The 140,759-nt window shown below is 39.2% G+C and overlaps 3 protein-coding genes across 15 annotated transcripts; 2 read left to right on the top strand and 1 right to left on the bottom strand.

Moving 5' to 3' along the window:
* Positions 1 to 22,136: 22,136 nt before the first annotated feature.
* Positions 22,137 to 107,687, top strand: CNTRL (centriolin). Of its 9 annotated transcripts, none has more exons than XM_027105012.1 (44): positions 22,137 to 22,244; positions 28,941 to 29,188; positions 32,430 to 32,560; positions 35,993 to 36,123; positions 37,499 to 37,640; positions 39,870 to 40,002; positions 44,571 to 44,764; positions 50,814 to 50,933; positions 51,894 to 52,122; positions 53,467 to 53,576; positions 55,555 to 55,749; positions 60,577 to 60,730; positions 61,936 to 62,156; positions 65,205 to 65,381; positions 68,897 to 69,031; positions 72,376 to 72,521; positions 73,129 to 73,336; positions 74,071 to 74,250; positions 75,822 to 76,001; positions 76,771 to 76,887; positions 77,181 to 77,325; positions 77,791 to 77,939; positions 79,584 to 79,764; positions 81,182 to 81,495; positions 82,968 to 83,173; positions 85,086 to 85,299; positions 87,909 to 88,039; positions 88,176 to 88,316; positions 88,420 to 88,546; positions 89,307 to 89,471; positions 90,242 to 90,401; positions 91,800 to 91,915; positions 91,994 to 92,211; positions 94,834 to 94,991; positions 96,139 to 96,212; positions 98,293 to 98,481; positions 98,945 to 99,170; positions 100,492 to 100,697; positions 101,666 to 101,806; positions 103,424 to 103,696; positions 103,873 to 103,935; positions 105,078 to 105,284; positions 106,926 to 107,009; positions 107,273 to 107,687. In XM_027105012.1, the coding sequence occupies exons 2-43, from the start codon at positions 28,972 to 28,974 to the stop codon at positions 106,980 to 106,982; spliced, it is 6,981 nt and encodes a 2,326-aa protein (XP_026960813.1). In that variant the 5' UTR covers positions 22,137 to 22,244; positions 28,941 to 28,971; the 3' UTR covers positions 106,983 to 107,009; positions 107,273 to 107,687. The 9 variants fall into 9 exon arrangements, with proteins under 9 accessions (XP_026960813.1, XP_026960812.1, XP_026960814.1 ...); XM_027105011.1 differs by having other exon boundaries at positions 39,870 to 40,056; positions 85,086 to 85,278; XM_027105013.1 differs by having other exon boundaries at positions 39,870 to 40,056; positions 98,293 to 98,427.
* A 1,600-nt stretch (positions 107,688 to 109,287) lies between these two features.
* Positions 109,288 to 134,270, bottom strand: RAB14 (RAB14, member RAS oncogene family). 5 transcript variants are annotated; one of them, XM_027105006.1, is made up of 10 exons: positions 133,464 to 133,672; positions 133,194 to 133,309; positions 131,481 to 131,575; positions 124,843 to 124,901; positions 123,678 to 123,731; positions 122,000 to 122,177; positions 116,782 to 116,848; positions 113,285 to 113,372; positions 112,905 to 112,935; positions 109,288 to 111,906 (listed from the first exon to the last, which is right to left on the bottom strand). In XM_027105006.1, exons 4-10 carry the CDS (start codon positions 124,892 to 124,894, stop codon positions 111,729 to 111,731), a joined length of 648 nt encoding a protein of 215 aa, XP_026960807.1. In that variant the 5' UTR covers positions 124,895 to 124,901; positions 131,481 to 131,575; positions 133,194 to 133,309; positions 133,464 to 133,672; the 3' UTR covers positions 109,288 to 111,728. The 5 variants fall into 5 exon arrangements, with proteins under 5 accessions (XP_026960807.1, XP_026960809.1, XP_026960806.1 ...); XM_027105008.1 differs by lacking the exon at positions 133,194 to 133,309; XM_027105007.1 differs by lacking the exons at positions 133,194 to 133,309; positions 133,464 to 133,672 and adding an exon at positions 133,998 to 134,112 and having other exon boundaries at positions 109,590 to 111,906.
* LOC113619404 (uncharacterized) lies at positions 132,630 to 136,540 on the top strand. Its single transcript, XM_027104110.1, has 4 exons — positions 132,630 to 132,680; positions 133,348 to 133,624; positions 133,710 to 134,515; positions 135,203 to 136,540. The coding sequence occupies exons 1-4, from the start codon at positions 132,630 to 132,632 to the stop codon at positions 135,248 to 135,250; spliced, it is 1,182 nt and encodes a 393-aa protein (XP_026959911.1). The 3' UTR covers positions 135,251 to 136,540.
* Positions 136,541 to 140,759: the final 4,219 nt, after the last annotated feature.

Genomic DNA, 140,759 nt, shown 5'->3' with positions numbered 1-140,759 from the left:
TTCATCTCTTAACCAGGCAATTGCTCTGATGTTTTATCATCTGTGAGCATGCCTTTGGAGGCCCTCTGATACAGATGGAGACCCACCTGGATTCAGTTTCACACTGAGGTGATTTTAGAATGGGCCTGGTTTAGAGAGGGCTTATGAGGTGTCTTTCTAGAGAAGACCTGAACAGTAGTGTCATTGGCACTGGAAATGGTGAAAGGAGAAGACAGATCTGCAAAGGAAGTCTATGGAATAATTCCTTGGTCTGTCCCAGTCTAGAGAAGAAGCTGAATGTTAGGTAGAGAAAAGATTGTGACTGGCAATGAAAACATCATGTTGAGGATGCTGCATCATTCTCTAGGGAATAAATGACCAATCAAATTCTTTAGTTTTTAGTGGGGAATGGATATCCTACAATATCTATTAATTCATAAAGCATAAATTCAAAATTTGCATTCATTCAGGCACAGAATATCTTTATTTTCTAAAAAATAAACTTACTTTTCAGTGAGGTTTTAAATTATTTTAATATAAGAGCGCAAGAAAAACAAAGCTTCCTATGACAAATGAGTCTAGTAATTAATTTAGAATGAAATAAAAATTTTATCTTTAAGATTTTTATGATACTTTATGCTTACTAGAAAGTTTTTATTTACTACCTTCCTTTTACTAGCACTCATTTCTAGCCTAGTATATAATAAGTACTCTATTTTAAAATAGTAAAACAGATTTCTCTAAACATTTTACTATAATTCAGATGTTTTACGGTCACATTGGCAATCCTTCTGAATTAATAAGGTTCTATTTTACCAACACTTTCGTACTGAGTTTATTGGGAAAAAAGGCACACAAAGGAAAATTTGATATACAAATTTCACTAACAGTGTCTCTACATATGTTATTGAAATGGCAAAAATCTGCCACTGTTGTCTGACCTAGGTGTTTCAGAAGGAAATTTGTAAAATAATTAAACTGGCTTACGAAAGATGGGTCAAGTTAAAACAAACAAAGTACTTTTGCCGTCATTTTCGGGAAAAGATACTTAGGAGAAAGCGAGAACACTCAAATGATCATAGATGATATCTGAAGTGAAGGACACTTATTTGCTTGTATTATGGAGTCAATACTGATAAGTGATATCAATCACTAACCATCGGCATGTTTCTCTGATAGAAAACATTTAAAAAATGATGGATCTCAAAGGTTCTCAATAGAACTGAAGTTCAACAACTTACAGATTCTCAATTGTCTTTAACTAAACTTTTTTAATCTGCCTTCTAAACATGGCTCAAAGATGGATTCTTCTTTACATTTTAAAATGTTGACCTTTGGAGGCATCTGGTTTTTATACAGATACTCCATCTCTAAAAGAGGAGAATCCAGGTCTGGCAGCAACTTTGGTGGTCATCCGACTTGCCTGCTAATGCTACCTCAATTCAACCCTCAGGATCAAGCCTACATGACTTCACTTAGTTCACAAGGCCCCTCCTGATCTGAGTCCTGCTTGATTCTCCAGCCTCAAATGCTTCTCTTCTTCACTGCAGCCAATTAGCTGAATTACTTATTCTCTGAAGTCACCATGACATGAAAGTGCTCCTAGCAGGGTAACAGTCAGCCCAATACTATTACTATTATTCTTAACCTATTTATACCTTCAATTCTGTGTGTCTTTGGAAACGTGGGTTATATATGGGTTACTGCTACTAGCACTGCAGAATGCAACTCACTCAGAATTTACTTAAGTGCTCACCCATAACACCAGTGAGAAAGGGAATCTTGGGATATAAACTACATCCAGCTATGGAACCTTATAAGTAAATGCCTCTCATTAGTTACTTCTCTTCCTAAATATTTAAATGAATTTAAAAAGACATTTAGCTACAAAAACTTTACTGAAACAAAGTCTTACAGGGAAGTCCAATGTGTAAACTAGTTAGAATAGAGATGCTCCAGGTGAACAGAGTGGGTGGTCCCGCTCTCTGCCAGCATGCACCCCCAGGTGGCCTTGAGGAGGCTCCATAGGGACCCTGGAGTCCCTGGACACATGGTTTAAAAACCATTAACTGAAAGCACCAAACAACCTCTTCCACGTGTCCCTGTTTCACTTGGTCCATTCCTTATTTCCCTCTTCCAACATCCCCAAGTCCAGCTCGAAATTAGTTTTCTGTTGATTAGGCCAAAGGAGAAACCAGCCTCTTTTCTCCTTGGGTCTAAGATCCACTGCTTTAGCTGTGTGTTAAAATTCCTCTCTCAAGTGACTTGGGCTATCAACATCACGCCCTCTAAATGACCCATTTTTCTTACAATCTTATACCTGTATCCCACATCCAGTACCCTGTTATCCCAACATCAAATCAGGAATTCACCACAGACTGCAGGAAACCTGGTTAGAGGGTAATGGGAAAATAGACACTCTAGGTATATACCCCAGAAAACTTTCACACAACTCCCTAAGACACTAGTATAGGAATGCTCTTTGTAGTGTTATCTGTAATAGCAAAAATTTGGCAGCAACCTAAAACAACAGAAAAATGATAAATACATTACTGTATATTCATACCATGGAATGCAATGTTGGCTGGCAAAACCAACTTGCAGTATTGGTTGGTAAAACCAACAAAAAAAATAATAACATTTGTATTTACACAAGTTTAAAAGCATACACAGCAGGACTTCCCTGGTGGAGCAGTGGTTAAGAATCTGCTTGCCAATGCAGGGAACATGGGTTCGATCCCTGGTCAGGGAAGATCCCACATGCCACGGAGCAACTAAGCCTGCGTGCTGCAACTACTGAAGCCCTCGCACCTAGAGCCCGCAACAAGAGAAGCCACCGCAATGAGAAGCCTGTGCACCGCAACAAAGAGTAGCCCCAGCTCGCCACAACTAGAGAAAGCTCGCATGCAGCAACAAAGACCCAACGCAGCCAAAAAAAAAAACCAAAAACATACACAGCAATGTCATTTTCTATAGACACTTATACCAGTAATAATGACATAAACATATGATTGTGAAAGGTAAATACTAAATCAGAATAGTAGTTATGTCTGCAAAGGGAAGGAGAAATTTGGGATAGGAAAGAGGTATATGCTTCCACTGTATCTATTACCTTTTGTTTTAAAGGAACATCTGAAGCCAGTGTAGCAATATCTTACAAATAATTCAGTAAAGTTTAGTGGTAGTTATATCGGTGTTTGAGAGGTTAGTCCTGTAGCTTCCTAAAAGTTTGAAATATTTCATTGAAAAGAAAGTATGGTCTGCGGCGAGGCAGGCTTGAATTCAAATCTTGTGTCTGTATAAAAAACTATGTGATTTGGGGCAACTTAAAACTCAAAACTTGAGCATCAGTTTTGTCATCTATAAAATCAAAACAATAATACCTCATGGCGCTGATGGGCGGATGAAATGACATATGTATAAAGCTCTTGGCACGTAGCATGAACCTGAAAATTGTCGCTATTATTTACGACTGGTTTAAGACATAGTCATGATCTTCTACTTTAAAAATACATGTATATGGGGCTTCCCTGGTGGTGCAGTGGCTGAGAGTCCACCTGCCGATGCAGGGGACATGGGTTCGTGCCCTGGGCCGGGAAGATCCCACATGCCACGGAGTGGCTGGGCCCGTGAGCCATGGCCACTGAGCCTGCGTGTCCGGAGCCTGTGCTCCGCAACGGGAGAGGCCACAACAGTGAGAGGCCCGCGTACCGCAAAAAAAATATATATATACATGTATATGTGCATAGGATCATACCAATCTATATTTAATGTAGCTCTACCCTCCTGGCAGCGGCCAGGCGGAACACAACACTAACAGTCTCATGACTCTCAGGATGAAAGAATCTCTTTATCATTGAGCCCAGCGAATTTTGCCCCTATTTCCTTTCTGGTTTGTTTGTTTGCTGTCAATTAAGGGTCAGAGATTAGATGACTGACCTGTTAAGAGGCTAATTGCTACCTCCTGAGAGTCTAACATTCTAACTTAGTGAGCGAAAGAGCACAAAAAGGCTCCCATGGACCGGAATCCTTTTTAGAAGGCACTCAATTATTTTTCCTCTTGTTTATGGCATTGATTGCCATTAGCAGGTTATGTGTACCCTCCTACTTTTATCTCATAAGCTATAAAAGGTCTACACACAAAAAGATCCTCCTCTCTCTGTAACAAAGATATTGCTTGAAGCATTTTTCTTACTTCCAGGAATAAGTATAGTGATTAAGAAGAAAGGCCATAAATGTTAATTCACCATCTCAACAAGACCTACAAACTCCATGGCATTTTGCCAGGTGCTATATGTGATTCAGACATGAAGAACATGTTCTGAACCTTTAAAGAGCTCATCCAAATAATAACACAATAGGGCTTCCCTGGTGGCGCAGTGGTTGAGAGTCCGCCTGCTGATGCAGGGGACATGGGTTCGTGCCCCGGTCCGGGAAGATCCCACGTGCCGTGGAGCGGCTTGGCCCGCGAGCCATGACCGCTGAGCCTGCGTGTCCGGAGCCTGTGCTCCGCAACGGGAGAGGCCACAACAGTGAGAGGCCCGCGTACCGCAAAAAAATAAAAATAAAAATAATAACACAATAGCTACCAATTATTAGCTCCATGTCATAGGTATTGCAATGATTAACTTATATAAACTGTCCCTAATCTTCACAACCACTCTGAAAGTTGTTATGACCTCAGGTGACCAATGAGTAAACTGGGGTTCAGAGAAATATAGTGATTTGCCTCAGGAAACACATCTAGTAACTTGCAGAGATGGGGATTTGATTGTGTTGGGATCAGTAGGAAAAAGAAGGGAGAGATACCAAGCCCTGCTGAAGTCTTCCTTTCTCTTTGACAGTCTCCAGTTCTTTCGTCTGTGATTGATTCTCTGTTTTGTAAACTCTTTAAGAATTTATAGCCTAGTCCACACATTTTGATTCTTATTTAGATACCACTGTACATTCTAGGTGAAGGTTCAAAGGTACAAGTTGGGAATAGGTGTGACATAAATGAAGCACTACTCTGACTTATATCTGGGTCTCCCTACCTCAAAGGGTGTAGGGTTGAGACTGACTGGAGAGGCAACCAGGCAGATGGCAGATTGAGGAGATTACCTGAAAAGGGCTAGAGGAGGGAAGAGCCAAGAAAAACTGGATAAGTCATGTCATAGGGAGCACAGTAGTTCAGATCCAAGGGTGGATGATTTTATGTTTAAGTTCCAAATGATAACTGAAGAAAGATAAAGAAGAAAGTTGTTGCTCAAACTATTCTTGGAAGTCACCAGAGTAGTGGGTTGGAATAGCACATCCTAAAAGGCCACTGCAGGTTCCTAACTCAGTAATGGAATAGGGGAGGATTTCTGAGGAGAGAATATGGAGGAAGTGGAAAATAATAAGGCCCAAAGAGAAAATCAAGTGTTTGTGATGGAATGCAGTTAGGCACGTTTCTTCAGAGGAAACAAAAAGAGACAAAATACAAGAAGGTGCCCACTCTCCCATTAATCCCCTCTTTGGCTTCACTGTCCCACACTTTTTCAGACAATCTTACTTGTTGTTCAGCATAAGCTCTCTTATTTAATTCTAATACCTGTAACGCATCCATACTCAGCCACTCATCCAATGGCTGGATGTGGTAGCCAGCCTCCAAAATGGCCCCCAATGTCCTGATATTCATGGCCTTGTATGGTTCCCTCCCACGCTGTATCAGTGTTGGCCCATTTGACCAATAGAATACAACAAATGCAGAGGTGTGTGACCTTAGAGGGTAGGTCATACAAGGCATTGCCCTTCCTACCTTGCTCTCTCTTGGATTTCCTGCTCTGGGGGAGGCCAGCCACCATGGTGTAAGGACACACAAGTAGCCTATGGAGAGGCCCATGTGGAAAGGAACCGAGGCCTCCTTCTCAGAGCCATGTGAGTGGGCCACTGTAGAGGTAAATCTCCTAGCCCCAGTCACACCTTTTGGTGACTAACCACTTGATTGCAAACTCTTGAGAGAACCCAAACCCAAGCCAAAATTACCCAGCTAAGCCATTCCTAATGGGCAATTGCCCATTAGTGGTGGCAGTGAATGCAGGAGATTTCATGAGAGCTGCATTTTTAGAAAAACATAGAAAAACAGCTATTCTACTGTACAAGTTAACGATTGCTATGTAATCAATTACCCCAAAACCTAAGGGCTTAAAATAAACAATTATCTTCACAGTTTTATTGAAATGGCAAGAATTCAGGAATGGCTTAGCTGGGTAATTTTCACTTAGTTTATCTCATGAGGTTGCAATCAAGTTGTTAGCTGAGGCTGCAGTCACCTAAAGGCTTGACTGGGGCTGGAGGATTTACTTCTATGGTGGCTTGCTCACATGGCTCTGAGCAGTAAGCCTCAGTTCCTTTCCATATGGGGCCTAAGCTACTACATATAAAATAAATAAGCAGCAAGGATATACTGTATAACACAAGGAATTATATCCTTTATCTTGTAATAACCTATAATGGAGTATAATCTGCAAAAATACTGAATCACTATGCTGTATACCTGAAAGTAACACAATATTGTAAATCAACTGTACTTCAATAAAAACAAACTTTAATTTGCAAGTGCACTTTAAGTTCTTAAACAACAGCGGGCTCAGAGGCCTGCTTGAAGCGCCACCTGCTGGTAGTAACTTAATAGCATCCCAAGAAGGCTGGAATAATTGGTGCTGATGGCCAGTGCTAACCCGTAACACCTTTCCAAGGTAAACCCGTGCTTCCCATCTTATGTCTCTTCTGAGAACTAGGCTTCTTCAATTCCTGGAGATAGCAACACCTGCCTTGGATTCTTCATGGGAATGCTTAAATGTGATATACTCTGAGCTCTGAAAATCATATAAACATATAAGGAGTTCATATGATCATTCTTTCTAGCATCTTATCTCTCCTGCTTTACCAACTCCTTTCTTTTTACCTGCAAACATGCAAAAGTCTCCATTAACAGAAAAAAAGGCAAACACCAAAAAACTGTTCAATGGGGCTTCCCTGGTGGCACAGTGGTTGAGAGTCCGCCTGCCGATGCAGGGGACGCGGGTTCGTGCCCCGGTCCGGGAAGATCCCACATGCCGCGGAGCGGCTGGGCACGTGAGCCATGGCCGCTGAGCCTGTGCGTCCGGAGCCTGTGCTCCGCGACGGGAGAGGCCACAACAGTGAGAGGCCCGCGTACCGCAAAAAACAAACAAACAAACAAAAAACTGTTCAATGGATTTCCCCCCCAAATAACTGCCAAAGGCTTAGTCTGCCCCCCAACTTTATATGATTTTCTTTTCCCCCATTTATCCACAGACCCCTCCAGAATGCTTTGTGGATCTCTCCATGGAAGTTAGATACGAAATGAATAAAATGATTGCCCATCAGCAGAGGCCACTTGATAATGGTTGGCATGATTTGGCATTATCTCCATTTTACAGAAAAACTGATGATCAGAAAGCGTTAAAAGGATGGAAGGAAGGAAGGAAATAAGGAAGGGAGGGAGGGAGGGAGGAAGGAAGGAAGGAAGCACTGCTCAGAATCACACAGAAAGAAGTAGCCAGGGCCGTCTATAAAATTTGAGGGTCCCAGTGCAAGATGAAAATGTAGAACTACTTATTCATAAAGCAAGAAAAAAGTGCTATTACAGGTATTAAAATATAAAGCTTTTTCCTTTTTTCTGGGTCTCTCACTCAACTTGCCATGGTGTTTTTTAATTTGCTATTTAATATCATTCTAAGCAAAGAAAAATTAAACTTTTAAATAATGGCATGAATTTTGCCACTCATCTTTGTATTGTGCAATGCGAGTTTTAAATGCAAATATAAGAGCATTTAATTCATATGTACAATCACCAAAATTACATAATTCGTATTTCATAGCTCATGCATACATCTAATATTTCGTTCTTACCAGAATGGTGGAAATGCTGCACAAAGATAACTCAACTGTCTTTATTTTACTTCTTGATATGTGTGTATTCTAATAACACTCTCTACCTTTGCTTACTGATAAATAGGAAAAGCCCGAAAGGAAAAAGAACTATGGGTTACCCTATCTTTCCCTTTCCTTCTATATCATCATATTTAGTGTAAGTGGTTGGCTAGTACAGGGTAGCAACAGGAGCAAGAAACAATATGATGAGGTTCCTCAGTCATTTGTGTTTCTTTGAATGCCATTGTCATCTTTGGCATTCAAAACGAGTTCTGGTTCCAGTGGAAAATATGGCCTCTAGGGGCTGTCAGGACCCGTGCTTGCTCAGTCATAGACATGACACACTCACTTTGTACTTACTTTGAGTCTCATTAAACTTCTGCGCATTGTGGATCCACTGGAATCCTGTGTTCATGGAGTGTTGTGAATGCTCTATGGGAAGGGGGCGGCAAGGGATGGTGGGCACATGAATCACACACATCTCCTCTAATTCACATGCGTGCTCCATTGTCCAGTCAGACTTTGCTTACAAAATACACGTTCAAATATAAAATTATTAATAATTTTAAGACAGCAACAACAGAGCACTGAACTAAGTAGGGGGCCCTTCAGAGTGCCAGGCACTGTGCCACTGCATAGGCTGCATGCCCACAAAGCTGGTTAGAGAAGTTCCTGATGGTACTGAAGGACTGAGGACTAGGATAATGGGAAGGGGTAAAGGGATTAAAATCTGGAGAAGGATGAGGAGTTAGAAGTGTTTGGAAGGAGATGGTTATCAGAAGGATAGAACAGCCTAGTTACTTTCAGCGGACGTACAGACTGTCAGGGGTTAGCACCTAAACGTAGGTCAGTTCCCAAGGGTGGGACAGACAATGTCCCAATCTCTAGATGCTTAGGAAGCATTCACTTTGGCAGCCGGTATCTATAGGGTACTTTCAAAAAGGGACAAGACCAGAGAGGCAGCCAGTATCAGGAGTCCAACAAAACAATGTTACAAGAGTTAGGGCAATCCTGGGATGGATTCCTCAGAACGTCAGGCAGGAGGTCAAATCAAGGAGGCCTATTTGCAAACAGGTAGGATCTAGCTACAAGGCTGAGGCCAGGGGACAGCCAAGTGGAGACAGGATCCCTGATCAAGAAACAGACCAGGAGTGAGAGACATTGCCTATGGGTACAGGGTTTTTGTTGTGGATGATGAGCAAGTTTTGGGTGTAAATGGTGGTGATGGTTACACAACACAGTGAATATATTGTGAATGTGAATGCCACTGAGTTGTACACTTGTGAATAATTAAAATCATAAATATTATGTTATGTGTATTATCTAAATTGAATAAACAGACTAGCATGGTGCTCACAGCTGGCAGAATTATATCAGTTCCCCCATCTCAATGCAGAAGAGCCCTAGCAGGTGCCACCTTCCTTTAGGCAGGAAGGACACTCACTGGGCATAAGAAGATTAGCCAGAACCAAACTTTCTTTACATCAGCACCTTTCAGTCAGATGTTGATGACTCCATCAGACTGTTCAATAATCCCAGTTACCTCCACTGCTTTTAAGATAAACAACTGTACCAACAAATCATTTAAAATACTTAGGATTAGATGGAATCCTAAGTCAGGAAAACTGATAATTCTGAGAAAAATTTTTTTCCTATCACAGCAACTTCTGACCCTTCTGGATCCTTTGAGTGAAAAGAAAAGCAAGTTTCATTTTTTAAAATAATCTATAAGTACAGAAGTCACACCTAAGCATAATATGTAATTGATAGTTCTTACAGAAATATTCACTAAGCCCTAAGAAACTTTGTTGAAACTAAGCATATATGATGTTGATGTAGATTTGAGGCAATGACTGTCAACTGGTCAGGCTTGTTAACAAAGACTAATTTCTAAGGCACAAAGGCACATTTTCAACAGACATAAATAGTATGGTAAATATTTAGAATATGTTAAATAAACTCCCAACAGGCTCTTCTCCTCCTGGCTTCTTCCTGAACAGGACCTCCAGGATAATCTTCTTCAAACACTGTTTACATGACGTCATGCCATGCCCGAAAGACGTCCTTGGCTCTCTATATCTTCAAGATCAAACCTGAACACCTTGGGACATGCTACAGCAATGGCCTCTGATATGTTCAATGTTTACTGTCCATGGGGAACTCTAACAAGGGAACAATGGGGTCCGTGGAGCCATTCACCGCTATGACAGGTTCACCTGAACATGCCGTCCCCCCAAGAACTCTCCCAATGTAAAATAATCCACCAAAGCTGGTACTTATTCTCCCAGAAGTGTTTCCAGGCCAGCTGCTGCAGCCAAGTCACTGTCATGGTCATCTCCACACCTTGCTTCTTCCTGGCTCCAGACCTCTGCTCCTTCTGCATGTCACCCAAGACATGATCCCCCTTCTCTCTATCAAACCATGTCCATGGTTTCCTTTAAGACCAAGTTCAAGGGACTTCCCTGGTGGCGCAGTGGTTAAGAATCTGCCTGCCAATGTAGGGGACACAGGTTCGAGCTCTAGTCTGGGAAGATCCCACATGCTGCAGAGCAACTAAGCCCATGCGCCACAACTACTGAGGCTGCACTCTAGAGCCCACAAACCACAACTACTGAGCCCGCATGCCACAGCTACTGAAGCCCATGCACCTAGAGCCCATGCTCCGCAGCAAGAGAAGCCACCGAAATGTGAAGCCCGCACACCGCATGTAGCCCCCACTCGCCACAACTAGAGAAAGTCTGTGAGCAGCAACAAAGACCCAACACAGTCAAAAATAAATAAATAAATAACGAAATAAATAAACAGATAGATAGATAAATAAAGACCAAGTTCAGGACCTGCCCTCATCCTTTCATGATTTCCTCCAGAGTAACTTAATAATCATCTCCAGTGCTGCCTTCCCTTCAAGCTGGTCTGCTATGGGTCCTACATCATCCCGTACTTGGCTTACTGTATTAGGTGTGCTTGTTTGCCTTTCTGAACTCAAATGCTTATGAAGGACACACACCATAATCCCTTGAACAAATCAAGAGTTGCTAAGTGAGGAAGCTCTGGAGAAAGACACACCTGGGTTTGAATCCTGATGCAGCTAATAATTATCAGTATGATCTCAGTGGTTACTTAGTTTCTCTAACCCTCTGTATTTTCATCTATAAAAAGGAGATAATAATTATATTGACCCTATAAGGTTGTCATGATGATATAATGCATGCTATGCACTTCTAACTGGTACCACAATTATACTTCTACAACCCTCATCACATCTGTCCACGCTTCACAAAGAGCAAGAGGACATGAACCAATATGACCCACTTTAGAGATGGACCCACCAAAAGATGTTCTTTAATGAGGCCATTGAAATGTATTTCAACTAACATTAAATTTACACACAAAAAATGTCAGTCAGAATAACAGAAGTATAAAATTACCAGTTTGTACCCACAATAGATGCTAAGTAAATACTTGCGGCTATTTAGTAATGAATAATTTAATGCCACATTTGACTAGTGTTATAATAATGAAAACTCTTTATTCATATAATGAAAATGCCATGGTTAAATTTTGATTTAAATTAGTTGCATACTCACTATAAAAGTTAAGGCAACTTCTCTTTGCAATGGCTTTAGGTTTTCATCCAATGAATAAACTCTAACTTTTACTGTAAGGAAAAAATTGTCATTATTAGAAACTCTGTTGAACTCTAAATGATCTGACAATATTATTAATAACCCTATAACATGAGGGCCGTGAAATTAAACGTAAAGTTAAGAAAGCCCAAAACATTAAATCCAAGTTTAAAGGGAAAGATGAGCTAGGATGTTGGAACGTGAACTTGATGTTAAAGTAGAAAAAAATATTCTTTTCACAAAATATTTCCTGAATGGGATTCTTTTAAATGTTTCTCTTTATGCATTTAAAATATAATTCAACTTATTAAGAAGTATTTTTACACAGCCTTTTGTATTTTTAAACCACTGATAGATAAAAAAGACTGGTATCTGAATTTATTATGGAGTTGAGGAGGAAGAACATAAGCAGTAAGTTATGTCAACAGAACCCAGTGAAGCATTCTCTAATAGAAGGAAGATGCAGGCAAAAATCTGCATGTCTCAGGGTATAATTAAGTACTGGAGTGCATAGAAGGGTGGAAGCCTCACAGGCACCACAGCTCTCCTTCGACACACAGTCATCTTCTGATCAGGTGCCCAAGAAACAGTTCTGTCTAAGGCCAGGTTAATGTGTACTGGTGGGGACCTTGACCTGTTGCTAAAATTATGGCGGTGATTCCATCTTATCTTATTAGATGATGCTTACCTAATTAGCATCACCACCATCACCATCATCTTCAGTGATGATTCGCAAAGTGCAGCTGCATTCAGTACACCCCCGTTAGCTCAACCTTCCTTCCCACTCTTGAGATAACTTGTAAGATGGAATTTCCTGAAAGAAGACTGAAACCATTTCCAACTGGAAACATAAGGAGGCAGATGTAGGTAGGTGAACTTTGCAATTTAGTTCACAATTTTCAATGTTAATATGAAATTGAAATATTTTTTATAAAAGGAGATGATATTGAGAATTAAAAGTTAGACTTTTTAAAGTTAAAATTCAGCCTCTTTGTTAAGTTCGATAATACATCACTTCAAGGGTTTTTTTAAAAACTATTTTGAAAGGAGCCTTGGCATCATTCTATGAAAGGTCTTTCTATCTCCAAATTATACTTGTATTTTTCTGATTCTTTGTGTTTATAATTTACAATTTAACCTTTAGTTTGTCAGCTCTTTTGTGTATGGTGTAAAGTTAGGAATTAAGTTCATTTTCCTCCCAAAATAAACCACTTGTCCCAATACCATTAATCAGGCCATCCCACGTTTCCCCCATAAATGACAATTCCCTCTGTATTATACCTGACTGAATTGTAAATAGATTTGTCTGTCTGAATGAAGAGAAATCCACTGTCATAGTGTAGTGGAATTTTTGTTGCTTTTGAAAAATGAGCAGATACCACTTCTAAATATACATGTGAAACTGCATTTGGTCCTCCAGATAAATCTTTTGGTTGTATCTGTTTCAAAAAATTAATGGATGAATATTGTATAATTAAGATATTCAAATAATATAATTTTATTATATTAATTATGATATATGATTATATATTATTAACTAATTATATCTTAATATAAATACATTAATATAATGAAAGCACTTGTCTTTTAGGTATCTATGAAAACGATTTGAATAATTGTTTACATGCAACAAATATAAAAATTTTGGGGCTTCCCTGGTGGCGCAGTGGTTAGGAATCCGCCTGCCAATGCTGGGGACACGGGTTTGAGGCCTGGTCCGGGAAGATCCCACATGCCATGGAGCAACTGAGCCTGTGCACCACAACTACTGAACCTGTGCTCTAGAGCCCACGAGCCACAACTACTGAGCCCATGCTCTGCAAAAGAGAAGCCACCGCAATGAGAAGCCCACGCACCACAATGAAGAGTAGCCCCTGCTCGCCGCAGCTAGAGAAAGCCCGTGCGCAGCAACAAAGACCCAACACAGCCAAAAAGAAAAAAAAAAAGAAAAAATAAATTTTGTAAAATAAAATAGTAAATATGTTTTTTCCAGGAACACCTCTGTATTTTAGTTTCTTATCAAATTTAGGTTGAAACAATTACTTTTAAAAAGTTGATCTAGAGTATATGTCTATTAAAAATGACAATCATTGAAAAATTCAAGTTTTAGTAAACAAAATAACCAAAAGTCATTAAGAAAGATAAAAAGCTCAAAAGCTTATCAGCAATAGAGGGGTGGGAGAATGGGGGTGATTCAGATGTCAGGTGGAGAATGGACTAAATGACTTATCACATGGTAGTATAAAATATCTCTTATATTTATTTATATTTGGACTTACACTAAAAGTTAAAACGTTTCTTCTGCTAATGTTTTTCATGTCTATTGGTCATTATATAATTAGTGTGTAGCCCTCTTCAAATTTATTGCATATGGTCAGTATATTTTATAGTAATAGAGTTTGTGGACACATCTCTAATTTTCCTTGACATTTTTCACAGATTTGTTTGAAAGAAAATTTGTTTGATTCAAGTCCAAACAGAAAGTATCAAAAGCCTATGATAGATACACACTTTAGGGAAAAAATTAATTTTTCTAGAAAACCATGGGATTAGAACGTTGAATATAGTCTAGGAAAACAAATGTTCAAAATGTTCTCCATTCACTTCTCTGAATTTTTTAAATCAACAGAGTCTGTCTCTATATATTAATATTTCTGTTCCTCCTAATAAATAAAATTTAAGTATCTAAATTGTCTCTTTCTAGTATTCATCATGTTAATTCTGAAACAGGTGCATGTGTTGGTTAATGTAGTTTTCAACTCATGTCACCAAGTCTTTTCACCTTAAAAACCTTTATCTGCTTCATTCAAAAATTTACATTTCCTGACATTGTCCCCAAATCAGAAACAGATTCTCTACTAAACATTTCCCACTTACTTACATGTATAAACATGCCACTTATCTCTCACCAACTAGTGAACTCACTTAATAGTGTGATGTATCACATTTTATCCATGTATGTAAAAAGGATCAATGTATCATCTACAGATATGTTTTACAAAGACACATTGGCATACAAAAGAAACTGTAAGATGAATACGTACAGTTAAGTTTGAAAAGCTTTGGAATTTGTTTTCTGGAGATAAATTAATCTGATCAGAAGAATATGTAAAACTTTTGGCAGGATAACTTTTAATAGCAATGGTCACTGGAAGTGATTCTGTGTATCCATGAACTTGGATTACTACATTTTCAGAGGCTCCAACATAGAATACTTCAGGTGCTGAGACAACATATCTGTTGAAACAGTGAAATTATAGAATGATTCTCTAATACAACATAATTTTTAATGTTTTTCACTTAGTCCAAATTAGCAATTTTTCTTACATTTAGCAATACATGTCTTATTTCTCAAAAATTTATTATCTATGATAAAGCCAGGATAGTGTCCTGAAAAGCATTCTAAGATGAAATTTCAAAGAGACAGCTCGAAATGATTTTGATCAGTTGCAGCCAGGGCAATGTTTAAGAGTCCTCTATAAGAAGTGCAAATAGGGATCATGCTGCAGTCTTTTGAATTTTGCTTTTTGAATTCTTTTTTTTTTTTTTTTTGCCGTACGTGGGCCTCTCACTGTTGTGGCCTCTCCCGTTGCGGAGCACAGGCTCCAGACGCGCAGGCTCAGCGGCCATGGCTCACGGGCCCAGCCACCCCGCGGCATGTGGGATCTTCCCAGACCGGGGCACGAACCCGTGTTCCCTGCATTGGCAGGCGGACTCTCAACCACTGCGCCACCAGGGAAGCCCTGTTTTTTGAATTCTTAATCAAAATTCCAGTCAGTAAATTACTCTTCCCCATGGCAGGGATAACAGCCTGGGAAAATACAGAGTATTTGAATATAAGTCATGATAGATCACAAAGTACTCGTATTAAAAAACGGAAATGGCATTAGACAAGAGAGAAAAGAGGAAATTCACTTGGAATTTTCAGAACTAGAAAGTTAATTTCATGTGGCATTGATTGAATTCTGCTTTCTATAAAACTACAACCAAAATACATTGCAAATGAAAACGGGATCCTTCACTTACATTTGCTCCTGTCCCCAACTTCTTCCCAAGTAGAAAAAAATACACATTATGCTTAAAATGTCCATGGCTGGGTTAGGATTAAACTATTGATACAACATTTCTTGAAACTGCCCTACTTTTTTTGTGAACTCAGCTTGAATAATTTGGTTAAATAAGTCTTCAGGTTAATTATTAATGTCAGATAGTGGGATCACTGAGAAGGAAACCTAAAAATTTAAATGATAACCTTTTAACATCCAAAGATAATTTTGGGATTCAAAGCAGAGAAACTTGATTTTGATGACTAAAGCAGAAAAGACACCCAAATGGGAGTCTCCAGGAAAATGGTTCAAAGCTGGACACAGACACAAAATATTTGGAGGCTGCTCTGGTCTTGAACATTTTCCGGGTGTAGTAGATGCGGCTGATGCCCAGACCAGATCCTCTTTTCTGGGCCCGCTATGCCCATCCTACAGATGCTGTGAGTGTTGGCTGCTAAAGTTTCCTAATTGCTCCCTTCTCCAGGTAACTCACCTCAGCCCCAGGAGACAGCTTGCCCAGAAATGCCTGGGAAGTTATATCCTCTCCTTGGGATTGGTCCACAGTCAATAACTGACTGATTCTGGGGGTACAACAGACTAGCTCCCTTGCCTCAAGGTGGGACAACCTTGTGGTACCATTCATGCTACAGAGCCCCTCATGGGATCAGGTTGAGGCTAGACCTTGGTTGAAACCACATCTTTGCTTATCTTCTCTCCTGCCCTGTCCTGCTTCCCTCACTGCTTATAAAATTCTCTTAAGAAAAATCTTACAATAAACCACTTGCATGAGAGAGTCTCCCAGTCTCAGGCTCTGCTTCTAGGAAGCCATTCTAAATTTAAGGAGCATGAGAGGGGACTATCATCCTGGACTCTCTGTAGAACGTCTCAGATATGGAAATGGTTCTGAGGTTTCCCTGGAATGAGTCTGGTTTGAATTGTGCCCATGAGGCCTATACTGATCCACTTTGGAGCAGATCTGAAATCCCAAGGCATACTCCCAAATGCTAAAGTATTCCCAGGAACTCTGGGATTAAAAATGACCCATCAGGGCTTCCCTGGTGGCGCAGTGGTTGAGAGTCCGCCTGCCAATGCAGGGGACACGGGTTCGTGCCCCGGTCTGGGAGGATCCCACATGCCGCGGAGCAGCTGGGCCCGTGAGCCATGGCTGCTGAGCCTGCGCATCCGGAGCCTGTGCTCCGCAACGGAAGAGGCCACAGCAGTGAGAGGCCTGCGTACGGCCAAAAAAAAAAAAAAAAAACTATAAAACTATTGTTGTCATAGTTTCCTCAAGTCTGCATTCAATTGTATGCACAAACCCATCCTGAGCTACAAGTCTCTAGGCATAGTCAGGATTGCTGGTGGTTGGGATGATGGGTTGTTTAATTGCCTCTTCACTTGTCTGTTTTCCCCTCTTGACTACAGTTCCATGAGGATGGGTACTGGGTCTAACATATACAATGGGGATACACACAGAACTTATCACCTAAAAGGCACTTAGACAGTTAACAAATTTTTGCTAAATGAATGAATAAATGAATGCATCATCAGGTGGACCAAGGAAGATGCTGTTGAAAGGGAGGTTGAGGGCCAGATTATATATGGCCTTGAATGCCATGCTAAGGAGTCTAGAAGGGAAATCAAGGACATTTTGACCTTGTTTCTCTGACCCTGAGGATGTTACCATCTATTTATGACATACTAGTATTCTTCATTCTGTGAAAAGAATAGACAGGTAGTACATGCTATGCAAAGAATTAAGAAAATTGTTCTCTAAGGCAAAATGCAAGCAGAAATTGTTGAAAGTCTGAGATGTCAAACATTCATTCACAACAGCAACTGTAAAAAATGATCTACCATAAAAGCACTAGATTTTGATAGTGTTTGTTAAGCAGGAGTCTCATAACTGCAAAGCTAGATTTCATCATTTTGTTGGGACTAATGGAATTGTCCCACATGCTACCTACAGGATATACAGTTTTGGTTCAAAGATAAAAACAGGTTGAAAGTAAAAGGATGGGAAAAGATGTATCATGCAAACAGCAACTACAAGAAAACTGGAGTGGCTATACTATGTTTGACAAAACAGACTTTGAAATTAAAAATGTTACTAGAGATAAAGAGGGATTTTTACAATAATAGACGGGTCAACCCATCAGGAAGATATAACAATTATAAACATACGTATACCTACCACCAGAGCCCCAAAATATGTGAAGCAAAAACAGACAGTTGAAGGGAGAAACAGAAAATTCAACAATAATAGTTTCAATTATGGATAGAACAACTATGTGGAAGATCAACAAGGAAATAGAAGACTAGAACAACACCATAAATCAACTAGACCTAGTACACATCTGTAGAACATTCTACCCAACAAGAGCAGAATACACATTTTTCTCAAGTGCACATGAAACATTCTCTAGGATAGATCATATGCTAGGCTATAAAACAAGCCTCAGTTAGTTTAAAAGGATTGAAATCACATATTTCTCTGATCACAATGGAGCAAAATTAAACATTAATGACAAAAAGAAATTTGGGGAATTTCCAGATCTGTGGAAATTAAACCACACATTCCTAAATATCCAATGCGTCAAAGAAGAAATCACAGGGAAATCAGAAAATACTTTTAGATGAATGACAATGAAAACACAACATACCAAAACATATGGGATACAGCAAGAGCACCACTTAACAGAAAATCTTTTGCTATAAATGCCTGTATTAAAAAAGAAGAAAGCTCTCAAATCAATAACCTAATCTCCACTTTAAGACAGTGAGAACAAAGTACAAAGCAAGTCGAAGGAAATAAATAATAAGGATTAGAATGGAAATTAATGCAATAAAGAGTAGAAAAACAACAGAGAAAATCAACCTAACCAAAAGTTGGTTCTTTGAAAAGATCAACAAAATTAACAAAGCTTTAGTTAAGCTCTTTATGAAAAGAGAGAAGACTCAAATTGCTAAAATCACAAATGAAAGAAGAGGCATTATTTCCAATATTCTACAAGTGGAAAGGATTATAGAGGAATACTAAGGGATCATCTCCTAAGATTCAGTCTGGTCTCTCTGTTTACCCTTTCAAGGTACCAGATGGAACATAAGTGTCACCCTAAGTGAAAGCCACCAAAGGCCTAATTACTAGGGAGGTCTTCAGAAATCATTATAAGAGAGAGTTAAGAGGAATTCAGGCTCCTGAATTGAGCTACATGGAGCTGGGAAGATGATTCCAATAATAGTTCATTGTCTGCCATTCTGACTTTCCTTGGACTCAGCTTCAATAGACTCATGCTTGAGTCCCAGGAAACCCTAACAACAGCCTGGCTTAAAAATGCTCAAATCTCCATGAGGTATTGAGAGACAAGACTTCAGTAGCATGGTATTGATTGGTTACAGTGGTGATTAGCATTGACAATGACAAGAGTCAATTATATCTCATAAAACTGGAAAAGGAAAAAAAAAACAATGACAAGGGCCAGGACTTCCTGGTTTAGGAGACTCCTCCCTCAGTACAACAAAATTGCCCTGGCCATCAGGCACTTACACCCTCGGCACATACCTCCGTGCACTTCAGCAACAGTATGGTGTCTTTGGTGGTCAAAGCAGTGTGACAACCATGGAGATGGGCTGCTCCAATTTCCCTTGATTAAAGAACTTGCCATCAGTTGCAAGGGGGATATTAGCTGACAGCCTCCAGCTGTTAATGCCTTCAAGCCCTACCTTAGCTTTCAAGCTGAGGCCACGCTCTTTCCAAGAAGCCCTCAACCAATGACTAAACACTAGAGCCTGGCCATTTCTATGGAAGAAAATAACTTTATCTTTTAGGACTGAAAAATAATGCAAACTGTAAATTGAAGGAGTTTAGCTAGGTGATATAACAGAACCAGAGATTCTCTCTAGTTCTTACAGTCCATAAATCTGTTGAAAAGAATCTGGGAAAGTTTTATATGGATTATCAGTCCTTTGGTTTGTGACACTGGCTATTATTCCTGGGGATTCACGTGATCTTAGCTTTTTAGTTCATGAATTACTCAAGGTCTTACTGGCCCTGTCTCTGATTGCTAAATTCTAGCTTTGTACAATCTTGTTATTTTCCAAGTTATTCTGGTAAATTAAATAAGAGGAAATTCCATTAATATTAAACGATATGATTATGAAACTGCAGGTTGAAGGATTTCTACTGGGTGCTATATGAAATATAAGACATATCTCCTGTCAGGAAGCTGCCTGACAACCTTAGTCTGATTCTCCTCTGAAGCAAATCTGCAAAATTATTAAACTGGATTGTGAAACATGAGGCAAGTGACAACAAACAGAATAGTTTTCTATCATTTGGAGAAAAGAACTGAGGGATAGCTGAGTCACTCTGCTATGGTTAGTATTTGTATTGTAAATGCAACTCAGAAGAGTAACAACTTCATATTATCAGATAAATACAAATTAGTGTGGAATCAAAGAGTTGCCCTCACTCATTTCCTATTCTCACTCCTGCTTTGGGGAGAGAGGTTCTTTTAGCATGCTAAGAGAGGCAGTTAATATACAAATTAGCTAGAGAAAGGTTTCACCTCTGACTGCTCTAAGGCCTGAGGTCTATCCAAGGCCTTCATCATGCTAGACACCAGCAGAGGGTCTGGTTGAAGGAGGAGAACTGGCCAATAACGAACTGGCAAGTACCCACCCAAGGTTAACTGGATAGGGAGTGAGAGACTACCCAAGGGATAAATAAGTGTTTTGCACCATCCTCTGGATTTTGTGTATATTTTTACCAGCTACTTATCAGATTGATAATGAACTACACCAGCATACCATGATTCGATAATGGATTCCACCTAAATATCATTACAGACTTTGAGGGACATAGCAGTGAGGTGACACCATAAGTCCAATTCTCTGTTGGAAAAGAGAAAAAGAAACGAGTGTCAAAACAAAAAGACAAAAAATAATAGAACTGAAATTCAGCAATGTACACATTCCAAACTAATAAATATCATCAGAACTTAGATTTTTTTAAAAAAGGATACATCTTCCTTTCAATTTAAAACGTGGCGCTTTTAATGAATTTTGACTTTTCTACAACTCCAAGGGCCTCCTTCCGTGTTGCATAAATAGTCGGGGAGAGGAGAGCATCATTCACATAAATGTGAGTGTGAATGGCGCCCCCTGTTGGTAGCCACCTGAACTTCCTATTCCTGAATCCATCTCTGCCTTCAGGAAAAATTACAAGTGCCTAATATGGTTCATAAGGTCCCTCTTCCTGCTTTAGCTTCTACACTCCAGATTTTTGGCTGTATCCTGATCTGCTTAACCTCCAGCTCACTGCCAAGCTCTTTTTTCCCCCTCCTCCTGGGGTTTGCAGAAGTTGTTCCCTTTGCCAAGCAAATTCTTCCCCACTCCCATACTCCTTGAACTAAGTTATTTGCTTCTTCCAGGACTTAGGATGAGGCGTCACTTCTTCTGGGAAACCTTTGCCTAATGCTAAAATAACTAAAACATATTGAGAACATATTATAGGGCATGTGAGAGAACTTAGGACTGTTCTAAGTTCTTTCACATACATTAACATTTATAACTACCAGGATAACTGTGGGAAGTAGGTAGGATTATCCCATTTCACAGATGAGGAAACTGAGGCACAGACAAAGGAAATTCCTAAAATAGTGTTACACAGATGGGCCATGAACTGTGAGAAAACGGTAAGAACAAGGGATTGGAAGTCACAATGAAGTGAATTGTGCTAGGACGGGGGTCTTCCGAGCAAGCACGCTGTTAAGATTGGAGAACTACGGTAAGGGAGAGGTGGTGCCTGCATTGGCGATTTCTGGAGATGGTGCAGCCTCTGATGGTGACACTGTCCAGGGTACCAACTTGGAAATGGGAGGCTGGAGTGGAGGAATGGTGTCCTCGGCGACAACGTTTTCTAAAAGAATTCACTGTATTTCCCTGGCATCCAGCACAGTATGTTCTAAATTCTCTTAAACTATCTGTTGAATATACGTGGTGAAATGCAGCCCTTCCAGGCAAGCGCCAACCGAAGTTTCTTCAACCGCTTCTGGCTTTGGCTTCCCTCTCACAACCAGAGCACTAGTCTCCGCCAGGACTCCCAGGCTGCTCTCACTCCCTTAACCTCGGGTGCAGCTGCAGCCCAAGCTGCGTTCCCTGAGCGGTTTATCCACGTCTGGCCCCTGAAGCAGAGAACTCGCCTCAGAAATGGGCCTTGAGAAGGAGCGTGGGGCAAGGCACACTAGTTCAAGCCCAGACGGCCGGCATTGGAAGTTCAGGAGCTTGGCGACAGCGCCACATCGGTCCCTTAGGTCGTCCTCAGGCCCAGCCCCCACGGAGCGAGTCGAAGCCTGGTCGTGAGTCGGCCGCTCCGCTTCAGAGAAAAGCGCTAGGCCTCTAGCCAGCTGCTACAGGGAACCTCCCCTCCCGCCGACTCCCGCGCGCCTTTGCGCGCCCGCGGCCCTGGCGTCCTAGGCGGCGGGAAGCCCGGCCCCGCCCCCATGCTCCGGGGAGGGGCTCGACCGCAGCAGGCCCCGCCCACGCCGCACGCACTGCCCCTCGGCAACCGGCACAACACAACAAAATGGCCGCCGCACCGCTGAGCGCCTGAAGGGAGCGACCAGCGCCTCTCCGCCCGGCGTCGGCCCGCGAGCTCGCTCGGCCCGGCTCCTCCGTGGTGAGTGGCCCTGGTGGAGGCCGTTCTCCGGCATCCAGACGGAGCGGTGGGGTGAGGGGCGAAAGCGGGAAGGCCTGAACCGAGCGTGGGATGGATTCGGGGCGGGGGCGTGTGCCGGGGAATTGGGATTGGATGGGAAGGAGGGGAGGGCCCGGAACGGGCGTGGGGAGGAGGAGGATGGAGGGAGGTTTGGATGGGAAATGAGGAGGTCAGGGGTGGGGTGCGGCGCGGAGGAAGATGGGGTCCCGCCACCGAGCGGAGGAGGGAGGAGGTGTGCCAGGTGTATGCGGGGAATGACGGGTACAGGATGGTTTGGGTATCCTGACGGGCGTCCTGGGATCGGGCGGAATACAGTACATGGAGAATAATGAGAGTTAGGATATTGGGAAGAAATATTTGAAGGAGGGGAAGAGCAAATACTTTGTTGTATAACCGTTAAGGGACAGGTGCATTTTGAAGTCAAAACTTGGCTTCACCTCTTGATTCGGCCACCTGTGTTACCGGCTCTGCGATTTGGGCGTGGTCCTTAACCTTCCCGAGCAAATGTTTTCTTGTTTGTAAAAAATAATCGCTAATTACTTTCGAGTGTACGCTGTGTGCCAGATTCAGTTCTGAGTCCTTTAGTCCTTTACGTTAACTGATTTAGAATTTAAAATAACTTGTGTGAGGTTTTCATCCCCATTTCAAAAGTGATGAAACTGTGGATCAGAGAGGTTAAATAATTTGCCTTATGTCACACAGAAAGTGGAAAATTAACATTTGAACTCAGGTTGCTTAGTTCCAGAATCCAAGCTCTTAATTCTTAATGATACCCTGTCGCTTATCAATGAGGTTAATAATTTTGACCTTACACACCATCTGCGAGAACTTAAATTTGGTAATGTCTTTAGAGTGCTTAGCACAGTCCTTTCTTCACTCATTCAACAAATATTTATTGTGCACCAAACAATAAACAAATAGAGTCCCTACTGTCTTGTAGCATAAACTCTAGAAGGAGAAACAAGTCGTTTCACAAATAATCATTTAATTCTAATTGTAAGGTGTTGTAAAGGATGCTATTTGGTGCAGAGACCTAATCCTGTTGTGCGTTTTGAGTGTAGAAACCCTGCCTTCTCAGCCCTGTATTCTTAGAGCCTAACACAGTTCTTGGTGCATAAAAGTTGCCAAATAAAATTGGATGGCTGAATAAATAAAATACTGGAAAGGGATGGGGAGCTTGGTTTTTTGGGTACCTGAGTAGAATGGAGAGAGATGTGAGAGGAGAGTTCAGGATGTTAATAGGATGCAGAAGGACACAGATGTCAGGGTGTTGGAAGGGAAAGGCAAGTAGATAGGCAGTTGGGTTGAGATGAAGAGGAATGGGTGGAAGTTTGATTATTTTGTTTGAAGAGGGGTTAATTAGAAGTCAGAGTATTGGAATGGATTAGGATGTTAGAATATTTGCTGTGATGAGCAGTTTGGGAAATCAAGATGGATATAGAAGTGTTGAGTCAGGGTACTGGAAACAACTATAGAGAAATGGAGGAAACTAATACAGTGTTAGGGAATTGGAACAGAATTTGTGGGAGAACTTGGCAATCAGGATAGGATGAAGGACGGGAGGCAGAGGTTGACGAGCACAGGATGGAGAATTGCCATTGGAGAGGAATAGGAGTCAGGATATTTGAAAGGACTAGTTAGAGAGTAATAGTGTTTAAATGGGTGAGGGTATGGGATGAAGTCGAATTGTAGGGAAAGTACTGAGATGTGATTAAAGGGCTAAGGGATGCAGTGGAGAAGATACGGAGGTCAAGAAATGGGGATGGATATTTGCATATTGGAGTGGCTGGAAAGAGAGAAGGAAGGTTTGAGGATTATTGAGGTCTGCCTCATTGGAAAAGATCAGAGAAGAAGGTGGAAAGTTAGGAATGTTAGGAAAGGCTGGATTGAGGTGGAGGTGTGGTCTCTACTAAGCTGTGACGGAGGGGATTGTTAGATCAAGGCAAGTATCTGAGTCTGAGAATGACTGGATGCCCGGTCATATGATTCTGATGATAACATCATCCAACAGCTTTCCTTACTCAGCAGACTACCTTCTGGGCCTTCAAAGTGTGTCTCCAGCTCTGGACTTGTTTTGCTTGTTTTGTTTTCTCTTTATCCTGCCCTTCACACACTCTAGCCCTATGTCTCAGCTCTATCTTCTCTTTTCTATTGCTTAGTCTTTGTTTATATTATTGCAAACTACAGCCTAGGTCAAACAACAGCCATATCTGTCTCTTTAAATTGTGGTTCAAGGTGTTACTACCCCCAGGTGATAGTCTCTGAAATAATGCCAGCCTTTCTCAAGCACAGTAAATCCCTAACCTCATTTCACTGAGTTAGCTGTTCTATGAGATCCTACGTCCAGGCTTTACAGGAGCTATGGCAACCAAGGGAGGGGGGTCTGGCAATGCACTGTGACTTTGGAACCATCATTTAATCTTTCAGGTTACAATTCATTAAAGGAAAGAGTTGATTTCAATTTCTGGAATCCATTCTAATATATTTCTTTAACTCTATAAATGAGTAAGGCAGAGTTTTTCTAATCAGGTGAGGTAACAAAGGACTGCATGATATTCTAGTGAGGCCCAAAGAGTCTTGGTTATTAGGATGTTCTGAGAGGCATTCAGCATGGTTCAATATTTTAAGAATTTAGAGATAAGACTAAGGTGCAGGATACAAAATAATTGCATTGCATAAAAATATAGGATGTGCATTTTTTAAACCAAGAAACTAAAAAAATATATAAGCCATATCTCTGTAACATGTAGCATACTATCATTCTAATTTTATAATTTTCTATCATGCTATGGGATAGAGAAAGACATATACAAGTGGGAACTGGGCCCTGTGCCTCTCCTCTTTTATCTTTTAAATCTCTTGCCTTTATGAAAACTATATTTAATTTAGCAATGAATAAAATTATACTATTAAAGCACATGCCTCTTAGCTCTTCTCAAGCTTGAGTATATTATTATTTAGAAAGAGAGCACCAGTGCAACTTAACACAGAATGAGGAGTATTACTAAGAGACTTTTTGCCTTGGCAGAATGGTGAGACAAAAATTGTTTACCACGCTTCTGAAATTAAGACCCAAAACCATGTGGCTATGGCATAAATAGCAGTTATGTGAATTGAGGGAAAGATTTTCTGACCCATGTGGATGATATGACATGAAAAAATGAAAGAGAAAGTAAAGACATAGATCTGCAGTTTAAAGTGACCTAGACTGTTGGAACAAGGTAGTTGGCTATGTTGTACTGTATACCTGTGAAATAATAGCCACTTTTTTAAAATTTCGCAGGTTTTTGTTACCTTCAAACTAGTCACCTTAAGAAGCTAGATCATGAGTTCCGTGATGCTATTACTATATTAAATTTTCTGTTTTTCCTTCAGGAATAGTTTTTATAGTGTATGTCGTCCATTAATCAAGGTTGTTTAGTGGCACTTGTTTATGATCTGTTTTGTCTAAGGCACTATCCTAGGCCCTACAAAATGAATCAAACATGATCTGGCCTCCAGAAAACTCAGTCAGCAGTATGACATGGTAATGAAGTCAGGGGCTTTGGAATCAGATCAGGATTCAAGTCTTGGCTTAACCAATTAGTTATGGGACTTTGAACAAATTATTTAACCTCTTAATCTTTAAAATGGGAGATAATAACACCTATTTCATAGAGTTGTGTTTAATCCTTCTAATGTGATGATACATACAAGAGCTTATCACAATATTTGGCACATGATAAAGTTAATAATCAAACTGGGAAAATAAAAACAAAATGTAGTTGAAGTGATAGATCTAGTTTTCTTGTGAGACTTATAAATTAATTCTGAAAGCAGGACCCAAAGAGGAATTCCAGAAATGTTTTGGGCAAGATCAGCATTCCTAGAATGACTAGTCATTGAAAGGTATTAACATCTGTTAAATGTTGGTTAATTGATTCGATATATTAATGGCAGCTCTCCTTTACATATATTGTATGTGTTCTAAGCATTTAAAAAATAAGTTTCTTTAAAATCCCTGCCTGTATAATAATACCCATGTACATACCTGTGAAGGTGTATTTATTATACATGAAGATGTTCACACATCAAATCACTATAATATCTCTTTCTAATACCAACTTATATGGCATTAAGGTTTTTTTTTAGACTTCCGTGGTGGTCCAGTGGTTAAGACTCCATGCTTCCAATGCAGCGGGCGCGGGTTCGATCCCTGGTTGGGGAACTAAGATCCACACGCTGCCACGCTGTGCGGCACAGCCACAAAAAAAAAATAAAATAAGTTTTTTTTTAAAGCTACGATTTATTATTATTATTTCTTTTTTTTTGGCCATGCTGTACACAACATGTGAGATCTTAGTTTCCCAATCAGAGATCAAACCTGCGGCCCCTGCAGTGGAAGCACGGAGTCTTAACCACTGGACCACCAGGGGAGTCCCTGGCATTAAGATTGGAGCTATCCAAAAACTTTGGATTGCAAACTACTTTTCTAAAAAAGAATTTGTGTTTTATCTTCACATTTTAAGTAGTGAGAGTAGGGGAGATTGTGGATATTGAGCAAAAGTAGAATCATTGTTAATGCAGCCTTGTTCAAGACCTATGCTTCTTATAAGATTTTTTGGTCTAAAAGTTTGTCAAATTTATAGTTTATGCAATGTACTTATAAGAGCAATTGTATAACATGAAAATCTTTTTTTCATAAACATAACTTGTAAGTTAGGGCTCTTGGTATTGAGAACTAATACTACTCATGAAGATATCCTATGGCTGAAGTACTAAATAGCATTTTATTGGTTCCAGGTTCTTTATGAATAATTCATTCCATAAGTAGTAATTATCTACTATCTTTTCGGCTCTGTCCTAGGCCTGGAATACATCAGTGAACAATATCCCTACTTTCATGGAACTTATATTCTACTGGATTAATTATGTGATTTGACTTACAAATTAATTTGAGAGGAGAACTAATGCCAGCTAGCATTGTGTCTGACCAAGTCATTTACCATTCTGGGCCTTAATTTTCTTACATAAAAAGTAAAGGAATTTGGTCAAATGATTTTTGACAAGGGTACCAAGATCATTCAATGGGGAAAGGGAAGTCTTCAAAAATCATGCTGGGAAAACTGGATATCCACATGCAAAAGAATGAATTTGGACCTTTACCTAACACCATATACAAAAATTAACTCAAAATGGATCAAAGACCTAAATGTAAGAGCTACAATTATAAATCTCTTAGAAGAAAGCATAGGGCAACAGCTTCATGGCATTGGATTTGGCAGTGATTTCCTGGATATGACACCAAAGGCACAGGCAACAAAAGAAAACATAGACAAATAGGACTTCTTAAAAAGTTTTAAATGAGCATCAAAAGACAATATCACAGAGTAAAAAGGAAACCACAGAATGGGAGAAAATTTTTGTAAATCATATATCTGATTAGGGTTAATATCCAGATTATATGGAGAGAATTTCTGAAGAGTTTTAAAAAACGAAAAGACAAGACTGAGGGCAAGCATTTATAGCACAAGAAATTAGATGTAGAGGTCCGTGTGGCTGGAGCCACAGAGTTGAGGGAACCAGTGACAGATGTGAGGCTAGAGACAAGGCTGTATTATGGGGGACCTCATAGGTCATGGTAAATATTTCATTTATTACAGACAGATTAACTTTTAAAATAGATCAGTCTGGCTGCAATGTAGTGATGGAGGAGGAAGGCAAGAGAGCTTGTAGACAGATCAGTTAGAAGCTATTATTAGTAGTTTGATGAGGGCATGGATTAGAGTAGATGACAGTGGAGATGGAAAGAATGGACTATTTTGAGAGATATTTAGGAGGTAGAATTGACAAAACTTGGTGATTGTTTGGTTATGGGAAAAAGGGAAAGGGAAGCATCAAGAATGACTCCCAGGTTTCTGTCTTATTCCCAAGAGCATTGTTCATAGTTAGGGAACACTGGAGGAGGAACAGGGTGGGAGGAAAATGAGGGAGGAATGAGAGAAATGATAAATTCAATTTGGACATGTTGATTCAGGATGCCAATGAGATGTCAGGTAGCAGTTGGGAATAGGGGTCTGGAACTCGGAGAAAGGTTGGATTGAAAATATAAATATTAGTATACAGGTGGCATTGGGAACCATGGGTGTTCATTAGATTGTCTAAATTAAGATTAGGAAGACCAGAAGAGACTTGAGGAGCTCTGACATTTAAAGATTGAATAGGAGAGCCTTGGCCAGCAAAGGAGGCCAAGGAGTGGCCAGGGAGACGGAAGGATAGGAGAGGATGACGTCCCAGAAGCCGAAGGAAGAAACTGTTTCAGGAAGGAGAGACTGCTCATCAGTATGAAATACTGCTGGTTGCCAAGTATTTCCACCTTCCTTCCATCTAGGACCCCTTATGGGTAGAAGAGACATTGTGACAAGTTTGGTCCAATAAATTGAGAACTGTCATGACAGGTAAGCCTTCTGGCTGGAGTATGTGTCAGTACAGACCCTCTAGAGGTCTCTTCCCTCTGGTAAAGTAATCAGCAATGTCTGAAATAGTGTCTGCTCCCATCAGCTTGGAGTAGTTTGGGTTCTAGCATCTATAACTTCTGTAGTCTTGAAAATTCTAGAAATAAATAGTTTTGATAGCTCTAAAAATTAACCTTGTTAAATATACTGGAAACTCTTACAGGTTTTGATGGATACCTGGCTTTATTCTTGCAATGAAGAAAGGTCCTCAGCAAAAAATTTCCAAAGCAAAGACGCCACCATCATCTCACTCTCCTAGTCCATCATCTGTTACATCCAATATGAGATCTAGGTCACTTTCACCTTTAAGTGGATCCGAGACTCTACCTTTTCATTCTGGAAGACAGTGGTATGAGCAAGTTGAGATTATAGGTGAAAACCCTATGCTTTTGGACTACCAAGACCATCAAGGTATTGCTTTTAATCTAAGAATTTCACCAAATACTCTTAAGTACAGATGGAAAATATTCAACTTACATTTTTGGTCCAAATGTAACATATATCCAACTACTAACTTGAACCATTGTTTTTTATTGACAGAAATTGTGTAGGGACAGTGGGGGGATGGAGGCTTCTGGGTGAGGGTGAAGATGTCTAAAAGCGGTAGGAGAAGGGAGTTTCCTGAAAGAGGAAGCTTTATTTCCTGTGTTGGGAGAGTGCCTTAAAGCTCATATGCCAAATTTACCATAATCCTTGGCTGGGGGGAGGGCATATCTGTTCACTTCAGAATGGAGTGCCTTAATTCAGTATAAAAATGCTATCCACCCCTGGGCTATTCCAGTCTGCTTATTAGCATCTTGCTTATTAGCAATCTGTGAATGGACTAATTTCCACATAAGGGACATATAAATGTTCCACCAAGGTTTTTTTTTTTTTAATTAGTATATAGCAGAGTTTTTATTTTTCTTTTTGTAATTGAAGTATAGTACAGTATTGGTTTCAGGTGTACAACATAGTGGTTTGACATTTATATACATTATGTTAGTTTCTGCTTTATAAAAAAGTGAATCAGTTATACATATACATATGTTCCCATATCTCTTCCCTCTTCCACCAAGGTTTTTATTTTTTCTTAAAAGCATTCTGTTAGTCTGGGAATCTATAATGTGATTAAGTGTGAAAGAAAACTATGTGATTTCTTTGCTAAGTCATGAAATCACAGTCATCAAACTCTGTTGACATGAATATTGACCAGTGTTTATTAATAAACATTATCAGCCTTGAGTTGACTGTACCCTTGCTGCCCGTTGGTACATTGTTATTTCTAATTTTTTTTTTTTTTTTTTTTTTTTTGTGGTACGCGGGCCTCTCACTGCTGTGGCCTCTCCCGTTGCGGAGCACAGGCTCCGGACGCGCAGGCTCAGCAGCCATGACTCACGGGCCCAGTCGCTCCACGGCATGTGGGATCCTCCTGGACCGGGGCACGAACCCGTGTCCCCTGCATTGGCAGGCGGACTCACAACCAATGCGCCACCAGGGAAGCCCTGTTATTTCTAATTTGATTAATATTTTAGAATATGTTCTTTCCTAGAATGGCCCAAATTTTAAAAATTATTTTATTTTGAACCAAAATAAATGTAATATTAACTTATTATGAGTAATCATCGGGAAACTTTGGCCCACAGCCTGGATCTGAACCCAGGATTAATTATCTTTGATTCATAAAGAAAGAACCAAGAGGCAATTTTCTCTTTTTTTTGGATGGTTTTGCAGAATTTAACATAGCTTTTTTAAAAATATTTTTTTAAATTGGAGTATAGTTGATTTACAATGTTGTGTTAGTTTCATGTGTACAGCAAAATGAATCAGTTATTCATATACATATATCCACTCTTTTTTAGATTCTTTTCCCATATAGGCCATTACAGAGTACTGAGTAGAGTTCCCTGTGCTATACTAACATGGCTTTAACAAGCTGTGACTGCAATATCCAGGAAGGTCTTAAGATAGGGTGTGCTATCCATTAAGTTAGTACTTTATCTCTATAAACTGTGTTATGATCCTCTGTATTTAAAAGAGCAACAAATTTGAGTTTCCTACCATAAAAAAGAAATAGGAAAAGAGGTTTCATCTGAACGTGGGTTGGAAAAGAATTTCCAGACTCAAGGCAGAATGTAAAGAAGATAGAATTTATTAGAGGGAAGGGTTGCTGCCAGAACAGCGGGCCGACTTCCTAGTAGTCTGGGAGAGTCGGGCCCAAACATGTGCTATTGATTAGCTTTTATAGCCAGAAAACAAAGGAATGGTCCGAGGTGAAAATTTCATTTACTGATTGGTCGAGGCACATATACCTTCCTTCTATAGGGTGGGAGTGGGAAAGGGCAGATGCCTTTCCTTATTCGGGACAGGCCCGGTAGCCCAGGCGGGCGTTGCCCAGGTGGGCTCAGGAATTTCGTAACCATGGCAACATGGTAGGGAAGGCGATTAAGAGTCGGTAGCGGGGGCTTCCCTGGTGGCGCAGTGGTGGAGAGTCCCCCTGCTGATGCAGGGGACATGGGTTCGTGCCCCGGTCCGGGAGGGTCCCACATGCCGCGGAGCAGCTGGGCCCATGAGCCGTGGCCGCTGAGTCTGCGCGTCCTGTGCTCCGCGAGTCCTGTGCTCCGCGACGGGGGAGGCCACGGCAGTGAGAGGCCCGCGTACCGCAAAAAGAGTCGGTAGTGGGTATAACGCTGAAACTTTTTGAAGGAGGGTCATTCTTTGTCCTTGAAGCACCATTGTCCTTGGAGCACCACAAGAGGATTTTTAAGAATTCCAGTGTTTTTGAACTTCAGATTAGAATTTTAAAAAACAAACAACTAAATAATGCCAATATATATATTTTTAAAAATAGCTAACATTAAAATACTGCTAAAAACCTCAGTGCTGCATATAATTAAAAATATAAATTTTAGATTCATCTGCCTAGGTTCAAGTCCTAGATTTGCACATTTCTAGCTGCAAGATCTTGAATAAATTATTATAATTTCTTTTATAAAGGGGAACAGTAATTTCTATCCCAAAAGTTTGTTGTACAAATTAAAATTTTTAAATTAATTAATTTTATTTTTGGCTGCGTTGGGTCTTCATTGCTGCGCGCAGGCTTTCTCTAGTTGCGGGGAGCGGGGGCTACTCTTCGTTGCGGTGCGCGGGCTTCTCATTGCGGTGGCTTCTCTTGTTGCAGAGCATGGGCTCTAGGCGCGCGGGCTTCAGTAGTTGCAGCGCGCGGGCTTCAGTAGTTGCAGCACGCGGGCTCAGTAGCTGTGGAGCGCGGGCTCTAGAGCACAGGCTCAGTAGTGGCGCACGGGCTTAGTTGCTCTGCAGCATGTGGGATCTTCCCAGACCAGGGCTCAAACCTGTGTTCCCTACATTGGCAGGCAGATTCTTAACCACTGCGCCAGCAGGGAAGTCCCCAGATTATATTTTTAAATGTAAAGTATTCAGCACAAAGCTTGCACACAATTAATATTTATAGAGTATAACTGTTATTGTCATTATTATGAAATGCTACATAAAGTAAAATATTATTATTAAAACATTGCAAATAGAACTAGCCAGCTGTTTTTACATTTGCATTGCTTTAAAAAATTTTTTTGTTATATAACATCAAGACGATTTGTTTTTCAAAGTATTCATGTCTTCCTCTACTGATAATGATCTGTTTGTGTAATTTCAGAAGCTGATTCACATGAAGGAGTTCGATATATTACCGAGGCCCTGGTTAAAAAACTTACTAAACAGGACAATTTGGCCTTGGTAAAATCTCTGAACCTTTCACTTTCTAAAGATGGTGGCAAGAAATTTAGGGTAGGTTACCAACATTTCTGAATACACACATTGTTTTTAATTTTTATGTGCTTTAAAATTTTTTTTAAAAGAGTATATTAGATTTACAGCACCCTAATGTCACCGAATTTGTTGCAGATCTTTTATCGTTTCTAGTGAAAGTTCTCCATCAGAAGTGTGACATCTTCAAATTCATAAGCTCCTATTATTCTACACATTATTGATTCTCTCTAGAATGAGTCCGCAAACTACAGCCTGTAGGCCACATTGGGCCTACTGCCTATTTTTGTTAATAAAGTTTTATTGGAGCAGAGCTACACTCCTTTGTTTACATATTGTCTGTGGCTGTTTTTGCACTACAATGGCAGAGGTAAGCGGCTGTCAAAGAGACTGTCTCACAAAGCCAAAAATATTTACTATTTGGCCTTTTACAGAAGTTTGCGGATCCCTGCTCTAGACTGTTCACTACTTTATTCATAAACTATACAACATGAGCACATTGTAATAGACAACTTAATTTTTTAATTGGAAATAATATAAACGTAGATGCCTACTACATTAGTCACAAAAATTAATTCCAGAAGATTGAAAATCTTAATGAAAATGAAACAAAAATCAACCAACAAAAGTGCTATAAAATTATTAGGAAAGAATATAGGAGAATATATTTTTAAATCTTAGAGTTGGGAAGGCCTTTCTAAGCAAACACCAACCCTGATACCACAAAGAAAAATATTGACAGATTTAGCTTACTTAAAAAACTTAAAAAGTTGTGTTTAATCAACGATATCTTTTAAAAAGTTAAAGCAAAACAACAAGCTGGCAGATAGTGTTTCCAGCATATGTAACAATATCCACATAATATATAGAGCACCTACAGTTCAGTAGAAAGAGACAGCTAAATGGAAAATGTGCAAAGGATATGAACAGTTTGTTCACAAAAATATTATAAATGGCTAATGTTAACATGAAAATATGTTCAATTTCATTCGTGTCAAAGAGATGTGAAATAGAACAATAGTTTGATGCCATTTTCCATCTTGTATGTCTGATGGACAATAATTAAAAAGATTATTTCAGTGTTCAGAAAGGTGTGAGAAATGGGTATTCTCATATGGTCTTAGTGGATGTATAGATTAGTACAGCATTTTAGGAAAACAGTTTGATAGTATTTATCAAAATTTCAAATGTATTTGTTTGATCCAGCAATCGAGTTTATACTTACTGAGTTTATACTCACCAACACAGCAGTTCTACTCCTTGATATCTATTAATATTTGCGCACGTATCCAAAATTGTCTGAATAGTCATGTTTATTAAGCATTATTTAAGATGGAAAAATTGGAAATAACCAAATGTCTGTCAATAGGGGATTGCTTAAAAAAATTATGGTGCAATATACCATGAAATACTATCAAGCTTCTTAAAAGACAAGAACAAAACCCCAAAACCCCAGAACTCTATGTATTAATGTGGGGAAATGTTCCAGTACATTTAAATGCAACAAACAAATTCTAAAATATTTTGTATAGCAAGGTCTCAAAATATATTTTTTAAAATTGTTTTTCTATCTATGTATATATAGATGTAAATGAATAGAAAGGCCTATATGTATACATATGTATATGTATATGTATATACACCAGCCTCTTAACAATGGTTACTTTTGAGCAGTGAGATTTTTTATGGGGGCCTGCAGACCTGATGAAGAGAGCTTTTTATGTTTTGTTTGAAATTTTTATTAGAATATATTTATGTCTTGTGTAATTAAAAAGGAAAAAAGGAGACATCCTGGAGTTTAAAGGGTGTGAAAATGAAATATCAAGTTAGTAAATCTTTACTGTGTGGTTATTATATGCCAGGCATTATGTTAGGCTGTGGGAATAGATACAGAAGTCAATAAGCTTAGTTTCTGATCTCTGGGAATTTAGAGCTTAGTGTGAAGAATGCCTAGGATTAAGAGGAGAAATAGTGAGAGGGAATCAGAGAAAGAGAGTGAGCACGTGGGAGAGACAGATCCAGTGAAAAAGTCCGAAGGGGCTGTTGGAATAGAAGATCCAAGAGTATGATGAACGGGGGCCAAAGTTGAGAGAACGTCAGGCAGAAAGGATATGCTATAAAATGTCACCGAATCAGCAAATAGGATGAAAACTTGGAAGAAGTTATTTGATCTGGCAGTTTAAAAAGCCCTTCCTTCTATTTCTCAAACCAACCAGGTTCATTCTTTTAGGGTCTTTGCATTTTTTTCTCTGCCTGGTATTCTCTGTCCCCAGATGTTCACACAACTGGCTTATTATTAGGGTCTCAACTCCATGCACTTCCTCTCTCTGTGAAGCCTTCTCTTACCAACCCAATTGCAGTTAGCCACCTTCTCCTCAGTCACTCCCTCTCATTCTTTCACTCAATAGATATTTATTTAGCACCTACCATGTGCCAGGCACTAGTACTGTAGTAGTGAACATAGCAGACAAAATCTGCCCTCTTGGTGCCTTGCACTCTGTCACATCACGTTACCTTTATTTTCTTGTTAGTATGCTTCAGTGCCTAAAAATTTTGTTTCTTTATTTGTTTATTGGCTTTCCCTGTGAATGAAATCAAGAACCTTGTTTTCCTTATTCACCACTGTTTTTCCATATTTCCAGTACCTAGAACAGCTCCTGACACATAATCAATCCATGTTTGATAAATATTTGTTGCAATGGATGAATGAATGGTGATCTTGGAGAGAACTTTTCGAATACATAGTAAGGGTGGAAGATATATTGCCTTGCCAATAGAATAATAGTGAATGGAAGGCCTCAGAGTGAGCAAATATTCACAACTTTTATGAGAACATGGTGGCAAATAAGAGTGATAAAATGAAAGCTTGGTAGGAAGCAAGTTGGGAGTGAGGTGATTTGTATTATATAGAGGAGACTGAGCATGTTGAACATAGGCTTCTGCAGCAGGGAAATTGTCTGGTTCACCAGTATACCGCCATTGCCCGGTGCCACATCTGACATGTAGTGAGTGGGAAATGAATATCTGTTGAAAAGTGACTGTTTTTAAACTTGAGGGGAAGATCCAGGAGAGAGAAAGAGATTGGAGATACAGGAACACAAGGAGAAGAGATGGGTAAGGTTATGCAAGAGCATAAGTACCTAGTTGAACTTTGAAGAGGGGAGAAAGGGAGAGGCATAGAAAAGACGACGTGGAGAAAAGGATTGATGGGGAAATTCTCATTGGATAGTCTTCAGTTTCTTAGTGCGTAGGAAGTGTTGTCCGCTGAGGGGCAAGGAGAGTTTGGCGACCTGGAGAGAGTGGCCACTCCTGGCCAAGGAGAGCCACACCGGAGGATTTTCCGGGGAAGCAGTAAAGGCTTAGTCTCCGGTGACTGATCAGCACATGCTTATATGTCGTGCTTATGTCGAGGCATCTGTTATATAAAGTATTTATTCATTTGTTTCCAATTAGTATATCGAAAATTTGGAAAAATGTGTTAAACTTGAAATACTGAATCTCAGCCATAATCTAATAGGGAAGATTGAGAAGGTAGACAAGCTGTTGAAATTACGTGAGCTCAACTTATCATATAACAAAATCTGGTAAGTAAATACTTCTTTGGGTGGCACTGCAGGGTCGTCATCTTTGTTAAAGAGGTAGATTAATGCTGCTGTGTTACTGAAAGAATCCTTTGAAAGATCAGGCACTTTGATTCTTATTCATTTGTAGTCTAGCCCTTCACATATGATAGCTGCCATATTTTGGCATTACTAAAGTACAGAATAATGTGTCATTAACAAAGAAGGAGATACATTTTTTGAGTACCAAATTTTATCTTAATTCCATTTTTGACAGGAAGTTTTCCTAGATGTAGTCTGATTAACTGCCTTATTTCATTAAAAAAGGTGGCATGAAGCAGAATGTTTTAACCCTGTCATTTTGATCCTAAAGATATTTCAACCTGTTTTGAGCCTATGTATTTATCCTAATGTTCTTTGCTCATTGCTGTAATAAATACACACTATCTTGTTTCCACTTCATAATATATATTACTCTGAGAAATAAACATAATAAAACTGGCAGTTGCTAAAAATGCACATAGGAAACTTGTTATAGGCAAAATGATACAATTATCAAATGTTGAATATCTTTATATCTATGTATTTTCCCTCCACATAAGACTTGGTATATATAATGGCCAGAGAACAAAACAACTAACAGTAGCAGAACCTCTAATATGGCAAAAATGAAATGGGAAAAAAAGTGATTAATGAATCAAATCCTTAATGTAAAGTGTGTTTAAAAAAATTGATCCTGATGAAAATAATTTCAGCAAAATAAAACTGAAAATAAAGAAGCTTGGAAATATTTGCCCACTATAGAGAATTGACCAAGGAATTAAATTGGAATCAACTTGGGAAAGTATTTCATCAATGAAAATTCATCAATATGGGTGATAATGTTTTATTAATTTAAATATTCTGATTAAAATATTTTTGTTCATAAATACAGTATCATTCTGGGGGTCCACCAGCTCAAAGTGGCAGCCATATCCTGCTGGCATAGCTAATCTTTTGGTGATGATTTAAGGTAATAGTTAAGGACATCTTGTTCTTATGCAGGGCTGTAGCACATAGCACAGTGTGTGCTGTTGAACTTTCTAGCTCTCCCCTTGCTGTCCACTAGTAGTCTTCACAGTGGTTAGTGAGAATGCTACAGACAGACTCTTCTGTGTTGTGGGATCTTAAAGTCTGATAGTAAGATAGGTAGGATTCCTGGGCACAGAGAGTAATGAAGAGTTTACCAGAGCTGTTCTGGTAAATTTGTTTTTAGCCACTCTTTTTAAATTCTCATTTATAAATTATAATTATGGAAAGTAACTCCACATAAAACCAAGCCTGTTTATTCTTAAAATACAATGGAGGGGCACTATCATTGTACTTATTACTAAGTTTGATTTTACCCTTTGGTTTCCAGCAAAATTGAAGGTATAGAAAATATGCATAATCTGCAAAAGCTAAACCTTGCGGGAAATGAAATTGAACATATTCCAGTATGGTTAGGGAAGAAGTTAAAATGTTTGCGAGTCCTCAATCTGAAAGGCAACAAGATATCATCGGTAAGTTATTCAAAGTAGCAAGAATATTTAAAAATTTTTTGGATTTGTTGAAGCAAAAAATTAAAATCTAAGTTTTTTTTAAAATGGGACTTCTTCTAATGTCTTTGGTTCTTTGACAAAACATCAAATTCAGACATAAGCTAGTATTCTCTATGGTAATTAAATATAGGCAGTCCTGGTTTTGCATGGTTCCATGGTAGCTAAAAGTTGACCTCTTAGCATTTTCCCATCTTTCATTTCATTTGAGCCTCAAAATACTCTTGTTGGGCTTCCCTGGTGGCGCAGTGGTTGAGAGTCCGCCTGCCGATGCAGTGGACACGGGTTCGTGCCCCGGTCCGGGAGGATCCCACATGCCCACATGGGATCCCACATGCCCACATGGGATCCCTCATCCCACATGAGCGGCTGGGCCCGTGGGCCATGGCCGCTGAGCCTGCGCGTCCGGAGCCTGTGCTCCGCAACGGGAGAGGCCACGACAGTGAGAGGCCCGCGTACCGCAAAAAAAAAAAAAAAAAAAAAAAAAAAATACTCTTGTTAAGGAGACAGTGCAGGGATTATTTTTATAATTCTGTGAGTTAGGTACCATTGTCTTATCCCATTTTCAAGTAAAGTCTCAGAGAGGGTAACTCTCTTACCCAAAGTCATTCAACTTGTGCCCGAATCCATGTCACTGAATGGCTAGAGCAGAGTTCTTTTTTTTCAAACTTGTGAATTAATCTGAATTAATCTTGATTATAGTGTTAGGTGTTACAAGAAGTGTTAATCACTAGCTTTATATAGTAGGGCAACTTTGTTTTCGTGGTTCACATAAGCTAATAATGATGTGTATTTTTCTCTGGAGTATATTTTATGATTTCCTTGTGATATTTATACAGTTAGATATTCAATAAGCATTGAAAAGTAAAAACATTAATTTACTTAAATCTGTATTAAAATTGGTACAATCCTGCTATAATTTAAAGAATTTAAGTCTTAGAATAGAAAATAAAAGATGTGACTTCCAATATGGGTCTAGACTTTGCTTCTGTGACCTTTGGAGAATCTTTCATCTCTCTAAAACTCACTATTTAAATTAGAGAAAACAGTCCCTGCCCTGCCTTCTTTCAGAAGTGGTATGGGGCTCAGATGAAATGATAGATGTGAAAATACTTTAAAAACTATAAGGAATACAGCATTAGAGTAATTTAGTATTTTAAACTTTCACCAGTAGAAGCCAATAATAATAAATAACATTTGTTTAATGCTGTGCAATGTTTATGCTTTCTCATTTCATCTTTATAAAGATCTGGTAAGGTGACTCTACCATTTCACTGTGACAGCCCAAGAGCCTCACAGCCCAAGCCCCACGCCATGTTACACAGCATCACCTTGGAGCTCTTGGAGCTTATGGGGTGATGGGAGGAGGTAGCCATGAATCTATTTAAAATTTGCCACACATGTTCCAAAAGTAGTTGATCCCTAGATAGGACTGTTAACAGGAAAATCATTTAATAAATATTTATTATTATTTCTAATTTTGTAAGACCTTCTCATCCCAGTTCATATTTGACATTGGCTTCAGTAAGAGTGCACATCCACTTGGGAGAGATTTATTTATACTAGCTATTGGTAGTAGTGTTTCTCAACCTTTTAAAATCCCTCTTTGGGTAAATGTAAAAATCTTATTCAGAACCGTGAGTGTCTCTACATATCCTTATTTCTTTTAACTATCAAGTATAACTGTTACCTGAAGATTTACCAAACTCCTTTTTTATAGCCATTTATATTTTTGATTTGTTCAATCAGCATACTGAAAAGATAATAGGATTAGAGTTTCACAGTCTTGAATTCAAATCCTATTTCATTAACATATAACCTCTGAGCTTTGAGCAAGTCACCTAAATTCTTTGAACCTCAGTTTCATCATCTAGAAAATTAAGATGGTTCTTATATCATAGGTTTTTGTGAGGAGTCGATAAAATGGTATATGGAAAATGCCTAATACTGCCCTTAATACATTTTAGATTCTCAAATACTCCTTTCTCTTCCGCCCTTCAAATCACTACTTTTGGATAATAGGTTTCATGAATAGGTTCCTTGCCATGTTAATAGCAATTTCCTTGATTTATTACTTCTCTTAGGTATGTTTATGATTTTTATTTTATTTATTTATTTTTATTTTTTTAACATCTTGATGTTTATGATTTTTAAATTCAATTATACTAATTATAATGTTACCTATCATTTCAGCTCCAAGATGTAAGCAAATTGAAACCCCTTCAAGATTTGACTTCTGTGATCCTAGCTGAAAATCCAGTTGTGACCCTTCCTCATTACCTCCAGTTCACCATTTTTCACCTCCGTTCACTGGAAAGTTTGGAAGGTCAGCCAGTAACCACTCAGGACAGACAGGAAGCTTTTGAGAGATTCAGTTTAGGTGAGGTGACATATTTTTAAAAAACTAAATTTGGGTGGGAGAGGAATTTATTTCAGAAATTATCCAGAAAAAAAATATTTATTATGAACTTTATAATGCTATTAAAATTTGCATATGGGCTTCCCTGGTGGCACAGTGGTTGAGAGTCCACCTGCTGATGCAGGGGACGCGGGTTCGTGCCCCAGTCTGGGAGGATCCCACATGCCGTGGAGCGGCTGGACCCGTGAGCCATGGCTGCTGAGCCTGAGCGTCTGGAGCCTGTGCTCCGCAACGGGAGAGGCCACAACAGTGAGAGGCCCGCGTACCGGGAAAAAAAAAAAAAAAAAAATTTGCATAGACAATGGCATCATAAATCAATGAACTCAGCAAATATTCATTAGGCATGTACTGTGAGCCAGGCACTGTATCTGGCACTAAAGATATAATGGTGATCAAGACATAAGGTACTGGCCTTCGTGCAGCTTGTGTTTTAGTGGAGAAGATAGACAAAAAAACAAGTAAACCCAGATAAAGTAACAGAGGAGAACCCCCTTTTTGGAAAGTGGTATAAAGGAATGGCTCTCTGAGGAAGTGACATATAAGCTGAAGGCAAAGGCAGGAGAGGATTAGTCATGTGAAGAAAGGCCTGAGGGAGAGGGAGCAGCTTGTACTTTGAGATTGGAAAGACCCTGGTGAGTTAAGAGACAGAAAGAAGATCAGTATGACTGGAGGATAGCCCAGGTGAAAGTTTGGAGAGATGGGGAGGGGAGAGATGGCACAGGGCCTTGGGAAAGCCACTGACAACTTTTAAGCGGGGGTTTGTATATTAAGATTATTTTTGATGCTGGATGGAGAATGATTTGAAGCAGGGCAAAATAGAGATAAAGGGACATGTTAGAAGGCTATATTGCCTTAGAAATGTTGGTGGCCTGTATTTAGGTGGTAGATGTGGAATAGACGGATCAGCTTTGGAAGTAGCATCAGCAGCACTTTCTAATGAATTGGATAATCCCCAAGCTTCTGGCTTGAGTAAGTGGTTGGATGGTAGTATTGTTTTGGAAAATGGGAGAACTCAGAATGTTGAGTTTGAATGTCTGTGAGATAACCAAGAACAGAATCAGAAATATGAGTCTGGAGTTCAAGAGATCTGTCCTAGAGATATAAATTTGGGATTCATCAGCATAAAAATAATATTTAATTCCACCGGAATCAACTAGCTCACTCAGGCAGGGATTTGGAAGAGCATGAAGAGGAGCCAGTTAAGAAAACTGAGAAAGAGAGGCCAGCAAGGTAGGAGAAAACCAGGAAATAGTAGGTTGCAGAAGCCCAGAGAAGATTTCAAAAGAGAAAGTGGTCAGCTATGCTGAATGTTGCTGAGACATGAAGAAGAAAAATGAGCACAGAGAAGTGCTTTAGATTGACAACATGATGATGAGCTTGACAAGAGCAGTTAAGGAGTGGCTGGGACAAATGCTAGATTATAGATTGAAGACTGAATGGGAGGGAGACATTTGGGTAAAGATTTGAAATTTCCTCCCACAGTTTCCTCCCCTAGTACCTAATAAATGAATTTTTTAAAGTAAGTTTTAAAAAATTTCACCAGTAGCTTCCAACCAGGAAATGGAGAAGCAAGTGCAATAAACCTCAAAGCAACAGAAAATATTCAAGAGGGGAGTGGAGAGACAAATCGTGGCTTAGTTCTTTTGGTCCTTGAGAAGACAGGAGATGAGATTAGAAAAAAAAAGGAAAGACTGTCTATTGATAAGAGGGATGGGACACTTTCTCCATCAGAAGGGAGAGAAGATGTGTGTAGGTATGGGTAGTTTTGTTGCCTTGGTGGTACGAAGATGAGGAAGTTCCCACTGGTGGGGTCTGTTTTCTCAATAAAATAAGAGGTCATCAGCTGAGAAAGAAAATAGGAGGAGTACAACATTGCAAAGCAACTATACTCCAATAAAAATTAATTTAAAAAAAAAGATTAGAAAAAAAAGAAAATAGAAGGAGTATGGGAGGTTTGAAGGGAAGAGGAAGGTATGAAATAGCCTAACATGATAATGTTAGGGCATGAGCCTGTATGTTCAACCATTTGAAATTGATGTTAGTCCATTTTGACTTATAAAAACAACAGTTTCATATGGTTTGATCCAATACTTGAGAAATGGTAGATTTTTATTTGTTTCGGATCCCCCTAACTCAACATTTGTTACCCAGAAGTTGATGTTTTGGAATCATTAAAAAATATAAATAATGCAAAGGGAAGTCATTATATAAATATACTGTTTGGGGAAATGTTTAAAGTACTTATAATTCATTCACAACTTTGGATGTTAATTAAGAGCTTTTAGTGATGCTGAGCTCTTGGGATCCAGTGGTAATACAGATAGATGCGGTTTCTGCTTTCGCAAAACTTTAGTGGAGAAGACAGACAGCCAAGCTATTTGATCACGTTTTCCAACTCCCTCTGTGATGAGGACTGCGTCAGAGGTGCAGGGTGGCATCATAGCATCCCTGAGAAGTGTCCAACCTGGGGAGGGTAGAGTCAGGGCAGGCTTCTCAGAATAGTTTTTAAAACTAAGACCTGGAGGATGCAAAATACGCCAGTAGGAGATAGAGGAAGACAGTTCCAGGGAGAAGGTGTGAATAAAAGCATGCAGGTGGAAAAAGTTTTCGACAAAATTCAACACCCATTTATGATAAAAACCCTCTAGAAAGTAGGCATAGAGGGAGCTTACCTCAACATAATAAAGGCCATATATTGACAAACCCACAGCCAACATCATTCTCAATGGTGAAAAACTGAAACCATTTCCTCTAAGATCAGGAACAAGACAAGGTTGTCCACTCTCACCACTGTTATTCAACATAGTTTTGGAAGTTTTAGCCACAGCAATCAGAGAAGAAAAAGAAATAAAAGGAATCCAAATTGGAAAAGATGAAGTAGAGCTGTCACTGTTTGCAGATGACATGATACTGTACATAGAGAACCCTAAAGATGCTACCAGAAAACTATTAGAGCTAATCAATGAATTTGGTAAAGTAGCAGGATACAAAATTAATGCACAGAAATCTCTTGCATTCCTATACACTAATGATGAAAAATCTGAAAGAGAAATTAAGGAAACACTCCCATTTACCATTGCAACAAAAAGAATAAAATACCTAGGAATAAACCTACCTAAGGAGACAAAAGACCTGTATGCAGAAAACTATAAGACACTGATGAAAGAAATTAAAGATGATACAAACAGATGGAGAGATATACCATGTTCTTGGATTGGTAGAATCACCATTGTGAAATGACTATACTACCCAAAGCAATCTACAGATTCAATGCAATCCCTATCAACCTACCACTGGCATTTTTCACAGAACTAGAACAAAAAATTGCACAATTTGTATGGAAACACAAAAGACCCCAAATAGCCAAAGCAATCTTTTTTTTTAAGAAGTTTTTTTTTAATTTTCTTTTTTTTTAATTAATTAATTAATTTATTTATTTTTGCTGTGTTGGGTCTTCATTTCTGTGTGAGGGCTTTCTCTAGTTGCGGCGAGTGGGGGCCACTCTTCATCGCGGTGTGCAGGCCTCTCACTATCGCGGCCTCTCTTGTTGCGGAGCACAGGCTCCAGACGCGCAGGCTCAGTAGTTGTGGCTCATGGGCACAGTTGCTCCATGGCATGTGGGATCCTCCCAGACCAGGGCTCGAACCCGTGTCCCCTGCACTGGCAGGCAGACTCTCAACCACTGCGCCACCAGGGAAGCCCTTTTTCTAATTTTAAATTTATTTTTTATTTATTTATTTTTGGCTGCATTGGGTCTTTGTTGCTGCACGCAGCCTTTCTCTAGTTGCAGCGAGCGGGGGCTACCCTTTGTTGCGGTGCACGGGCTTCTCATTGCAGTGGCTTCTCTTGTTGCGGAGCACGGGCTCTAGGCATGCAGGCTTCAGTAGTTGTGGCACGCAGGCTCAGTAGTTGTGGCTCGTGGGCTCTAGAGCGCAGGCTCAGTAGTTGTGGTACACAGGCTTAGTTGCTCCACGGTGTGTGGGATCTTCCCGGGCCAGGGCCCAAACCCATGTCACCTTCATTGGCAGGCAGATTCTTAACCACTGCGCCACCAGGGAAGCCCCAAAGCAATCTTGAGAAAGAAAAATGGAGCTGGAGGAATCAGGCTCCCAGACTTCAGACTATACTACAAAGCTACAGTAATCAAGACATTATGGTACTGGCACAAAAACAGAAATATAGATCAACGGAACAGGATAGAAAGCCCAGAGATAAACCCACGCACCTATAGACACCTTATTTTTGTGTTATCTTTTAAAATTGTTATCCACACGGTAATACCTTCTTACCTCTTAATAGAAATCACTTTCTAGCTCAAAATAATCTTTTTTTCCAAAACCATAGTGAATAATTTTAAAAGTAGAATTGTATATATACTATTCTAAGACTTCTTTTGTTATTCTTTGAGAAATAGTCTTATGTTTCTTCAAATAGAAACTATAATGATCAATAAACTATTAAATTTGTACTAGCAGAAGAGGTAGAAAGACTGGAAAGAGACCTGGAGAAGAAGGTGATGGAAACTGAAGAGCTTAAAAGCAAACAAACAAGGTTCCTTGAGGAAATTAAAAATCAAGATAAGTTGAACAAATCATTAAAAGAGGAGGCCATGTTACAAAAACAGAGCTGTGAGGAGCTAGAAAGTAACCTAAACACGAAAAATGAACTGGTAAGTCCGTATTTTACATTGCCTTGACTATATTCTCTTGAAATAGAAAATTCTTTGTTCTTAGGTCTAAAAACACAGCTTCCTGACTATAAAATGGGGAAGATGTGGTTTAACAGAAATATGTGCAACTGGTTTGCCAGGTTGTAGTTGACTGCACACTCTATGGTATGGTTGCCCAAAAGATGCATACTGTCTTGAGCTGTGTTATGTGAAAGTATGATATCCAGAACAAATGAGGAAGATGAAGCCCCACACCGTGGGGAGTTGGTCAGACTGCCCTTAGATGTCTGTATTTTTTTAAACAACAACACCGTTGGTGAGGCTGTACGTTGGCAAAAACTTTTAGAAAGCAATTTGGCAAAATTATCCAAATTTAAATGGATGTACCCTATGTCCTGTATATTGGAAATATTGTATATAATATTTATATTATTTATTGGTTATTATGTAAGTTATAGTATAATATATTATATATTTCTAATAATATAGTCTGTAGAAATGGTACAAGAATGTATAAAGAGATATATGTAGATACATGTGTGTATGTATATAAATATACATATACACATATATATACAAGGACATTGACTACATTATTGTCTATATTAGCAAAATATTGAGAATAACTAAAATGTCCCTCAGTAGATATCCATGTGGTAGAATAATAGTGTTCTTATCAAAGGAAGGCAGAGCTGTATATCCTCATATGGAAAGATGTCTAACATATATTGCTATATGAAAAAAAGCAAGCTGTATATCAAGTATGGTCCTATATATAAAGAAAGTGTATAATAGTATAAGTATGTGTAAGTCAAATGGTAGAATGTATACCAAATTCTTGACAGCAGTTATTTTAGGGGAGTAGAATTATAGAGCACTTTCAAATTGCCATATATGCATATCTTTAATGTTTAAATTTTAAATAATTTGGCTTTACGGTTAAAATAGGTAGAAAAGATATCTTAAAAGAGAAAGATTTAGACAGACTAGATAGCATATCTTCAGAAGGTACCTGACCCAGAGGCTTCAAAGGTCTTGAGACCATGTCTGAGAAGTGGCCAAAGCAACAGGGGTGTCCAGGCTGGAGAAGAGAAGACCCAGTGAGCTGTGACAATTGCCTTCAGATAGTCAAAGCACTGTTTCATGGAAGAGGGACTGGAGTTATTGATGAAGGTACCAAGAGTTAAAATTAAGAAATGGCAAAAAGAATTATAGGAAAACAGTTTTTCATTTAATAATGAAGAAGAAATCTATATAATAGCTGTCTTGAGATAAAATGTGATAACTCTGGAATGTGTTTGCTATCACTGAAACAGGCCATGTGCTCAGGGTTTAGGGAAAAGATAAAAAAAAACATTGGTCAGGGAGATGGACTAAATAACCCTAAAAGCCCTTTTCAACCTTGATAATTTGATTCTGTAAAATTATTAGTCTACTTTCCTTGAAGAAAATAGCTATTGGTACTCTCTTTTTCTTTTGACAGTTCTTTTTCTGATCTGTGCATAACTTAGAGAATTGTATTTCTCATATAATTAGCAGAATCCTTGATACAGTTATCTTTTTTTTTTGCATCCCCCTTTCAAGATTGGCATTCTGGCTTAGTTACTTGATTTATTGACAAGAATTCTGCCTAAGCACTTACATTTTTAAGCAAGAAAAAAAAGCGTTCCCTCCTCTGTATAGAGAGGGAAATTGTTACTTGAAATCCAAATACTACTTAATGACCTCTTTCTTGAGCTCTTCTTTGTCAGGGGGACATGTTAAAAGACAGGGCAGCTTTCCCAGCTCTGTTAGTCAAACATTCGGAGCATTTGTGGCTTCCTTCGTATGCCTCTTATTTGAAGGTAGTTTTCAAATATGTCTGCTGTATTCTGAAGGCATATTATATATGATGTTAATAATCCAGTGATTATCAATGGTCTTATAATATGCATAGATCTTTTGCACTCCATTCCATAAGAGTGGAATGATGAGTAATTAAATCATTGAAGACATATTACAATCAGTTTTATTTTAGCAGTGAACTCTTTGTGCCATCACTTAACAGTTGTATTTTAAATACAAAAATAAAACAGTACTTAAAATAAGCACAGTACTTACTTTGGTATCACTTGATATTTGTGAACATTTAATAAATTTTCCTGAGTTATTGATCTTTTTCATAGTGTAGAATTCATCTTGTATTATTAAGACAAAAAAACATTATGATTTCCATATGCTGACTCCCTGGTGCACATTAAGTCAACCCATTGAAAATCATGGCAAAATATTTTATTTTATATTTGTGTGCTATCCCAAAATTATGGATTATTATAGTTGCCTAGTTTTCTCTTTTGTTCGTTTATTATGTTGATATGTTTATGCTGTAAATAAATGTTTTGTAAATTGTCAACAGTTTTTGTTCGTTTTTTTTCCTGTAACTGTTTTCAGTTAGAAGACAGACTGTGCTCTTTTTGAGTCATTATGTTACTTTTATCATTAACTATTTAAAAACACTTTATATACAAAGTTACTATATGTTTATTATAACAAATTCAGACAACACAAATGTATACACTAGAAAATGAAGGTTTCACTCTTCCCCTGCCACATTCCTTGGAGGTTAATATGTATCCTTTTTGTTTTCTATGCTTATACAATATATATATAATTGCATAGTGTATATGTAATTATATATATTTTTGAATGTTTTTGTGATTTAAAAAAATTTTACTATATATTTTTTAAAATTCTGCCATCTTATTTTTTACAAAACAGTATATCATTGGACAGCTGTCCAAGTTAAAAAAATACATACACGTGTATATGTGCGCACACATATATACACACACACATAAATTCTTTTCAAAGTGTATATATTGTGTTCCACTATACGGATTTTCCATGATTTATTTAACCTTCTCTTATTGATGAATATTTAAGTTGCTTCCACTTTTTTGTTATTAGAAACAATACTATAGAGAAAATCTTTATATATACCTTACGCATTCATACTAGTACTTCCTTAGCATAATCACTATAAGTTTTAAATTTTGATAGCTATTAATGTTACCCCTCAAAAAGCTTATAACTGCTTCACACTTCTATAGCAGTGGGTGAAAGAGCCCACCCCCACTTGATAGTATTATTTTGAACTTGTAAATAGGATAGAAAAAAATGGAATCTCATTGCTTTAATTTTGCATTTCTTTAGGTATTGGAGAGCTGAGTACTGCATATGTATTTCTTAGCTATTTTGTATTCTTCAAATTCATATTGTTTTGCCAGTTCTTTTATTACTCCAAAGGACTATTCTGTGTTAAAAAAAAAAAAATTCTGTGTCTTATTCCAAGAGCCTACATTTGAAAAACATTTTCCGTTATCTTATGCAGAATATCTGGTGATAATATCACCTATAGTTGTATAATGTTTTCTAGTTTCATATAATAATTCCTCATATAGTAAGTCAATTAACTTATAAATGAAGCATTGTAACATTGAAGGAAAACTTCTGGTGGCCATTTAACCTGTAGTAGTCCCCCTCTCCTGCCACCAACAAATGTTAACTTTAATGTTACTCATTGTCTTTTTGCAAGTTATTTAAACTCCTGTACTTGTTTCCTCATTTTTAAAATGAGGATGATTTACCTGTCCTGCCAGCCCCACAGAGTTGTGAGGACTAAGTGAGGTTATGAATATGAAAATGATTTGAAATGAATCAAGCTAAGTAATGGAAGGTGGTAAATATAAAACTCCATTAGAATGATGATAAAATGTGTCCATGTGAGAATAATGCAGGTATTAATAACCATATCTTCCTAAGGTAAGTTGTCAGTAAAGAGCAGCTTATGTTGTTATAGCCTCACTCTCTAGAATTCTCCAGGTGATGGTATCTGTTTGCTTCTTTCTCCTTTTAGCCCTTGTTTTGGTTTCTTGCAGACCCTTTTCTGCTGATTCTTTATTCTTCCTTAAAGGTAGTTTGTTCAGGACTGAATTGTATACTATGTTTTTCATGGTTTGCATGAAAACTTGTATTAATATCCTTATGTACATTTTAAGTTTTGAAACTGGCTTGCCTTTTGAGAAATGTGCTTGTGTGTACGTATAATTTTTTTTAATGATTGTTTACATAGGAGAGTGAATTTGAATGTGGGGGAAAGAATTTGTATCATTTTTCCTATTGGTAAATATGTTAACTGCAGTCAGCTCTTGATTATCCACAGCTAATACTTTCCCGGGCTTTGACTCCCACTTTGCTCCCATTTATGCATTTCTTCAAAGGACATTTATTGAATGCTTACTATATGCTAAGCCTACTGCTGTAAAAGACACAAAAGTACTTTAAGATGCACAGAGTATTCATTATTAAAGTTGAGCCTTGAACAACACAGGGGTTAGTCCACGTATAACTTATAGTTGGTCCTCAATATCCTTAGTTCCTCGGCATCCACAGATTCAAACAACCACCGTCTAGTACTATAGTATTTACTATTGAAAAGTATGTGTAAGTGAACCTGCTCAGTTCGAACCGACATTGTTCAAGGGTCAACTGTATTTGCCTGTGGAGACCAGTCCCTATAGCCTCCACCGTTCAGTCACATTTGCCTTTGTTTGTCCCCACTGCCACTGATCTTTAGGGAGAGAAGCGCAAGATTAGTTGACATTGTTGGTTGTGAGTTGCCTTCTAGGGACTCAGGGACTTGTGAGCATTCAGTGAAAGCATCAATGTGGGTAATGTGCTTGACACCCTGCAGCAGGATATCGAAGGCAGTGTAGTATAATAGAGTGTCGGATTTGAAATCGGGAAACTTGGAACTGAACTCTGCCTCTTCCACTACCAGCTGTGCAATTGGACAAGTTATTTAACCTCTCTGTACAGCTTTTATCATCTCATAGGGTAGTTGTGAAGATTCAGTGAGATGGCATATGTCAAATGCTTAGCATGGTGTCTGGCATACAGTGAGTACTCAGTCAGAATTACCTGTTATCCAGGTTAGCCTTACTTCCACTCAGTTGGATAATCAGGAGGTGACTGAAAGCTAAATCATGCACGACTTTGATTTCACGGGCCTTGTAAAATGTTCATGTTCGTTTATGTTTTATTTTCTTCAGCTTGCATTTTTATATTAAAGAAGTGTTTCTGCATGCCTTTTTTTGTCTGGTATCTACTGTCAGATGCTGGGGGGAATGAAAAAGCAGAAATCACTTAGTGGACCTTTGAAATGAACTCAAGGATTGCTTTAGTAGAAAGGGGACTGGTACTGGTAGTTAATAAAATATTTAACTTCTGCCACTAATCTAATGATGTAACTTTTGACAAGTCAGTTCACCAATCTGGGACTCAGTTTCTTTATTTATAAATTCAGAGGGTTAGATTACATGATTTTTCTTCTAGCTCCTAAAATTTCTAAGAATAACTGAAAAGTTGTAATTACAGTAGGATTACTTTATTAAAAATTTAATATCCTATATTTGGATCTGATTGAGCTTATTCACATCCCTTATCCTCCATTACAAAGAATAATGTTCTGAACACTTAAAACCGAGATGCCATTAGCCAAAATACTACAGCAACATCAGTACAACAAATAAAACCAATCTCCTATTTTCATCCTTCTCGCTCCTTCTAATTTCTTAGTAATAAATGTCAAATATTATTTCTATCCATGATTTGAAACTATCATGAGTCAGTTAAATAAATTAGTACCAGTTATTGGGAAATCAGGAAGCAGGTACTTAGTAGACTAGTTACTTAAAAATAATTGATACAGAGTTATTTTCATGTTTGGATAAAGCAAATTTAAATGATTTTTAAAACTTTTATTCATTGTATCCTGAAATAACATATAAACTTCAAAGGTCTTTTATGTGATCTCTTATGAAATGATAATTTTGTATTTCATTCTTTGTAATACTTTAGAATTAAGATAAAATGCTCTTAATGTTATTCTATTTGCTGTAGGATTTTAAAAAATCTAATTATCAGTTATAATTAGAGCTTGCCACACCACTATACCTTTATACTAACTTACTGAATCTATGTGTTGTTTCATATCAAATTGGGCCAATAGCTAAGGCAGAAGACCATGGAACTAACTCGAGCATGTCAGAAACAGTATGAACTGGAACAGGAATTGGCTTTTTATAAAATTGATGCTAAATTTGAGCCACTGAATTATTATCCATCAGAGGTGAGTTATTTTGATTTTGTAGTAATCCACAGTTAAAGCCAGCATAGAATGGGGCAGGGGAGGGCAGGGTGGTGGAGATGTTCAAATGATTTTATCAATAACCACTCCATGTTTTTCTTAAGATACCAGCAGAGTATTTTGGTTGAATCTGTGAATTATTTGGCTCAGTGAGGTAGAGCAGTGTCCAAAAGAGGTTAAAAGCCCCAAGAGGATATTTGCCCACATCCATATTCGTAACCATAAGCAGCCCTTCTAATCCTGTTACCTCACTCAAGAGTGTGGTTGATCAGCTTCCTTAAATCCAAACCTCCAGGAAAAGTGCACTGCCTGCTTCAGTGACCATGGAATAGACATCTCCCTACATTGTTTTTTCAATAATCAGTGGGTTCACTATTAGTCAACCATTATTTGTACAAATACCATAAATGCCACTGCAACAGGGAACTGTTTAACTTCCAAGCTCCAGTCAGTATCATATAAAATAATATATGATAATAAAATGTCATATCAAATATGATTTAGTAAAAATTTAGTATTTAGTAAATACTAAATTTTTATGAAAAATTATTTTAGTAAAAATTCAACATTTAAAATTTATTAGACTGATATTTTACTTATATATCAGCCAAGAAACCAAAATAAAACATGTAGATTTCTGATCTGAGAGATACAGCAGTGCTAAAAACAACAACAAAAACCACATAACTGTAGGCACTTTCTTAGTCAATCCAGCTCACTGTTTGGGGATAGGAGTAATCCTTTTGAGACCATTTTTTGTTCTAGTTCCTTTTTAGTATATTAAGAATAAGATAAAAGAATTATATATTTTTTTAAACTTCTATGTGTGTAGGATTACTATTTAGGCAATTCTGTGATATATTCTTCATTAATAAAATGAATAATGTCACTCGGCTGCATAGCAGTTACTTATTAAGTCATAACATTTATTTTTGTTTTTAGTATGTTGACATTGATAAAGCCCCAGACGAAAGCCCTTACATTGGCAAATCCAGATACAAGAGAAATATGTTTGCCACAGAGAGTTATATTACCGATAATGCCCAGCTAGTAGAGATCAAGAGGATGGATCCAGATGAAGGGGAACAACTTAGAAATGAACATGTGAACTTGAGAGCCCATACGCCACTGGACACACGACTGGAAGACAAAGAAAACAAAATAAGTGCAGGTTAAAAAAAGTTACTTTAAATTCTTTAAAAATACAAAAGAATTGAATATATAAGCAAATTTTGTTTTTTAATTCTTCTAGTTAAACATGCTGAAGTTATTTATTATATTGTTGTTTACATGAGACGTCTAAAACAAAAGCAGTGATTCATTGAGCAGATTATTTTTTAATGATTCCTGTTATGAAGAATGGGGTTTTTGACCGTTATTTGATAGCAGCATGTCCAGGGGCTCCAAGAATGCTTAAATTTCATCCTGCCAACAGGTGCTCCTCATCTGTTATATGACTTACACATTCAAAGACATAATTAGTAATAATTGAAGCAAGTAAAGTTATTGATTCCTATACATGTCGCCAAAACCTAAAGTAGTGCTTTGGATAAACTGGATCAGTGCACTCTCCTTAGGCTTAGGCCTGAGGCTGGCCTCTGACTCTTCTTGACTTGCCCCACACTCCACTTCGTCAACCGCACCCCGCCCCCAGCCATCTAATTCAAGGAATCTTATCACTTCCTGGCAAGTCACAAAGAGGAAGAAATCAATCCAAGGGGACACTTAGAGACCTTCCAAATGGAAAACTTTGGACCCACTTCCTCACTTAGCTGTATGCATATGGCGGAAGGAGAAAGCAGACCTGAGTTCATTCATCTCACTAGTAATCGTGACCCATTGTGGGGATCTCAAGCAATGAGATTAGTAGCCCATCTTCCCTTGGTTGGCAGCTAAATGGAATACATGGAAGGCCAATAGCGGTTGACTTGGAGAGGGGAGAAAAGAGGCCGAATTGTCCGTGCCTGCGTATACTATATGCAAGGCTCTGGAAGGGGAAAGCGAAACTAAATCACACCAGCCTCAAGTTTTATAGGAGGCAGGGAGGGAGAAAGAAATCAGGAATTTGAGGTGGAAAGTCACTGATTTGGGATTACCAAATCAGTAGTGAATTTCTTGATATTGAATCCCATCATAAAGCATTTGTCTCTAACACAGGTTTTTGTTTAATACTCTAAACCTAATTATAACTTGGTGACATGTAAGCACATATTTACAAATAAAATCCTTATTCTTTCAAAAGAGTTCTTTAATGTTGGGAGCATCAAGTAGAGCCCCTTTTATGTTAGGATTTTACAAATAAATGGATCAATTATAGCTCTATGGCATATCATGAAACTATTCTAGAGATTAACTAATAGAGAGGAAAACAATCATAAGAAATTACTTTTTTTTTATTCCTGTGTTGTATAATTGCAGAATTTAATTGGAGGAAGTTATTGCTAAGAAAAAGGTAGAAATTTGAGAATTCAAGATTTTTCTTGTGTGCCTGTGTGCATGGTTTTTAAATTTGCAGCACAAGCTCGACTATCAGAACTGCATGATGAAATAGAAAAGGCAGAACAACAAATTTTAAGAGCTACTGAAGAATTTAAACAACTGGAAGAAGCTATACAACTTAAAAAAGTAAGTAAAAGTAAAGCTGCATTGCTAAGAGAAAATGCCAAAAATGAAATGTGTTTCCCTCTTCATAACCGTGTAAAAAAATCTTTATATCAGTGCTGCCTAATTAATTACGGAATAACAAATTTCAGAGTCAGATATGGTTCTAGCGTTTTCCAATTTCATTTCCTTCCATTCAGGATGACATCCTATTAGCATTTAATAGAGTGTATAGATACACGTTACTTAACCATTTATGTAAAAAGATATATTCAGTCTACTGTATTATGAAAGTGTCCAATCTACCCAGGGAAGCTGCTTCCTAATATATCTCTCCTAATTTAATTAAGCACTCACCACCTTTAAGATCCTGGAACCTAGATTAAGAGCCAGAAAACACCTCTACAATGAACATTATTAAACATGAGTAGCAAAAATATAAATGATATAAAATATGGTATACATAAAGATGATGTCATGAAGAAGCAAGCAGCTCAAACCCATGATGTAGTTGCATAGGGAGAAAGTTCAAAAAAGGAAGTATTTTGACATTTTAGTTTTTAAGTAAGTAAAAGGTTTTAGTTATTTGCAACTTTTAAAAATCAGTATTTGAAAATTGTGATGGTAATGTATTCATACCATAGTAGGAAGAAAAGAAGGTGAAGTCCAAATTATATATTCTTTTAAAAAGATAACCCTGTGTCGTTAGTTTCAAATTATTTAGTAACTAGAAATTGATTCAAGTTTATGTGGCAGTTGCTGACTGAGCTGGGCCCTGAGTAATGAAAAAAACGGATGTGTTCCTCTCTCATGGGCAGGAAGTAGGCAAAAAATAAGTAAAAATAAGTTTAAAAGAAATGTATAGTTAACATAAGTTCTAGGGGGGAAAGAAAATTAGGAGAGACAGTAAAGAGGATGTAGATTGCTGCAACCCACAAAGGCGTCACTGAGGAAGTGACATTTAGGCTGAGACCCAAAGGATGAAAAAGAGCCAGTAAGGCAGAACTAAGGGCAAGCATATTCCAGACAGAGGTGACAGTGTGTGCAAAAGACTTCAGACTAAAGATTCCTCTGCAGGATGAGGGAGAGTATAGTGGAAGATGAGGTTAAAGCTCATGCCAGGCATCATAGGCCATTTTAAGGGGTTTGAATTTTATTCTGAATGTAATGGGAAACCTTTGAAGGACTTTAGGTGGTAGCATGGCTGGTCCTATTTGTATTTTTATAAGGTCACTCTGGCTTCTTGATGAGAGTGAAATGGGTTGAGAGATGGAAAAAATGGAGATGTGTACATCGGTTAGGAGGCTGTTGTTTAGTACAGGCAAGACATGATAATGGCTTGGACTACAAAGGTGATGGTGGACATGGAGAGAAAGAAGACTAGGTAAAATCTGGCAGTAGAATTGACAGGACTTAAAGATGGATTGAAAATGGGAGATGAGGTGGATGGAGCTATTAAGAATGATTTTAATAATTAAATAAGAATGTTTTATAACAGTACTGGCAAAAGCTTTATATAGATAAATTGGTAGAAGTAAATAATGTACATAATTTTTAAGTAAATGGCTGCTTACAAAATGTCCTTGGAAAAAATAGTTATTTTAAATGAGTAAGTATAATATAGCCTAAATTTTTCATTACATTGTCAGTTGGCTTGATATTCTAATACAAGGGTAAGTGCTATATAAAGTCAGCTACCATTAATATTATGGTTATTATTATTAATAATTTATAAATTATTTATACTAATATGACAACTTCATTTCTACTGCTATTGTTTTCATAAGCTTTTATAAAATAAAATTTTCTTACATATAATAAGGATAAAAGTAAAAGATATGAATGGAGTGCCTAGGTATCTCCTGCATTTTACTTTTATTATTAAAAAAAACCTGATAGAGCATGGAATACCTTTTTAAATTGTACTAGTTGTTTTCTGTAAATTTGTAAATCAGTGTTGCTGTTCTCTGTTAATTGTATGTTGGGGTGGGGGGGGAATTAGATTTCAGAAGCGGAGAAAGACTTTCTTTACAAGCAGTTGAGTGGTAGGATACAACTTCTAAATAAATTACGCCAAGAAGCTCTGGATCTAGAAATGCAGATGGAAAAGCAAAGAGGAGAAATTGCTGAAAAGCAGAAGGAGATCAAGGACCTGCAAATAGGTATTGATAGTCTGGATTCCAAAGACCCAAAACATGTAAGTAAATGAAGAGATCTTTGGCTTGTTCTATGGGGATGAGCATATCATTCTTTCTAGGTATTATGTCTAATCGTTCTTAGCCTCAGAGTCCTTTCTGAAAATCTCTTTTAGTTTGATGCACAAATCTGAGCAATACATATGTTTATATGTGTGTGTGTATATATAATATGAGTGTATGTATGTGTATTATATATATACATATGTGTGTATATACATACACACACACACACATATATATGAAGTGTGTGTGTGTGTTTAAAACAAAACAACCTAGGGCTTGATGGAGGTAGTAGCTTTCAGTAGAACAATTGATGAATGATATACTTATTTTTTTTAAGTAATTGAATTTCATTATATTTCAAATCAAGAGTAACCTGCTCTAAGGTGCTCTCCAAACCTCTTACTCTTTCTCTCTCCTTGTTTTATTTTCTTCTTTCTTAACAGCAAGGTGGCAAGATGGGAGAGCTGAGGGGGTTCGCAGTCCTTTTTCTACCACTTCTTTAATCCTTTATGCAAATATTCCACTAAAGCTATTTGTTGTTTCATATTGTTTTGTCTTGTCCTTAAAAAGAAAACATTTCTCTAGAGTATGTCTTCCTAAAATGTGGCCAGAGGTGGTCAGGTGGCTGGATGATGGAGTTAGGTTCTTGTCTCTTTCTGTCTCTACTCTGAAAAGTCTTACTAATGGTTTATATTTTAGCCAATATTTGTAAAATAGAAGTAAGAATATTTCCTGCATATTTTACTGGTATACTTTGAATAATAAGGTTATTTTAAAAAAAACTTTAAAATCTCTGGATTATGAGAAACCATAGAATTTAACATGGTAAAGACAATGCACTATAATTGCTTTATGTACTTGACGAGTTATTTAGTTATCCCTTTAAGCATTTTAGTAAAATATCATAGATACTTTTTGGAGGCCAGCTAATTTTGACAAAGGGTGACCATATCATCACAGACATAAGGTCTTTTCTAACAAAAGCCTAAGACTTAGTATTAAAATTGAAACCAGGGCTTCTCTGGTGGCACAGTGATTGAGAGTCCGCCTGCCGATGCAGGGGACCCGGGTTCGTGCCCTGGTCCAGGAGGATACCACATGCCGCGGAGCGGCTGGGCCCGTGAGCCATGGCCGCTGGGCCTGCACATCCGGAGCCTGTGCTCCGCAATGGGAGAGGCCACAGCAGTGAGAGGCCTGCGTACCGCAAAAAAAAAAAAAAAAAAAAAAAAAGAAACCAAAAGTGGTCTTGATTATCTTGAAGAATTTGCATTACATGAAAAATTAGAGATTTTAAATAATATATAATATGGTCTGTGATATCTTCCTGTATCATATTTATTTGTTCAGAAGTCTACCACCCCATGTAAGGCCCCTGAGGACAGGAACTGAATCCCCAGGGGCCAGTGCTATGTTTATGAATGCTTGCATTAAGGAAAGTAGGGAAGAACTGGCCTATAGGCACTACCCAAAGCTCCTTTACTCCCTCTTGTAGTTCTGTGTTCTATGAGTGTAATCAGAACCTAGATTGTCTGTTTGCTTTCAACTTAGGACTGTGATAGTCTTGGCATACCGGGAGTCTAATACACTGGATATCTGTAAAGAATTACATATAGAAAGGAGTTAAATGAGAAGTAGGAAAGGCATCCAAGTTTTGAAGGTAGTCAAAATCAATCTGTAATAGTGGAGATGAAACATACAAGCCAGAATTTGAAGTTCCTTTTTGGTATTGTTAAAACTTGTGAAGGTTACTTCTTAGGGTTACAGTCTTAGTCTGAGCACCAGAGGATGTCTCTTTTTAATTTGTTCACCTGGAAGGAGCATCTTTTTCTAATTTGCACAAAGTCACCTTAATGCCTAGTGTTAGGCACCCCATTTTAGGCTGCAAAATGTGAACATTTTAGCAAGAGGGAAAGAATCAAGAATGGTATTCTGCATATTTTTCTGTAGATTCAGGCTTTTATTTAACTTTTATTATCTAATCAGATGAAGTATCTTTCTGAATAGCAAATAGAATTTAAAGTAAAAGCTTGAGAGATTAGGAAACAGTAAATGACTGAGATATGATGGAAAACAAGTATGTTAAGTGCCAGTGACGTGTCTTGCATTGCACTTGGTTTTAGGCACATATGGTGTGGAACTTTATTTTATTACAGCATCCAAATGAGACTGGTGACTTTTTAAATTTGCATAAAATGAAAATATGATTTAGAAAGATTAAATGATTTCCCAAAGTACCCCCTTTTAGGAAGAGGCAGAGCCTCACAAAGGAGTTACAGGTCTAAAGAGATTAATTATTTTTAAAATTAGCTCAGAGCCAAGCCAAGTTTTCAACAGACATAAGCATTTAACTAGTTTTCAAAAGGAAAAGGTACTATATAAAAATCAAATCCCATTTTAGTTCTAGAAAACATTCGCAGAAGCAGAAATACCACAGGAGCAAACATAATAAAGGAAGATTTGTATCCCTGTTCCCTGTCTAGCAATGCTCTATGGGAGCAAACTGTATGCTAAAGGCAATTAATCTGTAGTAATCTGTTGCAAAGATTGTGCGTGATTGGCCTGCGGAAGCTTCCTGTGTTGTGATTTAAAGCACGGAGGGTGTGGCCTGCCTTCAGAGGCTGCTTGTGATTGGACGGGCTGGGCTGCCGCTCAATCTCTGCCAGGAATGTGGTTTGAAGCGCTGGGAGGTTAGAGGCTCAGAGGCGTTTACAAAATTGTGGCTGTCAGAGAGGGAAGTGCACATGAATTTCAAGACAGCATTAGAAAGCATTCCGCCCACAGTTCCTCTGTTCTCAACGTCTCAGTTTTAACAGGACAAATTCTAAATTAAGGTATGATCATTTTCTCTCTCTGTGTACAAAGGATTTAAAAAGGAGGAGGAGTGAGAGATGTAAGTTCCTGTTTTTACAGTACCTCTATTGTGAGCTCCATGGTAGTGAAAATCGCTGAATCTACTTTTGCTCCCATGTGTTTAATGCAGATCATTGGTGTATTGAACTAATTTTTTGTCCTGCATGTAGAGATTTCAGTGGAAGTTTTAATGGTGAATTTTTAAGATTTATTGATACAGATATGAGTGTAGATCTTTTTGAAAATTCTTGAGCCATAAAAATCCTAAATTTACTTAGAATTTAAGGTTTTATCTGCAGTTATCTTTTCAGAAAGACTTCAGATGGGTATTTTGGGAGAGTAGGAGAAGAGTTTTGAACATCCATCACGTTTTACCAGTAGTAAAATAAAAACCTTCCAATCAAGCTGCCTCTCATTTATTCTTCAGAAATGAAGAGACTTTCTTTCTTGTCTTTGGAGGCAGCAGACATTGAGAAATGTTCTTTTATAATCAAAATTTATAATCAAATTTAATTAATCAAATCAAATTATAATCAAACTGTAGTCTTAGACTTGAGGCGCATGGAGCTCGTTGTTCAGACTAATGCCGTTCCTGCTCCTGGTAACTTCCTCTTGATTTATTATTGTTCTGTCCCTCTGATCCTGTGGGGGCAACTAGAGCTGCGAGGGTGTGACGTGAGTGGGAGGGCACAGGTTCTCTGGGGAATTATTTTGTCTCCATATGAACAGTTGCTTAAGGAGACCTGGGCAAGTCATTTGATGGATCTGAGATTCAGTTTTCTCACATGTAAAAGGAAGAGTTTGACTAGGTCATCAGTTTTCAGTTTTTCCCCCAGCACACCTGAGAAATACAATCCAATCCTTTCAGTTAACAGTAGCTCCCTAAAGCGATGACTGTCAGAGTGTGTGTGGGTGTGTGGAAGCTCTTTTCCACCAGGGGCATATGTAGTGGTTGCAGCTGTATGTAGTGGTTGCAGGGGTGTGCCTCCATAGGGCCCTCCATCTTGAGAATCACTGGGCTAAATGGTCTTCGAGGTCCCTCTCAACTCCCAGTTTATGGAACTTAAAAGCAAAATGTTTCTTTGTATAAGGAATTGAAAATGAACTCGTTGAGGACACGGGGAGGGGGAAGGGTAAGCTGGGACAAAGCGAGAGAGTGGAATGGACATATATACACTACCAAACGTAAAATAGATAGCTAGTGGGAAGCAGCTGCATAGCACAGGGAGATCAGCTCGGTGCTTTGTGACCACCTAGAGGGGTGGGATAGGGAGGGTGGGAGGGAGATGCAAGAGGGAGGAGATATGGGAATATATGTATATGTATAGCTGATTCACTTTGTTATAAAGCAGAAACTAACACACCATTGTAAAGCAATTATACTCCAATAATAAAGAAGTTTAAAAAAAAAAGAAAATAAACTTGAATTCTAAGGAAGTATTTATTTCATGTCTGTATTTCCCCAAAAAAACCTTTTTAAAAATTATACTTAATGTTTTTTAATAAAAAGTTATTACTTGTCTATTATAAATTTTTTAGCTAAAAAAACTTATTAAAAATCTCTTGTAATCTTTCCACCCAGATATAACCTTTGTTATCATTTTAGAATATAGCCTTTTCCTATGGATATATGTATATATAATCAATTAACTTTTGGGAAACCTTTTGGAAAGATATGTTTTAGTGCAGTGCAAAGAACACTGAAATTGGCTACATTACCTACTAGCTGTTACCTGGGAAAAATCACTTAACCTTCCTGAGCCTCAGTTTGCTCAGTCTGTAAAATGGAGATGATTTCCACATCAAGTTATCATGAGGTTTAAATGAAAACTTCATGTGAAAACAACAGTGTCTGACACAAAACTGATGCAAATTGTTACATTTTCTTTTCCACTCTTCCCTAGAAATGTTATTAAGGATTATTATTTTTATAAGAATTTAAAGAATTAGGGATTTTTTTTTTTTCAATTCAGTGCCATATGAAGGCTCAGAAAAGGGGTAAAGAACAACAGCTTGACGTTATGAACAAGCAGTACAAACAACTTGAAAGTCGTTTGGATGAGATACTTTCTAGAATTGCTAAAGAAACTGAAGAGATTAAGGACCTTGAACAACAGCTTACTGAAGGTGAGAATTTAAGTATGATTTAAGGTAAATCAGATTCAGTGTTAATAAAAGACAAATAACAGGCATTAATCCAGATATTAGCTGAATATGCTTCAGCTGTTAGTACTAGTATTTGATAGGGAAATATTTGCAGAGTACTCAAAAATGTTTAATAAAATTAAAAATTTTTATTTTAGTTTTCTTGGGTTGATGTCCTAGTGAGTCAGGTCACTATGGCAAGAAATCCGTACATTATCATGATAAACTCTGGCATGTGATTGTCTTCTTCTAAGGCCTAAAATCTTTTCAGGAGCAAAGAGTCCATTGATATCAGGCATTCGGTGTCTGGTTATAAGGAGACTGCAGAAAGAATTTTAGGATCTATTTTTGCAGTGCAAATTTCAATTGTGACATTGCTGGGAATTCCCGGGTGGTCCAGTGGTTAGGACTCTTTTGCTTTTACTGCCATGGGCCCAGGTTCAATCCCTAGTTGGGGAACTAAGATCCCACAAGCTGCACAGTGTGGCCAAAAAAGAAAATTTTTTAAATAAATAATAAAAATAGATCTTCCACCCATTTAAAAAAATCATTTTAAAAAAATGTGACATTGCCATAATAGTGGAAGAGGAAGATAATAGACTGTAAGTGATGAGAGCCTTGGCTTGTGGTAAAAAGACCCCAGTCCTTGTTTTGCCATTATCAGCTGTGTTACCTGGGATAAATTATTTCTGTCACGATCATTAGTTTGGGGAAGATTAAATGAAATAGTGTTCATGAAGTGCCTGGACATAGTAAGTACCCAATATATGGTTTGTTTGTTTTTATAAGTCTTCAGGTTACAGGTTAATGCGGCTAGTCTGGGATTTGACTTGGTTTTGTTTTGTGTGTCTAGCAGCAAGAACTGTTTTGTTGCACACTTTTCGTTATTTTATTTGGAAATCACTACTTTAAACTTTTTATAGCATGTATTAAGTATTTCATAAGCAATGCCAATGAATATACTATTTTTATTGTGTACCTGCTTAATACTCCTGTACCATGGATAATGGGGGGAAAGCTATTACTATATCTTGAAAATGAAAACTAAGATAGTAGGAAATAATTGAAAGCTTAGAATTTCATTCTTAGCTAGTAACAATAGTTAAGGAGACTAAATGCAGTAATTATGTATCTTGAAAGCATTTTCTTATATATATTATCGTCTTCCCTTTCTTCGTCTTGCTTAGGCCAGATAGCAGCAAATGAAGCCCTGAAGAAGGACTTAGAAGGTGTCATCAGTGGGTTGCAAGAATACCTGGGGACTGTCAAAGGCCAGGCTACTCAGGCCCAGAATGAGTGCAGAAGGCTACAGGATGAGAAAGAGACATTGCTGCAGAGATTGACTGAGGTCAAGCAGGAAAGGGACCAACTAGAAATAGTTGCCTTAGATGCAGAAAATATGAGGAAGGTATGATTTGTTTCTTCTTGTCTGTTTTCCTTACTTTCAGAAGTGGTTGATGTCCAAGTTAAGTTAGTTAAGGAAGTTAGCCACAGTGCAATTATAAGTGGCAAAAGTGTTAGGGGCTATGTAGTGTTTTGGGGTTTTTTTTCCCTTTAGTTGTGATACACTTGGAAGCATTATTTTTCCCTTACTAAGAAAAGGAAGATTATTTTAGCTGAATTGCTATCCCTGAAAAGTATTGTGATCAAATAACTCTAAAGAATAAGAAATTATAGCTATTACAAATACTGTATTAGATGTTCATATTTTGTTATTTGTGTAGCAAAATTAAGCATAACATAATTTTTCTTATTCTTGTTGCTGTTACTTCATAATTGTAGTATTATTTTACAGATAACAAAACAGACACAGCATTGTAAATTATACCCTTCCATGCTTGATTTGTTGACATTCATTTGGAGATTTCACTTGCTCTGTTTTAGTTGTTTGGTAAACTTTACATTGCAGGAGAACCCAGATTCCCAAACCTCATCCTCAGTAGGGCTGGCTTTGGAAATTTGAATTAATTTGTTTTAATGTTATGAAATTTATCAGACATATAAGAATATCAAAAATATTTAACACTATGTACTCACAGCTTAAAAACTAAAACATACAGATATATTTGAAACCCTCTGTGTACCCCTCCCAGAGGCAGCAAAATCCTGAATATGGTTATCATTTCCCTCTATCTCTCTTCTTTTATTATATGTGTATCCATCTATAAACAATACGTATTATAGTTTTGCATAATTTTAGGATTTATATAAAAAGTACATAATGTATTCTTTGGCTACTTCCTTTCTTCCTTCATGTTTATGTTTTTGAGAATTATGCAAGTTGATACATGTAGCTCTATTTTTATTGGTGTATATAGCATCCCATTGTATGTGCCTACCACAAATTTATTGCTTATTCATTCTCCTCTTGGGGGATATTGAGGTGGTTTACATTCTTTTGCTATTACAATATTGAGAGTGACATTCTTACACACATCCTGAGCATGGGGACTGTGTTCACAGTGGAACTGTGAGTCAGAGTGTACGTGCCTTCTCAGCTTCACTAGATATTGTCAAATTACTGTCCATAGTGATTTTGTGAATTTCTGTTCCCCCCAGCAGTGTGAAGGGCTACCATTACACCACATCCTTGACATCACCTTAATGTTATCTAACTTTTATTCTGTAAGCCTTAATTTTGAAATAATTTCAAGCTTACAGGAGAGTTGCAAGAATAGCTCACTATACCTTCCATTCAGAGTCACCAATTTATTTTGCCACATTTGCTTTCTGTCTCATATATAATTTTACATGATTTTATATACATTGTTATATAAATTTTTTTCTTAATCATTTTAGAATTAGCGGTAGACATCATGCTCTTTAGCTTCTAAATATTTCAGTATGTTTCCTAAGAACAAGGACATTTTCTAAGATAAACACAGAATAAAGATCAAATTCAGGAAATTTAACATTTTGTCAGACTTAGTGTTTGCCAACGTGCTGAGTTTGAAATGATGTCTTTTTTATGAAAATTTTTACATTTACAGGAAAGTTGAAAGAATAATTCATTGAGCATCTATGTGCTCTCTTAGATTCAACAAATATTTTTCTATATCTTTTTTTTTGCTGGGTCATTTGAAAATTGCAGATATTATGACATCATCCCTTCAGTACATATCTCTTAAAAATGAGGACATTTTCCTACATCAGTGCAATACCATTATTATACCTAGGAAAATTAACAGCAATTCCCTAATATTATCTAATATCTGAGCCATATTCATATTTTCCCAATTGTGCCAAGAATGTCTTTCATGGTGCGCGCATGCACGCGTGTGTGTGTGTGTAGAATCCAGCTGGTAGTTCTGTAGCGTGTCCCACATTCTGGATTTATCTGATTGTTTCCTCATGGTTTGTTTAACTTGTTTCTCTATGCTCTGTGCAAAATTGTGTCTTGTTTTAACTGCATTTTCACTTGGTTACTGGAGAGGTTAAGTACTTTTCATCTGTTTATTTGCCATTCAGTTTTTCTCTTCAGTGAAATCCCTATTCATATTCTTTGCCCATTTTTTCTATTGGATTGTCTGTTTCTTAATGATTTGTAGGAACTTTTTATATATTCTGGATATTAATCCTCTGTTGGTTATATGTAGTGTCTGCATTTTGGACAAGCAACCCTTATGATTCTGATGCCAGGTGGTCTTTTGATCCCTTACTGAGAAACTCTTCTATAGAAGTTCTTATCACAGGATTCTCCTCTTTAATCAGAATAGTTTAATTCTTCAAGATTCCAAATAAACAGGTGAAAGCTATAATGTTTAATCATAAAAAAATAGACAGGCTAAAATGAATCAGAACTGTGGTATGCTAATCAACAGGTACTTATATTCTTGTTAACACTCGTTTAAGCTTCTCTCTCATCCTTAATATTAGAGAGTGCTAGTCCCATTTTGTTCTTCTGATAAGTGAACATACTGTGGTTTAACAAGAAGAGTGTGGGCTTTGGAGTCAGAAATCTCAGTTCATATTCTGACTCTGTCCTTTTTTTAGCTGCACAGCTCTGTGCTGTTTACTTAGATCTTCATTCTCCATTTCCTCATCTATAAAACGGGGATAATACTTTGCCTTATACAGTTACTGTGAGGATGTAATTAAATAATGAATGTGAAAACATTTATTCCAGTGTCTGAAGGAAAATAGGCCTTAAATTTTATCCTCCTCTCTTTTTTCTTCTTACGAATACATAAGACTCATTTAAAGTATCACACAACTGGTTACTTTGGAAAACATGTTGTAGCTTACTGATTTTTCTTATTACATTTAGTCAGTGTTTTTGTTTTCCAGCCTGGATTCACACAGCCTGCAGCTTCATCGTATTGCCATTGAATACTCTGTGCCTGGCCAGCACTGGCTGGCCAGCATTTACTTTAAGTGCTCACGTTACTTATAATGACTTGCAGATGCTTAAGCAGCACACTGAGGGTTCTGTACTTAAAACACTGAATCCTTGCAGGAGCTTGCAGAGCTAGAAAGTGCCCTTCAGGAGCAGCATGAGGTGAATGCATCCCTGCAGCAGACCCAAGGAGATCTCAGTGCCTACGAGGCTGAGCTAGAGGCTCAGTTAAAAATAAAGGATGCCGAAGCCAACCAGCTCAAAGAAGAGTTGGAAAAACTAGCAAGGCTCAGCCAGGTAAGTAAGAGCACAAAGCCATCTAGAAACCAAGTAGGCTGGGCCTTAACATAACAACTTTCCTTTAATTTAATCGAAGATTAAACACTTTTTAATATAATGTATGTGGAGTGATGGGAAGAGCACATTTTTGGAGTCAGACATTCTGAGCTTAAATATGACCCATGTGTGAACATGGGCAAGTCACTTCATGGCTCTGAGCCTCTGACAAATGCCTCATCATCTGTAAAGCGGGTTATGGTGAGGGTAAGTGAGACAATGGGCCTGAAAGCGCCTAGCAGTTGGTAATCAATAAATTCTAGTTGTTCTTTCTCAAAACAGCTTTAAGAGACCTCTTTTAAGTTGATATTAAATTTTACTTTGCTACTTCCTGTTCTGGTTGGATGAAATACCCACTAGTTTAATTATACTTGCAAATTAGTGAAATATTTATTCATCCAATAAATACTTATCGATTGGCCATTAAGGGCCAGGTGCCATGGATGCTGTAGGGAGTAGCACAGACATGGTTATGTCCTTGTGAAGCTGACAGTCTGGTAGGTGAAACAGGTGTCGGACAAAGAAAACGATAGGGTTCTGTGCTAGGGGAGTGGTGGTCAGAGAAGACTGCCCTATGGAAATGGTATTTCAGCCGAGACTTCAAGGGGAACTAGGATTTGGCTGTGCAGAGGGAGCAGAGGTGAAAGGGTAGAGGTAAGGGATGTGTTCTAGGCAGAGAGGCAAGGAGAGAGAGCTTAATGCATTTGAAGTGCTGAAAGTATGCCTCCAATATGTCAGGAGCGAGAAGAGGAGTAGGGAATGAGAGTGAGAGATAAGGGCAGAGAGGAGGACAGAGGCCAGTTATAATATATTCTTGATCACATTAAAATACAGTTTTGTTTAGCTATTAGCCAAATGGGTTGCATCTTCCTCCAGGAAGCCCGCCCTCACCTTCTGTTATGCCTGCTGAAAATCTGGATTCAGGACTCTACTTTGATTTTCCTTTAACCTGTGCTCAGTCAAAGCATTTTAGCTTGTGTATGAAATCATCAGTTTAGATTGTCTGTCTCTTCTGCTAGACTCAGAGCACAGTGAATGCCCAGATTGTAGATGCCTGTTTCAGTGCCTGGCACATGAGGAGGGTCAATAGGTTCTAACTGGATGAAAGTTAAATAAAATAAGATAGTTTGAAACAGGCACATGAAAAGATGCTCAACATCGCTAATTATTAGAGAAATGCAAATCAAAACTACAATGAGGTACCACTTCACACTGGTCAGAATGGCCATCATCTACAAATAATAAATGCTGGAGAGGGTGTGGAGAAAAGGAAACCCTCCTACACTGTTGGGGGAATGTAAATTGGTGCAGTCACTATGGAGAAGTGGAGGTTCCTTAAAAAACTAAAAATAGAGTTACTGTATCATCCAGCAATCCCACTCCTGGGAATATATCTGGAAAAGATGAAAACTAATTCGAAAAGATACATGGACCCCAGTGTTCATAGCAGCACTATTTACAATAGCCAAGACATGGGAGCAACCTAAATGTCCATCGACATATGTATGGATAAAGATGTGGTATTTATACACAATGGAATATTACTCAGCTGTAAAAAAAAAAAATGAAATAGTGCCATTTGCAGCAACATAGATGGGCCCAGAGATTATCATACTAAGTGAAGTAAATCAGACAGAGAAAGACGACTATCATATGATATCACTTATATGTGGAATCTAAAAAAATGATACAAATGAACTTATTTACAAAACAGAAATAGACTCACAGACATAGAAAACAAACTTATGGGGCTTCCCTGGTGGCGCAGTGGTTAAGAATCCGTCTGCCAATGCAGAGGACACGGGTTCGAGCCCTGGTCCAGGAAGATCCCACATGCCACGGAGCAACTAAGCCTGTGTGCCACAACTACTGAGCCTGCGCTCTAGAGCCTGCGCACCACAACTACTGAAGCCCGTGCACCACAACTACTAAAGCTCGCGTGCCTAGAGCCTGTGCTCTGCAATGAGAGAGGCCACCGCAACGAGAAGCCCGCGCACTGCAACAAAGAGTAGCCCCTGCTCGCTGCAACTAGAGAAAGCTCACGTGCTGCAGTGAAGACCCAACACAGCCAAAAATAATAAATAAATAAAATAAATAAATTTAAAAAAAAAAAAAAAAAAAAAAAGAAAACAAACTTATGGTTACCAAAGGGGAAAGGGGGGAGGAGGGATAAATTGGGAATTTGGGATTAACATATACACACTACTGTATATAAAATAGGGAAACAACAAGACCTACTATATAGCACAGGGAACTATATGCAATATCTTGTATTGATAATAACCTATAATGGAAAAGAATCTGAAAAAGAATAGATATATATTTGTATAACTGAATCACTTTGCTGTATACTGAAACATTGTAAATTAACTATAATTTAAAATTAATTAATCATTAAAAAAATTAGATAGTTTGAATCCCAGGAATTCATGTAAAATGGCATTCATATGATTAGAAAAGGATATAAAAATAGGCTTATTATAATAATTGTAATTACTTTGTGTTCCTTTACTTACTAGATACCAAATGATATCAAATGACCATTTGCCAGTTGTCAGTGTTATATTTCTTAAGAGTACCAAGCTTTATAAAACTATAGTTGACCTGATCAGAGTGTGGAAAACAAGAGGTTGGGAAGGAAACAATTAAAATAACAGTAAATACATATTTTTAAATAATAGTAAATACAATTTCTGGATAGCATCTTCTTTGAAATAAATTTTCAAAAGTTTTTAAGCAAGCCATTACTGGCTTAAAATCCATTGTCTTTTGTACTTCCATTGTCCTTTATTTTTTTTTCTTATAAGTCTTGACAAAAATATTACAGCAGCCTGGCCTTTTCACAAATTCATATGGTATTGAAAGGGACATTCCTTTCCTTGCATCAGGACTACCAAGATTGGTCTTCAAACCACACATCGAGATTGTGGAGCATAACAGATCTTCTCTCTCTGCTTTACAGATCTATGATTGGTACCCTTTAGTTATATGAAATCACTTGTGATGCTTGTTAAATGCAGATTCCTGGGACTTGCCCTAGAAATTCTGCCCATCAAGTCTGAGAGGGAGTCCAGGCATCTGTATTTTTAACAGGTGCAGCAAGTGATTTTGATGCATGTATTTGAGGACCACAGTGTGAGAAATATTGGTCTAAGGGAAAAGAGAGCAGTAACTGTTGAATCACTCACAGAGCTTTTAAAGGTAGGTATTTAGGCTCACTCCTGGAGATTCTGAATTGGTGTATCTGGGCTGAGCTGATTCTGATGCTTGCTCTTCCTTATGTATTAATAGTTTAAGGAGGCATGTGAAAAACTTACCTTGGGCTTTTAAACTTGGGGGTACAAATGTAAAACTGAGTTGTTATAAAACCAAAGCTCCCAAGGGATTGCATGTGTATGTAAATTTATTTATGCCTTATTAGATCATAAATTATTGCTATTTTACTTTTTTTGTATCATCGCTTCCTATGGCAATAGTTAGAACAATCAGCTGTTCAAACAGAACTTGAGAAAGAAAAGCAAGCCCTCAAGAACGCACTCGGAAAAGCCCAGCTCTCAGAAGAAAAGGAACAAGAAAATAGTGAGCTCCGCACCCAACTTAAACAGCTGCAGGTAGAGACTTATTGGCTCCCAATACATTCTTATATGGGACACCCAAAGATGTTGGCATCTTTATGTCAGACACTTCACAACCTGCTCTTACATGTAGTAAGCTACTTGAGTTATTAGAAAAAAGGACTTCTGGATGGGATAGTACCATAGCCTCTGTTGCGATTATTTTAAGATTACTAATATGCATATCCTTTGTGTTGTTATTATGGTGCTAAGAGATAGAGGCAGTGTTGATAGTAAACAGAGAACACTAGGTAAACTCATGGAGGACAGCAGTACCTTGCATTTCCGCTAGAAGCGGCTTTGTTACCAGACTGAGCTAAAATTATCAGATTGATGCATTCTTCTTCCACTGAAATATCTTTGTAATTATCCAGGAATTTAACTAGAATGAGTTGCAGTAGAACTTCTTAATTGTAAAGTTTTCAGTCTCCTTCTCAGAAGGAATGTCATTAAAAATGCAGTCATTTTACATTTTTGAGAGTTTTCTTTGGCAGACTATTTTTATAGCTATTGTCACAATAATCTGCCCAACAAACTGCCCGAGAAGCAAGTGGACAGGATTTTCCAGGTAATTAAACGCTCTCAAAGAGGACATACGTCTGAACAAACAAGTACCTGGATCAACACGCAGGTTTCCAGATCTGTGAGGTCAGGGGTCACTTAGCTGACGTAGGTGGCAGCTGTTATTCTTCACCAGAAATCAAGGGGCAGAGTTATTGTGGTTTGGGGGAAGGCTCCAAATATTCATCTAGGGGGATTTGTGACAAATAAGACTAAACTCACCCAAATTCTCTCTCTCTTCTTCCAATGCCTTGAATATTTTTTTCTCAAAGTTTAAGAAAATCTAGTTACCTAGAATTTAATTTTTACTGCTATCATTTCAGCTTCTGAAGTAAATATCATAAAAGATATACATGTTTTCCATTCTTGTGTGTGTTGTGTGTGTGTATTGGGTGTTCACTGGATTATTATTTTTTATTTTTACCTTGGAAATTTTCAAATAATCACAAAATCGGAGAGAAGATAGCCTTATGCCCTTTCGTTTACTCAGCTTAAAGAATTGTCAACATCCTGCTGTTCTTATTTCAATTAATCCACATTTTTTTTTTTGCTGGAATATTTTAAAGAAAATCTCATACATCTTTATTTCAACCATAAATACTTCAGTACACATCTATTAAAGAACAGGACTTCAGGGGTCTCTCTCCAAGGTAGAAATTGAGGTCAGCTTTCCAGAATGCTGGTCCATGCTGTAAGACTCTCTTAGTTGGAACTAGGTCCTTTGGTTACTAGGCCTACTGACCTCCTGATGCGGAGTACAAGTTAAACTCACTCTACATTTATCTTTGTCAGAAATCATTTAGTTGCAGTGAACCAAAACCTACTAACACTAGCTCAAAGAAGGAAACAGGCAGCTTGCTGGTGACCAGAGCTGCTCTGATAACCTTCCAGGGCCTGTGTGGCTCTCATTTCTCCTCTGTCTCCCTGGGCATTGCATTTGGCCCAGCATCAACCCCAGCCCCAAGCTGACATAACCTTACAGGTCTAGCTCTCATACGGACTTGCTGGACTGGATCTTGGTTCATATTTTGGAGAGGGAGAGAACTTGTTTTCTGGCTAGTCAGTGGATTGGCTGTCCTTGGGTCAGATCACCTGTGGCCAGGATTAGAAAGTAGTGCAAATATGGTGGACAGGCACGTTCATTGCAATGCTAATTCTCCAATTTAGTTAACAGTGTTTAAAAAAAAAAAAAAACCTAATGTTATACCAAGTTTGAAGAAAATCACTTAAGTAGAATATAGGTATTCAGGGGAATATAGTTAATAGTTTAGGACATAGAACTATTTTTCTGTACAATTTAGGGAAATTTTAGCAGTTTCTTTTTACTTGAAAGAGGTACTGTCTGGATTTAATTCTGGGGTCTAGTTATGTTCATTAGTTTCTTAGTGAAAATATCCTAGCATATAACAAATACTCCCACAGAGAATTGTAAGCTATTAGAGAACTTCAGTATTAGATGTTCCACTTTTCAGTTGATTGGCAGATAAAGCTGAGTATTATGGGAAGGTGTTTTTTGTTTTTTCTAAGTTTGAATTATGTATATTCTCAAGCATATTCAAAAATAGAATACTAAAATGAATCCTTATGTATATATCACTCATCTTCAACAGTTTCAACACATGGACTACCTTACTTCATCTATAACACATGGCCAGTCTTATTTCATCTATAATACCCTCCACACCTCGCCCCTCACACTTGTTCACACACTGAATTATTTTGAAGTAAATCCAAAACATCTGATTTTATCTGTAAATACTGTACTATTGTACGTATCTCTAAAAAATAAGGCTTTAAAAAAGAAGCATAGGGTAGTTCCCTGGTGGCCTAGTGGTTATTAGGATTCCGAGCTTTCACTGCTATGGCCCGGCTTCAATCTCTGGTCAGGGAACTGTGATCCCACAAGCTACGCAGCATGGCCAGAAAAAAAAAAGAGGCATAAACATGGATACTATCATTACACCTTAAAATTACAATAACTCCTGGGCTTCCCTGGTGGCGCGGTGGTTGAGAGTCCGCCTGCCGATGCAGGGGACACAGGTTCGTGCCCCAGTCCGGGAAGATCCCACATGCTGCAGAGCGGCTGGGCCCATGAGCCATGACCGCTGAGCCTGCGCGTCCGGAGCCTGTGCTCCGCAACGGGAGAGGCCACAACACTGAGAGGCCCGCGTACCACAAAAAAAAAAAAAAAATTACAATAACTCCCTAATATCGTCAAATACCTTAAGTATACAAAATGTTCAAATTATAAATTTTTTAGAAGTGTTATGTTGGAATCAGAATCCAAATAAGGTGCACACATTGCATTTGGATGACTTGACTCTTGTCTCCTGTAATCTATAGTTTTGCTCCTTTTTTTTCTCTTTGTTACATACTAAAGAAAACCAGGTCTTTGTCCTGTAGAGTTTCCCATAGTCTAGATTTTGGTGGTTGCATCCCCATGGCATTGATTAACATGTTCTTATGTCACATATGGAGGCTTATTTAGATTCAAGTTATTTACTCTTTGGCAAGAAGACAGTCTTAGGTAGTGTTCATACGTACTTTTTTGCATCACGTCAGGACACATCGTAATGCCTGTTTGTGTCTTTTGTGACTTCGGATTAATCAAAAGATTCAGATATTGTCGGCCATAGTGCAAAGGGTTTTTAAAAAATTGGTAAAGGGAGTTGACTGGAACTGTTACATGGTAAGTAACATGGGCTGTGTGTGTGTATTTGGGTGTATTTTTTATTTTGTTTTGGTAATTTTTACCCCTCTCCATTTTACCCCCTCCACAGGATGACAATAACCTGTTAAAACAGCAACTTAAAGATTTCCAGAATCACCTTAACCATGTAGTTGATGGTTTGATTCGTCCAGAAGAAGTGGCAGCTCGTGTAGATGAGCTAAGGAGAAAACTGAAATCAGGAGCTGGGGAGATGAGGTAATGGAAACTCGAGACCTCCAGGTAGAGAGTGGGCTGAGTTGTGAATGTGGGGTTCAATGATGAAATCACCTTTCCAACTACTGTTAATGGCTGAGTTCTTTTGTAAGGTTTCCCTTTTCCCTTATCGTATTACCATGATTGAGACACAGATTGCTTAATTCAAGTGTCTGTCACTGATTTTTTTGATCTTTCGTACTTTTTGGTATTATTTAATTTAAAAAACACAAAGGTTTTACGAGTAACTCATTCTTGAAAGCTTACTGCAGATGGTCAGGAAGTAGAGTCACATTATGCATTTTAAATAGAAAACAAATATCGAAAGAAAACTGAGGCTAATTTGAATATATGAAATGGACATTTATTCTTTGAACACACATTGTTAGCCTGACAGGAGCCTGTGCTTTCAGAGTGGCAACAGTCATTTAATAAAACAATGATTTGCACTCAGGAGGTGCACAGTAATTTGCTACGGATTGACACCAGTCCCATTCCTCACAACTCTTTTTACTTCTGCACTAATTTTACCGTCATGTTTGCATCCAGCATCCAGCATCAAAAATAAAATGTCACACTTATACCATCTTTTTTTTCCCCCCCTTACCAGAATCCATAGTCCTTCAGATGTCTTAGGGAAAAGTCTCGCTGATTTGCAGAAACAGTTCAGTGAAATCCTTACACGTTCCCAGTGGGAAAAAGAGGAAGCTCAAGTGAGAGAGAGAAAACTCCAAGAAGAAGTGGCTCTGCATCAGGAGAAGCTGGCCAGCGGACAAGAAGAGTTCAGGCAGGCCTGTGAGAGAGCCCTTGAAGCAAGAGTAAGAGAAGGGCAAGAGGCAGCTAGAGGGAAGTGTTCAGAAAACATTCATATTTTTCAGCAAATTACAGTGCTTCCTTTCTCATGTAAATACAGTGTAGGGAATTCCCGGGTGGTCCAGTGGTTAAGATTCCTTGCTTTCACTGCCCAGGGCCAGGGTTCGATCCCTGATGGGGAACTAAGATCCCACAAGCTGCGTGGCACAGCCAAAAAAAAAAAAAGAAAGAAAGAAAGAAAGAAAATAGTGTCTGTTATGTAGATTATACCTTAATAAAGGTATCCCTTTATAAGGTATAATTAATAAAGGTATAATTTTTTTAAATACAGTGTAATTGTTGTTAGTTTCACTCCTAATAAGTCAAACTAGGTGTGACTAAAATTCAACTCTAAATGTGGTTACTGATGTCAAAGTCAGGCTTCTTTGTGACACTGTGTTTTCCTTGTTTTGGAAGCAAGTGAGAGATGTTTCTTAACGTGCAAGTGGATAATACAACATCGCTAGAGTGTAGTATAGTGCCAGAATCTGAGTTTTTGATGTAATTATTTTCATGATGAGGCAAACATTAAAATGGATCCTAGAGAGCAGTTGTGATAAAGCCACATCCACAGTAACTCATTAGCACAGTATTTCATTTTACTCTTTAGTAAAATGAAACATAATCCTCTAGAAGGTTTTTGTTTTGCTCAAAACATACTTTGCTTAAAAATCATCTTTGAAACTTGATTTCTTCACAGATTAATGTTGACAAGAGGCAACACAAAGCAAGAATTCAGCAATTAGAGAATGAAATTCACTATTTACAAGAAAATCTAAAAAGTATGGAGGAAATCCAAGGCCTTACAGATCTCCAACTTCAGGAAGCTGATGAAGAGAAGGAGAGAATTCTGGCCCAACTCCAAGAGTTAGAGAAGAAGGTGGGCAAGACTAGGAAAGAGACATATGAGTCCCCACTGCCAGGGTCCTGCACCCAGCAATGGGGCAGCTGAGAGGGGTGTGATCCACGGTCACCTCTGGCTGCATTGCTGGCCCAGAGGTGGACCTGACCTAGAGAGACCTAGATGCATGTCGTCGAATCAAGAGCCTGAGACGAGGGTGCCATGCTAGATGGAAGCAAGAGAATTGGGATGTAAGGAGTGACTTGAGAGTCAGTGAGGTGGGGCTTAAATGCTATTGGGATGAGTCATGCTGACAGGTTTTCAACCTTCTTGATAATCCCAGTGCATTACCCCCACCTTTTCTGTGTGTTAGGCTTTCCTGTCTTTACTTTCTTCCTTGTCCAACTTAAATTCCATGGTCTCCCACTCTCGCTGTTTTTTGCAAGTATCCTCAAATCCCTTGCTCTTTTCTCCTATCTTCTATGACAGAACTGCAGCCATCTGCTTTCTGTAGCCCTGCACCCATGGCTAAGTATTCCTGAAGAAAAAGTCACCCATCCAGGCATAGCAGTAACACTATAAATGTTTGCCACTCCCTTGCTGCACTGTTTCATACCTTCTCATGTCTCACACCTACCCTCTCCCTTCTCCCAGCCCCAGTGAATGAGTTGCTTCATGCTTCACTGAGAACCCATCAGTTCCCAAGTATTATTGAGTCTGCCTCCAAAATCTCTCTGGAATATTTGCACTTTGTCCTTCTCCAGTGCCACCACCCTCATCCAGCCATCATCTCACTTCTGGACAACTGCTGTGGCCACCTGACAGTCCCCCACTTCCACTCATGACCTGCTCCACAGAGCAGCCAACACGCTCTTCCAAAAACATGAATAGGCTCTTGTCAGCCCCTCCCCGTCTCCCCTTCTCTCCAGCAGCTTCTGTTGTCTTTAGGGTAAAGACAAAAATTCTTCAGCCTCTGAGCCCTTGCATGATTCGCCTCTGTTGAGCTCTCTCCTTTTCTTACCGTGCTGCTTCTTTCAGTTCCTGACTCTTCCCAAGCTCTGTCTTCCCTCCTGGCCGTTCCTTCTCCTGGACCATGTCCCTCCACCGTTCTTCTTCCGGAAAGCCCTCCCCCCACCAATCTAGGTCTCCCCTGCTGGCCTCTCACATAGTACCTTGTTCTGTCCCTTGATAGCAGTGAGCACAGTGTTAGTTACACATTTGTCTGAGTGTTTGTTTAATACATGTCTCTCATGAGCTCCTTGAGGGCAGCAGCCAAGTCTGTTTTGTTTACCACCATATGCCCAGTGCCTGACTCCGTGATCACAAGGGGCGGGCCCATTGCTTGGTGACGGTGCCAAGAAATGTTTCTACAACAAATGAATGGATTATGATCACGAAGATTCTTGACTAAGTATACTGATTTCATTCTAAGTTATCATACAGCTTTGAGATGTTGTTATTTATTTATTCACTCAGGAGCACCTGCTGAGTACCAGGTATGGTTCTAGGCATGGGGTGTGTGAACAGAGTCCCTGCCCTCATGGGGCTTTTGTCTTAATTCATTGCTACCAAATGATTCATCTCTTTAATTAGTGTTTCTTTTATTTTAGAAGAAACTTGAAGATGCCAAATCTCAGGCACAGTTTCTTGGTTTAGATAAAGAACTGAAGAAACTAAAGAAAGCCGTGGCCGCCTCTGATAAGCTGGCCACAGCTGAGCTCACCACTGCCAAAGACCAGCTCAAGTCCCTTCATGGAACCGTTATGAAAATTAACCAGGAGCGCGCAGAGGTGAGTCCCCACGTACAGAACAAGTTTCCAGCAGGGCTGCCCCTGTGAGAAAACATAGCAACTTGTATTATTGATCTCTTGTTATAGACTTTGGCTCTTTTATAAACCACCATAAAGTTGTCTGTTCCTCTTCAGACCTGAAGATTATATTTCCCCCGTCACAACCCTGCTATGGGTCCTGTACTCTATTGAGTCCCAAAGGAGACATCAAATGAAATATACTACCCTAATCTCAAAGTGTAGGGGTCTCTGCTCAGGGAGGCACCTGTCAATACACATCTGAACAGAGGTCTTCAAGACTTGCTGTATAACCCTTCTGAACCTCAACTTTTTGTCCTTGTCATCTCGTGCAGTCTGATGACAATATGTCACTTCACAGGGTTATTATGACTCCTGACTGAGATAAGTCTGTTATAGTCTTTATAAGATGCAAATGCTTATGAGATTAAGACAGTAAATCATAGGAGGGAAAATCTAACCATGGGGGTCCACAGAGACACTAGTCATGGAAGACTGTAGAACAGAGAAGAAAAAATTAGTCCTTGCTCTTTCTGATGCAGAACCCTGCTCACTTGGCCCCCAGAGAGTGCCAGAGTGAGCTGCCAAATCATAGGAACAGCACAGATAAGCTGGGACTTGGCACTACGTGTGCATGGAGTAGCCAGGCGGGCGATCTGATGAAAGCAGAAGACTCATTCAGAGGAAGAAAGAAATAAAGAGGGCAGCCTGCAATAGCAGTGGTGCCTTTCTCATACCTCTGTCCCTGTAGGAGCTGCAGGAAACAGAGAGGTTCAGCAGAAAGGCAGCTCAAGCCGCCAGGGATCTGACCCGAGCAGAAGCGGAGATTGAACTCCTGCAGAATCTCCTCAGGGATAAAGAGGAGCAGGTCAGTGCTGGTACCCCCATGAGACCGCCTCCTTACTGGGTACTTATCAGTTCCTAAAAGATTGAATTAGTGTAGGCGACATCTCAAAGAATTTTGAGGTGCAGCCAATAGCCAATCGGTACTTGATTCTCTGCCGTGTGCCAGGCATTGCATGGTTTAAATGTAAGGAGTAATGCAGTTCCTCGTTAGTAAAGTGTAAGTAAAAAATTATAGAATTAGAATCTTACTGCAAGGAGACGTGCATCTGGGAAAGAATATTCATTGGCAACTTTGTATATGTGATTTTTTAATAGTTTCGAATTGAGATGGAGAAAGTCGAGGTAGGCACCAGAGGAGCAAACTCACAGGTGCTAGAAATCGAAAAACTGAATGAGACCATGGAGAGACAAAGGAAAGAGATCGCAAGACTGCGGAATTTACTAGACCTCACTGGGGCTGGTAAGGTATTGGGCTTTGATTTTGGTAGTGGTTTTGTAGTTCTAAAATTAAATCATCGTGTTTGTTTTTTACCTTTAGCAAATTTATTTAACGGTTACAGACTAATTCCATGCTCGATTTATAGAGCTGTGATAATTAGCTTAATAAATAAAGCACTTTTTTAAATGTAAGTAAGTGCAGTATCAAGGGACTTGATTACAAAGAGAGATTTATGTTTGTATTTTCAAAAGAAATACTGTTTACAAATCTGTTCTTTCTCTGGCTCACTTTATAAGTGAACAGCAGTAGGATATGTCTATCCTCTTTAAGTGTCAACAAAAATTTATTACCAAAGGACAGGCTGAACGGCAGCTTTGAGGAACTGATAAAAGTCATTGGCTCTAGTGGAATCACTTTTGTATTTTGAGAGAGAGAGGAAGTAGATGATTTCATACCCAACTTCACAGAATGGCTTTCCTTTTACAGATAACAGAGGAGGCTTTGAAAATGTTATGGAAGAAATTGCTGAACTCCGACGTGAAGTTTCTTATCAGAATGATTACATCAGCAGCATGGCAGATCCTTTCAAAAGACGAGGCTATTGGTACTTTATGCCACCACCATCATCATCAAAAGTAGGAAGTCTGTGGTGCTGGGAATATATACTAAATTTTCTTTAAGAAAGTGTGACTGTGTTGCCTTCCCTAAATCTGTGATCAGGTCTCAAGAACAACATATCTAGGCTAAGCCATGCATTGAGGTTCTTAAGTACTTTGTGCTGTGTGAGATGGAAATGGGGCATTCCCAAGGAATGTGGCAATTGCCCACTCATGCTCAGGTGGTATGTGTGGGATCCCTGAACAAGGATCCTATAAGGGTAGATAAAGTGACTTGAGCCCAGAGAGCCTTTTGAAAATGGCAGTAGAATTATAGAGTCTCAGACAGAAAAGTAGCACCCGGATTGCATTTCCTTTTAACACATTCATTCAGTACTTAGGTCTAGGTCAAGTACAAGGCTTTGGTGGGGAACCATGATGAATCATATAGCCCCTGCTCCCAAAGAGCTCATGGGCTGGTGGGGAAGACAAGCACACCAATGTAATTACAAAACAGTGACACGCATGTGACAACAGACTGGACTTCCGTGCCCCAGTTGCAGAGAAATGTTAAAGATTTATCTCATGGGGATGTTTAGGGAAGAAGGCTTCACAAACAGGAGCTTGAAGTCAGCACTTAGCAACCCTCAAAGGACGGGCTTTCAGGAGGGAGGGAACAGCTTGTGAGGAAAAGGAGAGTTGGCTTAGCCCCTTGTGGGGCTGGAGGGCTGGATGGGAACAATGAAAGGTGAAACAGGAAACGTAGATTGGGGTCATGCTTTTTTTAAAAAAAAAAAAAAGGGGCCTCAAAATCCCTTGCACTTAATTATGTAGGCCTTGGGAAACTGCAGTTGAGTGTGCTATGATCAGAGCTGTAGTTTAGGAAGAATAATCAGGCGGAGTGTGGAGGCTAGACTTGTAGTGGGTGAACTCTGTGTGGGGCTGTTTGAACTTGTTCGGGTGAAGGATGGAAGAAGCCAGAGCCAGAGCAGTGGAGCTAGAGCAGAGATGGACTGAGGGGTGTTCAGGGAGCAAAATGTCAGGGCTTGCAGCCTGAATGTGGGAAGGAAGGAGAGGACTGTAAGTGGCTGTTATCCAAAGCAGAGGGGCTGGGCAACATCCTGCTAGAATCAGCTGACAACAGCAGTCAGGAGAAGCAGCTCCCACATGCTAGGATCCCCAGGTCGTTCAGACTTAATCAGAACCCCGAAAAGCAGAATCTGAAATCCTCCTCCCAGAAATCTAAAGGAAGCCAGACATCCGTGTCACAGCCAGGGCTGCAGGTGGAAGCAGTGTAGGTTAGAGGGTCGACTTATAACTGAAAGGAGAGGGAGAGTAACAGAGTAGAGCTCTAAAGCCACTCCAAGCTCCTGGCACAACAGGAGACTAATATCCCAGCTTGCCTTGCAAGCTCCTGTTTCCTTGATCTTAGTTGCTGGGCCATCAAGGACTAGGCAAAAGAAGAGAAACCACCAGGAAAGATGAGTACGGGAGACGGGAGGCTGACACCCATGCAGGTTATATGACCACGTAATCACGTCTCGTTTCTGCCTGTGAAAAATGAGATTACGATATATGAAAAGAAACCAGTTCTTTCTCAACTTCGCTCTAGACTTTGACATTTCTCCACATCGGCCTTTTTATTTGTTAAGAGATAGTATGCTCTGCTGTCATTTATTTTAGGTTTCCAGCCACAGTTCCCAGGCCACCAAGGACTCTGGTGTCGGCCTAAAGTATGCAGCCTCAACTCCTGTTAGGAAACCATGGCAGGATGGGAAGGAACACAGTGCACCTCCACCTGCTTCAGGATACTGGGTTTATTCTCCCATCAGGAGTGGGTTACATAAATCATGTTCAAATAGAGGTAAGTTACATCAGGGAAGTTGCATTTCTCTTGCCTGTTTAATGACCTTTTATTGGTTCCCTGAAATCCATAAGACACAGTCCAGACTCCTTACCTTGCTCTGCAGGGCCCTCTGTGACCTGGTCTTGGCCAACGACCTCTTGTCTCACCTTCCATCACTCTCCCATGTCAGCCATACCCACTGCATGCCACGTTTCTCACACCTCCATGTTTTGAACCCTCTGTTCAGAATGTCCTGCTTCCTCCTTTCTCTCCCAAACCTATTCCTACTCATCCTTCAGCAAGACCCAGGTCCTCAAACAACACTCCTTTTCTGGACCCTTCCTTCTCCCTGCCTTTCCCGGCAGACTGAGCGACATCTTCACCTCCACTCCTGGAACGTGGCAGTTTACATCCTCATGTTATGGCACTAATTAGCTCGACTGAAATGAAGTGTTACAGGTCTGTCTTCCAGAGCTCCAGGGGGAAGAGTCAGACCTGGGGTAAATCCTGGCACTTTCACTGTGTTATCCTAGGGGAATTATTTAGCCACTCTGAGACTGCTAATCTGTAAAATGGGAATATTACCTTCTGAGAATTTGTTCATTCAGGAACTATTTATTGAGGGCCTGCTGTGTGCTAGGCTTTCTTCATCAGTGGAAAAAAAAAAAACTAGTTCCTGCTTATAGGGGAAATAAGTAAGAGAACCAACAACTGAGAGAGGCTGTGGTATCTCACAGCACTTCTCTGTTGGTGTTTTACGTAGCACGAAGCAGGCACGCAAATGTTGCTGAATGAATGAAGATGGAAAAAACCAACAGATAGGTATAAGAAAAACTCAGGGGACTTCCCTGGTGGCACAGTGGTTAGGAATCCACCTTCCAGTGCAGGGGACATGGGTTCGATCCCTGGTCCAGAAAGACCCACATGCCACGGAGCAGTTAAGCCCATGTGCCACAACTACTGTTAAGCCCATGTGCCACAACTACTGAAGCCTGCGGGCCCTAGGGCCCGAGTGCCGCAACTACTGAGCCCGCATGCTGCAACTACTGAAGCCCGTGCACCTAGAGCCCATGCTCCACAGCAAGAGAAGCCACCGCAGTGAGAAGCCCACGCACCACAACGCAGAGTAGCCCCCACTCACTGCAACTAGAGAAAGCCCGCTCACAGCAACGAAGACCCAATGCAACCAAAAATAAATTTTAAATTAAAAAAAATAAAGTTCATTCATTTAAAAAAAAAAGAAAAACTCAAGTTCACCTGGTGAAAATAATTTGCATCCCTGTTTGATCCACTTTTCAAAACTGCTTTTGACCTTTTTTACAGAATTTTATTTTCACATCTCTGGTATCTTGGCCTAAACACTGCTGTTCTCTACTGAACATGTTTACCTAGTGAGCCGTGGGAATAAAACGCTCTTCTGTTATTTTGTTTCAAGATGCAGACAGTGGAGGAGATAGCCAGGAAGAGAGTGAGCTGGATGACCAAGAGGACCGCCCATTTGTGCCTCCTCCTGGATACATGATGTATACCGTGTTTCCCGATGGTTCTCCTGTACCCCAGGGCATGGCCCTGTATGCACCACCTCCTCCCTTGCCCAACAACAGCCAACCTCTCACCCCTGGCACTGTTGTTTATGGCCCGCCTCCCGCTGGGGCCCCCATCGTATATGGGCCTCCACCCCCCAACTTCTCCATCCCCCTCATCCCAGTGGGCGTGCTGCACTGCAATGTCCCGGAGCACCATAACTTAGTAAGTGGAAAGACACAAGACCCCTGTCCACACTGCTTCCATGGGAGACTGAGTAAGGTTATATACTTAATGAGTCGACCTACTTATGCATGGATTATACCCCAAAAGTGTGTTTGTAAGGCTGATGTTTAGAATTGAGCAAGCATCCTCTTATTAAAACACTGTTCTGGACAGGAGTTAGGGTACCAGGCCATTCTACGAACCTGGTTTAACCATTTTATAACAAAAATGCTTTCAGTCCAGAAAATAGCCATTTTTAGAAAGCTTTTTATATATTTTTCTATTGACCAGTACTATATTAATGTGTATGTATAGGCATATTCACATACTAGTGCCTGTACCTGTGCATACACATATTATGTGTGCTTGTGTACAAACACATGTAAGAGCAGCGTACAGTAAGGTTTTGGTGGGGGTTATCTCTGGGTGGTGAAATTAATGATTATTCTTTCTTTCTTTTCATAGTTCTTATTGTGCGCATAATTTTGTGTCCTGTTTTTCCCACTTAATGTTACAAGCATTTTCCCCATGGTTTTACAAGCGTTTTTAAGCAGTATTTTAATGACTGCATAACATTTCTTTATTTGTAGGCTGTGTAGTTCATTTAACTGTGTATAAATTTTTACTGTATTTCTTATTTTCCTCTAGGCTAAATTCTAAGAAATGATTACTTCCTAATCACTAGCTTCCTTTATAACTTTTTTGTTTTAAAGAAATAAAATGCATTACAAGGGCCTCCTTCAAACTTAAGGCACCTGGAGCTCTTTATTTTTTCCTTTTCCTCTCAGCGGATTGAGAGGAAGATAAAGGACTAGGATACCTGGGTGCCAAGCCACCAGCCCCATTTTAGTAGGTCAGACTAGTTTCAGAGGGACTGTGGATGTTTACATGGTTAAAAATGGTAGTTACTCGTGTCATTCTGCAGTTTTTTCAGTGCACACTGTTTTTATAGCAATTCTGTTGGTTCTTTTACCCTCCACCAGTACCCGGCTGTTCCTGTAGTTTCCCGGGTGTGCCTTTATACCTCCCTACATTTGCACATTATTTCTTCAGCGTAGTCGTTTCCTATTTCATTTATTCTTCAAAACCAGGCAGAACACCACTTCCTCTAGGCATCCTTCTCAGCCAACTCCTCTCCCATGTGCGCAGAGGAGGGAGAGACCTCTGTCTGTGTCTTCTGCTAGATGCTGAACTCTGGAGCCAGACATTATCCACAGGAGGTGCTTGGTGACTATTTATCAGCCATAGCTGGACTGATGGAAGAGTCATAAGATCTGTTGGTCCGTCAATTTCATCTATGGCACGTGAAGAAATTGGCTTGACTTAATTTTTCTTTTCATACTGAAGTCTTAGAAGCTACCACTATTATCAGGTCAAAGATACCACTTTAATCACTGTTAATTTCAGTTTTTGGCAGGAGGAAGGGGAAACATCATGTGATATTTCAGTATTGCATTTCTTTCTTTGCTCAGGAGAATGAAGTTTCTAGATTGGAAGACATAATACAGCATTTAAAATCAAAGAAACAGGAACAGTGGATGAGAGTATCCAAGCGGCAGTGTGAGAAAGAAATAGAAGAACTGCATCATAATATTGATGATCTTTTGCAAGAGAAGAGAGACTTAGAGCACGAAGTAGAAGAATTGCATAGAACCATTCAGAAACATCAACAGCGAAAGTAATTATTAGCCATTTTATCTTTATAACTCAGATGAATATGATATTAGTTCATTAAGGTAACCTAAATCAGTGTTGTCCAGTAGAACTTTCTGTGATCTTGGGAATGTTCTAGATCAGTATTATCCAAAACAGTAGGCTTAGCCACATGTGGCTATTGAGTACTTGAAATGTAGCTAATAGAACTGAGGAACAGAGTTAATTTAATAGCCACGTGGAGATTAGCATATGGGACAGTAGAAGTCTAAGTTCTTTTGGCCAGTAATCCATATCAGCTCCTCTTGTAGTCCCTCTTGGAGAATGGCACAACCACCACCCCTCCCCAGTTACCCTGGCTGAAAACATGCTGGGTGTCCTCAACACCTGCCTTTCCCTCACTCCCCCAGGGATCCAGCTGCTCTCCAAGTCCTACTGACTCTGTACACAAAGAGCTCTCAAACTGGTCCCCTTCTTTCGTCTCCACTGCCCTGGCCTTTAGTCATCCTCATCCTAGGTCAGGCCTTCCAGGTCTAGTGTCTTTCTCTCCATCCCACCCTCGACATGGCTGCAGACCTAACTGTGCACGCTGCCCTGTGTCTCTCGTTCCCACCAGCATACATACTGCCCTGCAAGATCTGAACCCTACCTCTCTTTTTTATCCTTCTCTCCCACGCGGTACTTACTCTGGCCCTACACTTTGCTGTGGTTTCCCCGAGCACCACATTTTCTCCTGCCTCCCCACCTCTGCACATGCTGTCCTTTGCCTGAAATGGCTTCCCGACCTGCCCTCCACCTAACTCCAGTGTGTCTTTCCAGATGAAGGTTAGGGATCCCCTCTGACAGAAAAGCTTTCTCATCTCAGGCTCCCACAGTTTGGAGTTGGCAACCTTGGGCGTAGTGTTGTTCAGACCATGTTGTAAGATACCCAGAAGGGCAGTAGCGGGGCCTCCCTCTCTGTGCCCCAGCATCTGGCATAGGGTCCGTTAGCTAATGCTTGTATCTGCTGCATGGGTCAGTTATGTAGAAGCCCATCTTCTGCACTAGACCATGAATTATGACAGTTCCCCAGTTTTTGTCCCTTAAGCCAGACTGGCCCAGGTACCAGGGTTGCGGGGAGACCTGTGGAGTACATAGAGGTGAGTGAGATATGGTCTCTGCCTTCTAGGAGCAAACGCAAGAGTGACTGATAGACCTGGCAGGGAAAACCAAGGGTCATTCCGAGAGAAGGTTGGGACTAGATGTTTGAAGGCTTGGGGGATGGTTATTTCATTTTTGTAGGTATATATGGGGGAGGTGAAGTTTTTTGAGGGGGGTGTAGTGCAGTGGGAGAACCACTTCTTTTCCTAGTTATAAATGTATAATAAATGATCATTTTAGGGAATTTGGATAACACAAAAATGTCCAAAGAAGAATTAATCTGTTAATATGTGGTTGAATTTATTTTCATGTTTTTCTGTCAATGATAGTCCCGTTTTCAAATAATTTTGACTTTAACCTTGAGTTACCAAGTCCTGTGTTACGCTTTCTGATTTGTCAAATATCGTCACCATAATTTTACTCTAGTAGAAACTTAGGATAGTTTTGAGGGAATGGATGATTATTGAGGCAGTGGTTTGTTTTATTTTTATACCACAGAAGAATTGAAGTATCAGCATTGTCTTGACCAAGTGCTGATGAAAAAATAATCTTTATATTTAAAAGGACAAAACAACTGCCTCATACATTATACATATTATCCACTTATTGTCAACAGTATGCCATGTTGAGTAAAAAGGTAAGCATAGATATTGAACTTAATCAGATGTAGCTGTCTGTCCAGTTCCTTCTCATATAAAATTAGAAAATCATTGTGCATCTTTTTATCATTAGGCTACAAGTATCTATATTGTCACATTTAAAATCTCTTGATGAGTGTGTATATATGATTTTTTTAGAGACTTCATTGATGGAAATGTTGAGAGTCTTATGAATGAACTAGAAATAGAAAAATCACTCAGGCACCATGAAGATATTGTAGATGAAATTGAGTGCATCGAGAAGACCCTCCTGAAACGTCGAGCAGAGCTCAGGGAGGCTGACCGACTGCTGGCGGAAGCTGAGAGTGAACTTTCACACACAACCGAGAAAGTATGTGCTGCTGTGCTTGGGGTGAGACGGCTTGCTGGCTTGCTGTCGGCGGCGGCGGCGGCGGCAGGAAGGGTTAGAAAGAAAACGTGAAGAGCACAGTGGTCCAAGCCAGTCTGTGCTCTGCTAGTTAAGGAGCTGTGAGGATTTGGGCAAGTTGCTTAAGTCCCCGAGCTTTGCTTTCCTCCTGTGTAAATTCAGGCTAAGAAAACCTAGGCTGTTCGGTATGAATTAAATGAAGTATAATTAACCTAGATTGTACTAATTAACCTAGACTATACTAATTATGCTAGAATTAACCTAGTATAATTCAGTATGAATTAAATGTAATAGCATATTTAAAGCTCCTGAAAGTCATTTAGTTCCTAACACACCCCACCTCCGTATCCTATCTGTGTCTTTTGAAAATTATTCGGGCTGTGATATCTGTGTTTATTAAATAGGCCAATCTTATATTCTTATAACAATGGACCTCACAAGACTCTTATTCTTACTTTGTTCTCCAAGTTGATAGTAATATAAAATCAAATATTTTTGGGCCTGAGGTAGTATTCTTAAGACTGAAACACAGAGAAAGTTGGGGAAGAAAAGGAACTGCCTTTTATGAGCCCCTGCTATGGCCACACATTGGCTATTTTATAAATACCACTTCATTTAACCTTCCTGGCAGCGTTGTAAGATGGTCATTAGCCCAGTTCGCGCATGTAGCTCAGAGGCTGGTCTAGCCCAGGGTCATACAGCTAAAGTTCTGACTCACCAAGAGAGCTTTAGATGGGAATTCCAGGATTAAAATCAAAGGTCCCGAATCATATGGGGCACATCAGGAACTACTATTTTTATATTGTTATTTCAACATGGATCAATTTAAATGAATAGGAATCTATTACCCAGGAACTGAAATGAAGGATTTATTAAAGAAATTCTGTGAGTGATGGCTTTGATAAGAATGGAAAAGTTTCCTTATCTCTTTCCAGGTGATCAGTTCCCTCTTCTGTCACATGTTAGATTACTGTGAGAGAATAGGTGTGAGCAGGACCAGAGAAAAATGTATCACTGGTGTATAAAAGAAAATTGCTGAGACTAGTAGTTGGCAGAGATAGTAAGTGAACCGAGACTAATAAGCTCTTCCTCCTTCATCCTCCCAAAATGACTCAGGGAAGCAGCTTGCTAAAAGGGAAGAGGAAAGGAGAAAGTGCTGCATTTTGTAAGGAATGTGCCAGACTTGTTAAAACCTGACATACAAGGGATAAAAAACTACTTAGAGACGTGGCTGGCTTTCTGTAGTGTATAGTGAGTTCTGTCCAATGCTTTGCTGATGAATCTAGTAGAAACCAGCTATCCGAAGTGGAAAGAAGTGTGGTGAAATATCTTGCTCTCTGGGAACTGGCCAAACCCTCTTGCATCCACACGGGGTATTTACTAGACGAGCTTCACATACAGATGCCTCTGACTTGAGTGCAACTGCAACACGGAGTGTTTTGGCAGAAGAGTGAGTCACTGCTCAACCAAGTACAAACCATACTCTGTTTTTGGACCTCTCGTGACATTATGTTAAGCCTCTTATTTGAGACAGAAAAAGAAACCAAGGTGACAAAAAAAAAAAAATGATGTTTTTGCCAAATCATATATAGGAAGATTTTGAAATACTTCAAAAGTATTAAATATTTGTGTTTCTTAGCCATAATTAAATCATCCTTAGATTAATGGGGTTTTACTTAACAAGATAATATCTAGAGTAAAGGAAGAATCTTTATGTGGAGGGATTATTGGTAGAATCACTTCCTTGCCACTTAATTGGGTAGATATTTGTTTGTTTTTTCACTTTTTTCTTCTCTTTTTTAAATTTCTTGTTTTCCTTTAATTTCTTTTTTTTTTTTTTTTTTTTTTTGGCGGTACGTGGGCCTCTCACTGTTGTGGCCTCTCCCGTTGCGGAGCACAGGCTCTGGACACGCAGGCCTAGCGGCCATGCACACGGGCCCAGCCACTCCACGGCATGTGGGATCTTCTCGGACCGGGGCACGAACCCGTGTCCCCTGCATCGGCAGGCAGACTCTCAACCACTGCGCCACCAGGGAAGCCCTAATTTCTTCTTTTCCTGTTTTTTTGGTGGTTGTTTTGGGGTAGATATTTTTAAGTGAAAAAAATAGCATATAATAATATTACAGATTATTTTTAAATAAAATATCATCCACCATCTCACCACCCTCAGATGACTATTTTTGTTTTTGCATAGCCTTTCTGTCTTTGTTGACAAGATAGTTTTCTATAGTTGCTCTTACAGTGCTTAAACCATTTAAAATTTTATTTTCAGCCAACATTTTATCATTAACATTCTTCTATGTTACCACATTGTCATTATTTTAAAGACTGCACAGTATTCCATTGTGCTGATGCATTATCACTTACTGAATCGATTGTTTGTCAAGTCTTATATTATTTCAGTATACAATGAGCATTTTTGTGTAATAGTTCTTCTGAATTCTTTTTTGAGAATTGGAGAGTCTAAGTGAGTGAACATTTTTATCAGTCTTTCTGTATTGTCTTGTTTTCCAAGAGCTGAGCCAATTTACGATACCAGTAGCCGTGAGAGAGTATTGTAACTGAATTGGTTTTAATGACAGTTTCTTTTCTAGACAAAAGATGCTGTTGAAAAGTTCACTGATGCCAAAAGAAATTTATTGCAAACTGAGAAAGATGCTGAGGAGTTAGAAAGGAGAGCTCAGGAAACTGCTGTTAACCTTGTCAAAGCCGATCAGCAGCTCAGGTAGGTGGACTCCCTCAGCCACTGATGTACTCGGTGAGATGAATGAGAAGTTTGATTCTAAGTGGACAATAATTGCTCTATGATAAATGCATGTCAAGCCTAAGGAGTCTGGGGGAAATAAAGAGATGTGTTTTAGATTGCTCCAGGCTGACACAAAGGATTTGGAGCAGCACAAAATTCAGCAAGAAGAAATCTTGAAAGAGATAAACAAAGTTGTTGCAGCAAAAGACTCAGACTTCCAGTGTCTAAACAAGAAGAAGGAAAAACTGACTGAAGAGTAAGTACGGCCTCTGCAGGCCTGCAAGGGGCTTGTGCTGGAAGGCAGCTCTTGGGGCTCTGTCTCCCTTCCAATTTGCTCCAGTACTGCTGGTGCTTTGTAGGCTGCAGAAGCTGCAGAAAGACATCGAGACCGCAGAACGCACTGAGGATCATCACCTGCAGGTGCTTAAAGAGTCGGAGACCCTCCTGCAGGCCCGCAGAGCAGAGCTGGAAAAGCTGAGAAGCCAGGTAGGGCAGCAGACACCTCGAAAACCAGTTCATGCTGCTTGGAAACCTATTATAAAAAGTAATACATGTTTGATTGTAGAAAAGACTGGAAAATACATAATAAAGTATAAAGCATAAATGAGGCTATATATCTTAGTGCTTAGGAATAGAGTCCAACCCAAATTTGAATCTCAACTCAGTACGATATATTATTGAATAAGTAAGTCTCAAAACACAATATGCTCTGAGATCATTTATGTTAAATGTGTTTATGTATACTTGTGTTTGAATTTTTGGTCTATACCAAAGTACAAACATGGTCATCTGATAAGGGGGGGATTGTGAATATTTTCTATTCCTTTTGCATGTCTGCATTTTCTGCTTTTCTGTAACTAAATATGTATTGCCCTTAAAATTATAAGTTTTAAATTTACAAAATGAATAAATTTTTTAAATCCTTGCCTAACTTCCATTGCCAAGGTGGTTGCCAATTGGAATAAAATATAGATATGAAAGTTTGAAAACCATATCCTGAAGGACAATCATTATTATCATATTGTTGTTTTTGCTGTGATTTAAGTGTTTTTACCTATGTGAGCTCAAGGCCTTTATTAGGCATTTTATGCCTGCAGGCCCCCAGCCTGGCCTTCCTGACTCTTGCAGCTAGGATTGTGAGAATTAGACTACCTCCTTATTTCCCCACACAACCTTTAGCTGGACTAAATATTCTCCATCTCAGCACTTTGTCAGGCTTTGCATTCTTTACTTTTCTTTAATGCAGGTAACAGGTCAGCAGCAGGAGATGGCTGTCTTGGACAGACAGTTGGGGCATAAAAAGGAGGAGCTGCATCTACTCCAGGGAAGCATGGTCCAGGCCAGAGCTGACCTCCAGGAAGCGCTGAGACTGGGAGAAACTGAAGTAGCTGAGAAGTGCAGTCACATCAGGGTACATTTTTCAATAGTTTTTCTTAAGAGTCCTAGTATAGTCCTGTAGATTTATTTTGAGATATTTTCATTGGTTTCCCCCTAAAATGCAAATTTAAATTCCTGCATCTTGCCTCTGTAACGAGCTTGGTGTTGTGCTATCTATCCTTGCTGTGGCTGCCGTGCATAGCTCTCCCCCTGTGTTGTTTTCTGGACATGCCCAAGGTTTTATGCCTCTGTGCCTTTCTCATTCTGTTTCTTCTCTAGGAATTCCCTTTCTGGGAATGTCCAGATCTGACCCAGCTTCCATGGTCCAGCTTCATGCCACTAAGAAGACTTCCCCAACTTTTCCTTTACCCTGGAAGGAGTTTCTCTCGATTCTGAGTTTGGTAGCACTCTGCACATTTCCTAGGGCACCGTAGCCTTTCGTGATCATGTTTCTGTTCCCTGCCTTATTTCCCCACCAGGTGCTAAACCCTTTGAGGGCAGGAGATGTGTCCGAGTTAGCCTTTTTTCTCTGCAACACATTGCTTTGCTCATAGTAAATATTGCATATAAATTTTAAATGAAGATAACGTGTTACTTTTTTACTTCTATTATACTAAAATATGTTAGTGTAAAATATAGTGCTGTTCTTGACGTAAAATTCAAACATGAGCTTGTTTCCAAATGAGAATTTCTATGAAATGAGACAGTTAATAACAGAACTGATTTTAAAGTAATTTCTATTCATAACTTGGTGAAGGTGGGTTGACTTTTTTCTTTTCTTTTCTTTTCTTTTTCTTTGCACAGGAACTAAAATCTCTTCTGGAAGAACTGAGTTTTCAGAAGGGAGAACTGAATGTCCAGATTAGTGAGAAAAAAGATCAACTTTCACTTATAAAGCAGGAAATTGAAAAAGAGGAAGAAAATCTCCAGGTAGTTTTAGGGCAAATGTCTAAACATAAAACTGGTAAGTTTAAAGTTTGACCTTATTTCTAATCAAAGAAAAGCAGATTATAAAAGGAATATGATATTTTCTGCCACTCAAATTGACTAAAAGCAAAATAATCATCTTCATTGCTGACCAGGGTGTGATGAAAGAAGAGCACTTACAGGCTGTTGATTGAAGTATAAAATGGAACAACCTCCCAGTGTCTTAAGACTATTAAACTCACACCTGTTAAACCGGGTAGCCCATTTCCAGTTATCTAGAGAGGGCAAGCGTTTATGTACATCGCAGCAATATTTATTTTATTTCTCTCTCTTTTTTTTTTTAAGAAGTAAGCCTTTATTTCCTAGTTTTACAAATTAAGTTGACTGAGTCAGTTACTTGCAACAGAAATTGTAATAACAAAATTTGGAAACAAATGACTAATTTAAAAACCATATTTTGGGCTTCCCTGGTGGCATAGTAGTTAAGAATGCACCTGCCAATGCAGGGGACACGGGTTCGAGCCCTGGTCCAGGAAGATCCCCCATGCCGCGCAGCAACTAAGCCCGTGCGCCACAACTACTGGGCCTGCACTCCAGAGCCCGCGAGCCACAACTCCTGAAGCCCGGGTGCCTAGAGCCCGTGCTCTGCAGCAAGAGAAGCCACCGCAATGAGAAGCCCGCAGACCGCAACCAAGAGTAGCCCCCGCTCACTGCAACTAGAGAAAGCCCACGCGCAGCAACGAAGACCCAATGCAGCCAAAAATAAATAAATAAAATAAATAAATTTGTTTTAAAAACATATTTTAACATTTAATGACATGTAAAAATGCTGATGAAAGAAGAGTGAAAAAATTGATAAAAACTGAATATTGATTGTAGTCCCAATTTATTTTAAAATATATATATGTGTGTGTGTCTATTCGTGTGCGTGCAGTCCTGGTAGGGAATACATCAAAATGCTATTGCAGTAGTGATTGTCTTTGGATGGTAGGATAATGATGGGTTTTCAGTTTTTTCTTATACTTTTTTCAAATTTTCTATAATGAAAAAATATTTTTATAATCAGATAAAAGTAGTTAATATTTAAAAGTCTATATTTCAAAGGACAAAAGAATTGTTATATAAATGTCAGCTGATATATTTTAAAGTTTTTCCTATTTTGATTTAAATTCTTTTAGGTAGGGTAAGTACTTCTTAGAACTAGGTCTCTGTTGAATGTTTTTGTTTAAATGTTTATAACAAATTAGTGTTTAGCAATACTTTTAAAGGCTTTTTACATTCAGAATATAATTAATTAGCTCCATTAATTCAGCACAACAAATATATTTTTATTATCTTTTGTTTCTTGTATCAGCCAGTAACATTATTTTCTGTTTCATTTTGTAAATGTTTCCACATTCATTTAATAGCCTGGACCATGCTTTGTTTCTGTTAGAACTAAAGAATATTCTGGACATGTTGCAACTTGAAAACAATGAGCTGCAAGGTTTGAAGCTACAACATGACCAAAAGGTGTCTGAGTTAGAGAAGGCTCAGGTTGAAGTGCTAGAGGTAATAAAGCTGTTTTACCAGTAGTGAACCGCGGTCTTTCTCAGTTTGCATGGTTGACTTCTCTTTTATCTGCTTTAGGAGAAACTGGAGTTGGACAGTTTGCAGCAGACAGCCCTGCGACAGAAAGGGGAAATGGAGTGGCAGAAGCAGCTCTTGGAAAGGGACAAACGAGAAATTGAGCGAATAACTGCTGAGACCCGAGCACTGCAGTTGTGTGTTGAGTCTTTGTGCAAACAAAAGGAAGATCTTGAAGAGAAATGTGATGGCTGGGAGAAGAAGTTGGCACAAACCAAACGGTGAGAGCAGGAACAAGTAAGCTTGTAAGATCCCATCTGGAAGGCTAAAGCATTATTAACACACTATTCAAAAAATTGGAAAATTGAGAAAAGGCAAAAAAATACAAAATACGCCACAAACTCAGTATCACAATACAATACACCAATAGCATTTTTGGGTGAATTCTCCTTTTAGGTTTTTTTTTTTTCCCCGAAAGCATTTTTTAAAATAACTTGTTGTGATTTCTTTTTTTAATAAAAGAATATATGCTTGTTCGTGTGTAGGAAGACCCAATCTTAACCCATTGTTAAGATTCAGTTCTCCTCAAATTGATCTATAGATTCAAAACAATCACAGTCAAAATCCCAACAGGGGGCTTCCCTGGTGGCGCAGTGGTTGAGAGTCCGCCTGCCAATGCAGGAGACACGGGTTCGTGCCCCGGTCCGGGAGGATCCCACATGCCGCGGAGCGGCTGGGCCCGTGAGCCATGGCCGCTGAGCCTGCGCGTCCGGAGCCTGTGCTCCGCAGCGGGAGAGGCCACAACAGTGAGAGGCCCGCGTACCGCAAAAAAAAAAAAAAAAAAAAAAAAATCCCAACAGGTTTTTTAAATAGAAATTGGCCATCTGATTCTAAAATTCATACTGAAATGCAGAGGACCTAGAATAGAATCTAAAACTTTTTAGATATGACACCAAAACAACTTTGAAAAAGAAGAACAAAAGTTTAGGGCTAATACTATGTGATTTCAAGACAGTATACAGCTATGGTAATCAAAACACTGTGGTGTTGGTATAAAGATAGACAAAAAGGTCAAAGGAACAGAACAGAAGTCTGCAAGTAAACTCACAAATATATGCACAACTGATTTTGACAAAGATGCAAAGTAGAGAAAAGATGGTGTTTTCAAAACTGTTGCTAAAAGCACTACGTATCCAAAACCAAATAAATGAACCTTGATCTATACCTCACACTACATATAAAAATTAACAAACATAAATGTAAACCAAAATATAAAACTTGTAGAGAAAACATAGGGGGAAAAAAATCTTTGTGGCCATGGGTTAGGCAAAAATTCCTTAGATAAGACGCTGAAAGCATGATCCATAAAAGAGTAAATTGATAAAATTGGACCTCATCAAAATTTAAAACTTCTGTTTCTCAAAAGACACTGTTGAGATAATGAACAGACATGTCACAGACTGCGAGAGAAATCCTGGCAACCATGTATCCGATAAAGGACGTGTACCCAGGATATAATGAACTCTCAAAACTCAGTAATTAGAAAATGAAGAACCCAATTTTTCAAATGGGCAAGAGATTTGAAATTTTATTTAAGAAAATATATGGATGGCAGATAAGCACATGAAAAGATGCTTGGTATCATGAACCATTAGGGAAATGCAAATTAAAACCACAATTAGATATCATTACACACCTCATAGAATAGCTAAGATTAAACACTGACCATATCAAATGCTAGCGAGGAACTTTCATACACAATTGATGGGAGTATAAAATGTTAGTAAGACCTCTTTGGAAAATAGTTTGGCAGTTACTTAAAAATGCAAGCATACACCTAGCAGAAGATCTAGCTTTCTCACACCTAGAGGTGAAAGCATGTGTCCATACAAAAACTGTACACTGATGTTCATAGCGGCTTTATTTGCAGTAGCCAAAACTGGAAACAACCTAAATGCCCATCAGCTGGTGAATGGATTAGCAAATTATAGTATAGCCATACCATAGAATACTACTCAGCAATAAAAAGCAATGGAGGATTGATACAGACAAATTCATGGATGAATCTCAAAGTAACTATGCTTACTGAAAGAAGCCAGACAAAAACCAGTCCATAGTATATGATTCCATTCGTGTAAAGGAATGCATGCTCATACATATCTTTTTTGGGTAAATCCTATTATACATACAGTGTGTTTCCTGCATTTTCACTTATCAGAAGTTAGTGATCCATTTTAATCACGTTTTTTTTAATTAATTTATTTTTTGGCTGCGTTGGGTCTTCATTGCTGCGCGCAGGCTTTCTCTAGTTGTGGCAAGTGGGGGCTACTCTTCGTTGTGGTGCGCGGGCTTCTCATTGCAGTTGCTCCTCTTGTTGCAGAGCACGGGCTTTAGCCACATGGGCTCAGTAGCTGTGGCTCAAGGGCTGTAGAGCACAGGCTCGGTAGTTGTGGCGCACGGGCTTAGCTGCTCCGCAGCATGTGGGATCTTCCCAGACCAGGGCTCGAACCCGTGTTCCCTGCATTGGCAGGTGGATTCTTAACCACTGTGCCACCAGGGAAGTCCTTAATCACATTTTTGGAATTACAAGTGCTATCCATGTTATCCCTGATTTTTATAAAACCTCGGTTTAGCAAGTCACTTTTTGAAATGATAAACATTTCCAAATGTTCTATTTGGAAAGCTGAAAATAAGATTTCTTTTGAAAATGAGTTGAAGAGCCTTACATTTTGTTAATATTTAATAACATTTAATAATTTGGTAAATTATTAATATTTATTTATTAATATCATCCAGACTCCACAACTACATTGTGAAATATAACACTATTCCTTAGTTGTCGCTTGTGTGTGCTTAGACATTTTGTATTTGACAGTCTAACTTATTCTCCATTTGTATTGTAGGGTTTTAGCAGCTACAGAGGAGAATAGCAGAACAAAGCAATCAGACTTAGAAAAGTTGGAAGTGGATGTCAGAAAACTGCAGCAGGAGCTAGACCAACTAAACAGAAACAAACTCTCACTGCATAAAGACATCGCAGCCATGCAGCAGCAGCTCCAGGGTATGAGGCAGCACAACAGGAGAGATGGGACTTTCTTCCTTTTGCTAGATTCTTTATTTAATTGTTTGCTGTCGTATTACAGAAATAATTCATGCTACAGGGCATGGGGCTTCTTTTAGAAGTGAGAAAAATGTTCTAAAATTAGGTATGGTGGTGGTTGTACAACTCTGTGAACTTACGGAAAGCCATGAAATTGTATACTTTAAATGGGTGGAAAATGCATGGTATGAGAATTACATCTCAGTAAAGCTATTTTTTAAAAAAACTAATTCATATTCTTTAGAGAACAATTTAAAAACATAGCAAAATGACAAAATAAAAATTACTATTCACCTCACTCCTCAGAGATAATTTCTATTATCAATTTAGTAAATATCCCTCCAGATTTTTCCTTGGGGCGTGTGTGTGTGTGTGTGTGTGTGTGTGTGTGTGTGTGTGTAGATTTAAAAACAAAGATGCAAATAACATCTTAATTACCAACTCTTTATAAAGCCTCATGATTGTTTATTTATAAGTTACTAAGTAATCCTAGCCAGCAGTATACTGTTGAGCACTTACTGTGTCCTGGACATGATGCAGGTGTTTCATATGCATTTTATCACTTAATCCTTATAACATTTTTATGAGGTAGAAACTATTGTTTCACCCATTTACAGATAAAGCAACTTAAGCCTAGTTTCCTTGCGACTTGCCTAAGCGAGAAGTGACTTGCTCAAGCTTACACAGCTAGTAAGTGACAAAACCAGTACAGATATAAAATTTATTCCCAAACTGTCTTCCTGAAAGGTTGTACCAAATTTATATTTTTATCAGCAATGTGGAAGATACCTGTTTTTAAACCATGCACCTCATCAACATGAGGTATTATTATGTGTAAATTTTCATCGTGAGGTTTTGAACATGTAACGTGTCTTTTTTTTTTTTTTTTGAACATGCAAGTCTTTAAAAACGTGGGCTCCAAGTCCAGATCTGGATTGCGCATCACGTACCTCTCTTTTGGCCTTTAATAAGATAGGGTGGCATAGTCATACATTTAACAGAAGAAAGTATAAATTCACTTCTACTCTACTTCTCTGAGTGGACTGATAGGAATCTGGAACATGTATACATAAGTATTTCTTATTTTATGTAAATGTTATTTCTGTAGGAAAACGGGAAGCAGTAAACTCATTACAGGAGGAACTAGCTGATGTCCAAGACCACTTGAACCTAGCAAAACAGGTAAGCCTCACAAAGGTAATCTTCTAGTAGTGTCCTGAAGGCATGCAGATAATTGGTTGAAATAACAAATCAAGTAGGCTGGTTCCTTTTCACACGAGCAGGTCCCTTAGAACCATTTATCAAACACAAATATAAGATATACAAAAATTTTGATGCAGAGCAGTGATTTTCCAGTTTATTTTATCCCTAGAATTCTTTATTCAAACAACGTTTTACTCGAAGCTAATAAGTAAGGTCATGGCTAAAAGAGCCCAACAGTCCCTCAGCAGCCACTCTGGGGGCTTCAGGGACCAGATGGATCATCTCTTACCCATGGCACAGATGAGGCCTGCAAAGGCTGGGCTTAGATTTGATCACTCGTTGAGCTGCAGAATCATGGCCAAATCTGGGCCTTCATCTTGTCAGGTGTTGAATAGAGCAGATTCTTTTTTTTTTTTTTTAATTATTTATTTATTTGGCTGCATTGGATCTTTGTTGCTGAGCACGGGCTTTCTCTAGTTGCGGTGAGCAGGGGCTGCTCTTCATTGTGGTGCACGGGCTTCTCATTGTGGTGGCTTCCCTTGTTGCGGAGCATGGGCTCTAGGCGCACGGGCTTCAGTAGTTGTGGCACACGGGCTCAGTAGTTGTGGCTCGTGGGCTCTACAGCGCAGGCTCAGTAGTTGCAGCACACAGGCTTAGTTGCTCCGCGGCGTGTGGGATCTTCCCAGAGCAGGGCTCGAACCCTTGTCCCCTGCATTGGCAGGCAGATTCTCAACCACTGCGCCACCAGGGAAGCCCCTAGAGCAGATTCTTTTTACCCTTGTACTTCTGATCATCTTCTTGAGGTAATTCAGTGTTGTCCTGTGAGATTATTGCCAAAATTTGAATTTCAGAGAAACTCAAGCAAGTTTTGGGCCTCAGTTTCCACTCTGTAAATTACAGGTTAGATTAGACATCTAAATTCTCCTCCTTCTACCTTTAAGATTCTGTGTTTCTAAGATATATAAAACTGAAATTAGGGCTTCCCTGGTGGCACAGTGGTTGAGAGTCCACCTGCTGATGCAGGGAACACGGGTTTGTGCCCTGGTCCGGGAAGATCCCACATGCCACGGAGCGGCTAGGCCCGTGAGCCATGGCCACTGGGCCTGCACGTCCAGAGCCTGTGCTCCGCAACAGGAGAGGCCACAACAGTGAGAGGCCCGCGTACCGCAAAAAAAAAAAAAAAAACATAATTATTCTATTTTTTTTAAGAAGTCATACAGGTTCGTAGGAATATTTTCTGTGTTGTTAGAAATATGGTAACTTTTTCTAAAGTGCTTAATTTGGGTTCCTTGAAGAAAGAAGTATTTATTGTTGTCTGAGGTTTTTTTTTTGGCTGTGTTGGGTCTTTGTTGCTGCGCGTGGGCTTTCTCTAGTTGTGGCGAGCGGGGGCTACTCTTCGTTGCGGTGCGTGGGCTTCTCATTGTGGTGGCTTCTCTTGTTGTGGAACATGGGCTCTAGGCACGCTCGGGCTTCAGTAGTTGTGTTGTGTGGGCTCAGTAGTTGTGGCTTGCAGGCTCTAGAGCGCAGGCTCAGTAGTTGTGGCGCACAGGCTTAGTTGCTCCACGGCATGTGGGATCTTCCCGGACCAGGGCTCAAACCCGTGTCCCCTGCATTGGCAGGCGGATTCTTAACCACTGCACCACCAGGGAAGTCCTGTTGTCTGAGTTTTTTAACCTGTATAAATATTTCAAATAGTAACAAAACCATGACTTTAGGTTCATTTTCAGAGTTAAGCCTTATTCACAGCTTTTCTTAATCTTAGCAATCCTGTGAGGTGGGTGTTGTTTACTCCCATCTCAGTGACAAGGCAGCTAAAGCTCGGAGGAACTGAGTCTCTTGCTGAGGTTCTGACATCTCTGTCATCCTAGGTACTAAAAAGAGGGAAGCCAGTGATTAAGTTGAGTTCCAGGTACCTTTGTATGTTTGTTGAAATAATAAAGGATATGGAACTTTTACGCTTTAATTTTGTCAGACTTAGTAGATAGATGTAGCTGTGACACTAGCCACCTGTAATGAAGGTGGCTTTGTCCGTAGTTTCAATTTGTTCTTTCACCTGAAGGACCTGCTCCACACCACCAAGCGTCAGGATGTACTGCTCAGTGAGCAGACCAGGCTCCAGGAGGACATCAGAGAACAAGTAAAGAAGTTGGAAGTCTGCCGAAAAGAAGAGGAAACAAAACAACAACAACTGCAGGTGTTTCAGAATGAAGTTGAAGAAAACAAGGCCAAACTAGCCCAACAGGAAATGGTACCGCACATCTATGACGTTATATAAGAGGAAACATTTTATCACTTGTGTGAGCTTTTTTCCCCTGGCACAAAGCTGCTGAGAAGTATCCCCCTTGGGACTACCTTCCCTTACCTGCCCTGTGTGACCAGAGGGGAGTTTACACCAACTCTTTAACTCCCTTGGTATTAATATTACGGGCCATTAAGACCATAGAACAGGCCCGGTAAGGAATCTTGAAGGCCACGTGCCAGTTCCTGCTTGAATCCCCTCCTCACATGCTGGCCAAACAGTTTTCCAGTCCCTACTTGATCACCTTTGTAAAGGTGATCTTTGTAAAAACCTTTGTAAAAACTCACTCTCTATCCCCATGGGCTGTTTTCTACTTTCTGTTGAACTGGAATCTATCTAGTGTCCATGAAGATTCCCTCAGGACACTGGGTATTTGTTATTTTATGACTAACTAAGGTTGTTCTCTATTAAGATGTTTCAGAGACTCCAGAAAGAGAGAGAAAGTGAAGAAGAAAAATTAGAAGCCAGTAGAGTGACACTGAAGGAGCAGCGGCACCAGCTGGAAAAGGAGATAGCAGACCAGCAAAGCAGACTGGAGCAGGTGCTGACCAAGGTGTTGGTGGCTGAAGAGCGCATCAGGACTCTGCAGGAAGAGGAAAGGTGGGGTGAGACCCTGGAGAAGACGCTCTCCCAAACCCGTATGTATTCTGGAACATTGCACTGAGGGCGGGGAAATCTGCTGATTGTTGAGTAAAATGTGTGAAGGAGTCCCAGGCCCCAGCTATAGCCCAGACGGGAGGCACAGGACAAGCACAGTGGGAAGAATGGTCCCTCATTTGATCCTCCCAGCCCTGTGAGAGAAGAGGAAACAGGCTCAGAGGGACAGAGGGAATTTGTCTTTATGGAGATAGGATTTGGTTCCAAGACTGTCAGGTCTTTTTGCTTTTACTGTATTGCTTTCTTCGAGAGTGCTGTCTCAAGGGAGTGGAACATGAAGGCAGAGAAGTGCCAAAAGGTGCTCGAGGCTTTCTGTAAAGGACATTACTTCTGAGCTTTGGAACAATGATCCATTTCATCTCAATCTAGTAAAAAACCCACAATATTAACAATTCTACTTCTGTCTAAATTTGACATAGCGAATGGTACTAAGATACAGATGTTGGCCTTTGGGTTTGTTTACTCTCTCAAGCCATACATAAATGAAGTTGACATGGGAATCCAGGGTAAATGATCGTTCTCACATCAATAAATGAGTTTTCTTTTTCTTAGGCTTTAGGTTTTAATAATGCTCAGAAAATGTTGTTCTACCTTGAGTGAACTCAGTGGACTTGGGACCTGAAAGGGTTATTATTCCTTTTTTCCCTGGGAACTCTTGATGCATCCAGACCCAACCATTTCATTAGGAAACTGAAACCTAACAAATATGCCGAGTCTGACCATGCCAGAGGTGTGAGAAGTGAAATCTGGGCTGCGTGTTGCTTTACAGAGGGTGATTAGAAAAATCTGTGTTAAGTATCACTGTTGTGCATAAGCGTTATTTATTGAGTACTCACTGTGTACTAGGTGTTTGCATACACGATTCCCATTAAACACCAGGAAATACGTTTCTTCTGTAGAAAATAAGATGTGTGCCATTCCAAATCCTGTGTTCTTTCCTCTGCGCTGCCTCCCATGAAGGAAGAAATACTGTGTGCCCCCCTTTATTAAAATTAGGTTTATAAAAAACATTTCAGTAGTCTGTTCCATGTTCCCTGCACCTCAGGGTTGGTGCTCTCTGGTCTCAAAGACTCAAAAGGGAAGACAGTTGCTGTCTGTCACTTTGGGATCAGGCCTCTGGGAACAAATTACATCAAGAGGCACCCTTCTCTGGGCCTTTTTCTGGGCCTCTGGTGTGGGTCAGGGGAGATCTGGACGACTGAGTGACAGAGCAAAGTGCCTGAGTGGGTGGCATGTCGTTGTGGAGTCTGCCCACGGCCAGCCCAGAGCCTCGGGCTAAACTACCTAAAACGCTCATTTCAGAACGACAGCTTTCAGAACGGGAACAGCAGTTACTGGAGAAGTCAGGCGAGCTTCTGGCTCTGCAGAAGGAGACGGACTCTGTGAGGGCGGACTTCAGCCTCTTGCGGAACCAGTTCCTGACAGAGAGAAAGCAAGCCGAGAAGCAGGTCGCCGGCCTCAAGGAAGCACTTAAGATCCAGCGGAGTCAGCTGGAGAAGAACCTTCTCGTGAGTATCCGCTGCCCAGGCAGTTTATGAGGAGATGACGCCTTTACGTTTTTAACTAAAATACTTCTTCAAGGTAGAGAAAATAAATTACCTGTCAACCAAGTCCCTAACCCAACTGTGATTTGTGGTGCATTTACGTGTAATTTGTTCCTGAAGCTGATGGTAGATTTTGCCAGAGTCTGGGCTCAGCCCTAGAGGAGCTGTCTGGCTGGCTGGAACGATGGTCGTGTGCACAGACAATGTCAGCACTGAGCAGAGCTCAGCGGTCCAGCCTCCCCAGCAGGGTCGAGGAGGGGGCTGGGGAAGGAAAGCCTCTAAAGACATTCTTACCCAGCTGCAGTCTGTGCTCACACGTTTTTCTCATCACGCCCTTTTCGGTCAACGTTAGCTTTAATTAATCATTATCCTGAAACCGGGAAGCTCAACCTACCATGGTTTTATCCCTGGAGATAAACTGTGGGAGGTGACACTCAGATGAGTTCAAAACAGCGTATGGTGGGTGGAGGCCAGTGGGCAGCAACGGGGGCTGTCACAGGAATGGATTTTTCTAACACCCTTTGGAGGAATTAATGTAGCCCTGTTGAATGGTACTTTCCAACCAGGTGTGTTTCCCTAAGGGTGATACACTTACAACCAGTGATGGGCAACACGATTGTAAAGATAGTATGTAGATGTCTAGATTTTAATCCTCCCAGGAACCCTATGATGGTGGCTATAGTTAACATCTTACAGACAAGGGAAAGTAACCTAGTATCAATGGTAATGTTGCAGATCTAGGATTCAGACTCTGGGCTGACAGACTGACCGACCACATGTTTACTCCCAGCTCTACCACAGCTGCTAAAGAAGGCAGGTAGATTATCCCCATTTTATAGCTGAAGCCTAGACGAGAAATGAAGTCACAGAGCTAGTGAGTGCGTAAGCCAGCAACGCACACCTCCAGAGTCATCCTCCTCCTCTGGTGCTAGGAGCAAAAGCAGGAGAACAGCTGCATGCAGAAGGAAATGGCAACCATCGAGCAGGTGGCCCAGGACAACCACGAGCGGGCCAGGCGCCTGATGAAGGAGCTCAGCCAGATGCAGCAGGAGTACGCAGAGCTCAAGAAACAGGTGCGCCCACACCCCACGGGACTCAGGCAGAGCTATATTTCTTCAGTAGCTCTTTTAAAAGGAGTATTTCTTTGGGAAAGTCGTGAAAAGCTAATTAATCAAATCTGTTTTTCTAGTTTTGAAATGTAGAAATGTACCTCCACAAGAAAAAAAGTATTTGTTCAAAATATACTTTTTTAAAATTAATTTTTATTGGAGTAGAGTTGCTTTACAATGTTGTGTTAGTTTCTACTGTACAGCAAAGTGAATCAGCCATACATATACATATATCCCCTCTTTTTTGGATTTCCTTCCCATTTAGGTCACCACAGTGCATTAGAGTTCGCTGTGCTATACAGTAGGTTCTCATTAGTTATCTATTATATACATAGTATCAATAGTGTCAAAATATACTTTTAAAATGCCCTTAAGTTCAACAAGGTTTTTATGTTAGTTTTTTTTTTTATGTTAGTTTTTGAAAGAAAAATAGCAGCTCTTCAACATAAAATTTTATCATGTCCCAAAGCGCTGTATTGAAATGTTAGATTTTATGTCAGAAACAAGTCTATAAGAGCCAAACACCTGGGGAAGGAAAAAATGACCCCCGGGAAAACCTTTGATAACCTGTAACGTTGCCAAGCTGAGGGTGGGAAAGCAGTTCACGCTAGATGGAGAGTCTAACCCTAGACCCCCCCTGGTGTCCCTTAGCCATTGGCAGCAGCTGGGCCACCCCAGAGCTCTAGTCTAGTCAGGCTGCTGGGGCCACTCGGTTGACCCTGCTACACCTTGTCCTTTGGATAACCCTATGTGGCCATTCAGTTTCATCTGTGCCTATAGCCACCCACCCCCAGCCCTGACACACACACACACACACACACACAAATAACTTTTATTTAAAGGCCCCCCCAGCCTCTGCAAACTTGGAAGGGCAGTTAGAAGTGGGTATGACTGTAATATCTTCACTAAGCTCTCTATTATGGAGAGAGCCACATAGGGTAGTCTCAGGTCTTAAACACAAACTGTAAAACCTGAGGAAACCTCCAGACTGCCGAAACCACCAGATTCTTCACCCATAAAATGAAAACGTTGGACCAGGTCTTTTCTAAGGCCTCTTCCAGCATTAACATTTATAATCTAGATCACTTACGGCTTGTTTAGGTAAATGGCCCTTTTCTCATCTGGGTACCACTAAGGTGCTTTGTATAAATTCTCACCTAGTTCTTGCATTTCGGGATGCAAGGTATTATCCTCATGTTAAATGAGGTAAGACATGCCCTAAGTCATACTGGTAATGTTTACTGGAAACGAGATTGGAATCCAGCTCTGTCTAGCTCCAGAGAGACCGACTTCTATAGAGTAATGCACCTTCAAGGAACATGGCACCCATGCTTTTCTAAATGGAAGTTGCTTCAGTCAAATGTCAGTAAAATCGTTTACTTGGTAGCTTGTAGATACTTGGAATAGCTGAAAAATCACAAGTTTTTACCATTCTAATCATAGTAATTAACATTTGTAGGTCTGTAAATACATGACACATGTATTTAAAACATTAAATTTAAATCATTAACAATAACAGTTCAATTCCAGGTAAGTCCCAAACTTTACCTAGTAGTTATTTGACTCTCACTCACTCCTTAGATGGAAAACCAAAAAGATTTGGAAAGAAGACAAATGGAAATCAGTGAAGCAATGAGGACACTTAGGTCTGAAGTGAAAGATGAAATCCGAACCAGCCTGAAGAATCTTAACCAGTTTCTTCCAGAACAACCAGCAGATCTGGAAGCTGTTTTGGAAAGGAACAAAAACCTAGAAGGAGGGCTGGAAAGCTTGAAAGAGAACTTTCCATTCCCCGTGAGTGACAGACCATCACCTTTTGAAGAAAAACTGAATTTTTCTCATGTTCACATAATGGTAAGGGTTTATCCTGCTATTCTGTGGACTTCATCAAAAGATAATTTGGTTCCCACCTACCCTAGATAAGCTCAAACACAGAGTTGAGGATGGAAGAGGGTTAGAGGGGGGAAAGGTGGGTCGGTTACTGATGGTGGTGCTTAGAGACTCTCTGTTTCCCTTTCCCTCTGAAAAAGGATGAACACTGGCGTGGAGAAGCACTCCGAGAGAAACTGCGTCACCGTGAAGATCGACTCAAGGTTGCCCTTTTAAAAGAAAAATACAGTATAAGATACTTGGCATATTGAGGAGAGTGGGGGGAATTGCTCTGTTGCAGCTCTCACGGCAGTTTTATAGATTACACGTTTGAAGCTCAGAGAAGGATCTCTTTCTATAGGCAGCTGAAAACAGGTGTCTAGAATAGGTCATTGTTGACCTAAAAATCTGGGGGTTAAGAGTTTAGGTGGGAGTTGGAAAATGAGAGTGAGTTAGATAGAACAAGAGAGGACAGAATGCATCTTTGGAGAACGGCCACTTACAGCGAGGGCTGAGAAGGAGCCATGGGCGGTACCAAGTGAGTGGAGGCCCTTGACATCAAATAGCCTCCAGCCACATGTGACTGTTTAAATGTAAATTCACTTTAATTAAATCAGGTTAAAAATTCAGTTCTTCAGTTACCACATTTCACGTGCTCAAAGGCCACACATGACCAGTGGCTACTACAGTGGGCAGCACAGATATAGAACATTCCCGTCATCACAGAAAGTTCTATGGGACAGCGCTTGCTGTTGACTTTAATAAGAGAATCATTTCAGAGGTACGGTGGGGAAGCCAGAACGTAGTATGGGGTTGAGGATTACATACATTGTGAGAGACTCTGAAGATATCCGGTATAAACCAATCTTCTAAGTCTGGGCAGTAAGGAGAGAGAGATGAGGCAGTCATTTAATGGGGAGGCCAGGGATGCTGAAATCCTAAGTGTTGTGACAGCAGAGAGAACAGGCTGAGTTGAAGGCCCAGTTAATGACAACACAGAGAGTAGCCATCTGGCACCTCCTTTTTTTTTTTTTTTAAAGGACAAGAAGAGGATTTTCAGCAGCCATTCCTATTTTATTATAGTCAGGTTTGCCTATCAAATGTTAAACATGGGCTTTCCTGGTGGCGCAGTGGTTGAGAGTCCGCCTGCCAATGCAGGGGACACGGGTTCGTGCCCCGGTCCGGGAAGATCCCACATGCCGCGGAGCGGCTGGGCCCGTGAGCCATGGCCGCTGAGCCTGCGCATCTCCGCAACGGGAGAGGCCACAACAGTGAGAGGCCCGCGTACCGCAAAAAAAAAAAAAAAGTTAAACATGAGGAAGGTACCCAGTGTTAGTTCTAATATGTTCTACCATAACACTTTCAGGCCCAGCTTCGACACTGTATGTCCAAGCAGGCAGAAGTGTTAAGCAAAGGGAAGCGGCAGACAGAGGGCACTTTACACAGCTTGAGGAGACAAGTGGATGCCTTAGGGGAATTGGTCACCAGCACATCTGTAGATTCCACGTCATCACCCAGTGTGTCTCAGCTGGAGTCTTCCCTTGCAGAGGACTCCCATCTTGGACCAAGCCAGGTAGGAGGAAGCTCTTCACAAGGGGTCTGACTTATACATGGAAAGTACCTGAAAGCTTTGGGGTCCATAATCTTGAGGAGACTCAGAAGGATATGAATGCCACCTTCAAATCTCTGAAAAACTTGTCTTAGGAAAGACTTGCTTTTTCATGGTCCCTGGGGAGACTGGAATCAATTGGTTGGTAGATGAATAAAGAGGATAAGCTGATGATTTAGGAAATAGCCTAGGAAACTGGGTGACCTGTCAGGGATATAGTTAATTCTTCTATAAATGCCTTCCATTTCTGGATGTCCTTATCGTCTACTTGGTCAATATAAAGAGTTTAGGGAATTCCCTGGAGGTCCAGTGGTGAGGACTCTGTACTCTCAGTGCTGCGGGCCCGGTTCGATCCCTGGTTGGGGAACTAAAATCCCATAAGCTGGGACTTCCCTGGTGGTGCAGTGGTTAAGAATCCGCCTGCAGGGGACACGGGTTCGAGCCCTGGTCTGGGAAGACCCCACATGCCGCGAAGCAACTAAGCCCGTGCACCACAACTACTGAGCCCACGTGCCACAACTACTGAAGCCTGCGCGCCTAGAGCCCGTGCTCCACAGCAAGAGAAGCCCACATACCGCAACAAAGACCCAACGCAGCCAAAAATAAAATAAATTAACAACAACAACAACAAAGTTATAAAATCCCATAAGCTGTGCGGCATAGCCAAAAAAAAAGTTTAGACCTCTGAAACCAACCTGAGTCCCAGTTTAGTCTGTCCATTTGGGAAGATGACTGTGCCAACTATTAATCCTCAGCAAAGTTTGAACAGAGTTTGAACTCTTAACTGAGAGTCTATTAGAAAAAAAACCCTGGATTTCACAAGTTTTCTATGACTTACATAAGGTTAATAATTATTTAGAGGAACATAAAATATACTCATGGAATCAGTAAGTAACACAGTATTACTGTCAGAGATGGATAATAGCTACCATCTTGTGTGCCTACTGTGTGTGTGTACTAAACACTTTACATATATTATCTCATTTACATCCTGGGAAATAGGATTTATCCCTCTACATAGATAAGGAAATTGTATAAAATGAAAAATGTCAAGGTCACAGCAAAAGACAAAACCAGGACTTAGAGGCTAATCTTTCTTTACCAGAGTGGTATATTGTATGGTTGAGCCATGAGAACATTCAAGGCCAGTTGCATCTTTAATAGACACACAGCTCGCTCATTAGCAGCAGCGCCAAGATTTGAATGATTACCTTAAAACCTTCCATGGTAGGATCCAAGTCAGATACAGGCCAAAACCATCATGGGCCTCAGGGCAGGCCTTGAGGAACAGTGTGTCAGAGGCACAGAGCATTGAAGAGTAGATGACTCTGGAGGTAAGAGAGCCCAGAATAGTGGGAGATGAGTAGACAGGGGTTTGAGGGCCAGGTTAAACTCTTAGCTCATGGTGGCAGCCAGAAGAGTTCAGGTGCTCTAAATCCAGGAGTAACAGAGGAATGTTTGAGGCACAAGGAGTAGAGGTGAGTTTGTTAGAATTATTTTGGACTCTGGAGTCATAATCTAGGTCTACGTGGGATAAAAGTCTGAACTAGGTTGGAATTAAGAGACTGGCTTCTGAGCCTAATGTTTTCTCTTCCTTCATTTCAGAGCTCCTTCCAAGTTCTACAAGGTCCGTCACAATCACTAGACGGTTACCGACACTGATGCCATTCCCAGCCTCCTGCTCACAGGGTACATGTTACAAAGAGTTCTTTTAACCTGCACTTTCAATTGCAAGATCTTGAATTCTAGTTTATCATACAGTCTTAAGAAAAGTAACTTTCTGACTTTTCTCTTGGATAATATCGTATGGTGGTTCATCTTAAAACATTTTTCCGAAGAGGTACTCAGTATATATTTTACCTGTTAGCCATGATGCTATCATTTAATTGTTAACCTAGTTAAAACCTGTTTTTACTGTTGCAAGAGTTCATCCTGACTTTCTCATCTTGTAGGAAAAGAGTGGCTCAGCCAGATGGAGGAAAACTGTCTTGCAGAAATATGAGGAAATACCTTTTCCACTACCTCACCAACTTCATAATTAGAATGCCACTTGCTTTTTACCATGAACCAGTGAATTCAAATGCTGAAACTCCACTTGGACAATTACCGTCAGGGTTTTTGTAAGTCACCTGTACATATGGGAACAACTGTATACAATTTAAACCAGGGTCCTAGATGGCTAAGGGTTTTTTCACTTTGAAATGCATTATTATAAAACCAATACTGATTTGAATCTATAAACTGGTAAAATCCATAGTTAGGAAGGTTAAAAAAAATGTACTTAAGCCCCTCTTCATTAACAGTGCCAAGTTATTTTTGGATTTTGTTTAAAATCTGTATTCATATAAAAATAAAAGATAAAGTAAATTTGGGTCTGACAGATTCTGACTTTACACTTCACATATCTACAGTTAAACCATAAAATTTTTACCTAAATTTCAGTCTTTCAAGTGATTTTCCATCTCTGCCTGCAGGTTGAAATATGTTGTACCTATCAATGAATATATTTTATCACTTGAAAATATCTGTTATAAAACTATTATATATATACTTCAGGTGCTTTTCCTTAACCAAAAATATTCTGTGGTAGAAAATTAGAACTTTGGACTTTGGAGAATCTGACCCAGTGGTAAATTCAAATTGTGTTCAGTCAGACTTGTTTTAAAATATCCCCAAGGACTCTTCTAGGCCCCTATACAGCTTTTGAACCATAACAGGTATTATATACCATGTTACTATACACAGTATAGCACAGTGAGTAATCTCTCACCACCTACTGAGGTTTATATTCCTAATAAGTTGTTTGGCTAGAGCTGGACCATTAAGACATGGAGATATGGGATAGGGACTTCCCTGGTGGTCCAGTGGTTAGGGGTCGCACAGGTTCGATCACTGGTGGGGGAACTAAGATCCCTCATGCCACGTGGCACAGCCAAAAGAAAAAAAAACAGATACGGGATAAATACGATTAAAGACAATGAAAATGGCATAAAATTTATTAACACATTAAGTTCCAGAAAACATCTACTTCCAAAATAAAACTGATTTGGTAGTTATATTCTTTGTTTCATTTCCACAAGTCTTAGCAAAATGCTTAAAATCCTGGCCTATCCACAATTACTGAAATCCTTCAAGGACGCAGTTTCCTGGTCTGTCCATGTGCTGAATGAGGGTAAAATATTTTCTTTCTAAACTGCCACATGAACCCTCTCTATATTCCCACATGAACAGGAATCATTTGGTCTTCTGTTAAGGGGAGTGAATTGAGCCACACATTTATAAGAAAAGAGAACACTTAAAACATGTGTAGGCGGGGCTTCCCTGGTGGCACAGTGGTTGAGAGTCCGCCTGCCGATGCAGGGGACACAGGTTCGTGCCCCGGTCTGGGAGGATCCCACGTGCCGTGGAGCGGCTGGGCCCGTGAGCCATGGCCGCTGAGCCTGCGCGTCCGGAGCCTGTGCTCCGCAATGGGAGAGGCCACAATAGTGAGAGGCCTGCATACCACAAAAAAAAAAAAGTGGGCAAAAAAGTTCCCAAAACTATAGTCTTCTGGAATTAGAGGTGAGGTAATTAACGTGTAACGCCAAACAAACACCCGGTTCCAAAAGACATCTTGCCAAAGAAACTTTGCTACCTCTAACTAGTATTATGAAAACACCACCAACCCCCACCCCCACCAAAAAAAAAAAAAAAAAAAAAATCAAAGTTACCGCATCAAACACTTTGTCCATGAAAAATACTTGAACATCATACTGGAATGTCTAACGCGTAGAGTACTGAGCACCAATTACTAATCAGGAGGGCCTCGTAGGTGCAAAAGGGCAACGAGTAACCCAGAAAAGCAGGTGACCACACACGTAGTAAGCTCTCCATGGATTAAAAATTAAAAGAATTTCACATTCTCTCCAAAGTGTACTTGCCCAGTGTCTGGCACACAGATATTACAATATGACAATTTGCTTCTCTATTTTTGAGCACCCAAGTTTATTATAGGGGATTACACATGCAAATAACAGAATTTGGCCCCAAGTACAGTCAAGGGAGAACACTATCAGCCACCAAATGTGCTGATCTCACACTGAAAAAGGTTGAAAAACACTGCAAGTGTGATCTGAACACAAGGATAAGACTAGCTCAATTACTGGGTGATGTGGATTTATACGCTACTTATGTAGACTTTTCTTTTTAAACAAAAAGGACAATTCTGAAATAAACACTGGCGACTTATGCCAAATAACTGCCTGAAGAAAATATGAAATCCTGTTATAATTCAGAAAATAATGCAAACAATTTTAATTTAATCTAGATACAGGTACTTTATTTACAAATATTTAGATTAATAGCATTTTGTTACATCAAATGAAGAGTACAGCAGTCTGAATAACTCCTGTCACAAAAACAATTAAGACCCACTGTAACTAACTTTGGGAAATCAGGGTACTGCACCTAAACAAGCCGCAGTCTTTCATTTGTGATTGCTACCTTATATCCCAATGGGTGGTTTGTTTGTTTTGTTTTTGTAAATATATACACACACCAGCAGGTCATGGTCCCTGGGCAAGTCCCTTGTGATGCAACAGTGTAAGCAAAATGGATCACTGTTAAGTCTTTAACAGAATACACTGATCTACTCCAGGTATCTTTTTAAAAAGTTAAACAAAGACAGAAAGGTGAGTCCACAAATTAACCAAATCCTATTTTCTGCACATTCCAGTTTTGGCTTTTATTTAACACTGACTATACAATACTCTGGTACTACCACATGTTTACAACCCAGAAAGCTGTATTTTTTACGTTAGTGTCTGTAAATAGGGATTTAAAATGTGTATTTTAAACACAACAGTTGAGCTGAGAGTGCGTTGTATATAATATACTGAGGTTTGCCTATCCTACTTCAAATAACTTCTCAGTTCCCAGCCTGAACCATAAACTCAATTAGAAATCAATCAACAGAAGTAAAGAACTTGGTAAAATGTAAGTTTGCTTTCTAAAGAAATAAAAGATTATTTCCCTTGCAATACAGTATTCTGTCAGTGGCCAAACCACCTAGTGCAAAGCAATAACTTACTTTGTATCAGCACAAATATTGGAACACCGTTAGAAACACTTTCCCCTTTACAAAACAATTTATGCCAACATGACATAAAATAGCCCCTCATACTAAGAACATGGGATATCTTAGATTATTTCACTGTAGTGTTAAAAATGCACAATTTAAAATCCCTTAACAGCAGACCTGCAGTTCTGGCTGTCTCGTTTAGAATCTCACCATTCCAAGAAGATACAGGTATAAAAGCTTAAAATGTGCAATAATAAACCCAGCCTTTTTTCTTTTTCTATATAGTAAGGCAAGAAATGCAGCCTGTAATGCAAAACGTTACAAAAAGAGAAAAGCAGGTTAGCACATTATTGATTGCACAAGAACAGTTAAGAAAATCAGCAGGTAAGCCACAGTGCAAAGATGGAACAGAATCTACTAGTGTTAATCCTCTCACGCCAGGAGCTCCTTCCAGCATAATGTCCCCAAACACTGCCAGCACCAAAGGGTGGAGCCAGTACATCCTGTGAACTGCAGTTGTGTCTATTTCCTTATGTGAAATGGAAGGGAGTAACATAGTCACATATAGGTCATACTGTACAAACTGGTATTTTATACTGTTCCAATGCCAGTAATCAATTTATTTTCTTCATTAAAATAATATACACAGAATGTATTGTTAGTTCGGTTCCTTCAAATTTTATACATATTTACTTTCTGCTAAAGAGAAAAAGATAAAATGGTGTAAAAAAAAAAAGGATAAAGCTATTAATTAAGCACAAGAGAAAAGATAAATGGATATTTTCCCTGTGCAAGGCTAAGACAGAAGCAAACCGCCTCAAGAAAAATGCCACCCACACAACAGGGAATTTATCCAACAAAAACAAAAGGCTTTAAAGGACCCCTTCTCTATCATCAGAAGTCATTTCACAGCAATAAACTTATGGGTTATAACAGACATACCTGAACAGTTAAAAATGGGAAGAAAGGCTTAAGATATCATGAAATTAAACCGTACAATGAGACAAAGCCTTGCCAAAAAGAGGGAGGGGTAAAACTCAAGTCCAGCATCAGTGCTCAGTTTAAATCATGTATTGGTGACATACCTATCACGAGGACAATCAAGGGGGGAAAAAAGTCTAGATTTACCATGCAGAAGAGATTTATTACTCTACTTGCCTTTGATAACCTGATTACATCTAGTTGTTTAGCAGTTTAGTATTGTGTTAAACTGTTTTTACAACAGAGTTGTTTTTTCTTTTTAATTAAACCCAGTAAGATGTACAGAAGACAATGAGGCAGCAAGTAAAAAGTACTGCTTCCAACAGACAGAGGTGAAAGGTCAAATGAGAGCCACGGCAAAGAGGTCACTAGCAGCCACAGCCTTCTCTCTGGGGTTGGGGTTCACTGGTTAGCCGGCCTCCCTGTGGGGCTGAAGGTTTGTGTTGTACACCAGACTCGGCAGCATTCAGATCCAAGCTTCCATCCTGAATGTTCTGATAGATTTTCTTGGCAGCCTCAAGGAAAGCATCTTCTACGTTCTCTCCCCTAAGAGGCAATCGACAACTTTATTGGCGAACCACAGCTTTCTACGACAGACAGGACATTATACACTGACCTTTTGCTAACCTTTAGTCAACTGGCATGATGTCTTCAACTCAGCCAGTATCATCTAATAAGGGACTACCAGAAGACTGAGCTAAGAGAACAACATGGGAAGATATTTTCTGTGGAAAGCATATAAACAATACTAACAGCTCTTTCTACAAACCCTATTTGAAACTATGTGCTCTAATCATTAAAATGCTGTATATTAATATATAACAATAATTAAGACAGGCCATTACAGTGGGTATTTCAAATAGAAATGAAGTCATCTCCAAACACATGCAGAACAGTATTCCAGGATTTGTATGGTCTGATTAGCCAAGCATGAACTGTACTGTTCTTATCATGCTTAGCCATGTTCACACTTGAGTTCATCTCCCTTAGGACTAACAGTACAGATGAGGCTAAACAAAAAGGAGCTAGCTTCTCACCACTGCAAGGAATTTTTGGCTTAATAAATGAAGAACTATGACAGCAGTCCTGGGGTTCAATAATGAACATGGAATAACAATTAGAAAATGTTAATTATGCTTCTAATTATTCTTAGACATTGAATATTTCCTTAAGTCATGCTTTTTACTATAAGCAGCAGCATTAAATCAACAGGTTGACCAACCTTGAGTCCAAGATGCCAAATTCAACCTTGGTTGTAAAAGTCAAACACTTCTGAAATGTTAACACAATTTCATTTATTAACCTGGCTTACCAACGGGTATAAGCAAGGTATAATATGTTAGGGAAAGTAACAAAAAACATTATTTTGAAAAGTGAAACAGGAAGCAAAGGGATGTTTGCTGACTGTTTTCCCTGCCATAAGCATTACACATTTATATATTATACATTACATGTATATACATTATACATTTTTAAATATATGGTTCTACTTTGAGAAATTTGAATGTAATTAAAAATGATCTACTAACTTTAGCCATACTTACGTTTTTGCACTTGCTTCAAGGAACAATAAGCCTAAAAATAAAATTCAGACTATGAAGGATATTTCGAATTAACTTTCACAAGGACACTCTCTTCAGTAACATCTGAATAAAAGTTTCCCAACAGCTTTCAGTACTCCTTCTATAGTATTTTATGAAAGACTATATGAGTTTGAGATGGAGGGAATCTTTACATTTGTCATTAAATAACTCTACTGCCCTCAAATAGAAACACATTTTGTTATTTCCTCATTCTTAGATTTGAGCAGTTTGCATTTTTAAAAAACTGTCAAATAATCTGCATTGTCAAAATCCCACCTATCCCTAGAAATTCTCCCATGTGTGACCCAAAAAAGCCATTGAAAGTCTTAAAAGAAACCCACCATTTTCTTCAGCAAACTGTTTGGCTTCTTCATATGTAACATCTCTCTGTGCCTCCAAATCTGCTTTATTTCCTATGAGAATTATTACCTAGTTTGTGACCAAAAGAAAAACATCTTAAAACAAAAGAAACCATTTAAATCAAACATGAAAATTCTGAAATCTAAAAATCTTGAAGAAAAAACAAGTGGGTCTAAAAAGGAAACGAAATACTAGCAATTATCCATCAGACAGAACTACAGAATCATGAAGGTATTAGTATGAAGAGGGATGTCAGCAATTACCTAGGCCAGGGATTGACAAACTTTCTGTGAAGGGCAAAAAGTATATATTTCAGGTTTGTGGTCGCTTTGCATATACTTCTTTCTTGACTTTTTTAAAAACAACCCTATGAACACGTAAAAACCAGTCTCAGCTCTCAAGCCATTTAAAAACAAAACAGTCCTGTTTTGTTTTTGTGTGCCTGAAACACATCTGGTCTAGGCCAAAGATTATGATTTATTTGAGTAAGACTACTAAGGGTCCATGGACAAGCGCCAGGGTATCTGTGAATATACTGAAATTAAGCACAAAATGCTGTAAACAAGGACATTCCCTGGAAGAGGTGGTTTGTGGCTTTCATCAGATTTTCAAAAGTTCCTGGGACCCTCAAAAAACTTTACAACTACCAGTTCAACTTCTCAGGCTACAAGTAAGGAAATTAATACTCAAATAAGGACTTGTCAAAGGTCACTCAGTCAGTGGTAGGCGGACATTAGAAGTCAGGTAGAAAAACCCAAACTGTGACCATCAAATACTGTCCTCCCCTACACTATCCCTAGGCTGGACTAAGTTTGTAGCAACTGATAACAAATGACTGTGTATCCATGATAGAGGACATTGGGGGTGGGAGGACGTATATGCAGTGGGTTCAAATTCAAGGCAAAATATTATATACATCTATACCCACTCTGGAGTCATTTATACCAGTGAAGTTAGGCTGAAGTTAAAGGCTGCTCTGAAAAGCTCTAAGAAAAACCTGTGCAGCTTTGGGAAACAGGGCTTCAGCCTTTACTGGAATGAGCTGGGGGATAAACTGTCTCTACCAATGTATTTTTTGACACCAACTGGCAACTCCCCCCATCCTCGCTTTTCCCCTTCAGAACAGATGTGGTAATCCAGATACAGATACTTCAGAAATGGACGGTTTCAACTAAAAGGGATTTCCACCATTAACTTTTTTTCACTTGAAATTTCAGGCCCTGGCTGTCCTACTTTCAAAAAATGCTGTCCATGAAGTATAGCCATTTTGACCCGAATGTAAACCTTCAGCAAGTGAGCATTCTTCAGTCAGTGTGGACAAGCGTCCACTGAGGAGAGAAAGAAGTTTTCATATATAGTCCACTAGTCTTCTAAAGAATAAGGCAATAACACTTAAAGGAAATCAATTTTTCAAAAAATATCAAAGTTGGTCAAGTCACGATGGCTTAGTAGTACAGGGCCGTTACAGCACAGGTGCTCAGAGCAAGAAATGTGTGCTTAATGGAAACACTGCCTGCTCTCCATTCCTTAAGAATTTCCAAAATGCTTCTCATCATCATGAAAGGGGAGGCATAAAGTGGCATGCTAACAAGACAGAGGTACAAAATATACCACCAACAAAATGAGGAAGTATTTAACTTCCACACAGAAATCAAAGGCAGCGTTACAGAAAATGTAACATTTGCACTGGACCTTAAAGAGATTTTCTTTTTTCTAAAGATTTTAAGAGGCATAAATGAGGCAGGAAGGACACGGCTAATTTTTTTATTACACTCCTCTAAGGACCCTGTACAATAAGTTGTTTCCTTGCTGTTTTTAATATTTTACCAATACCTGAACGTAACTATAGAACCACAAAAGCTTACACAAGAGTAGAGGGGTCCTATATACCCTTCACCAAGCTTCCCCAATAGTAGCATCTTACATACTTACTGTACACTCTCAAAACGAGGAAAACTGACATTGGTATAATCTAGAGTCCTTATTCAGATTTCACCAGTTTTACAGGTTCTGGAGTGTGTATAGTTCTATGCAATTTTATTGCAGGTATAGATTTGTGTCATCACCATCAGGATACAGAACTGTTCCATCACTTCAAAGAAACTGCTTTGTGCTGCCCTCTTTATAGTCAACTCACACTAACACCTTTCACCCCCATCGCTAACCCCTGACAACCACAAATCTGTTCTCCATCTCAATAATTTTGTCTTTTTGAGAATGTTTTATATAAATGGAATCATACAGTATGTCATCTTTTGAGACTGACTTTTTTTCATTCAGCACAATGCCCGAGATCTATCTAATGTGTTGCATTTATCTACAGTTCATTCCTTTGTATGGCTGGGGAGTATTCCATAGTATGGACGTACCAGATTGTTTCACCATTTACATGCTGATGGCCATCTAGGTTGTTTTCCAGTTTTGGTTATTGCAAATAAAGCTGCTGATGAACATTCATCTATAGATTTGTATGTATACCTACAGAGGGTTTAATGTGATAATGGAAAGTTCCAGACACAGTCCCTGGCATAACAGGCAAACCATGTTAACTGACTATCAATATAATTAAATTGCTGTTCCCTGATGAAAGCCAATCTTACCACTGATTACATATTTACTAAACCAGGCCACTGCCAGGTGCTGGGGTACAAAGCTAAGTGAGACACAGGCCTTACTCTCAAAAAGCTCAGAGTCTGTCACAGATCTGTGCTTTTCCTCACTTGTTCCTGGAATACCCTCAACAGAATCTACTGAAACCTTTTTACCCTTCAAGTCCCAGCTCAAACAACACCTCCTCTATAAAGCTGGTTTCTCCAGATGGCACTGCTCATACTGGGTCCTCACCACCACCACCAAGCACTACACCAGTAACTCTATTTCTAACCCATATTCCACTCTGCTTTTCAGTATAGCTATCTGTATACCCACAGGTAATCTCCCTGCTAGACTATAACCTTTTATGGGCTAAGGACCCACATTCATTTTTGTATATTGCAGAGTCTAGCATGGTGGCTATGAAAATCTCCATAAATAAATATCTTCTCAGACTGGCTAATTTTTTAACGCATGCAGAACTCTTTTTATTTTTAATTGAAATTTTATTGAGACTTACATGCAGTTTTAAGAAATACAGAGATTCCCTAGTACATTTTGCCTAGCTTCCTCTAATGGTAACATTTTATGAAACTAATGCAGATTAAAGTGATAGTTTCAGATTTCAGAGTCTCCACTTGACATGAGACTACCCCACTCATAACTTTTTTTTTTAACCACTAACATGAACAAAACCCAAGTATAAGACGCAAAACCTGGCATAATCCATATTTGAAAAGAACGTTTTTTCTTCAATTAATTTCAGAATAAAGATTCTCTCATTCTTAGTACCCAAATACAAAAAAAGCCCACTTAGCAAATGGCTTTCCTTTCTGAGTCAACTTAGATCTTAAGTTTTCTGTATAATAGATGTCATTTAACTTACAGTATTTGGATTGGTGAGATTCCTTGCATCTGTCAACCAGCTGCTTAAGTGATTATATGTACTTCTTCTGCAAAAATTAAAGTTTACATTTGTGACTGCCACAGATGCCATTTCAACAGAAAAAAAGAAACTTCAACAAATATTTTAAATATACACTTTAATCAACAGATCCTAAAGAAGTATTTTTGATTTGACTAGATTGTTACACTAAAGTACAACTGTGGAATGCAAACATATACTTTTCAAAAATCTAGGAAAACCTATTATTTTTAAATAAATAACTCAATAGCCAGCAACTTTGCTAATTACTTACACGTCAGGAGTAAATTTTTTACATTTAAAAGAACATCCATAAACAGACCAATAAGCAAGCAAGGAACAACTTAAAAAAACTGATGGAAAACAATTCTAAACTCAGAGTTTTAAAAATTGTCTTTAAAAAGACATTTAATACATTTGACTGGAAACTGAAATCCCCAGGTATATCAGACAGTGAGTTTATCCTAACTCTGTACTCTTATTAACCAGCAGCTAATTCATTTGGGGATACAGACTGCCTTATTTCTCCATTTTCTCTAACCCAAGAGTTTAAAAACTCATAGGCTCCTTTGCACTAGCCAAGTAGGATCTAAGATAACAAACAAATCCAAATAATTTACAATAATATACAGAGTATATACTATTACTATTAATTAGACTTTACCAAAAAGGTCAAAATTTTAAAAAATTTTGTAGCTTAAAAATATTTCTGACTTCTACAGACTCACAGAACATTAATCTATCTTACTCATTTATCAGGTGAGGAAACAGAAGCCCATAAAGATTTTAATGATTTCAGAGCCGGGTGTAGAACCCTGTACACACACTGTGTCCTTGAAGTGTTTCGAGTTCAGCCTTGTGAATATACTGCATGATCTCCAGCTGCCAGTGCTCATATAAAATGTGATATTCCAAACATTTAATCCTTTCCCAGTGAGAAGTGAAAAGAATTTCTTACTCAGACTCTCTTTTTTCTGTGCTATATTACATTATACACAAATCACCACATAAATGTCAAAAAAAAGTCACATAAAAACTTTTTTCCCAATGCTTTAAAATTTTCTAAGCAAACAATAGTCAAATATAATTCTTAAAAAGCACAAGGCTTGGGACTTCCCTGGTGGTGCAGCGGTTTTAAGAATCTGCCTGCCAATGCAGGGGACACGGGTTCGAGCCCTGGTCCGGGAAGATCCCACATGCCGCAGAGCAACTAAGCCCGTGGGCCACAACTACTGAGCCCACATGCCACAACTATTGAAGCCCATGTGCCTAGAGCCTGTGCTCCACAACAACAGAAGCCACCTCAATGAGAATCCTGCGTGCCGCAACTAAGAGTAGCCCCTGCTTGCTGCAACTAGAGAAAGCCCGTGTGCAGCAACGAACACCCAACGCAGCCAAAAATAAATAAATAAATAAATTTTCTTTTAAAAAGCACAAGCCTTATCACTCTTTAATACTTGTAGTACTAGCATACCTTGCTTTTACCCAACACAGCTATCTTGCTTTGTGCACAAAACCTTATACAACGCAAGTCCAAAAATATTTATACTGATTTAGATCAACTTTAAAATGTCAAAGCTGGCAGCAAGAGTGAATTACAAACTGCCAACACTTTGGTAAACAGAAAAATCTACACATCCTTTGTAAGTAGTATCAAGATCATGTATACTGAATTATTTACATGTACATAACTTCTGCTAATGCTTTTGGTAACTGTCTCATTACTAATTTAAAATTCACCAACATACTTTCAAATCTATAGATATAATATCTCTCTATATATTGACCCAAATATGCATTAACTGGTGTTACTACTGCTAAAAAAAAAAAAAAAACAAAAAGGTGCTAAAAGATCCCTAAATTTGGTGTGATGTTAGATGTGATATATCAAACAAACTACCATGATAAACTATGATGTCAATTTAGGCAAGTACCCTGTGACAATCAAGAGTTAATGCTGGGCTTCCCTGGTGGCGCAGTGGTTGAGAGTCCGCCTGCCAATGCAGGGGACACGGGTTCGTGCCTCGGTCCAGGAAGATCCCACATGCCGCGGAGCAGCTAGGCCCGTGAGCCATGGCCACTGAGCCTGCGCGTCCGGAGCCTGTGCTCCGCAACGGGAGAGGCCACAACAGTGAGAGGCCCACGTACCGCAAAAAAAAAAAAAGAGTTAATGCTAGTGGACTTGCCTGGTGGTGCAGTGGTTAAGAATGTGACTGCCAATGCAGGGGACATGGGTTCGAGCCCTGGTCTGGGAAGATCCCACAAGCCGCGGAGCAACTAAGCCCGTGCGCCACAACTTCTGGGCCTGTGCTCTAGAGCCCGTGAGCCACAACTACTGAGCCCATGTGCTGCAACTACTGAAACCCACGCGCCTAGAACCCGTGCTCTACAACGAGAAGCCACCACAATGAGACGCCCGTGCACTGCTACGAAGAGTAGCCCCTGCTCGCCGCCACTAGAGAAAGCCCCCGTGCAGCAACGAACACCCAACGCAGCCAAAAATAAATAAATAAATTTTTTAAAAAGTGTTAATGCTAAGAATAAAAAGTATTACTCTAAAGCAGAGACTTTTAAGTTTGCAAAATGTCAATGATTAATAATAGAAAAAAAAAGGGAAAAAAATCAGTGTCATAGCTGCCACATCAATGTTGCTATGAAGTATCACTTTACCAAGAAAAAGTACCCATCTAAAACCTGAAGTACTGTTTTTTTTCAGTAACAGTTTTATTGGGATATAACAAACATCACAAAGCTCATCCTGTTAAAGTATACAATGTAGTGGTTTTTAATATATTCACAAATTTGTGGCATGATCATCACTCTAATTCTATAACATTTCATCACTCCTAAAAAGAAACTCTGTACCCACTGGCACTTACTCCTCATCCCCTGGCAATCCACTTTCTGTCTTTATGAAATGGCCTATTCCAGGTATTTCATATAAATGGAATCATACAACATGTGACTGTATGTGTCTGGCTTTCACTTAGTAAAATGTTTTCTAGGTTCATCCACTTTGTAGTATGTATCAATGTTTCCTTCCTTTTAATGGTTGAATTATATTCCACTATATGGATATACCACATTTGTTTATCCATTTGTCAGATGATGGGCATTTGGGCTGTTTCCAGCAAAGTACTTTTAATGACTTGAATAGACACAAATTTTCTCAAAAGTAGTTACTATGCTTAAAAGTTATGTTTAAAAGCAAAATATATACACGTATCAAATAATCTTAAACTTATACAATCCTCTACGTTGACTGTATCTCAATAGGCTGGAATTAAAAAAAGAGCACATAGAGAAAGCAAAACAAACTACAACACTATAGATAGATACACTTAAGCACACATCACCATATTTAAATTTTATTAATAATGAACGCAGGGCTTCCCTGGTGGCACAGTGGTTAAGAATCCTCCTGCCAACACAGGGGACACAGGTTAGAGCCCTGGTCCAGGAAGATCCCCCGTGCACCACAATTACTGAAGCCCATGCGCCTAGAGCCCATGCTCTGCAAAAAGAGAAGCCACCACGAACAGAAGCCTGCACACCGCAATGAAGAGTAGCCCCTGCTCGCCCCAACTAGAGAAAGTCCACGTGCAGCAACGAAGACCCAACGCAGCCAAAAATAAATAAATAAATAAATTTTAAAAAATTATAATAATGAATGCAGCTTTCAATTATGCGAAGTCTTCAGGAATGCATCCCTCATAAAAGGATGTCTGTACAGATGGCCAGGTTCTTTAACAGTCTTCTCACAAAACTATTTACCAACTGTCTGGCTCTAGTGAAGAGCATTAAGGCTGTTTCACTCTGTTTTGCCCCGACACCACCAAATTCTAGAATTTAGTAAGACTTCAAGCACTATAATTATAATCATCCACTATTTTTATTCTAAGGCAGCATTTTCCAAAGGGTGTTCCTCAATAAAATAACCTTAGAAAACACCAAATTAAACAAACTTAAAGAGTTCCTTTACTACAGAACTTCTCAAGGTCCTATAATATGCTAATGTGACTCTTCAAGAGGAAACAGTATAAATCATTTCCCAAAAGGAAATAAGGTTGAAAGTCTATCACTTGGTCCCACTCACCAATTCCTACCCCCTCAAAAAGTGAGACAAGAGTCACACTGATTTAGACTGGCGCTTTGCATTAACATGAAAGGTGATCCAGTTCATTTTCTAGCTTACAGTAGTAGATAAACAGTACAGAGTTTAATGAAGTGGCACAGTATTCCAAAGTCAAACATTTAGGATCCAGTTTCGTTAGTTTCTATCAATTGCTTTGAGTTTCCAGAAACAGTTGAAATAAATTTAATCTTGCTACATGAAGTATCATGAGCTACTTCAATCCATTTTAGGACAAAAAAGAATTTAAGTAAATAAACAATAAAATACTTCAGATGCAAGTATGAGAACTTTTTATAATCTACCATGGTGGGTTAGCAAAACTACTTAATTCCTTGCTTGACCTTATTTTGAAAAGGTGTGGGGACTTCCCTGGTGGTACAGTGGTTAAGAATCCGCCTGCCAATGCAGGGGACATGGATTCGATCCCTGGTCCGGGAAGACCCACATGCCGCAGAGCAACTAAGCCCGTGCGCCACAACTACTGAGCCTGCACTCTAGAGCCTGCAAGCCACAACTACTGAAGCCCGCACGCCTAGAGCCCATGCTCCACAAGAAGATAAGCCTCTGCAATGAGAAGCCCGCGCAATGCAACGAAGAGTAGCCCCTGCTCGCCGCAACTAGAGAAAGCCCGTGTGCAGCAACAAAGACCCAATGCAGCCAAAAATAAATAACTAGAGGCTGAACAGAGGAACTCCTCAAGATCTGCTTGCTTTCTACTGAAGTGAAAATATGTGGTGTAAAATATTATTTCACCTCAAATAATTCAACTGATACTGCTTTTCAGAACAGTATCCTTTCACTCGCTCCACCGGCATCTCCTGAAGTTTTCCTTCAGTCATACTCACTTTCAGAAAGGGAAATCAACATGTTATATCAAGTATTACACACAGCAATTTAGAGAAAAATCCATAAAACCCAAATAAGCTCATTTACAGACACGCAATTACAAACTATAGAATGCCTAAATCAATAAAAAAAGAAACCACACTCCTAAAATAGATTTCTTTTTTCAAGGATGAAGGTTGAAAATTATTAATCGCTTACCTAGTGATATCATACACCATAAGTGCTCCCGCAGCTCCTCTGTAGTAGCTTCGTGTGACAGCCCTAAACCTCTCCTGTCCTGCTGTATCCCAAATCTGCAGTTTGATTTTTTGGCCACTAACTTCAATTATTCTTGTACCAAATTCAACACCAATTGTATGAGGACAGTCAGCCATAACTGTTAGGGAGGAAAAGAAATATAACGTTCCAACTTGCAGAAATCTTCAAATTAAGACCAGTGGGAAAATAATCCACTAGTAAATCAAATGACTTACTAATGCTTGTAGGCTATAAACAGACTAAAGCTTGCACTAAAAAAAAAAAAAATTAGCAAAAACCCAGAAGTGAGTCACAGAGATGTGACTGGAACAAGGGTCAGCAAACTTCTGTAAAGAACCAAATAATAAGACTTTCCTGGAAGTCCACTGGTTAAGACTCCGTGCTTCCACCGCAGGGGGTGAGGGTTCGATCCCTGGTCGGAGAAGATCCTACATGCCAGGGAAGATCCGCATGCCGCGCTGTGCGGCCAAAAAAAAAAAAAGAACCAAATAATAAATATTTTAAGTTCTGTAGACCAAAAAATCTCTGTCACAAGACTGCATTCTGCTGAAGCACAAGAGCAGCCATAGACAATACGTAAAAAATGGGCATGGTTGCATTCCAAAAAAACTTTATTTCTAAAAACAGCCAGTGACTGGATTTGGCCCACAGGTTACTGTTTGCTGACCTTTGGACTAAAAGAATCTGCTAATGAAAAATAAAGATTTTCATAAACTCTTCATAATACCAACATTATACTATTTAGCCTTCTGACAATTCTTACATATAACAAATCAATCAATGGTTTTAGGACTCTAGTTTTTGGTCAAACAAATATTTATCTTGCAAAATGTTATCAATATCTCAAAGTCACCATGTTTAATATATATTTATAATTATATATTGTCAAGTTATATACGTCTAATCCAACAGAACAATTTTATTAGTCCTTTCCTTATAATTAGGCCACTGAAAACCTGAACCCACTATTATTCTCTTCTATAGTACACACAGACTGCTGGACACTTCATAAAATGTTACATTAAGCCAAAAAATGCCATAGAAAAAAAAATGCCATAGAAATGATTTCAACTACTGGAAACAATTTCAACTATATTTAGCCTATCGGTTACATAAAATACAATGCCCCCTTCCCCTACCACCCAAGATAGAGTAGTACACTTTGAATCTTAATCAACCAGTCATGAATGTAGAAAGAATTCCACCTTAAATATTTCCAATCTATTATTATTTAGTTATTAGCAAATGATATATGAGCAAATTTCCCCCAATAAGATAATTTCTATAATGGAAAGTCAGAGAACAAGAAAAAGATTACTTAAGTTTGACACTGTAATTTTTTAAAATTTTTTATAGTATACATTTTTAAAATTTAAGTTTATATCATCAAAAAAATCTAAACAAGTCAATCAAGTTATTTATGGCATAAAAAGCCAACACTGTATACATACAGGTATATTTCATTTTGTCTGCACCTATTAAAAAAAAAAATCACTTTCTAAAGACAAAAGTGCATATATAGGGAAAGGTTATATTTAATTGCATAGAATACACTGAAAATAAGTGTCATGTGACAATAAAGAATTTACTAATGTTTTATCTTATATATTGAACTTACACTTTTTTTCTGTAAATTGATGAAGCAAGCAAGATTTTCCTACTCCCATGTCCCCTGTTTAAAAAAAAAGTTTCAAGTGGTAATTATATTTCTCAATTTTATACTTATAATTTTATACTCTTCAATGACTGCTATATCCCTTCTACCATATCACATCACAAACTTCTGGGGCACTTAAAAAAGTTTTATTTCCATAATTTATAACGAGTTCAAAAGATCCTAAAGGTCAGTTTTCACTGTGATATATAAATTGAATATTCCCAACCTTCACCAGTGACAGAATTTGGTTATGAATTATGTTAATAAATAGACACCAGCTGGCAAAAGCTTTTTAACAGAGAAACATAGTATTTTTTACTTTGAACTATTTCAACTTTTTTTGTTCTTTTCCCTTAACCCATGCAAAAAAGTCAGAAACTCCTAGGAGTGACCAAAAGGGCAGCATATAACAAGTAGAAATAATAAGTTTGGGAAGCTTGATTCACTAGATCCCATCTTATCTCGTATTTCTTGTAGAATTCCACAAAAGAATGTACATCACATGAAAATCATAACAGAAGAGATATCATCTCTAACTGTACTAACAGTAATTTAACCTTTGATGAAGGAAGCATTACAATACAGTCACATAAGCTCAACATTAAACCAAACTGTTCTAATATGAATTAACAGAATAATATGTATACTTTCAACTGTGCTCTTAAAACTGTATCTGGATAAACAGCATTGTCTTAATTTGAGCTAAATCTCAAAACTTATTAAGAGAAAAACCACCATTATATTTTATGTATCTTACACAATTACTCTGAATCTTTATCAACTGTTGGAATCCAGGGAGCTCTGAGAGCTTTCATGATATTTCTGGATGTATCAGCACTCCTACGAAGTTAATCTCATTCCCAGTATTAACAAACTTTCAGGTAGCCCTCAAGAAAAACCAACATCACTTCAAATGTACCCAGCTTTGTACTACAGAAGTACCCAGGGTCACAAAGCAAAAGGTACATCACTGGTACAAAAATAAACCTTATCAAAGGAGCTTTAATTTTGCAGTGAGAAAGAAAATCCTTCACTTCTTCTGGAGTACTACATTAAGTATTAGCATATAAATATTTTGCATTTTAACCTTCTTTGGAGAACAACAGTATAAGTTAAATAAACTTACCAATAATAATATATTTAAAGATGTAAGAGTAGTTGTATGGTGCAGTTGCCATTGTGGCACTAAAAACAAAGAAAACTGTGTTACTTCAGAAAAAAAGTATACACAAGTCACCCAAGCTGTGTATCCTTTAAAGATATATAAAATAAAGCACAGTGATTATAAACAAAATGTTGGTTACAATATCAGAGCAAAACTGCATTTTCCAAAATGATCAAATGCACAAACTCACTTAGATGAACACGCTTTAACATTCTCATGTATTATCCCCAGAAATATAAGAACATATATAAAAACAATTCCAATATTTCACTTTAGGAAATACCCAATAAGAAATGCTACTCTGAAAATTTTCAAACAAGAAAATCTTTATAAATTTAAGTTAAACAGTATCATCATTATAAATAATCCTCCTCCCCTATGAAGGTCCCCATCCCTGTTAACTGATCAAGTGAATACTGATGACCTATTTGTTTGGAACTCTTTGATTTTACAACAGAATGTTATAAAAAGTAACCACCAACTTATAAACACAAAATAACCTTTTTACTCTACGTGAAATTATCAATTAGCATAGCATCCAAAGAAAGAGTAATCATATTATTTCTAAACCAAATAAATGTCAGAATTAGAACCACATGAATCTGTTGTTCTTATAGATTTTTTAAAAAAAGTCAATTATTGACAATTTCATATAGCTCAACCTAATATAGGATTTGAAGATTAACAATATACCAAATGCCTGCTATATATTATTCTAGGAGCTAAGAGAAATAATAGCATATTGTGGTTCTAAAATTTGAAAGTTTGTTTATTAGAAGGTATTCTTAAAGATCACAGCCCATTTCTTACCCTCAGAGAAGACTTAACCTAAAGAATTCTAATTTCTCTCTTTTTTTTTTTTTTCGACACGCGGGCCTCTCACCAATGGGGCCCCCCCCATCACAGAGCACAGGCTCCGGACGCGCAGGGCCAGCGGCCATGGCCCACGGGGCCCAGCCACCCCGTGGCATGTGGGATCCTCCCTGACAGGGGCACGAACCTGTGTCCCCTGCATCAGAAGGCGGACTCCAAACCACTGTGCCGCCAGGGAAGCCCCTCTTCTACTTTTAATAACTTAAAAAAAACCTCTCCAATTTATTCAAACAAATGCCTTGAATATGTCAGACACTGTGCTAGGTGCTAGAGAAATAAGAGGTGAATTTTAATGCTGGTAATAACTTACAATAAATTTTATTCCCCAATAAAATTGAAAGAAAAAAATTTATTCTCAAAGCAGTTTTCAGGGAATTCCCTGGTGGTCCAGTGGTTAGGACTGCACGCTTTCACTGCCAAGGGTCGGGATTCGATCCGTGGTTGGGGAACTTAGATCCCACAAGCCACACGGTGTAGCCAAAAAGCTTAAGATAAAAATTCTTTATAAATATGAAGGTTTAACCCTATTTTTAAAAAAATTTATTTCCAGTATTTTTTTAACCTGGATTTTACTGTTTTGGCCAACTGTCGCATACACAAGCCAGACATTTAGTATGATTGGGGAAACTCATTTACTGAAATTAACACCTTACTGTAAGTCATATTTCAAATAAAATTTCTAAGTAACTAATAAAATTTAACCTGTAGAAAAAGTATATATTTAGAATAAGTGAATTATTGTTACCAGGGAAGAGGAAGTTGTCAATTACAGTAAATTATTAGATAATTTCACACAGTATAGTCTTCCCACTTAGCTGTATGAACTACATTCAACAAAAGTGGGACATGATGTAACACATTTATAATCAGTCACATCACAGAAAACTCCCTTAACCAGTTCCTTCAGGAAAGAGTTTCTAGTTAAAGTAACTCTGATTCTGAACATCACACTAATTTGATTCCCTTTTTCCAAAAACAAGAATGAACTTGGTCCTGAGGCTCAAACTGGTCTGTATTATTTACTACATCTCTGAACCAGATCCTAAAGACAAGGAAAAAAATAATCTCTCACAATAAAAATGATATTTAAAGGTTATTAATTTCTTCTTGGGCTGCATTTCTCTCAGGTTCTTCTCATCCAATTCATTTTTAACTCCTCTTTTAACTTCTTTTTCCCTATTCAAACTTGGGGGAAGGTAATTAGTCACCTTTAAATTACTGTTACTCTCAAGCTCTCCCTCTTCTGATTTTCCTATTTCTTTTCTCTCTTCTAACTGAACATTGTAGCTGTACATACTTTGCTTCCCTTCATTTTATGTTAAAACTATGGCCTCTAACAATCCCAGTTTCTACTTGAAATGCTCTAAAGGTTAATCATGAAATTATAAACCAATTCTAGTTGTACTAATTTGTGTACTTGCTAATTATCACACAAGCATTAATTAATTAAATATCTACTGAGACGACTAATTTTGAATTTTTTTTAATTTCCAAGCATTAATTAGTATAAACTATTTCCAAATAGAAGAGAATGATCCCTATTTCAGACTGAATACCAGCACCCTGTCTCCACCTCAGTACACAATTTTCTGGTCAAGTTTCTTAAAAATTACAATAAAAATCCTAAAAGCAGAGTTAAAGGAGAACTACTAAAATTTACTAATTTCAGTAGATAGGAAAGCAAAAATATCTAGCACTGTAGCCACTAACACAAGTCCTCTTTTTATTATTCTAAGGTAAGATACTAGTTAGGTTTAAATAGACTCCCATAGTTTATTGATAGCATTCACTCAAAACTACGTATTTGCAGTAGAACCATGTTCAAGTGGCACCTTTTAACTATTAATTATGCTTAATACTGCTTTAAGGATTTCTCAACCTCATTTCTTGAACATGAAACATACCAATGTTAAGGTGAGGAATATATTTTTAACTAGCTTTGGAAGGGAGAAAAAAGTTTTTCCCCTATTACTTATGTGTGCTTCTGCTTTACTTACTTTGAGAACTCAAAAAGTGAAAAAAAAAAAAAGTGGTATTGGGAGAGCAAGAAATATTGGTCGAGTTCAAACACTCTGAAAACATGAGTCCACTCAACACTACAATATCCACTAATTTTAAAATCTTGGTAATATCCTGTAATTTGTGCACAGCAAATGTGTGATTGGTGTGGTTAAAATGCACCTTCTTACATGTTCTACAAAAATCATTTGAATAAAATTCACATATAAATAAGATCTCCTTTAACACCTTTTTCTTAAAGACAAGAAGCAGAGAAGTCATTAAATATGTGATGAACAATCTGTAAACTAATAACAAACACAATTGTTATAGTTACCATTTATTGGGCATTTAACATATGCCAGGCAATGTGCTGAATACTTTACATGCTGCTATTTCATTTAATCCTCACTACTACCTTTATATAAAATGGTGACTATTATCCTCATTTCACAGGTAAGACTCAACAGGTAAGTAATATGCTCACGTCATAGAGCTAAGTGGTCAAGTCTATACTGAACCTACAATTGTTCTGACTGCAGAAAACCCTCTCTTAATCACTATATTATTTGGCCTCCTCCACAGTTGAGATGCACCACAAAACCCGACAGTGGTACTTTGGGACACAAATCTTTCTCAGTTCACTCACTTGGTTCTAACTTAATATTCTGAATAGGCGTTATTAAATAACTACATTCAGAGGATGCACTATGATCAGGATTTGTAGATATGGATAAGTGATAATACTAGTAACAACGATTCATACTATATCTATTTACAAAAAAGTTTCTGAAGGGAACTAACATTTGTTGAGAGTAAACCATGTGAGGATGTGCACTACTTTTCCCTATGTTGTCTTGTATAATTCTTACTCAAGTCTTACAACTCTGCAGAGTCATTACCATTATGTCCGCGTAAAAACTGAAGGAACTGAGGTTCGGGGAAATTCACTGATTTGCTTGGTTTACAAAGTTAGCAAATAGCAGAGTTGGAACCTGAACCCAAACCTGACTCCAAAGAACATGATTTTCTCTATCTAAAGTAGCTCATTAAAAACATATATATGTAGGTTGATAAAATAAAAGCAAAAAATCAAAATCAGAGAAAGATGGAGGTTAATTAATACTCAAAGTTAAGGTAATAGTTTTACTATCAGTCCATGTAAAATTTAGTCCTAAACTTCCTGGTTGTCAAGAAGAATGTTTACTAAATGCATATTAAACACTAATAATTATTCTGTGGCCCCATTTAAATATTAACTTTGCCTAATGATGCTGTAACAAAGGATTTCTCAACCTCATCTCGTGAACATGAAACACATACCACTGTTAAGGTGAGAAATATATTTAAAATGGGGTATGCTATTGAATGAAACTGCAGCGTGCTTTTTTTCACTTAACAATATCATGGATCTATTTCCAGGCCAATACATATAGATCTAAATGGTTACTAAATGCACATTAAACACTAATCATTGTTGGGCCAAAATAGTATCACCTAGTCTCCATATACTGAATCAGACACCTTTCCAAATAAAACTATACATATAAACGACTAGTTTTGAAATGTGCAGATACAGATGTGAAGGTAGGCACTTTCATTTACTCTGCTTGTGGGAATCTGAAGTGTCACAATATTTTGGGGAAGTAATCAGTATATTTTAATATCTTAAAAACAACCCAAATCACCCTTTGGCCAAGAAACCCACTTAGAAGTAGTCTACAGAGCTTCCCTGTTGGTGCAGTGGTTAAGAATCTGCCTGCCAATGCAAGGAACACAGGTTCGAGCCCTGGCCCAGGAAGATCAGACATGCCGCGGAACAACTAAGCCCATGTGCCACAACTACTGAGCCTGAGCTCTAGAGCCTACAGGCCACAGCTACTGAGCCCACATGCCACAACTACTGAAGCTTGCTCGCCTAGAGTCCGTGCTCCACAAGAGGAGCCACGACAATGAGAAGCCTGAGCATTGCAACAAAGAGTAGCCCCCGCTCACCGCAACTAGAGAAAGCCCGCGCACAGCAACGAAGACCCAACACAGCCAAAAATAAAAATAAATAAATAAATTTATTTTTTTAAAAGTAGTCTACAGAAACAAAAGCATCAGTCCATAATTTACAGGTGCAAGTGCATTTAATGCAGCATTTTTACAGCAAAAAATTGGAAACAATCTACACACTCGTCAACAGGGAAATGACTAAAGTACATCTGTACTATGAAATAATATAAATCTAGTTTAAAAACCATTTAGATATAAGTATTAACCTGGAAATATATCCATGATTTTAAGTGAAAAAGAGCATGCTGCAGAGTTTTATGATAGCACATCCCATTTTTGAACACATACACACTCAATCCTATATGCATATACTATGGAAGGATACACACCAAGCTGTGAAAAATTAATACACAGATTGAGAGAAAAAAAGGGGAAAATTATTAACTTTCTTTATATATCCCTGTGAGGACACTATAAGCATGTACTATATTCATTAGTAATATTCTAAAATATTAAAAGTAGAGGAAAAAAAGACAAATATTTTTTAAGCATTTTTATATATAATTCTAATACAAAACAAGAACAAACAAACAAAAAATCCCAGTCATAATACTTCCAACATTACTTCCACATTTACCAATAATATGGGGAACATCATATGAAGTGACTCGTGATTAGACTCAAAAAACAAACAGGAGAATTCCCTGGCAGTCTAGTGGTTAGGACTCTGTGCTTTCACAGCCGAGAGTCCAGGTTCAATCCCTAGTTCAGGTACTAAGATCCCACAAGCTCTGGGGCGCAGACAAAAAAAAATAAACAAACAAAAAAAACCAAACACACAAACAGAAAACACCCCAATAATGGAGGGCATTTTTTCATTTTCTTATGGTTTGACTCCTTGCTGTGTTACCTTATGCATTTGTCTGACTAATCCTTTCACAACTGTTACACAGCTATTTTATCCCACTCTTAGAACATAAGATGTTACTGTGTAATTTTTACGTAACTGATTCAAGACAACACAGGAAAAAAGCTACCCCCGAATAAAAATATTCCAGGTGATTTAAATTCTTATCCTTATTGTTAGAATTAAGTGGTTTTTTTTTTTTACATGAAGAACACTGTTAAAAACACCTGAGCCAGGATAAACTGCATTTGTGATTCCAATATAAAAAAATTTTTAAATTATCTACTAGGCACAAAGCCTTATGCTAGGCTTTGACAATACAGTAATGAAATTATACAATACAGTAATGAAATACATTACAACACAGTAATGAAACAAAGGGGTCCCTCCCTTCAGGGAACTCAAGAAGAGAAGCATTTTGGTGTGCTTACAAGCCCACTAAAGTGGAATGCTACTTGATTTGTCAGTTAAGTGGACACAGAACTTTGGGAGTTAATCTACTAAACTAATCTAATCAAAATGTATGCTCAATTTCCTTTCCTCAACACTAATGCAACCTCTGAAAATAACCCGCTCATTTCTGAGACGCACTTTAAAAATCACCTGACTTTTGACAAGATATTTAAAGTCACACTTTTATATAAATTAATAATGTGATAAGAAAAAAACATATTTCTCTTGTATCACGAGAAAGACAAAAGTTTCCACCTAATTATGACAGCACGCTGTGAATAGGAAATAAAGTACTTTACTGTTGTACCTCTGTCCACAGAAGGAAAGTACTTAGGAGGAAAACAAAACAAAACTAAAACCCTGCACTTACCGTTAGAGTTAAAAGGATTAGCAATAAGTGAAAAATTTACTGATGAAATGATGTCTGAGATTTCCTTCAAAATAATTTGGTAGATGGAAAAGAATCTAAAAAAGAGTGGATATATGTATATGTATAAATGATTCACTTCGCTGTACAGAGAAAACTAACACAACACTGTAAATCAACTATACCCCAATAAAAATCAAAACAACAAGAAAAAACAACAACAAAAAATGTAATTTGGTGGAGAGGTACAGGTGTATATAGATGAAAGGAGACTGATCACTGATGACACTGGCTGATGGATATATGAAGGCTCAACATACTGCTCTACTTTGTATATGTTTAAAATTGTCTAGAAAAAATAGTTTCTTAAAATAATAGTATCTTTGATACCTCTATATGTGCATTGCTGACTCCCGGCATGCCCAGCATTTTTAATCACATAAAAATGTTTCAAGCTTTTTTTAAAAAATGAAACATCTCTCAATAGCTCTAGTTTTGAAATATCTTATTTGCCTTAACCCAAAGTTTCCTCTAATTGTACAATATCTTACTGAGATTATGATTTAAGACTAATAATCAGTTGTAAAAACACTCCACATTCTGTTGCATAGCTAAAGTATGCAACAACTATAAAGTGTAACATGAAATATAAAAAACAAAATCTTTTTAAAATGTAGCTTTAATTCCAAGGAATTTTTTAGGTTATTAATATCTAAAGGTTTTACTTCTTTACAATAACCGCCATTTACTGAGTGACTATTATATGCCAGCTACTTTATAAGCAATCTCTAATTCTAAAAACTAACTCATTTTACAGATAAGGAAACCAGCTCAGAGAGGAGATATACCAATGGTCATATACTACTAAAGGGAAAGCTAAGATTAAGGCCCAGGTCTAACTCTACAGCTCTCTAAAGCCATGCTCCTCTCAATCAACAAATACTAAACACCCACTACATGCTTGGCACTGTTAAGAGACAACGGGGCACTTACCATATTCCAAGCAATGTGCTAAGGGTTTTAAACCCCATTTAATCTTCACAACAACTCTAAATTGTACGTACAGTTATCCCGTGAACAGATAAGGACACTTAGTCTGAGAAGTTAAGTGACTTGCTTAACGTCACTTAACTAGGAAGTGGCAATACGGGCATGGGAACCCTCCAAACTCCTAACCACTACATGTCTCAAAGGCATGACCAAGTAAATGGGTGTAAGCAGAAATCTGAAGAAACATTTGGGGAAGTCTTGGGGGGTGGGCGAGTGGGAGCTGGGTTATCGCAAGGTCACATTTGTCCTCAATAACCACCCCTAAATAAAAGGCAGTTGTGACAGTAATGGAACCGAGCAGTAAACTTTGCAAGAGTCCAAATCTGGACACTGACACTTGCTGTGGGACCACCAGGAAAGCATTTGCTCTCTGCGTAACCCAGCTTCTCCTTCAAATATAAAATGGAAATCTTGCCATCTCTCCTCTGGGGTGGTGAAAATGAGGACTGGCAGTGTAGTGGCCCACACGACAGACTCTGGGTTCTAAAGGAGTAATCAGCTGTTACCCAAATGCAAACATAGCAAAAAAGGAATTAAGCCGTAGCTACATTTTAAATGGTCCTGTGTGTAACCCTGGCCTAACCTGAGTTTGCCTATACCATCATTAACCAGCCACATCACACCTTCACGCCTCAGTTTCCTCACTTGGGAGATGGAGACACTTACCCCCCAGGGCCCCGTGAAGCAAGATAAACCTGTTGGAAGACACCTAAATCCGGGTCTGGCACACGGTAAAGTGCAAACCACCAAAACACGCTTCTTCCGCCTTCTTTTCTTAAATTCTAGAAAAGCCAAAACTTTTTGTCTTCGTTATTTCTAGATGCTAGCTAGCATCGGGGTCTTAGAGGATGTCACAGACCTTACAGGGCTTCACCCAAACCAGAACCTCGGACGCCCAGACCCCTGCCCAGCCCGAGTCCAAGAGAGCCTACCCACATCGACAAGGACGTCGCAGACGGTCCAAGAGGCCAGCGGGGCTGCGGGCTGCTGCCTTTTGTGCTCGGGGCCGGACGCGGCCTATGGGCCGGGGAACGCCACGTCCGGGGCTCGTGAGCTGCAGAGCGGCGCGGCCCGCGTGGACAAACCCGGCGTGGGAGGTCGGCGGCCGCCGAGAGTGGCGGCAAGGAGACGGGGCCCGCGGGAGGTGCGAGTCGGCCCAGGTCGGCTGAGGAGGCGGGGAAGACGAGGCCGAACACACCCTTGCCCACGCCGCGCCCCGGAGCCCTCGACTGGGCGGGGAGGACCGGAGCTTCGGCGGGCGCCGCGTGGGGACACCCTCGCCCCCGCATGGACTCCTGTCAGGCCGCCGCGGCGCCCACCGCCGACCCCGGGCTCGCCGCGGCCTGACACGGCCCACCCTGCAACGCCCCTCGCCCGCGCCCCGGGCCCGCCGTCGTCCCCACCCCCGGCCCGGGGAGAGCCTGGCGAGGAAGCCCCGGGCCCCCGGACACTGCGGAAGGCCTGGGTTACCTGGGGGGTTGCTGGTGGCTGGGCAGCTTTCCGGGAGTGAGGGGGGCGTCAGGACGAGGAAGAGGCGGGCGGGCGCAGCAGGAGAGGGGCGGGGGCGCTCGGCCGAGGCGCCGGCAAGCAGCGGGCAGGCCGAGAAGCTGCAGACGCACTGGCGGCAGTGGCGGTGGCAGCGGCGACGTTCCTGCAGCTCCCTCAGGGTCTTCCTCGGGCACGTCCAAGATGGCGGCGCTCCCTGCACAGGGTTTCCTGTCACCCTCGCAATGGGCCGGACCACAAAAGAAGGGGGGAGGAGGATGCGCACGCAGCTGGAGAAGCCCGGAAGAGTGTGGCCGTGGCCCGGCCTGCTGGCCACGCCCCTTCCTCAGTCCTCCCCTCTGGACTCGTCGCAACGCTGCCGAACCCGCCCCTCTGGTCCTCGCGCCCGAAGGGGCGGAGGAAAGCGCTTGTGCGCAAGCGCAGTCGCGCGTCCTCGCCTCCTGTGGGAAGTTACTGCGCAGGTTTCCATCGGACCTGCTGAGGTACGTCTGGGTTCTGCAGCGCTAGGGTTGTAACTATGGGGACTTTTTACTATTTTTAATGCTAGCAGCTACCACTTACTGGAGGCTTACCTTACACCGACCACTGTGCAAAGCACACATTTACTGAATTCATTCAACATGTATGTATCAAGCGATTCGTACCTAACGGTGAACACGGCACCTAGGTCCCTGTCCAACAACCTCAGGAGATACATATCTCCATTTTATTGATGGTGAAACTGAGGCTTAGATTGATCAAGTCACTTGTCCAAAATCATGCAGCTAGGAAGTGGCACTTTCTGCCCTATGTTTCACCTCTGTCCCTTACAACCTCCCTTTGGGGGGGTAACTTTGATGGGAGGAGAGAAATTGTGACATTTTTCAGAATCTGGCCACCACCTACCACCCTCTTCCAACTTAGTCTGCTATATCACCTCCCCAGAAAGTTTAGCGCACCCCGGTACAAGGCCGCATTCTGACTTTCATGGCCCCGGGCACTTTTGCTTTGCGCTTGTGGATATATAATATATATATTTATGTAGTAGATAATATTTATTTAATATATATTTCATATTTTACAAATGCATTAATATACAGATAAATATATTAATGTTATATAGCAAGTCATTTTCTTCAATCTAAAAGTCCATTTTTCTCTTCTGATTTTGAACTTAAACATTTTTATAGACCCCTAAAAGTATTGTGGACCCTAGGCACTGTGCCTGCTGTACCTAATGGATAAGACAGCCCTGCCTCAATCCACCAAAATGAAGTTCAAGCCTGCTTTTAGCATTCAAGACCTTTCATAAGCTGGTTCTGCCATGCGTAAGTGAGATTTCATTGGAAAAATGTATGGGAATTTACAAATATCTTTTTTTCAGAACAATCTGAGAATGAATCCCTGCTCTACAACTTACTAATGATATCTTTGGGCATGTCACTTGATTTGTCAGATCTTCAGTCTCTTCAGAATAAGAATAATAATATCTATCTCACATGAGTCCTTGTGAAAATTAAATGAGATAATATATGCAAAATGCTTGGCATATGAGAATTTAATACATGGGATGGTTATTACATGATAACCTAATATAAGGTAATACTAATCTGTAAGGTAATCCATCAGGCTCCAGACACGCAGGCTCAGCGGCCATGGCTCACGGGCCCAGCCGTTCTGTGGCATGTGGGATCCTCCCGGACCCGGGCACGAACCCGCGTCCTCTGCATTGGCAGGCGGACTCTCAACCACTGCGCCACCAGGGAAGCCCCTATTTCTATATTCTTTAACTCCAATAAGTATAGTTTGTTTGTTTCACAATTTAACATCTCTGAAATCAGGAAATTTGCCTGTACCAAATAAAGGAGAAAGCTATGAACCAACTGACACTACTGGTCCAGCTATGAACTTATGTCTGGCTAGAAAGTTTGTATATATACAATTGTCACCTGAACTGAAACCTTTATGTATAGCTAATGCTTACTGAACACTTATTGTGTTCCAGGAAATGTCCTAAGAATCATGCATATTTTCTTATTTAATCCCTACAACATCCCCATGAAGTCACTGCTCTATTCACCCCATTTTATGAATGAGAAAACTGAGTGTCATACAGGGCTAAAGTCATATAGGTGAAAACTGGTACTGGGATTTGAATTAAAACACATATAACTTCAGATCTCCCATCCTAAGCATTACTTTGTAGTTCACGCTTTATTTGCATTTAGCAGCTTAAATGTAGATCTCTAAATTTGCTTAAATCTGTGTCAAAGTCATTACACTTTGAAGCTGCATTGAAAAGAAACGTTGTGAATGCAGAATGCCTATCACATGCTAAGCAGTGCAATTAAAGAGTAGAAATTGGCAATTCTTGTAATAATTCACAGAATTTTCAAAGTAGGAAGAGGTTGTGTGACACTAACTGCAGCATACTTAAAATGGACTGTCCTTTGGATGACAAACATCTGTCAGGGTTTCTAGTTGTTTTTTTTTTTAAAAAAGCTATTTACATGAAAAGAGTATATGCAAAATGTTCATTGTAGCACTGTTTGTAATAGCAAAAGACTAGAGACTAACTGTCACTAGAGAGCTGTTGTAATAAATTTTAGTACATCCATATTGTGGAATATATGAAGCAATAAAAAAGAATGAGGCACATGTACATATCCTGATATGGAACAATCTCTAGGAAATACTTCAAGTGAAAAAAACAAGATATGGAAAAGTAAATAGTATGCCAACATTTATTAAATTATAAAAGGAAAGGATAATAGACATATATTCTTGTGTAATTGGACATTAAGAGAGCTTTTTCCTATTGTCCTGAAACTGCTGCTGAAACCCAAATCCGAACCAAAAAGTCCATAAGGAGCCCACATTCTATATTTAAAGAACTGCCAGTGGTTGGAACCAGCTACCTTCCAGCAGGGCATTTGAAGAGCCATTATTGTTATTCTACCAGCCCTTCCATCAGTTCCTACTCCACTACTCCACCTATTCCCCATTCCCACCCTTCGCCCACAGACAAACAATCACCACTAATCAGTGCAAAGAAAGAATGGAGAGAAGGGAGGGAAGCCAGCCTTGAGGACAAATGCAGTTTTCTGAAAAGAGACCCATCCCTTCCTCTCCCTCCATGGGGGGTTGTAGTCCCTCTTAGAGGCAAGGGAGAAGGGCTCCCAGAGAATCACTAGTGAAGACTGGGCGTGCCTGCAGGAAGAGGACACTGGCAACCCCCCGGATATCTGTTACTTACTAATCTGTTCTGCCCGTTGCTTCTTCAGCAAAGGAAAACACAAATGGAGAAAGACCACATGGAAGGGGACTTTGGATGGCATGGTGGAGGGCTTTAGATGGAAGGGGACTGGAACTGCCCCCACCATGCTCACACACAGCTTAACTTCGCAGTCCTAGATTGAATAACACAAGCTGGCACTCAGCTGGAAGATACAGCAAATGTATGAGGGGTCACCCATTCCTAGAGGAGATTCATGAGATTGATCACTCCAGTACTGATTCTTTTTCATATCTACTTGTTCTTGTTTCATTTACACCTGTTTATATTTTTATAATTTCTTTTGTAAAAATAGATGTTATTCTATTCTTTATCTTTTTCCAGAGCCCAAACTTGAAATTCATTTTCAGATCTCTCTATTGTGTTTATTTAAACCAAAATGATTCATCTCCTTATTGGTTTTATAGGCTTAAATTTGTTAAGTTTACTCATATGTTTTAGAATTTTGGTTCATAGACTTATCTTGGACTGTACATTCTTTTTCCTCTATCTCTCTCTATGCTCACCCTTTTTTTATGTAGTAGTTTTGGAGTTGCCATCAATCCAGAACCAGATATTAAAATATTGATGTCCCAATCCCTGAGGTAATATTGAAGATATAGCAGAACTAATACAATTTGTACTCTGGTATTTATTACCATGTACTACTACCTAATTTTAAAAACTAATATATGTTCAAATGTAGTTGATTAACTTCCAGTGATACATAATTCAATTGAGGAAAAACAAACAGTAATAAAAAATACTAGTTTAGAGATTGGTTCAGCTGAGCAGAAATTGAGACACAGAAGTAGAGAAAAAACATATGGACACCAAGGGGGGAAAGCGGCGGGGGTTGAGGGTGGTGGTGTGATGAATTGGGAGATTGGGATTGACATATATACACTGATGCGTATAAAATAGATAACTAATAAGAAAAAAAATAAATTATAAATAAATAATACTAGTTTAATCAAAAAAGAAATGGCAATTGATATACTGTACTTCAAAATTTAGCAGACTAAGAAGTCAAAATTAAGTCCATGGGACTCTTTTGTCTCTGGAGATGGAAAAGGATTAGATTCAAATTTATGGTACTAAAGAAGAAAGTGATATATAAATGTAAGGATAAGTACACGCTATATTCAATTGTAAAAGAAATTTTGTGACCATTAGCATATCCCCCCTCCACCTTATATAATCGTCTGGAGTCATAGCTTATGAGGGTGGAACATTCTAAAGTTGATCTGTAAGAACAACAAAAATCACATGAGGTGAAAGATGTACTTGAGGGAATTTCCTGGCGATCCAGTGGTTAGGACTCTGTGATTTCATTCCTCCCTGGATTCAATCCCTGGTCGGGGAACTAAGATCCCACAAGCCACATGGTGCAGCCAAAACAAACAAAAGAAGATGTACTTGAAAATTTCTTAGGAGAGCTTCGAACTGGAGACTGATTTATCATCTCTGAATTTTCCTCCAGCATTTGATCTGATAGCCTTCTCTTTGGCTGACCATCCAAAGTGGGTGGTTTAGATTTAGAGGCAATGCTACATGAAAAAACGTGCATCTTTGAATCACACTCAGTGTGGCAAAATGACCATGCCATGAAAGCCACATGAAAACTAAGATCTACTGAGAAAATAGCAGATTTAACTCTTTTGTCACATGCTTCCTCCATGGCATGCACTTATTTAGAAAAAGGGAAGGCAGAGTGGTATTTAAATTTTCTTTATTGCTTTGTTGACCTTATACATTTAGTTGAAATAATGTAAGTGAAGAGCATGGGTGATGTGACACAACTGGATTAAACATGGTAGCTCTTTCCATGGCCCAAATATGGCAGGTGCTGTCAGGAGCTAAGATCTCACTGACCTAGTTGTAAGCCGACAACTTAGTGTAACGTGGTTTCATGGATATGAGCGGAGGACATGAGAATTCCGGGTCAGAGACAAAGAACTTTATTATCCACAGCACCACATGCAGCATGAGCATCGGCATGTTTACATCAGTTCCTGGATGTCAGGAACCCTGAGCTTAGGGAAACCAAATCTTTTATAGTGGGAAGCAAGCATTTCTGTCTTTTGCTCTGGAGGGAAATACTCTATCTTCGAAGGCCGTTTGCTCTACAAACATCCTTGTGAAGATGGTGTGGGACAAATGATAGTGCCTCTGCTCACAAGATGTGCAGAAACACAAGAGGACAAGATTTTATTATGTTGTATTATATTTGGTGGAAGGGCACAGTGAGTAAATGGTTTGCTATGGAGGAAAGAATATGGTTTTAACAGTCACACTGACCCTAGCTCCATTTCTAGCATAAGTTTTTATAAGCTAAATGACCTTAGTCAAAGCGGTTAACTTCTCTGAGCCTCAGTGACATAATGGGGTAATAGATCTTCTCCCATAGAATGTTTGTTTAGATCAACTAAGAAAGTGTAATAGAAAGGATCATTCACAGTATCTGGAATATTCTAAGCATTCAACAGATGCCCAATCCTTCTATCCTTCCCTCATTCACTGATTTCCTCATTTGTGTGAATCGGATGCACAGTTAGGCTTCTGCCAGAGCCCCAAATCCCTCTCCCAAATTGAGCAGCAACTGGCCATTTCTGCCACACCACCCTCCTTTGCTTAGGAGGGGGCAAGCATTAGAGCTCAAAGGCCTAGGGAAGCTGGGTTTACACACTGAAGCCACAAAGACTGGAACAACTTTGTGCCACAACTACTGAGCCTGTGCTCTAGAGCCCGCGTGCCATAACTACTGAAGTCCACGTTCGTAGAGCCCGTGCTCTGCAGCAAGAGAAGCCACCGCAATGAGAAGCCCGTGCACTGCAATGAAGAGTAATCCCCACTTGCCAGAACTAGAGAAAAGCCCTTGCGCAGCAATGGAGACCCAACGCAGCCAAAAAAAAAAAAGTTTCTTAACGTCTCTAAGGCTTCATTTTCTTGCTTCTAACATGAGGAAATAGTAGGATCAAATTCCTCAGGTAGTTGTGAAGAGAAAATGAGGTAAAGCATGAAAAGCTCTTAACGAGTGCCTGATCGTCAGCAAATCCTCAGGAAACAGTAGCTACAATTATTATTTCTGAGAGTCAATCAATAGCTCCTGAAGCAGTTTCTCCATATGATTTGGGAAAGAAAAAAAACTTTATCTGCTATCATGGAATTCAACAGAGATCCGAAGTTCTGTGCCAAATAATAAAAATAGGGACAGAGAGAAGAGAGGAGAAGGATGGGAAGCAGGCCCCTGTATGTGTAGCTGGTTTGAAAGACTGACTGAAATAGGATACAGGGCAAACTCCGCTAAGCCTTCCCTTCCCCGTACCCACTTTGCCACCCCAGACACACACACACACACACACACACACACACACACACACACAAAATCATAGACCAGCTGATACTTATCCAGGGTCTGACATCGCTATTCCCAGGAGAGGGTACTGTCTTTATAGATATATTAGCTAGGT

This window comes from Aethalodelphis obliquidens, unplaced genomic scaffold (assembly GCF_003676395.1).
Source record: "Aethalodelphis obliquidens isolate GAN/ISIS:26980383/991018 unplaced genomic scaffold, ASM367639v1 scaffold7, whole genome shotgun sequence".
NCBI lineage: Eukaryota > Metazoa > Chordata > Mammalia > Artiodactyla > Delphinidae > Aethalodelphis > Aethalodelphis obliquidens.
The sequence above is the reverse complement of the archived record's forward strand: the minus strand, read 5'-3'. Positions and strand labels throughout refer to the sequence as shown.

What these genes read in the sequence shown, in the direction of transcription:
- LOC113619404 (XM_027104110.1), top strand. Translation starts at nt 132,630, where the DNA reads ATGGGAACCCTCCAAACTCCTAACCACTACATGTCTCAAAGGCATGAC. An exon ending in GGACAAACCCGGCGTGGGAG is followed by an intron (nt 133,625 to 133,709) that starts GTCGGCGGCCGC and finishes GAGGCGGGGAAG; the next exon opens with ACGAGGCCGAACACACCCTT. An exon ending in TTTCCATCGGACCTGCTGAG is followed by an intron (nt 134,516 to 135,202) that starts GTACGTCTGGGT and finishes ACATTTTTATAG; the next exon opens with ACCCCTAAAAGTATTGTGGA.
- RAB14 (XM_027105005.1), bottom strand. Translation starts at nt 124,894, where the DNA reads ATGGCAACTGCACCATACAACTACTCTTACATCTTTAAATATATTATT. An exon ending in CTTTAAATATATTATTATTG is followed by an intron (nt 123,732 to 124,842) that starts GTAAGTTTATTT and finishes TTTTTTAAACAG; the next exon opens with GGGACATGGGAGTAGGAAAA. An exon ending in ACAGTTTGCTGAAGAAAATG is followed by an intron (nt 112,936 to 113,284) that starts GTGGGTTTCTTT and finishes TTTTATTTTTAG; the next exon opens with GCTTATTGTTCCTTGAAGCA.
- CNTRL (XM_027105010.1), top strand. Translation starts at nt 28,972, where the DNA reads ATGAAGAAAGGTCCTCAGCAAAAAATTTCCAAAGCAAAGACGCCACCA. An exon ending in TTTTGAGAGATTCAGTTTAG is followed by an intron (nt 40,057 to 44,570) that starts GTGAGGTGACAT and finishes TTGTACTAGCAG; the next exon opens with AAGAGGTAGAAAGACTGGAA. An exon ending in TGGAAAAGCTGAGAAGCCAG is followed by an intron (nt 88,547 to 89,306) that starts GTAGGGCAGCAG and finishes TCTTTAATGCAG; the next exon opens with GTAACAGGTCAGCAGCAGGA.